General features: G+C 40.9%; 16 protein-coding genes across 25 annotated transcripts; 9 read left to right on the top strand and 7 right to left on the bottom strand.

Annotated features, from left to right (window-relative positions):
* The first annotated feature begins 4,511 nt into the window (after positions 1-4,511).
* fads2 (fatty acid desaturase 2) lies at positions 4,512-8,931 on the top strand. Its single transcript, XM_029523743.1, has 13 exons — positions 4,512-4,581; positions 4,933-5,160; positions 5,596-5,706; positions 6,169-6,366; positions 6,474-6,575; positions 6,652-6,777; positions 6,886-6,946; positions 7,042-7,118; positions 7,302-7,399; positions 7,534-7,630; positions 7,720-7,799; positions 8,061-8,186; positions 8,416-8,931. Exons 2-13 carry the CDS (start codon positions 4,960-4,962, stop codon positions 8,465-8,467), a joined length of 1,329 nt encoding a protein of 442 aa, XP_029379603.1. The 5' UTR covers positions 4,512-4,581; positions 4,933-4,959; the 3' UTR covers positions 8,468-8,931.
* Positions 8,932-8,979: 48 nt separating this feature from the next.
* Positions 8,980-28,683, bottom strand: eps8l2 (EPS8 signaling adaptor L2). 3 transcript variants are annotated; one of them, XM_029523741.1, is made up of 21 exons: positions 28,518-28,683; positions 25,421-25,471; positions 25,000-25,046; positions 20,063-20,127; positions 18,757-18,918; positions 18,159-18,308; positions 17,273-17,352; positions 17,017-17,132; positions 16,838-16,908; positions 16,627-16,753; positions 15,432-15,520; positions 15,252-15,326; positions 14,227-14,375; positions 13,952-14,120; positions 13,830-13,864; positions 13,643-13,748; positions 13,296-13,415; positions 12,156-12,231; positions 11,880-12,051; positions 10,891-11,023; positions 8,980-9,902 (listed from the first exon to the last, which is right to left on the bottom strand). In XM_029523741.1, the coding sequence occupies exons 2-21, from the start codon at positions 25,453-25,455 to the stop codon at positions 9,825-9,827; spliced, it is 2,055 nt and encodes a 684-aa protein (XP_029379601.1). In that variant the 5' UTR covers positions 25,456-25,471; positions 28,518-28,683; the 3' UTR covers positions 8,980-9,824. The 3 variants fall into 3 exon arrangements, with proteins under 3 accessions (XP_029379601.1, XP_029379602.1, XP_029379600.1); XM_029523742.1 differs by lacking the exon at positions 20,063-20,127; XM_029523740.1 differs by lacking the exons at positions 25,421-25,471; positions 28,518-28,683 and having other exon boundaries at positions 25,000-25,093.
* Positions 28,684-33,918: 5,235 nt separating this feature from the next.
* Positions 33,919-52,138, top strand: myrf (myelin regulatory factor). Its single transcript, XM_029523408.1, has 27 exons — positions 33,919-33,964; positions 42,050-42,140; positions 42,278-42,547; positions 43,077-43,138; positions 43,730-43,952; positions 44,073-44,173; positions 44,346-44,460; positions 45,281-45,476; positions 45,576-45,652; positions 46,190-46,300; positions 46,407-46,512; positions 47,431-47,631; positions 47,897-48,005; positions 48,226-48,335; positions 48,420-48,580; positions 48,699-48,771; positions 48,868-48,950; positions 49,053-49,121; positions 49,230-49,313; positions 49,549-49,616; positions 50,093-50,167; positions 50,247-50,474; positions 50,603-50,696; positions 50,933-50,995; positions 51,381-51,486; positions 51,613-51,687; positions 51,799-52,138. The coding sequence occupies exons 1-27, from the start codon at positions 33,919-33,921 to the stop codon at positions 51,877-51,879; spliced, it is 3,078 nt and encodes a 1,025-aa protein (XP_029379268.1). The 3' UTR covers positions 51,880-52,138.
* A 2,340-nt stretch (positions 52,139-54,478) lies between these two features.
* Positions 54,479-56,165, top strand: tmem258 (transmembrane protein 258). Its single transcript, XM_029522746.1, has 4 exons — positions 54,479-54,577; positions 55,032-55,141; positions 55,778-55,906; positions 56,006-56,165. The coding sequence occupies exons 1-3, from the start codon at positions 54,575-54,577 to the stop codon at positions 55,902-55,904; spliced, it is 240 nt and encodes a 79-aa protein (XP_029378606.1). The 5' UTR covers positions 54,479-54,574; the 3' UTR covers positions 55,905-55,906; positions 56,006-56,165.
* tmem138 (transmembrane protein 138) lies at positions 55,312-58,902 on the bottom strand. Its single transcript, XM_029522745.1, has 4 exons — positions 58,365-58,902; positions 57,540-57,711; positions 57,283-57,358; positions 55,312-57,196 (listed from the first exon to the last, which is right to left on the bottom strand). Exons 1-4 carry the CDS (start codon positions 58,490-58,492, stop codon positions 57,084-57,086), a joined length of 489 nt encoding a protein of 162 aa, XP_029378605.1. The 5' UTR covers positions 58,493-58,902; the 3' UTR covers positions 55,312-57,083.
* A 772-nt stretch (positions 58,903-59,674) lies between these two features.
* cracr2b (calcium release activated channel regulator 2B) lies at positions 59,675-67,175 on the top strand. 2 transcript variants are annotated; one of them, XM_029523250.1, is made up of 18 exons: positions 59,675-59,812; positions 61,818-62,065; positions 62,142-62,253; positions 62,336-62,486; positions 62,772-62,918; positions 63,034-63,124; positions 63,216-63,311; positions 63,402-63,589; positions 64,050-64,121; positions 64,281-64,335; positions 65,179-65,258; positions 65,356-65,476; positions 65,663-65,792; positions 65,885-65,966; positions 66,110-66,224; positions 66,466-66,573; positions 66,718-66,791; positions 66,938-67,175. In XM_029523250.1, exons 2-18 carry the CDS (start codon positions 61,820-61,822, stop codon positions 67,020-67,022), a joined length of 1,953 nt encoding a protein of 650 aa, XP_029379110.1. In that variant the 5' UTR covers positions 59,675-59,812; positions 61,818-61,819; the 3' UTR covers positions 67,023-67,175. The 2 variants fall into 2 exon arrangements, with proteins under 2 accessions (XP_029379110.1, XP_029379109.1); XM_029523249.1 differs by having other exon boundaries at positions 66,715-66,791.
* Positions 67,176-67,354: 179 nt separating this feature from the next.
* cd151 (CD151 molecule) lies at positions 67,355-71,707 on the top strand. 2 transcript variants are annotated; one of them, XM_029522855.1, is made up of 9 exons: positions 67,355-67,495; positions 68,426-68,510; positions 69,067-69,258; positions 69,886-69,960; positions 70,255-70,275; positions 70,546-70,650; positions 70,814-70,969; positions 71,053-71,139; positions 71,236-71,707. In XM_029522855.1, the coding sequence occupies exons 2-9, from the start codon at positions 68,427-68,429 to the stop codon at positions 71,293-71,295; spliced, it is 780 nt and encodes a 259-aa protein (XP_029378715.1). In that variant the 5' UTR covers positions 67,355-67,495; position 68,426; the 3' UTR covers positions 71,296-71,707. The 2 variants fall into 2 exon arrangements, with proteins under 2 accessions (XP_029378715.1, XP_029378716.1); XM_029522856.1 differs by lacking the exon at positions 70,255-70,275.
* An 85-nt stretch (positions 71,708-71,792) lies between these two features.
* On the top strand, positions 71,793-73,737 carry gatd1 (glutamine amidotransferase class 1 domain containing 1). Of its 2 annotated transcripts, XM_029522684.1 has the most exons (7): positions 71,793-71,945; positions 72,039-72,115; positions 72,785-72,890; positions 72,970-73,077; positions 73,170-73,261; positions 73,349-73,442; positions 73,543-73,737. In XM_029522684.1, the coding sequence occupies exons 1-7, from the start codon at positions 71,897-71,899 to the stop codon at positions 73,656-73,658; spliced, it is 642 nt and encodes a 213-aa protein (XP_029378544.1). In that variant the 5' UTR covers positions 71,793-71,896; the 3' UTR covers positions 73,659-73,737. The 2 variants fall into 2 exon arrangements, with proteins under 2 accessions (XP_029378544.1, XP_029378545.1); XM_029522685.1 differs by lacking the exon at positions 72,970-73,077.
* Positions 73,699-77,807, bottom strand: chid1 (chitinase domain containing 1). The gene is made up of 12 exons (XM_029522683.1): positions 77,440-77,807; positions 77,190-77,333; positions 76,450-76,582; positions 76,311-76,355; positions 76,098-76,204; positions 75,950-76,011; positions 75,758-75,847; positions 75,546-75,647; positions 75,282-75,431; positions 74,811-74,891; positions 74,683-74,725; positions 73,699-74,555 (listed from the first exon to the last, which is right to left on the bottom strand). Exons 1-12 carry the CDS (start codon positions 77,542-77,544, stop codon positions 74,457-74,459), a joined length of 1,161 nt encoding a protein of 386 aa, XP_029378543.1. The 5' UTR covers positions 77,545-77,807; the 3' UTR covers positions 73,699-74,456.
* Positions 77,808-78,186: 379 nt separating this feature from the next.
* On the top strand, positions 78,187-85,010 carry ighmbp2 (immunoglobulin mu DNA binding protein 2). Its single transcript, XM_029523750.1, has 16 exons — positions 78,187-78,384; positions 78,997-79,079; positions 79,639-79,808; positions 79,898-80,093; positions 80,179-80,276; positions 80,402-80,565; positions 80,730-80,930; positions 81,025-81,172; positions 81,249-81,423; positions 81,846-82,028; positions 82,116-82,234; positions 82,319-82,413; positions 83,028-83,151; positions 83,257-84,084; positions 84,192-84,391; positions 84,568-85,010. The coding sequence occupies exons 2-16, from the start codon at positions 79,003-79,005 to the stop codon at positions 84,763-84,765; spliced, it is 2,976 nt and encodes a 991-aa protein (XP_029379610.1). The 5' UTR covers positions 78,187-78,384; positions 78,997-79,002; the 3' UTR covers positions 84,766-85,010.
* On the bottom strand, positions 84,753-88,105 carry LOC115056945 (zinc-binding protein A33-like). The gene is made up of 6 exons (XM_029523752.1): positions 87,703-88,105; positions 87,259-87,354; positions 86,865-87,095; positions 86,200-86,222; positions 85,992-86,110; positions 84,753-85,910 (listed from the first exon to the last, which is right to left on the bottom strand). Exons 1-6 carry the CDS (start codon positions 88,093-88,095, stop codon positions 85,360-85,362), a joined length of 1,413 nt encoding a protein of 470 aa, XP_029379612.1. The 5' UTR covers positions 88,096-88,105; the 3' UTR covers positions 84,753-85,359.
* Positions 88,106-89,166: 1,061 nt separating this feature from the next.
* rapsn (receptor-associated protein of the synapse, 43kD) lies at positions 89,167-94,651 on the bottom strand. Of its 2 annotated transcripts, XM_029522367.1 has the most exons (8): positions 94,062-94,651; positions 93,036-93,374; positions 92,240-92,398; positions 91,452-91,550; positions 91,210-91,332; positions 90,928-90,981; positions 90,613-90,812; positions 89,167-90,459 (listed from the first exon to the last, which is right to left on the bottom strand). In XM_029522367.1, the coding sequence occupies exons 1-8, from the start codon at positions 94,284-94,286 to the stop codon at positions 90,387-90,389; spliced, it is 1,272 nt and encodes a 423-aa protein (XP_029378227.1). In that variant the 5' UTR covers positions 94,287-94,651; the 3' UTR covers positions 89,167-90,386. The 2 variants fall into 2 exon arrangements, with proteins under 2 accessions (XP_029378227.1, XP_029378228.1); XM_029522368.1 differs by lacking the exons at positions 90,928-90,981; positions 91,210-91,332.
* Positions 94,652-95,493: 842 nt separating this feature from the next.
* Positions 95,494-98,935, bottom strand: kbtbd4 (kelch repeat and BTB (POZ) domain containing 4). Its single transcript, XM_029522364.1, has 5 exons — positions 98,877-98,935; positions 97,701-98,167; positions 97,472-97,613; positions 97,061-97,167; positions 95,494-96,959 (listed from the first exon to the last, which is right to left on the bottom strand). Exons 2-5 carry the CDS (start codon positions 98,160-98,162, stop codon positions 96,099-96,101), a joined length of 1,572 nt encoding a protein of 523 aa, XP_029378224.1. The 5' UTR covers positions 98,163-98,167; positions 98,877-98,935; the 3' UTR covers positions 95,494-96,098.
* Positions 98,936-99,990: 1,055 nt separating this feature from the next.
* Positions 99,991-100,759, top strand: LOC115056105 (protein FAM180A). The gene is made up of 3 exons (XM_029522369.1): positions 99,991-100,063; positions 100,258-100,319; positions 100,407-100,759. The coding sequence occupies exons 1-3, from the start codon at positions 99,991-99,993 to the stop codon at positions 100,752-100,754; spliced, it is 483 nt and encodes a 160-aa protein (XP_029378229.1). The 3' UTR covers positions 100,755-100,759.
* An 86-nt stretch (positions 100,760-100,845) lies between these two features.
* Positions 100,846-104,832, bottom strand: ddb2 (damage-specific DNA binding protein 2). 2 transcript variants are annotated; one of them, XM_029522365.1, is made up of 10 exons: positions 104,518-104,832; positions 104,331-104,440; positions 103,818-104,009; positions 103,152-103,318; positions 102,914-103,013; positions 102,542-102,719; positions 102,027-102,172; positions 101,503-101,658; positions 101,374-101,419; positions 100,846-101,256 (listed from the first exon to the last, which is right to left on the bottom strand). In XM_029522365.1, the coding sequence occupies exons 1-10, from the start codon at positions 104,624-104,626 to the stop codon at positions 101,012-101,014; spliced, it is 1,449 nt and encodes a 482-aa protein (XP_029378225.1). In that variant the 5' UTR covers positions 104,627-104,832; the 3' UTR covers positions 100,846-101,011. The 2 variants fall into 2 exon arrangements, with proteins under 2 accessions (XP_029378225.1, XP_029378226.1); XM_029522366.1 differs by having other exon boundaries at positions 104,530-104,832.
* Positions 104,833-105,269: 437 nt separating this feature from the next.
* On the top strand, positions 105,270-115,415 carry kif23 (kinesin family member 23). Of its 3 annotated transcripts, none has more exons than XM_029522362.1 (23): positions 105,270-105,339; positions 105,987-106,053; positions 106,244-106,372; positions 106,630-106,729; positions 107,035-107,171; positions 107,267-107,379; positions 107,468-107,638; positions 107,826-107,870; positions 108,727-108,839; positions 109,637-109,758; positions 109,892-109,994; positions 110,076-110,155; positions 110,236-110,355; positions 110,713-110,872; positions 111,354-111,506; positions 111,606-111,772; positions 111,861-112,034; positions 112,193-112,426; positions 113,873-114,106; positions 114,322-114,410; positions 114,503-114,581; positions 114,892-114,962; positions 115,063-115,415. In XM_029522362.1, exons 1-23 carry the CDS (start codon positions 105,326-105,328, stop codon positions 115,076-115,078), a joined length of 2,691 nt encoding a protein of 896 aa, XP_029378222.1. In that variant the 5' UTR covers positions 105,270-105,325; the 3' UTR covers positions 115,079-115,415. The 3 variants fall into 3 exon arrangements, with proteins under 3 accessions (XP_029378222.1, XP_029378221.1, XP_029378223.1); XM_029522361.1 differs by having other exon boundaries at positions 106,624-106,729; XM_029522363.1 differs by lacking the exon at positions 107,826-107,870 and having other exon boundaries at positions 106,624-106,729.
* Positions 115,416-120,804: the final 5,389 nt, after the last annotated feature.

The following is a 120,804-nucleotide window of genomic DNA, read 5'->3' as shown; positions in this document are numbered from 1 at the left end:
AATGCTGCAGGTAGCTGAGCTGAATGTTGATCCAGTCCTTACCCTGTCACCTCCGGCAGGCTGTTCCAGGGCACCTGTTCACATGATCCGGTCTTTCTCTCTGGAGCAGGAAACAAATGCCACTTTTGGACAGCGGATAGTCATTTTGTTCTCTCTTCCACAGTCCACAGCGTGAGTGCAGCTCAGTGACCTGGCCGCCGGCAAAGAAAACCAGTTAATGGAAGTGCGTCCGCTGCCCATTAGAGGCCGAGCTGTGCCGAACCAGGACCCGTGCTGGGAAACAAACAGCACATTATGGAAAAGTGCAGCAGCAGCAGCCGCAGCAGCAGCAGCAGCGCTGAGCAGCTGAGTGACTGAGACTCTGCGCCTGATGTTGGCCGCTGTTCTGAATCAGCGTCCAGGTTTACATTCAGCTGAGCCCTCCCTCTCTGCAGCCCCTGTAACCGGAACAGGGGACATTCACATCACATGGTCAGTGTGTGTGTGTGTTAATCTATTCAAAATATTCTTTCCAGTCCCCCTGCTTGGGTTTAACATGAATAGAAGTACGATCATATCTGTATTGAGAACACCCTTCCAGAGCAGCGTTATGTTTTCTTTGACTGTAAAGGAACTAATATGGTAAAAGTTACCTCATTTTGCAAAGACCTATCTGAATTACTGTACTTTGTTTACCTCGCAAAACCATTCAAATACTGTAAAACCAGCTACAATATTTCAAATACTTCTCACGCATTAACAGATCAGCAATTATATTTCTAACATAAATGAATATGATAATAATCCAATGTATAACTCTGACAGGAGCCAAGTTTTACATGACACTTTAAGTTCATTTCTTTCTTTAAGATAGTCATATTGCTTTCGTTGCAGAACCTGGAGCTGAAGGTTTGCACTGCTTTCTGTGAGTTGATGATCCGAGGATTTCTACCGCCACAGTGATATATAATGGTATATAAACGCATGGACACCATTAAAAGGCCAGCAGCATCCCACAGTCAGTCCTCTGGACATGCAGAGGTGGTAGTCCCCGAACTGGTTTCTATCAAACTCTACAGACATGAACTTCAACTGGTTTTTATAGACTAATGAAAAGTCTGTGACAACTCTCCGCTTTGGCACAGAACAGACACAAAAGTAACATATAAACGGCTGCTAGCACTCCCATTCTCCACCCTGTCACAAGAACTGGAGAGAGTTGTTTAAAAATGATTGATAAAATAAATTATATTGTGTTATGTCATATTTTACACTTGTATTTTTTACATTGAACTTTTCGGTATGGTGGTTGAATTACACTTTAGGCGTGTTAAATATTATCCACGCTTATCAGAAGCTGGACAGATAGTGTCATAACTTGCCCTGTCTTCTGTGTGTTTGTGTGCCACCCTTTTGTTCTTTGCCGGATCGTTGCAGCATGTCTCACGTTCCAGCACGCGTGTGTTCCCAGTTTTTTGACCCTGTTTGCTTGGACTTTTCTTTTGCCTCTTTCCTTTGTGCTTCTGCTGTGTGGACTGACTACTTGTGCACCGAACCCAGATGAAAGCCTGTTGAACTGATCCCTGATCTGTGCCTGTTCATTACAGATGGATAGATGAAAAAGTGCTGGTTATATTGAAATGGATGATATGTATTCATACACTGTGTCTTTAAATAGCTCCAAAATTCAAAAGAGCCCAGAACAACTTTTAAATCAAGAGACAACAACAATTACAACACAGATAAACTGTGCAATAAATCTTCACTTTGTTTTTGCTGACACCAGTTTGGCACCAGTTTTAGATTTTTTTTTTGTTTGTTTCAGTTCCTTAGATTTACATTGTAAAAGCAGCCACTTTGCAGATTTTAAAAAACATGCTAAACAATGTATGTTCTTATCCAATTAGAAAATATTGTATTATCAAATAGTTTTTATTTAAGTATCAACAATATATGAAATAACAAATATAACGCCTTTTTGACTGACAGCATTAAAATACAAATGACTAAATCATACATTAATAAATGTGATTCTTATGATAATATAACACTGATATCCTTGTTTCTGGGAACTGCTATACATTCATGTTTGCTTCTGTTTTGCTGATAATATCTCCGCATTTTCTTACATTGGATTATAGAAAAAAGGATTAGACTTTGATTGTTAAGGGAGGAAATGTTCATTTTGATTACTGTTAAAGCAGAAGATTTCAATATTTCTTCTACAGCTAGTGAAGATACATTTGTTTGCCTAAAGCCTAATTTCCATTTCAAGATAGGGTTTTTTTTATCAGTACTACTTTATTAGTGTAATGTATTGTGTTATCTGCTCCTATGTTGCTGAGATGACGGCGGTTAGGTTTTCTGATTGGCAGCGTGTCCTGTTAGCTGTGATACTGAAAGAAAGCCCTGAAAAGCTGCTGGGGTCAGATGTGCGGGGACTCTGTCAGCCTGATGAACTGTGGCAGAACAGGCAGACAAACAGGCAGACAGGCTGCACGCTGCTTGAGGATAATCCTGTCTGATATGCTGAGGACCTAAAGAGCTGATTTGCAAATTTTTGCATTGCATTGAAATGACCCTGAAATGACACAATGGACTGTAAGCAGCAACAGCAGCAGAGACAGACAGAAGAAGGACGGACAGACAGAGGCCTCGGGGGGTGGGGGGGTGGGGTTTGACTGCTGAGGTGAATGTGTTGAATGCAGATGAAGCACTGCGTGACCCAGTCAGCACATATAGAACAAACGAGCAATTAAAAAAAAATTATTCTTTATATGCCACAGCACAACGCTTAGGTTAGCGCTCACCCAAACCACTTAACTTGTGCTTCAAAACAAAGTTGTTGTGCAAACTCTGGTGGTTTCATTCTTTTGTCGTTTTTTGGAGCAGACTAAAAATTCCCAATATCCATATTTTAGTCTCGTCCTATATTTAGTCCTATATTTTGAACCTTGACTGTATACTTTGGCCGAGCTGACTGAATGCTATTATGAATCACACTTCCATTTTACACATCAGCTAAAACAAAACTTCAGCCGTCACCGCAATAATTTCAGCCTTGACTGAGCGCATATTTGACTTCACTGCAGAACATTTAGATAGTTTAGGATGCTTTAGTTCTCATTAGGCCCCCCTTAGCGCCTGTGCCAACATAACAGTCAATGCATGGTCCACAATTGTCCCAAATAAAATCTTTCTACTCTTTCACCTCTTGCTCTGGTTTTCTTTTCCCCATCAAAACCTGGTTGTAGTTCTCAGTCTTGACAAATATGTTCATTCTCACGAATTACACCTGTCTGCTCACTTGCCAAAACGCTGAGCCTGCATACTGCATGTGATGACTAATACAGATGTTCTCTTCCCAACAACTGTTCGGCTGAGAAGCAAGTGTTTGCAAGCGAGTGAGAAATTAAAATCTGCCATGGAAAAGAGCTTGGAGGGTTTTTTGTTATGAAAATAATATTGCTCGGGTATTACTATTGCTTGAGAATTGTGTCAAAGCAATTGAGGAAAAAAGTATCAGCCATTTGTCATCATGAACTGAAAGTGTGTTATTACTTTATAACCTAAATTATGCAGCTGTTTATGGATGATGAGGGAGGACTCAGAGATGAGGCGATACATGCTCAGGCATCCGCTGGGTTAAATGAGGACAAAGTGGTGTCTGAGCCTGTGTGCTCCACCTACTGGTGGAGAGAGACTGCAAAACAAAGGTATGACGTTAATGAGGAGGAAAACAGACTGTTGAAAAATAAACACTAAAGTAGCAAGAAGATGACACCATTTGAAATATAGAGACACGATAGCAGGTAATCCTGAGCTTCCAGCAAGAGCCATTTTTTATCCTGCAAGTCAAACAGCACTAAAAAAAAAAAAATCAGCTGAATCCAGTTCAACCACTTTAACGGTCTGCCTGGCACAATTTGTAGGATCACATGAGTGATTCCAGTTAGCAGCCTAGTAGCATAGTAGTTCAAAAATTATAATTACAATTTTCTGACTGAGTGGACCAGTCAGTGCCAAAGCTGTCACTTATCTGCTCAAATTAACCAAAAACGTCTGCTATAGGCTACATAAATCAAGATGATATCTGACGTGTCATGCAAACGCTGTGCAAATATTTAGCAGTTAGATGGGCAGATGTTTATATTGTGCATATAAGTCTTAACACCTAAGAGCCCTCTTTAGTAAAAGGAACACCGGAGCTGCTTTAATTTAGCTTGTGAGTGAAAGGTAATATTAAAAATATACAGTGTTGGGCAACCCTCTCTGTAAATATTTGTTATAATGGGGGATAATGGCAGACCACCTCTTTCCATCTGAGCTCCCAGGCGTCGCCGCCCAGTCGAGCTCCGCGCACATGATCCAGTGATCTGACTCTGCCCAGGTTTACTGTCCGCCCATTGGCCCACAACCGTCGAATGATCCGCCCGGAATTGGAGCTGAATGAGAGGCTGGATGTGTCACTGAGCGCATCGCGCATTTTGGGGGGTGTTCCCTATTTAAGATGGGTCTGAGCGAAGCGGCAGCACACACAGCGGGTCTGCTCAGCTGAAGTGACTGGACCCGAGAGGAGAGCCAGCAGAAATCTGGAGAAGTGTAAGTGTGAAATGTTTCTCATGCTCAGCCACCGATGGTGACGATCTGCGCTCTGAGTGGCCCGTTTAGGCGTCAACGCCATGTTGTGATGACCTGGAAGACGCAGCTCAGGAACAGGCCTGAACACGCGTTGCTGCGCTGCTGACATTTGGATGAGTGATCCCTGTGGATCTCCTGGTTGATCTCATCATCGGTCATTAGTGGCGTGCAGGCTCTTTGTCTGGCGCTCAGAGAGGGGGCAACAGGTTGAAGAGCCTCTCTGAGGGATCACACACACACACACACACACACACACACACACACCTGCGTTTCTTTACATCCAGGTGTGAGCTCCCCTCTTGTGCTTCGCAGGATCGGGAGGGGGGCGGGGGGAGAAGGATGGGGGCTGGAAGTCAGCTGACGGTGCCCGGCGGAGGCAAAGCTGGAGGCGTCTACACCTGGGAGGAGGTGCAGCAGCACAGCAGCAGGACGGACCAGTGGCTGGTCATAGATCGGAAGGTCTACAACATCACCCAGTGGGCCAAAAGGCATCCGGGGGGGCTCCGTGTCATCGGCCACTACGCTGGAGAGGACGCCACAGTAAATACACGTCTCCTTCAAAGCCAAACTTATATTTTAGAGGACATTTTAGGTGGTTGAACGGACAGATCACATCGATAAAATCCCGCACACCCTTAAATTGTTGCATCACTTGGTTTCAAGCTTTTGTCTGGGAACGCTGCACAAAATAGCTGCATGCACCCAGCGGAGGTCTTCTCTATTTAAACAACAGTTTAAGACCAAGATGGGTTAAAACCCCAAATACTTTATACCAGTCTGTAAAGTACAAAACTAACTGCAGCTTGACCAGCTGCACATTGTTGATATCAGTGATACAACTCTCAAAATATGATATAGCCTGTAATGATAGAAAATGAGTGTGAGGAATATGTATATTTTTATTGAAGTAAATGATCTGAGGACGTAGCTCCATTTGCTCAGCCGCTGTCAGGATTTCTCGTTTCTGTCTTCCAGGAAGCGTTCGCTGCTTTTCATCCTGATCCAACATTTGTGCAGAAGTTTCTGAAGCCCCTGCTGATTGGAGAGCTGGAAGCGTCAGAGCCCAGCCAGGACCGAAACAAAAATGTGAGGCTCGTGTTCGTGTCACCGTGACATGTAAAGAGTCGGTCAGGTCAGCCTTCTGTACAGAGTCCAAATTTGGAAACCTGCATCCACCCCACCCATCAATAAAAAGTCCTGTCCCCTGTGATTAAATAAACAGGATACAAACACGTCTCTGTGACATCCCATATTTGGCCATAACTAGTCTTCATGCATTTCTCTGTTTTTCATAATAAATCAACAAAAAAATGTTACCTGCCTGTATTCAGTTCAGTTCTGTCTGCAACTGTCAATTTATGGAAGGAAATATTTTTTAGCTGTCGGACACCATCTTTGCAGGTAATCCAGTTGGAGTTAATTCAAACTCCCCTTTGGTTTGTTTATTTAAACCTTGATACTGTGTTTCCTCCAACCTCAGCAGAGTGTAACTTGACTTTACAGGATGTATTTAACGCACACAGCCTCTTCCCTCTTCTCTGCTTTCAGGCAGCTCTCATACAGGATTTCCATGCTTTACGTGCTCAGGCAAAGAGCGATGGTCTGTTCCAGGCTCGCCCTTTGTTCTTCTGCCTCCACCTGGGGCACATTGTGCTGCTGGAGGCCCTCGCCTGGCTGATGATATGGTACTGGGGAACTAACTGGATCGTGACGCTCCTGTGTGGAGTCATACTGGCAACCGCTCAGGTGACTACAACACTGAACGTTTCTGACCACGTTCGATTCATACAAATGCCAAACAATTGGCAAGTGGTGTACAAATCCCTCAACTTCCTGCACTTCTTTCCCTCTAGTCACAGGCTGGCTGGCTGCAGCATGACTTTGGCCACCTGTCTGTCTTCAAGGAATCCAGGTGGAATCACTTGGTGCACAAGTTTATCATCGGCCATTTAAAGGTGACTGGTATCCTCCATCATATATTCACTTTCTTCATCCTTTTTCAGAGACATTCAAAGATGTATGTTTTCTCAGGGAGCTTCTGCCAACTGGTGGAATCATCGGCATTTCCAGCATCACGCTAAACCCAACATCTTCAGAAAGGACCCTGATGTCAACATGTTGAGCATTTTTGTCCTTGGAGCCACTCAGCCTGTGGAGGCAAGGAGCACAAAGCTGATGCTTCCGATTCCTTTCATTCAGTGCAATCTTATTTAGTGGATCTTTCGCTAACTGCTTACTCTGATTCTGTGTTTGTCTCTGTTACAGTATGGCATAAAAAAGATCAAACTTCTGCCCTACCATCGCCAACACCAGTACTTCTTTCTTGGTATGTTTTTTTTTTTTTTCCCCCCCAAGAGTCACTTAAAATGGCCAGAACTGCAAACCTGTTCCAGTAACGATTGATTGGTGTTTCTCTCATAGTGGGACCACCGCTGCTCATTCCAGTTTTCTTCCACATTCAGATAATTCGCACCATGATCATCCGCCATGACTGGGTGGTAAGATCCTGTTTTCTGTGAAGCATGATCAAACCTATGAAAAGCTTTCATCAAATGTGCCCTAGCGGTCAATACGTGTGTACAACAATGAACCAAAACAGTGCAGAGAGAACGTGACATACATTTTGTGTGTATTTGAAAAGAAAGAAACGATTTACATAATAGCCTGCTTTTCTTTTGAAGGATCTGGCTTGGTGCGTGTCTTATTACTTTCGCTACTTCTTCCTTTACATCCCCCTGTATGGCCTGTTTGGCTCAATCGCGCTCCTCAGCTTTGTCAGGTAAAAGTAGCATCGACCTTTTGGTGGTTTGCGAATGCCTCATGAACTAAATCCTATCGCGAATTCACACGGGAAAAACCTCGATCATGCAGTTTTAGCAAATTGTTGAGTATCTGATGTTGTTAATGTTGCAGGTTCCTGGAGAGTCACTGGTTTGTGTGGGTGACTCAGATGAATCATCTGCCCATGGACATCGACCACGAGAAGCACCGGGACTGGCTAACTATGCAGGTAACCAGCTTGTTAAGGAATCCTGTAAGCGCTGTGAAGTCCGTAGTCTCCTGCAGGTGATGCTCATGAACTGCACTGATCTTCTTCAGCTACAGGCCACCTGTAATATCGAGCAGTCTTTCTTCAATGACTGGTTCAGTGGACACCTCAACTTTCAAATTGAACACCAGTGAGTGGGAGTGCAGTCATGTGTCAGCTGAAAGTTTGTACAACAGAAGTCATGTTTTGTTTTGTTTTGTTTTTTTTTTTACAGTCAATGCCTAACACGGCAGTGTGGCTATGGAGTAAAAAACAAACATTGAAAACCTGCTTATTGTCTGAACCTCCATATTTCAATATCAAATTAGAAGCGAATGTTGATGTTGATGCAGGTTGAATTGTGAACATCTTACTGCCTGATCATCGTCTTCTGTTTCCTTTATCTCCAAAGTCTGTTTCCTACAATGCCGCGACACAACTACCACCTGGTGGCCCCGCGTGTCCGTGCACTGTGTGAGACATATGGGGTTCCTTACCAAATGAAAACTATGTGGCAAGGCTTCACTGACATCGTTTGGTACGTCCAATATCGTTAACTCGCTGACTGAGGTTCTAAGTCAAACTGAAACTGCGCACTATTTCTGTGCATTTTTTTTAATCAAAGACATGAACCCACAGAGACAGAATAATGAATCTGGATTTTGGCACCAATATCTGTAATTCCATGAACAACAATTAGGAAGAACCTTGGCCCAGTTGATGTTTATTAACCAAGGTTTTTCTTTTTTTTTTTTTTTTCTCCTCAGGTCACTGAAAAACTCGGGAGATCTTTGGCTTGATGCATATCTCCATAAATGATGAACTGTATTTCTACACTGTCAATAAAAAGAGTGACATTCTTCTCCTGTTTGGCATCATAAATCGATTGTATCTGTGATCACTTATAATCCAGTTAATTGTAGGGATGATATGCGTTTTCTCTGTTGGTGTGATAAGTAAGTTTTAGTTTACGTTCCAGATTTTGTGCAGGATTTAGAGCACGTAGGCTTGCCTTTCAGTACCTGAGCAACAATTGTATGCTTTTACAAATACAACAATGAAACCCGATTGTGAGTTCTTTACAATGATGTTTTTCCTTTATCCATTTTGTGTGATTATTGTATAACTTGGCTATAACCCTGAGAATTGCTAGCTCCAGTATAACAAAATTAAGATGTTCTGCAGTTTTTATCTTTTTTCAAACCCAAATCTTACTTCTTCAACTGAAACTCTTTTCATCTTTTTCATCTTGCAGTAAATCAATAAAGACTGTTTTGGTTGTTTCTCCAGCCCTGGTATCATTAATCCAAACAACAACATAAAAGAAGTATTTACCAAGATTGTTTTTAATTAAGTTCTTATTTCCAAAAATATTTACAACCTCCCCATTATTGTTTATTCTAAAGCTTCATTTATTTATTCACCATATTGTCCTGTATATTACATTTTCCATGTCAGTGCAGTTTATGCTGCAGAAAAAAAAAAAAAAAAAAATGACATCATTTCACCATCATCATCAGTGACTTCATGCAAGATTATTGTGAGTCTCTACGTGGTACAAACTCCTGTCCAAACCAGAATGTCCGACCTCTGATTATAAAGCTATAGATAAGATTTACATGGATACGTGTGGGTAATTTGCAGGAATATGTGTTGTATTTCTGATATCTGCTCAATGTGCTATGACGTGAGTTGTTGTTGTTATCGCTGTTGTTTTCTATAGCTGCAAACTAAGCGAAAAATAATTGGCTATATATCAGAAGACGTGTCACACATTCTGGCACAGATTTAGATACACAACAGCTAAGATCCACTTATTTAACAGGTCAATTAGCTGCAACACTGACAACAAGCATAAACATCGACTGCACTGCTCGTACAAATACAAATAGTGCATATACACACACTCACATACATACACACCCTCACACACCAAACTGTACATCACCATCATTTCGAACAACAAAGTCAAATGAGGAAAACAAAAGCAACATAATTAGATAACGCATGAATACATACACAATGCACGATACAAAATAAATATACAACAATTAAAATGTATACAGCATATTCTATTGGAGGTCATAATTAATGGTAGATCGATTTATGACAGCGCTGAGGTTGGAAAGCTGTGTGGAGAAGGAAGTGTCTGAAGGGGTTGTACCGCTCTGCAGTTTCAGTCTTTGCTCTCAGAATCGATTCTTTCCTGTCTCCGTTTCATGATCTCCTGCAGCTCTGAACTTTCATTGGTCTTCTGTAAGAAAATAAATAAATGTTTCTAGTTGAATTTTCCTGTACTTATTAAAAAAGTACTGTTCAAGTATTCTCATGTTACAAAGCTTAGAAAAACCTTTGAAATGTTGGAAAACTATCAAATCCCCAGCGATCGATATATATATATTACTTTTCTTATTTTTGATTTTTTTGTTTGTTTGTTTCATTAAGCACTCAATTCTCTTTATTCTCGGTAATTTCTCTTCTGATTATTCTTGGTCATCTTGGTAATGTAGTTACAATATCATAAGGTTCTGTTGAAATGGAGGATTCAAAAAGTTTGCATCTGCTTTTAATCACCTCATGTTTTAATCTCTCTCCCTTTTATAGAGAAATTTGTGTTTCTTCCTATGTTTAAAGAGAACCATGATTGTAGAGTCAGCCATCTAAAACTTGTTTTAAACTTTTGATATGCTTATAAAACACTAATGATGCTTTCAAATGTATGATTAAAGCCAAAGAACCTTCCATATACAGAACCATATTGGCATTTAGCCAATATCTGGACGCCATGATGTATTAACTACTGAGTAGATTGTTCAGATGAGAAAAAGAGAAAGACAACCGATGAAGATGGTGCTAGTCAGGTATCATTTGCCTTTTACTGACTTCATTTGATTGTTTTATTTATTTATTTATTTATTTTAATTTTTACATTCAGCCTTTGTCTGGCATTGTATATGGCTGAGACCTACAGGCTGCAGTGGTTGTAATGGAAAAAGCCATTTTCAACTGGCCGGCCAATAACTAGGTTACAAAAGTTAAATCTGCAGTACGCGTACGCTACCACGGCCCCCTGAGAGCCTGTCCCCCCATTGCTGGGAAAAAAAAAATCCTAGAGGAGACACTGATTCATATCTGTTAAAGGCTTTGAACAAGTGCATTCATTTGTTGGTTTGATTATTTTTTTTCTAGGCAACAGAAGTACATCTGTAATCCATTGAGGGACAGACAGGTGTGTGACTAACCTCGAGCTGTGTTTTCTGTACAGTGACTTGACAGTAGACACGACCACCTTCGTCTCCACACACTGCCTTCAGTTCATCTTTGTTGAGGGAAAACAGCTGGGCTCCTGTCAGGATCCCCAAACATTCAACCGTTCTGCAGATCAGACGATAAGACAAGTCATTTCATAGTTATTATCAAATCACTTATTGCATTTTTTCGATTTTGCAGTGTTCCCGATCCAACAAGACAGTTTTATGGCACTCAAACGTGTCATGGCTGGAAACACACAGGCAGTATTGACCATTCATAACTGGCTTCTTTTATGACGTACACCTTCTACCATCCTCATACTGTGCATGATGCCTCTGTGAGATGTCACTTTTAAAATGGCACTGAGAGACCATAAAAAATTAACAAAACTTGCTCTTTCCTCCCTATGACATAAAAGGTCAATAACAAACGACCATTCAATCAGTCAAATTTTATTTGTACAGGGCCAAAACAAAGTTACTACAAGGCACTTTACATATAGAGCAGGTCTAGATGAAAGTCTTTATAAATGTATTTAATGAGATGCAACAAATCCCTCCCTGAGCAAGCACAAGTAACAGTAGCAAGGAAAACCTTCCTTTAAAAAGGAGAGCCAAGGAAACAAGACACCAAAATCATGTTACTATAATAGATACAAACAACAAACTAGTTTGGACGTTGGTGTCAGGTTTGAATTGTCAGTCTGACTAAATATTTTTAAGCAAAATAAATAATCTAAAGTTACACTGGATGTACTGCTTAGTCATTATGCTAACATTGCCAATTACACTAAACACAAAGTGTGGTTTTTAAGGCGCTTGGTCATAAACTAAAGTAATTAAACTAAATTAAATATGATCAATCTTACTGAAAGCCACCTAATAATTGTTGAGGTGATCAATCAGAATCAGAAATGCTGTGTTCAGGTGCAAGGAGGTATTGTGACTTTTTGGACTGTTGAGCATCATGCATGACTTACTGTTTTGAGAAACCTTTAGCGCTGAGCCATGCAGTCACCTGCTCTGGGTTGGAGTCGAAGGTGAGCGGTACTTGGCTGCCAGATGGGCGCTCCACACGGAACTTCCTGGCAGTTGGTTGGGTTTTGTTAGCAGTGATCATCATCAATAACTCACTGTTCACCTCATCCATCACTGCAGCAGAGAAACAGGATAGCAGCAGCCCAATATTTGTAAAAGCTGCTTCAACATCTGTAATTCCTAAATCTAATGATGGTTACTTTGTTGTGTTGGCTCACTTTTGTCTTTATGTATCCCCTTGTTGAAACTCTCCCTGGGGCTCAGGGTCCCAGGAGGTGACGTCCTATAGCCTTGCTGCACAGTCACAAACACATGCAAGTTCATGAGAAACCACAGATGGTATTATTCCAAAAAACAGGTTTGTCTTTCGCCTCGTTCTGGCTGATACATTTCTGTCCAGGGGCCAAAAGCGAAGTATGTGTGTGAAAGTATTTCAGAAAGGGAGGAGGAGCAGCTGCAGGGTGTTAGTGAACCTGCATTCAATGCAAAAGTGTCCTGTGTGTGTTTCTAGGAACTAAATCTTCTTGTGATGGCAGGTATTGCTGCACAAGAAAGCGTTTGTACTAAAGGCTGCACTGATCTATAATAATAATAATAATATATACAACCTTGATAATACAACTCTATATATATACAGCACAGGCCAAAGGTTTGGTCACACCTTCTCATTCAAATGAATAGGAAAGTATACACACACACACACACACACACACACACACACACACACACACAGTACACATATACACATACATACATACATACATACATACATACATACATACATACATACATATATATATATATATACATATATATATATATATATCATTGTTATTAATTTTCAAAAAGTGCCATAAAATATACATTTTCTGGGTTTCTATTCATCTGATTACTTACTTATCTCTGGAAAATGTCTTTATTGTGATATGTACACTGTGTGGCAAATCTGTTAACTGCCTGAGTGCTCTAATCATCTTCTGTGCCTTTTACCAGGAAACCAGGAAGCAGGATTTTTATTTTCTGAAAAACAATCTGCGAGCCTCAATAAAGAAACCTTGACCTGTCTCATTGTAATATACTTTAGTCAGTAATTGCTTACATTTCCCTGAAGTCACGCTTGGAAACACACTACAGTTCCTGCAGCTTAGATAAGGATTGTAATGTAGGTGAAGTGAGTGAAATTCATATGGCTACAAAATGAGTACAGTACAGTCAGAAAGCATATGAGATATATTCTGTCTCACGGGAGCTCAACTCAAGCAAAGAAAAACCTCCATACAACCTGATTACATGTCTTAAGTGTTAATCAAAGAATGTCATGTCATTAAACTTCAGATAGACAATATGCATCAGATCACCTGACTGTAGTTGCTCTCTGGCTCCTCTATCTTCACCACATCCAGGATGTTAAATGGGACATAGCCGGCCTGGCCGCTGCGATTCCTTAGTTTCCACCACTGTTTGTCATCCTCTAACACCTGTGACAAACATTTTGTTGACCTGGATATCATGCTGACCACTTCACTGCTTGTTTGTTCAGTTTTACAGATTACACAAGACACAGTCTCATGAAGCAAAGTGGACATGTTTTAATGTTGCTGACAGCTTGACAGTGTTGGTTCTGTCCCTGCCGTATACCAAATGTATATCTATATGAAACCGCAGACTTCACGCGAACGGAAAGGAAGTAAGACACAGTTTTTACCTCAAGGATTTCATCCTGCAGTACTGACAGCTCGTTGGCATTACGCGCCACAAAGTGGTAGCGAATTTTGGCATATCTGCGGTTGTGTGTCTTCCCGTTGTATGACCTGTTAAGACATATTTTCTCAAACTGTTTTTGGGTTTGACAGTAATGGGTGAGAAAGTGTGTGAAGGATTTATTTACTCACTCGTTTGATGAGCTTGAGGAATGAGTTCCATAATACTGAAAAGATGAACATCTTGTCACGTTTTCAAGAATTGAGATGAATTTGTGTATTTAGAGACAACTGCCACTAAATGTGACTCTTACATCGTCTGCTGAGTGTTTCCTGTAATCAGGGCTGGTTGGGGGTCCCAGTGGCCCCGTGGGTCCCTCTGTCTCCCAAGGGGCTGTCCTGAAGAACTCTGCTGGCGGCTCCCAGCCATTACCAAACTTTGGGTAATAAGGAGGAGCGCACTGATCTCTGGGCCACTCGGCTCTGGGATGAGGAGGAGATAAAGGGTTGTCAAAGCCTATGTGACAATCGCTGGCAAACTTTAAGCTACATACCCGCACGGAGTGAGCCAGCAGTGATGCACACGTACCTGGGTTTGGTCCATCCGTCCCCCAGCAGCTCAAAGATGGTCAACTCTTTAGGGGAGAGGTGTCCCCGCAGAAATTCAACCGTGTCTTTGGAAAGGTGAGGAGAGATGATTGAGCGCGGCAGGTCAGGACCACCACAGGTCTGCAGCACCTGTGGGACGGATCAAAGACATACTGAGGTGAAAAGAAGAAGCTTTACACATTTTCACAGACAAATTCTTTTTTCCTTTTTTATACCACCAAGTCATCTATACTGGTAACAAATCTGTACTGGAGTTTTAGCATCTGTACTTTTTTTCTCCCTTTGGCTTGAATATAAAATGTTTTTCCACAAATAAGAGGTAAACAAGAGTGAGCCTAAGTCTATACATCTAAAAACACTTTTTTGGAAGGCATGAGATTAATGAAAAAAAAAACAAAACATTTTAACATGCAAATTAAAGACAACTATGCCTGAAGTTGCTGTGTTGTGAACAGCTAATGGCCATGGGGTCACATTTTGTATATTGCTGCTCTGATGTTATCTTGAGCTTATCAAGTCCAATCCAATGTGTCGTCACGTTACAGGACCATATAAACACACAACCTAATTGCTATGACTCTAACCAGCAGTTTCAAGGGTGTGGCTGCACACTGGCTTTGGAAACCAACATTGTGTAAGCGCAGCTGCATCTGTCAGAGCTGAAAGCCACATTGCTCCTGCGTGGCAAGAGACTAGCAGAGCAACATTAAATGAGATACTAAGATAAATAAAAACAGTAAGAGGAGTGTTTGAAAGCAACAATACAAACACTAAACTATTCTAAATCTATGGATTTTTTTTTTTAAAGATCATTGTATTGTAATCAGATGCTCCTGTGGTTCTGTGCCAATAAAACAGGATATCCAATGACATGGAAAACTTATTGAGCATAACATGAATCTGATCTATTCACATCCAAATCATTATCATGACCATCATCTCCTTCAGAAACACCTTCATCCACATAAACCTATTTAACATCTGAACATGATTTTTAGCTCTTACCAGTTCCAGTGGGCCGAAGAGAAAGTGAACCAGCTCAGAGGCGTTTGGATTCTGTATATGTTTCTTGAGTTTGGCCTGAAGAGGGCGCAGTGACAGACACACATTGAGATGGTGATGAAGGGAGGGGCAGCTGATGATGACAGTGACGAACAAGAGAAATTTGGAGCTGTGATATCTCACCAAGAGGTTCAAAGCCAGCTTCAGTTTCTGCAGGCTATCAATGAAGTCTGCTTCGGAGGGGGGCTTGGCTCGTAGCGTTAACATGCCCTCTAAACAAACAGAGCAACAATGACCACACGCAGACTCCTGAGTTACCACTCCACCACATAAAAACATTACAGGTCTTTCTGGTCAAGGTTCATAGTCATAATCCTACATTTTGTTTTTTCATCTGTACTAGCTTACAGCCTATTTCTCTTCACAATCATGAAGAATTAATATCAGGTTTTCAGCTGAAAATTTCACCTTGTCCAAGAGAGAATGCAGTACATCTGGGTTTCTCAACCTCTGACACAGAAAGTCCCAGAAAGTTCTCAACCCCAAAGTTCAGAGAGATATGTAATATGGACTTGAGTGTGATATTCATTTAAAGGGTATACCCAAGACCTTCTGAAATTCAATATTACATACTGGAGAGAGTCTGATATACCTCGTGATTGCACACAGGATTTGGAACTCAATGTTGAGAAACCGGTTCTCAATAGGGGAAATTTTTCAGGGGATTTGTTAGTACAGACATGTGAAATACACATCTCTGCTATATTTAGAATTATTAGGTAATTATGTGTGAAGAAGTACCATTTGTTTCTCTCTGACCACAACAGTAGATTTTTTTCTAGAGTTGTGTGCATGTTACATATAAATGTCACTGCACTCACAAGCATCACACCACTGGCAGCACTGGAAGGGCATTACTCAGAAACAGTAACATTATTACTTCTCATGACAATAATGTTCACTGTGCTATTTGTAATTTTATTTTCTGTCAGTAATAAAATTGTGTTGATTTGCCTCATCTACATCCCCTGCCAACCTCTATGAAAATTGGAACTAATTTACCTTACTTTTCACTTTACTTACTTACTTTTTTCCTCACAGAAAAATGTTTTAATGCAATTTTAACATAACAGCTACAATAACCGAATGGGTATAACATCAGAGAACTAATATAGGTTAGAATAAGAAGTAATAATATTACACCTGTTATCCAAACTGACAATTGTAAAAGAAGTCCAAAAAAGCTTTTACTACCACACATACATCAGTGGACGTCCCAGAAAACCAGACACAAAGAGACGCAAAAATGGCCACGTGAGCAATATAAAAATATTGTCACTGCACTTGTGCCACCACATCAGAAGAAAGGGAGACAGACCTGCTGGTCCTTTCTTCTTATTCTTCTTACTCTTGTTGCGCTGGTTGAGTTGGGAAAAGGCCTCTGCTGCCTTTTGCAACCGTGAAACAAAGATTTCTATGTCGTCCAGGGCACAGTTGAGGATTTGCTGAGGGAGAAAAAAAGTATTGTGAAAGAGTAAAAAGATCTGTGTAGTGTAATGACAGGTATCCTCGTTTGTAACAACACTCACCACATCTTTCTCAATGCGCTGGGCCAACTTCTCATGTGACTCTGTATCACTTTGTCCCAGTGGTTGTCTCTCTACATACAAACACACAAAATAAATTTAGTCTGAAAAAAGATAACAACTTAATAGCCCAGTTGTGTTGTACACGGCATGTAAAATCCAACTTTTGCCATCACACTGACCATGTGAGTTTGTGGCAGCCACTCGTCCCTTTGGAGCAACTGGGGGGCCTTTGGAGGCTGAGGCTGAGGGTGGAAGGATGGTTTCTCTGTGATGCTTCATTTTCTCCTGGTTCACCCTTGAAGATTATGAGGAGGCAACGAGACCTTCAGCAGACTTAACTTCAACTTTTCTAACTGCTAATTAAAGGTTAGTGTCAGATAATAATTCTGTATTTGACCGCAAGCTGTATGTGTATCCTCGGCGCTATGTTCTCACTTCAGAGTCTGAAGCCTCATTTTCTTCCCATGCTTGTTGTCCCCAATGGCACTGTCTATATCTGCATGAACCATCTCAGCCTGAGGAGAGTGGAGAAACACGGGGAGCCAGACTCAGCATCAGTATCACACACTTGAATATGTGAAGATTATCACAATGATATGGGAAAAAGTGTACGTTTATTTCAATGAGTGTTGGGAAGATGCTACAGGCTCCTCTTATGTCCAGCATGGGCTTGGGCAGTTGAAAACACACTGATACAGACACAGCGCTTCCTTAAAACATTTTTTTGCAGCGTGTCGACAATGATATATATACACATATATAGATTTACAGTAGAGGCCAACTGTTTGGACACACCTCATTCAAATGAATAGAAAAGTGTGTCCAAACTTTTGGCCTGTACTGTAGTAGTTATGCTTTCTTGAGCAAAGCGAATAGGTGTTGAATTAAAATGCTCCACTTCTTAAAGAACATATAACGTAAAAGATTCGCCATAATGTGGATGAGTACATGACTATTATATTGTGTAAATAAAGACAAGGGTGACTGCCATTAGTGTAATCATATCCTTTAGTGAATGTCTATGTGGATCAGCAGGTTTGTTTAAAATGCTTCCTTTGAATTTACTTGTAAGTCTGCTCAGTAAAAAGCTCATGTCTTTACTCAAGATTTTTGTATGACACTCTTGCAGTGAAGGATCCTCCCTTCTGAAAACATGTCAAAGGACAACACAGGAAGATGTAAAAGACTACACACACAAACCCACAGCAACAAAGTGCACTAACATAGCACAGCAACAACAGCAAAAAGACAAAGCCAACCAATACTGCCTGAACAAAGGACTGATACTCCGCCTACCAACAAAATTCCATCTGCAACTCACCTCCACCTCATCGCAGTGAAAGAAGTGAATGTCAGGCTTGTGCTGCTCCTTGTCCTGACACACAAGCAGTAGCACAGAGGTGTAGCGTGTCTGATTCAGCACTGTCTGGCACAAGTGGATAGTGGAGAGAGGAAAGTTCTCCAATTCCTCCTGAAGCAGAACCACACAGGATGTGTATGAGGGACAAATTTTTAAAAGATCATAAAGAAAGAGTTAGGTTAGCTGTTTACCCCTTTTTCCCAGTTTATGCTAAACTAACTCCTAAACCACAGCAAGAAATTAAAAAGTACTTTAGCATGAATTTAAAATGTTTTTTTTTTATTGGGTGCCATTTCTAAATTATATAATACAAACTTGATTAGTTTACTGTTGCACTTGGAAAAGACATTTAAAAAATTCATTTAAAAAATATTAAAGATCAGCATTCGTGCACTAATAGCTAGTTAAACACTTAAACCTACACTTTATCCTTCCCATAACGCAACCTCATGGCATCTTTCATTAGGTCCTCCCGAAATACCCTCATTTTATAAAATCACTTCGTGACATTTATTGTGCGTTAATGTGCATGATGTGTGGACAGGTGTGGCGCTGTTACCTCTGTATCTGCATCCAGCAGCATGACTGCCTTATCCGTGACCTGGAGAAGCATCTCCTGTGTCCATATTTTGTCCTTTGAGTCCAGAAGAGCCAGTTTCTTAATGGCATCATCTACTGTGACAATGGACTCTGTCTTGTCCATAATGAATGTGGAGAGATGCTGAGGAGAAAACAATATGTGGATAAATGAAGGATCCTGACTTTATGGGGCCGATCTCCTTTCGAAAAGCTGCTGGCTGTATACATAAATCATTTACTGGTTGCAGTTCAGTAATAGTACAGCATTTTGTGCATTGCACATTATTGTTTTCACCCTGAGAGTTAGTAACTCTGTGACTTTCCATTCAAAATTATGCTGTAGCCAGTTAGTTTCATGACATATAGAAATGAGAGCAGTATTGAATCTTGTCATCTCATTCCTGGCAAAACCCCCCAAAAACTAAAAACCAATACACACTTCCCAAGTATCAAGCAATAAATACACACTGTCGTGTTTTAATGCAGCCGTATTTTCTAACTTTCACAGCTGAGGTTACCTTGCATCTTAAATTACTCTCCTATTTGTCCAAAACAGCAGTATTGCTTCTAATGAACTGGCAACTGCTGTTAGCGGAACTGTTATCTGTGATTACCTGGCCATGTGTGATAATGGGGAGGCATTTAGAGAAATCCTATCTGCACAGACAAGAAGCTTGGTTCAACACTATCCCTGTCCTCAAGCAGGTTTCTGATTCAGTCTTCCCAACACCCTGTTCCCACTACTGCTGTCAGAGTCCTGACAGCTTTATCATGGCAGCATTCCTGTAAATTTTATGTTATCAAGACATCAAATAGTCTGCTGGCTGTTGTCCCTGGGCAACAGAACAAAACAAGTAAATGACTTTATATTGCATTTATAGCAAGTGTTTTGCTTTATAAACTGTAAATCCACTCAGTTATTGACCTTTTTTTAATCAAGGTTTTATGTTACATCTTGCATATTGCAACACATTAAAAAAATTATATTATTATATATTTTTTTTATATATAAAATTATATATTATATATATATATATATATATATATATATATTAATAAAGAAAAATGTTTGGAATCAATGGTAGGAGGGTTTATTACTATAAAAAAACTAATTTACAAGAATTACTTTACCAGTGAGTAAAGCGATTATCACACTGATCCATTCAACTTCCAACCTCAGGTGTGATATGGCTTAACATGCACTGAGACATCCTACTGTACATATTCTTCTTGATTTCAAATGCAAAAATAGTAGAACAGAAGATGTCACAATTACAAGATCTTACCTCAACATGATACTGCGATGTCTCATGCATAATAAAATTTGAGTTGGAATATTTCTTCCGCTGCTCTGTTAATAAGAAAACAAAGAAATTTAAAGCGAGATATGGAGAAACAACGAAGTCCTTGTTGTAATTCTTCTATAATCTTTCTGTGCAGTCGCACTGACCGTAAGTCCACATGTTGAACATTTTGGCAAACGGAATGGGTGAAATGAAACAGAGAGGCTGGTGTGCCAGGGAAAAGATCAGCAGAGCAATAAGGAAGTTTCACGGATAAGAAACGGGTGCAGACATTTTTTTATTTATTTAATTTTTTTTTTTTTTTTTTTTTTGGGGGGGGACACCCGTCAACCTCACTACCAGCTGTGTGGATAGATATCCGCTTACATTTATTTTCAAATGTTTTGACATTGGTAAATTACATATTTCTTTCACAGGTCACAGAGCACTCTGCTGCCTCTATTAAATCTTTCAGTACAATTTCTATCTAAAAGTGTTTCGCAAGAGGGCAAGTGCAATGGCGAAAGTCTTATCTTAAAAGTTAATTATTAATGCTCACGTAAAATCATCTTTGTGACTTGATTTGTCCAATCCCACACAACAGCATATTGGCTCAGCTGATAATTACAGCCAACCAATGCACAGATTTACTGTGAAGTCAAGAGTCAGTTACACTACTTCCTGACTGCGCTCACGTATCTATCTACTAGTGCCACGTTCTGTTTCTTGTATGTACAAATTAAGGAAGACCAATAAATGAAAATATTATCAAAACTGCAATATGGCTGAGGGTAATATCTAAATAGTAGGAGCATAGTCCACAGCCTTGAAATGGTGAAGCCATGCTTTGAGATAAACACTAATCTGTATACTGACATATAAAACAATGTTAGAATTGCTTATTATTTTACTAAACACAAAGCACAGACACAGCTGATGGGTATGCATTTAGCTGCGCATGAACTTGGTTACAAATGAAGATAATTTTATTAAATAAGAGGAAACTTATGTGATGTTAAAAAACTAAATGTGATATCACCACAGTCATTTGGATTCAATGCTTGTGTCTGAAATCATTCAGTCTTTCACTCCTCCCTCCCTAATCACTGCCACTATGTAGAAACACTGTAGAAAGCTCATCAGTCAGATTAAAAAGACTTTCAGACGCTGTCCAGGTCGCTTTCTCCAAACACATAGCATGATGTCCTCTTACTCGGTGAGTGACCATCAGGTGTAAACTACTTCTAAAGACATAAAATGTAGTCCAATATATAAAGCATAATAACTTGTGCTTGTAACATTGAGACAGCACGACAAAATGGAAAATTTCCTTGGAAATAGTGAGTAGTGTGCGGCACTCTCCCATATCTGCGCGAAATTACATTGTAATCAATCCCATCCTGATGAGACATTGTTGCCAAATGCTAGGCTAGCTAACTGACTGACCATCTCTAGAGGCACCACATCACTAGTTTGACTAGAAACAAGAGCTGTGAATTCACACACTTCACATGAAAAACACAAAACACATAAAAATGCTAAACTTTGTGGACAACTGGACAAAGAATGAAACATCCCTGTGTGTGTGTGTGTGTGTGTGTGTGCATTTTCAAACCTGTACAATGTATCAAAAAAAAAAAAACCTTGCTTGGGGGTGCCGGTAGCATAGTGAGTAGAAAAGGCGTCACATAAACATCAGCAATGTCGGTTCAGTTCCAGCCGAAATCATTTGCCACTCTCTGTCATTCACATCTCTCTCTTCCCTATTACCTTCACTCTTTAAGCAGACTTATCAACTAAAGCCAGAAAAGGTCAGAAAAAAATCTCTATTAAAATAAATAAATAAATAAATAAATACATACATACATACATACATAAATCTGGCTTTGTTCAAAAAGAGAAACTCATTAAAAGTTTTTTAGTATCGACAATGAGAAACTCGTGGTACCATTGTTCGCCTCTTTGCCTATGCTCCTGTCAGGGGCTAGGGTTCTCTTTGACCTATTTATCAAGTGAATAGTCTGGAGGTAACAATTGCGGTTAAATGAACCCATGTTCCTATCAACACCAATGCCAGATCTGATGTCAAGTCTCCTTTCATGCCCCACCCAACAGAGTCAACATTTTGATGCTACACAGAGCAGCTCAGGTTTGTCCTCAGAATACAGACGGGGAGATACATTTTGCTTTGTGTGCCTTATGAAATGTGACACAAAAGGACAACTGTTTGTATAACACTTGTCCAAACTCTACAATACTTTCCATTATTTACATCCATTATTAATTGCTTTTAATGTTTCTCTGTTATTCAAACACAAATCGCAAACCACAAATCTGTGTCAGAGTGATATTTAGCAGCCCTGAAAAAAGATTTTCAAAGGAGATCACTTTTAATCCAGCCAACCTCCGTCACTGACCAAATGACGCATGTCTTTCCTGTTGCTGCCATTTCCCCTCTGCTGATTCTTTCCTCGTTCCGCACAGGTAAAACACAAGCATCAGGTGTCGTGCGGAAAGTGGAGCTCTCTCCATGTCTTATTAATGACAGACGTTTATGCCAATCAATTTACATCACTGCAACAGTTTGCAATAAGAGCCACTTAGCAGGCAGATGGGCAGATCTTCAGGACTCTCTAAAGTCAATGACCAGTGATGAACATGGCTGCTATGGCTGGCAGATTTTCAAAGCTATTAATGCCCCAAATCAATTCGACAATCTAACCTCCCTAATAGTGCTCTTTAAACACAACAAACCCTGACTCAACTGAAAACTAGTAAAAACAGCCACAAACAGTTTTCCTGTATTATAAAGAGATTGACATCCAAAACTGGAAAAGACCAACTACAGAGAACTTAAACAATAAGTAAACATCTTGGATCGAGATGGCTTAACCCCTCTTTTCCACTCTGACCATTATACATCCTTTGGATGTGGAAGTAGGCTGCTGTGTCTACAAAAATATGGCAACCTGCTGCCAGTCACGTCAACAATCCTCAGAACATTTGTGCATTTCTTTAAAAGTGCAGTAAGAGGCTATAGATATACTGGTAACATATTCAAAAGTAGCAACAGCATAGCTGACTGAACAGAACTAAATCTAGCTCTAACTCTACCATGGAGATTCAACAGAATTTTAAACGCATGCAAAAAAGGCTGTAGGAGTGCCAGAGGCAGTTTCTACAACCATTTCGAGTCAGTCCAAACACATTTTACCTGACAGAGACATGCTCCTCATCCACAAACCCTCTGAGAGTCCGAAGTATTCGGGATGATTAATCCAATGCGACAGCTCTCTGCTCTACCTTAAAGCTGCTGATAACAATTCAGGACTGTGTATAATTTGCATCTGTTGTTGGCTGCACTTCACTACGTGGAATGAGAGGGAGTTTTGCATAAGATGGGCTGGGTTAGGAGATGGTTTAGTTCATTAAGTAAGAACTGCTACTGTTCTTCTGCATGTTTTTTCCGCAAGGGGAAGCCACAGATATCATATCCAAATGTCTGTTGCTGTTACGGATCAGCACAGCATGGCCCACTCTCCTGCCCCTCTAGTTCAGGAGCACACACTTGCGGGTGTTGTCCTGCAGTGAGAAGGTGGGAATGACCATCTGTCACACAAGATGAAATGGGCCAAAGGAGCAGCACAGTCTGATATTTCATGGAGACCACAGCAGTGTCTTCATCCGGTGGATATTTGGATGCTTTACAACACAAATGTGTCTCAGATGATGAGGTGCACAGTCAGATACTTCAGAGGGATCTTGCATCCCTATAAAGTCTGCCATATGAGGCAATTCTAAGTTTGGAACAGTGCTGCCGAGCAGGTTCTTGTGTCATACCTTGGTGCGCGTTTCTCTATGCTTACGGTGTGCTATACAATGCAACACTGTGTTGGCAGAGTGGAAGGTGGTGCTGGTAGCGACCACTGAGCTAATGTCTGAGGCAGTGAAGGGGAGGACCAGAAATTAGTGGGAGTCCTCCCTTCTCCACTTTTCAATGCACCTTTTATTCACCTGCAAGACATGGGCATCCCCACTCTGTTCCAACCACACACTAAAAAACAGACACACCCTGCACTCCCAGCTAATGTAACACAACTCATTTCAGTCACCGAAACACACCCTAACACAGCCATACAACAGCTAAAACAGTCAAAATGTAACATGACTGTCTAAGTGTTTCAGTGCCATCGTGAGATATTGGTGATGTGGGCCACATCCTTAACTTCAAAACACATTCATAAGACTGCAATAAAGTAAATAGACATCTGCATGCATGTGAATTTGACTGTTCCTTTTAAAAGCTCAGGCTCCCTCCCATGCCTGTTAGGGTTTTTGTGTGGTTCCAGCATGCTGAGCATGACAGGGGCCCTCAAAAGGACCTTGGCCCCCTGTTATCACTGTCTGTGCATGATAATGCAGTGAGAATGCAGCTGCAGAGCGTGAGTGACAGAAAGTTGATGCACACATTCAAATATTGACAAACAGGGCCAACTCTTTCATACACTATATTCCATTTAAGATTTGTTCCTTTCCAGGATGCAATCTTTTTGTGGGTCATGAATAGATATGTGCCTTGTATCATTTAACAAACATTTCTCAAACAGCAGTAAATAAGGACAGTGCAGCGAAAGAGTCAGAATAAACTTTGTTTTTGTTCATTATCATAAAAAAAAAAGAAAGAACGTACAAAAATGTATCCAATGCATGAGTGACATCCATAGTAAATAGTATGCATATTTCCTAAGAACTGTCATTTCACAAGGATGAGTGTCTCAATGTGAATTAATTCCTTCATTATAAGCTGTAAGTCATAGTCATAGTTTGGTGTTGCAGTGACTCATTCTACAGAAATAAAGGCATGTCAGGGCAAAGTCCAAAATCAGTCCTACTGACAAAAACGGCCCAACTCCTCGATGCACTCCTATGCAGTCACTTACCATAGAGGGCCTTGGCGCTGAATTTGCTGTCCGATCTGGCCACTCCACTGCAATGACAAGAAGAGGATACAGGGTTACGCTGTGCTCCCTTCATCTTCCCCCCTGCACCACTGGATGCCAGCGCCCCAAACCCTCTGAATCTCCCACACTGTCACACAAAGATATTCAGGTAGCGGAATGGTCAGCACTGAACGAGATTAACCATATGGACCAGCCAGGACAAGAGAGGGAATGAGTGGAAAAAACAGAGAGGGAGAGAGAGAGTGGGGGGAGGGCTGGAGCCAGGAACCAAGGCAAAGCAAACAAAAATTCAACAGAGGAGCTCTGTGCCTGAGGTCCCTGACCCACACTACCTTCTGCATACTGGGTTAGCGATTCTCTGAATGTGTGTGGGGAAGCAGGGAAGGTACGGAGCACTTACTTGGCTTCCCTCGACGGAGATCCCAGCGCACTCATGATTTAAGGCATCCACCTGAGGAGAAATAAAACAGAAACTGAGAACTAGAGAAACAAAACAAGCATGTGTTATTCAGCCTAAAAAGACCTTTTTAATGCCTGATGCTTTAGATATTTTTGTTTTCTCTCTCATTACAAATGGTTGAGCTCTAATACCCAACCATTGTGTCTAAACTCAAACAGCTGCAGACACCTTATAACAGTTAAGAAAAAAAGCATGCAAAGTTGAGGTGTAGTCTACTGCACAGCCTGTTCTTCCTCTGTGGAGAGCCAGGTGTTAGACCTGTGCTTCTGGTAGTCTGGGGACTGATCTGTAACAATGGAAGACAGCAGGCCAATATGCTCTGTGTAATTAGAGCCACTCTCTCAATGCCCTTATTTGCAGTTGCTACTATTTAATTTGGTTGGTTTAACTCTAGTGATCCTAACTATTTGGCTCAAAATAAAAATCTCAGAAATTCATGTGAGCAGGAAATGCGAGAACAAAACTCTTCCACACCTTTGCCTCTAAGTCTGGAGGCTTTGTCTAACTTGTCTGTAAAGGCGTGCTCTGACAGGGTTATGTAACATATATTAGGCGCACAGCACACAAATATACTGTATCAGTATGTACTGTAACTCAGGACACTAAAGAAATGTTACAAAAGAAGCGCCGCTTTTAAAGATTTTGTCACTGCATTAAATCAACCACTAAATACTGTTACATGCTACGAAAGTATTCAAACATATGACAATCACATTTTATCTTATGTGACCTGTCAACACCAAGAAGCCATGCATTGCTTTAAATAATCAGTCCAGTTTGTATTGATCGATGGCGACCAGCAAACAGTGTTAAGCGTTGATAAAGAACAACCCAATCTGAAAGATACTGTCCTTGTGTCACATAGTTGGGAGCACACATCACACAACCAGACCTGGCTTAGCTGCTCTCTAAATTTTTAAAACTGTTATTGCATAATAAGCAATGCCACACTACACTTACAAAAAGGTTAGGGTTAGGGTTAAATACTGTTATAGGTGCCAGGTGCAGCCACTCTTAAATTTATCTTGCAGCAGATCATAAAATATAATCCATTTAAACTGATAACCACGTCAGAACTTTTAGAAACAAAAGAGGCAAATCACAACAATAAGACAACAATAACGTGGGCTTGAATCAGTGACTGTTAAAGTACAACTATACTCATGCAGATCCATGCCCCCAAACCAAAAACTGCAGAACACAATCTGACTGAGAAATGCAAATAAGGAAAGAAAAAAAAAAAAAAAAAAAAAAAAAAAAAGCATTCGTATATACGTATTTAAGCTACACAAACAAAAAACGCTTCCTCTTTCTTCCCTTAACTACCCGGTCATCTCCACTGTCCTCTCTATTGTTTACAGGTCTGGCTCAAAGCTAGGTTGCAGAGGGGAGGTGAAGCCGGAGCAGGAGAGGCTGGGTGTCATGTGTTGTCGCCCTAATGCCACGAGGCCCTCTGTATACATCTGATCCACTTAACCTGAGGTGTTTATGGTACAACAATGTCGAGACCTTCTAAGGCAGTGAATACAGGGAAATATTGCACACAGAAAATTTACATGAGCATGTGCGATGCTTATCTGACTTGCTCGTAAAGCTGGTCTCATTTTTAAAACTAGTGATGATATCTGCCTGTTTTGATTTTTCACATTTAATAGAATGAAGTTGCACAAGTGTTGTCACTTTCATTCATGCAGCTTCTGTGAGAACAAATCAGCAGAGTTCACAGTCTGATATTTTAAGCTTGTGGTATTAATCATGTGTTCTGCATTGGATTGGATGGATTAAAACAAACCTTCACAAACTCATGCAAGGTTTGAATATCTGAACACTAACCTACATCTCTATGTCACAACCACACTCTTGTTTGATAAACAGTATATCAGATCAATAAATACACTGCCTATTATCTAAAGCAATGAACACAGTGAAAATGGACTTAGTAAATGATTACATGACCGTATCTCAGCACATAAGGCACAATGATTGTGACATCACAGTTATTGCAATTGTACAAACAGTACAAATGAGTTAATATCAAAGTTAACATAAAAAAAACAAAAAAAAAAAAACAAATTGAACTACACATTTGACCCCATGTAGCAAGTGTACACAACAATAAAACTAAATATTTATTGTCTTTTGGACCTACACGTAAAGCACAACATGCAATTAATATATGAAAGCCTACACACACCGCAAAAAACACCTGAATATTCACCAAAGGAGAACAGAAAGATACGGTGAGAACATAAATCACTCCTGACAGGAGAATTGATGGTGGGATAAAATCTCTATTCATTGTTTTGTTTTGTTTTGTTTTGTTTTTTGAGAGAGAGTTTCAGTCTTATATCAAAGTGTGCCACGTCTTTAGAACTGGAATAGATTTCTTTCCTACCTTTAACTTGAAGATAATGTCTCGCAAAAAAGACAAGTTAACTCAAGAGTGCTATTTGATGTTATGCTACTAAACTATATTATATCAACAATTAATGCGATGTGTACATGTACTTTGCTCCATGCTCCTCAGAGAGCACTTTGTAAGAGATAACAGTTATCACATTTTATGTATTTAGAGTCAACAAACTATCTGACTACAGTTTATGCCTTTTGGAGAATGGAGAATAAGGAACAGGCAGAAAACAAAATGAGCTCAGATTTCACACACGTGATTCCCGTTTGTTCACATAACATTCATTTCACACAGCAGATAGGCTGCACTGACCAAACCTGACTAAAAGCTAGTGACGTGACCATAAGAAGACGCTGTTTATTTGCAGCACCTCAGTTTGTTTTATCACAATGAAAGCACAATCCTCCGAAATGTTGTGATGACGAGTACCTGCCATCGCATATAGACCTATGGGATGTGCATTAAAGCTGCTCTGTGATTTAACCAAAAGCAAATGATTGGATGTGACTGTGTCCGCAGATTCGCCGGAAACTCAGGAAAGGTGGAGAGCTGGATATCAGTCCATCTGCTGAGGAACCTCCAGAGAGCCGGAGAAACGGCGAGAGAAGGAAAGAGGAGGGAACTCACGGGGTGATGCTCAGGGTGACAGCGCCAGAAGCATGAGCCCGCCAGTCGGCCGGTAAAGTCGGCAGGAACGGATCAAACCTTCCGTGAGAGTCCCGGGAAAGCTGGAGGCTGCACAACAGAGGCCGCAGAGCTTTGCCGGCGTCGGCCGTCAGCAGTCCGGACTGCAGGTGAGTGACACCTGACTCTGCAGGTAATCCAAGCCGGGAGGGGAGGAGCCTCCCCCGGATACCTCTGTGAGGGCGGGCCGGGGCGGCTCACTTTCCGTTTTCTCACGCTTGTGAAACAAAACCCGAGTTCATATTTACGAAGTAACTCCAGCGTTTTACTAATTTGTTGCCACGTTTCCTGTTGCCATCGTTACCCACGCTAAGAGGTTAACGTCAAAACCGGTGAAACTGCAGACCAATCGGATTTCAGAAGAGTCACTATTTCTACGGAAGCCCGGTGGGATCAAGTCCCTTCATATACTGTATAAATGTATGATAATAGTAATCATAATAATAATAGCAGTAGATAGTCTAATAAATCATTGTCATCTCTTGGCTCAATTTATCTGCACTCAGAATATGGAGATTTAACAAACTAAGGATATTTTATCTCAATAACACTTTTGGTTTAGTGTGCAGTTAGCAAACGGAACTGAAGGTGGTGAAATTGTTGCTTTAACCTCTTTATTGGAATAATAATTTTCATAGTTTAACTTTAATAAAATTCTTCAATCCGACTGGATCTCAGACAGCAATGATGCTTTTACTCTCTTCTTCATCACTGAAAGCCAGATTAAGAGGAGACTGTCATTTCTGTGATTACACATTGATTCCAGTCAACATGACCTCATGAGACATGAACTTCATGAACCCAAACCAACCCACTGCATATGAATTATTATTTTATCAAATTAGCAGGTAGTCTACTGTAAATCTCGTTTCTTGGTGCTTTTGCTGTAGACATGATTTTGGACCTGTTCCATCAGTGACAAGTGATTATTTATTTATTTAAAATAGAGTTTGACATGAAGTACTTTTACTCTAGTAGAGATGTTTAGGTCCAAAGAAAAAGCTTTAATCATTTTGATGAACTTATGTTTTTTTTTATCTTGTATGACATATGAAATATCCACAGTGGTAACAGTATAATGCCATCACAAATACATTATATCACAGCACATCAGTGGTGGAAACATTTCATTTCCACAGGTTTCACTTTAAAAATGGCAACTGCTCTAAACTAGTTGTATTCAAGATAAAAGAGGAGTAATAGTGTGGAACACTGCCCTGGTTTCAATATCGTTGGCTGCTAAAAATGACTGCTCTTTGATTACAAGATTACAAGATAATGCCAGTAACACTCTCTTGGGTAGTCTATGTTAAACTGTAAAAACATTAGAATAATTGTATTTCAACAAATCCACATCCAAATTGCAGCAAGTGAGCACACAGACAAGAGTTCGTGTGGTTGGCTGTTGCTTCAGCACAGGAATTCTGAAATGTGTTTGGAAAGTGGTAACTTGGGAAACCTTATCATTGGGTTTGATCATTAACTTGAGTTGTCAGTGCTGAGGAATCACTTATTTTAAGAATGCAGAAAGTAAATGCTGAAGGGCTCACTAAAACACAGAAAAATGTCTCTGTGATTCCAACTTGAATGAATAAAATACTGAGGTTTAACGTTCAGGTAGACCAACTAACAGCCCAATTCTTCATCCTTGATTTATAGAGGTGCCATTTGAGTCAATGTCAGATATTTACCATTTGTGGTGTTTTGGTACATTGATTGAGAACAATGATGAAAAGTGACATCATGTATGATGTGTAGATACACACAAGAGTTAGCAGAGTTAATTTGACTTGAGCAGTAGAGATATACATTTAAAAAAAAAAATACATATACCATCAAGCAGCATCTGTTAGAAAAAAACATGATTTGGGGCACTAAGGCCACTGTAGTCACTATTCACAACTTTGGCAAAACAACTCTGCCCTCTACTGGAAAAAACACTGAAGAATTGCAAAAAGAAAAAAATTGTTTAAAACACTGAATATTGACAGTAAATATAGATTAATATGGAATATCTTTTATTGCTTTTTTTTTTTGGCCTGAATATTTATTTGAGAAATTAACTGTCACGGTTGTAGGGCGAAATGAAATGGTGCCATGTTGGGATTTAAACTGTAGCCAACAAAATTAGTTATTAAAACGTGACAAATGAAGCACACAATCAAATTAAGTTGTGCCTTCACAGTGGCATTGTCAATGACAGAATGCGTTTTTGAAGCAATGTACTGTTATTCAAAAATTAAGCTTGTATACCACGAAATGTTTACTTTCTATAAATCTTCATCCACATTGATTTATTGATATATTTCAAGTATGTGAATACATAAATTGTAAATGTAATAAGAGGCTGGATTATACTTGAATGAATCATGGAAGAAAAATTGTGAGGTGATGTGATGACATAGTACGAGATATATGGTATCACTTGAATGAATGGTGCCCTTATTAATAATTCAAACCAGTCCTAAGGTGAACAAGGACATCCCTCACAAAAGCACAAATGGAAAGAAAGCTAGTCAACGTATGAACGAGGTGTCTCAACGAAACTTGTCAATCAAGGTAAATGGAGTTTAATATTTAGGTCCGTCTTGTCATTTGGAAATGAAACCATGTTTAAAAAAAGATTCAAACATATTAAATCAAAACAAAACGTATTAATTAGTTACTGATGAGTTGACAATGGATTTCACAGAAACTCCCCCAGTCACCTAAGTTTTGTTTTCATGTGTATGGAAACATGTTAAGGATATTAGTCTGCTCCTCCATGTGCCAAGTAAACCTTCATCCTTCCTACACATATGATATATTGACCTGTCCAAACACCTGTACCAAACAAGCCCAGTATCAGCTGGGATCGGCTCCAGCGCCTGGCAACCCGGACAGAGAAGGAAGAAAGACGAATAAAAATAAAATAATTTTCAGATGATTCTTTGGTTTAAAAACAACAACAACAAAAAAAAAAAACAAAAACAAGCAACCAAGCTAGTTTTGTAGAAAGGCACATTAAGCAGCTGAAGACAACCCAGTTTCATAGGATTTGGTGGAGACCAAAGCACAAACAAAACAAAAGAAGTATTTCTTTCAGCTGCAGGAAATGTTAACTTATTTTTTTTAGATAAACAATTGGAAATCAACTTTGTGTTGATTACTTACAGTCAGTTCAACATAACTTAATAGATGACAACTGCAGCACAGACCTGATGGTAAGTGGCTATGACATGATGCTAAGTTCAATGATCCAATGTTTGTATAAAAGACCATTTCTTTATAATATACCACAAAGACAAAAAGAGACAAAAGGTCATTATCAAAGCTTCATATTCTTTGAATGGTGACATTTATAATTCTTGTTACTTTGCAGGAGATTACAAACCAAACTTCACCTGACTTTAACATATTGCATCCTACATATCTAAAAACACACCTTGTGGAGATTTGGTGGTTGTCCCAAAAAGGAAGTGAGTGCCTTTAGTGTGACTTTATAAACAGGTTTATATTCACACAATGCACAAGATTAGTACAAGTACACTCCACACTCAGGCTCTCACACTCATGCACATGCAGTTACAGAGCTATATGAGATAAGAAATACAGAATACCAAAATGAACTGCTTTAACATAGCCAGCTGTTTCATTGTCCCCTGCAGCCTCTATCTGTTTCTCTTTCTTGCTTGTCCTCTGAAACAATCTGCATAGTGTGGCTAAAAGAACGGAGGCGTTGTTTGGGTTGAATGGAGGAAAAGCTGAAGGGTGGAGGGGTGGAAAGAGAGATGCTCCAGCTGTGGGGGAACAAGACAACACAACAGCATCTCACATGTGGGTGAGAGGGATGGAGGGGGGTGGGCGTCCAGGCTGTGGGGGCTGCACACAGTGGCATTGTTATAAGGGGGGGTGGGATGCAGCTGATAAGGTTGAGAGAAATGGATCATTCCCTCAAATCCTCCCCTTGGGAAGCCTTGACACAGAACACTCCTGTTCTGGAGGAATTCATTCAGGAGTCCAACATTAGTTTTCTACATCACAACTTTTGTTATAGTCCAAGATTTCACACACATTAAAGTAGATGAGAGGAGACAGGACATATTTATTTTTTGGATCATTCATAATGTGTTGATAAATTAACTATTAACAGCTGCCTCATTCTACATGTAAACTGTATGCTGTTTCATGATCACTCCAAAATAAGAAACCTAATTTTATGCTCTGCTGGTTTTATAATCAGTCCAACATCCAGTTTCCACGGAAAAGAAATCAGTGTATTGTGTGAAAAACTAAGAGAAAATAGGCAAGAAACCTTAAAGGAAGATGCCGGGGAGAGCTGCTTGGATGGAAAAAAATCTATTTATTTAAACCCAAATATCATATTTTATAAAAGGCTTGCACATCTAGTTTCCAGATATAAAACTATCTAGGTGAGTTATCTCCTTGAGTTTCCTTTTTGTCTGCAAAGTGTCAACAACAATTGTATTTTATTTATTTATTTATTGATTGATTGATTGATTGGGATTTGGGATCGATTGGGACAAAACTACGTTTAAAATTTCACCACAAAAACAGCCGATTATCTCAGAATCAGTTTGTAATACAGTCTTTAAAGGTTAAGAAAAAGAAGGCAAGAATCCCACCGAGTTAGCCGTGAACTGTGTGTGTGTGTGTGTGTGTGTGTGTGTGTGTGTGTGTGTGTGTGTGTGTGTGTGTGTGTGTGTGTGTGTGTGTGTGACACATCCCTCACCTGCCTCCGCTCCTCTCCTCCGACTCTCAGCTCACATCCTGTCTGAGAGGGAGCGGAGCAGCAGGGCCAGCCGGAGCGCACCTTTTATTTCAGCTTCATTTATTTTATCTTGTTTTATTTTTTGTTTGTTCGTTTGTTTGTTTGTTTGGTTGGTTGATTGGTTGGTTGTTTTGTTGTTGTTGTTTTTTTGTTTGTTTGTTTATTTTATTTATTTATTTTTTTTTTTTGACCGATCCCTCGCTGATGAACCTTTTTGAGAGGGGAAGCCGAAGCTGATAATTATGAAGCGACGTGAGTGCGCGCCTGAGGGGACCCCGCTCGTGCTGTTACACGGATTTCTGTTGGCACCTTGATGAAACACTCGTTTTGAAGTTACAGCCTGAACCAGAAGAAGTTTGGCCACAAGGGACCCGAATCCAGCGCCAGGCTGCCGATCAGGAGAAGAGGCTTGTTTCTTCGCTTCTGGTAGACACATGTAAAGAAAATCAAGAAAAAGTCAGCGCGTCTCTCATCTGGATTCCGTCATGTATATGTGAGAGTTCCCCCAATCCGAATTGATTTGGTTCGGACGAGGGGAGACTTTCATGGATTTTTTATGTGGGACCCGCTAGGATGGACGTAGTAGATGAAACAGAAGCGTTACAGAGATTTTTTGAAGGTAAGAATTATCTTTAGTACAGCACATGCAGGTATATATATATATATAACTGTGTGTGTGTGTGTGTGTGAAAGAGTGAGAGAGGTCAGTATTACCTCACTGTTCAGAACATGTTTAGCAGTTTATGGAGACAGTGGTTTAAGTCCTGGGTGTGTAGAAGCTTTGACTGCTGCATGAACATGGCAGGTGGTTAACATCACTGCAATCACACAATATCTGCAGTGATCTTAAAGGTCTGCTGGCTTTAAAGTGAAAATTAGCTCAACGCTCATGTGCAGCCTGTTTTCTGCTTCAAGCTTCCCCTTGGATGTTCATCTTTTAAGAAATCTAAAAATGCAAGTCGCAGGAGGATTACAGGAGGGTGCAGGGAGCTTAAGTGCTAGTGATGGGTAACAGATCAAGTTAAACGGGGAATCCTAAAAAAAAAAAAAAAGAGAGAGAGAGATGGAGGAGGGTGGGGTTGAGAGGTGGAATGGTGTAGGAATTTAAGTCAAGATAAATGGTGTGTTTTGCAAGGGAACTGTGGCACAATGTGCGTGTGCATGTGTGTGTTACAGACAATGCAATGCGATTTCCCAAGAAGCAGATAACTAAAGATGTGGTATTTGATACGTTCTACAAATCATTGATGTTGACTTTCTCTACATTTGGAAAAAGGCTATTCACCTAATTTACTATTTTTATTTATATATATATATATATATATATTTATTTTATTTTTTTTTTTTTTTTTGTGCATCTAATCTTTGTGTCTTATAAACCTGATGGCCAGGATTGAACTGAGTTAAGTTAATGAAGTCTAAATCTGGCAGGATATATATATATATGGACGATCCCAAGAACCTTACTGCGTAATGTTCCTGCAATATATAAACGTATCACAAACAAGACAATTACATCTTGTCACGGTTGTTAGTTGTGCTCTGTGATTTATAGTTTCCCACTTTCCACGTCTGATTCATTAAAGAACTTAAAGTCAAGTGTACCAGGAGGAGTCAAGTGCAAATGAAAAATGACTGAGGTTCATGTATAAGTTATCTGCAGAGAGACTTTAAACATTATTATACTATACACAAAATGTTGACTCAGATATACACACCAATCCAATTCCTGTCGGAGGTTCTTTGCCATTCTGACAAGAATTTAGTGTGTTTACATTCTTGCATTGGGAGTAGGAGAGATGTTCTTACTCTGGGTCTAGCTTTTATTTCAGCCACTCTTGCTTACACTAAAACGCCAACTTGTCCAAGAGAATTATACAGTAGGTGCTGCCTTGGATGCTGATTTTCTCTTTAAAGCTTCTTTAAAGTTACCTTCATCAAATCAAACTCTTTGTTATACATTTCTGAGATCATGGATTCAAGCCTTCATGCCATCAGGTCTGAATCTAAACTGATGACAGTAAGTAAAATCATTAAGTCTTCAATTTGGAATTTTAGATAATTCGTCAAAGTGTCCACGTTTATCTTTACCTGAAAGAACACACTGATTGACGCACACATGCTCGCACACACACACACACGCACACACACACACACAAATACACATGTGCACTCAGACAAAGATAGCACCATGATGTATTTTGACAATGGTAAACTGTGTTTTAATGGGATTAGTGAAATATGTATACACTCAAACTAATGCACAGTGTACATTCTTGGCATAGCCCTGGTGACTGTTAAAACACAATGAGGTGAGACTGGCGTTTCTCCTCGGGCATTTGGCTTTCTCCAGGCTCTCTCTCTCTGACTCCATTAGAGTGACAGTGAGCAGACGGGGTGAGGAGGTGAGATAGTGCAGACTCACTGGCCTGTTGAGAGAAACGCAGCTAAACCACCAACCCCCTCAAAACTTGACCTTCTCCTCTCTGACTCTCTTAGACAACAAACAGTTGTCTCACACCGCCAGAGCCGAGCAAGCACACACAAAGGACAATCACGTTTACTGCTGCTATATTGTGTTATTCCACGTAACGGCCCATCCTTAGACAACCAAAGACTTAATGTAACTGTAGCACGAATCTCAGCATGTCACCAATAATTAGAAAATTTGTGTGGAAGAGAAATCACTCAAACACTTAAAATAAATATAAATCAGTAGATTTTACAAGAGTATTTATCTACAGTGATGCCAATGGTGTCATGATGTTATACTCAGGGCCCAACCTGACAGTTAATCAGCTGATTAACCTCTCAATGAATAGCTCGTTACATAGTCTGAATGAAGTCAAAGTGATGCCATAACTTTTCCTGTTTTGTGACAAAACATACAGTCACATAAAACAAAGCAAAAAAACAAAACTTAACTTCTGAGAATGGAATCAATGTTTCACAATTTTGAAACCAAAAAGTTGCAGATCAATTTTCTTGCAAATTAATAATTGATTGATTCATTCTGCTGAAGTCAGAAGCTAACCAACAAACTAACATGCTGATATTTAGCGGGCCTATCGTGTCCATGTCCACCATCTATGTTTAGTATCTATGCATGCTACCATAACCAAACTTATCATAAAAAAATAGTACAGCTGAATACAGTAATAGTGGTGAATGCTTTGGAAGGTTTGTGTTTTCACTGAAAACTACAAAGTAAAACTGCACACCCTTGTCGAGATGGCAGGGACCAACAAAGTAACCGGCATTCACTGAGTACTTAATGTAAAATGGGTGCTAATCCTGTAAGTAGACGATGAGTTGAATTTCATGGAATACATAAAAACGTTGACCTCATGATGTTGCTAGTAGACGAATCTTCAAAGTCAGTAGGGCTCATCTTCTGCACACCATGAATGTCTGTGTGAAATGACCTGCCAGTGTGTCTGAAAGTGTGTCTGAAAGCCACGCTCTGAGATGAACAGCTATAGGATGTTGTCGTTAAACCTGCCTGAAATAAAACTGAAATAAAGCATATTCCCCAGCTACTAAACATCTAGAGATGGATTAATCGCATTCTCACTCAACATTTGCCTTTGAAAGCCAAACAACTCCTCACCTGTGACACTAAATCAAAACTCTTATTAAGTCTCACTGTGCTCCACATCACTTGTGAATCTTGGCATGTCCCTCTGATTTATGGGCTTAACAAATCAAATCGGCCAGTGCAGTCAGTGGAATGTATTGTTTCTGAGCAGCCAGGCTTACAGTGGCTTATGGTGCTTTTGAGTGGGTTTTAGTTTTTCATTGTCGTGCATCACTCCCATCAGTACTGAGTGAGAAATCTTCAGCCAGTGAATGCTGTTCATGGATGAACTCAACCCTGTAGGAATGCTCAAGGATGCTATGAGATGTTTGGCTTGCATATCTGAGAATCCGTAATCAGCAGTAATTCAGGAGCAGAATTTCCTAAAAGCAAAATATCAGTCTCTTGTTCTCAAGTAACTCTTAGCTCTGAGCATTATCAGGTCGTCATCTTCACATCCTGTTTCAATTTTTCCTCCATGTATTCCTTAGCCTCTCCTTCCTCCATACCTTTCTCTTCTACTTCTGGCGTCTTCTCTCCTACCACAGGCCCCTCAAACTCAACCTGACATTTGCGGTGTTGCATTTTTTTTCCAGCCTCCCTCCATGTCCCAGTCCCAGCCTTGTCACTCCTGTAATCTCCTGAGCCAGGTCCACCGGTGCGACCAGTGCTTGTGTGCGACAAGGGCTGTGTGTGGTAGCCTGGTACAGCCCTTTCTCATGACTGGGGAAATAATCCTCATTATAACACTCTGCGAGCATTTCTTTCTCTCTCTCTCTCTCTCTCTCTCTCTTTCTCACACACACACACACACACACACACTATGCTTATGCACATAGGCATGCACAGATGGATAGACTTGTTACCCTGATCTGCGCCTCTCAGATCTGAAAAAGAAAGTCCTCCAGCCCGAATAGGGAAACATGTGAAAAATAGAGAGGAATTGTTCTTCTCATCTTCTGTTTCAGGTGCTTTCATCTCAAGGACGTCAACATGCTTTGGCTACGTGCAGGTACACTGCCGCTCTGTCCGCTCTGCTCCTCTTTTGATGTGATTTATTAGTCCATCGTGTCATAGCAATGCTCTTCACCCTTACATCAGTAACCCTGTCCTGTAAACAAATGGAGAAGGTCTACAACTCTCAGGCTGCGTCTGGCCTCTTTTAACACTTTCCTCTGTAGACTTGGCATGTTTCCTTTCGTAGTCTCCTCGTATTTCTGTGTTAAAGATAGTCACACGATACAATTCTTGTGTTTCTAGTCTGGTGAGCAGTTTCTACAGCAGCTGTGATATTTGCTTTTGTACTTTGGTTACATTAACAGCAGTAAGATACACCTGGCTAGTTTTGCTTGATTTTTTTTCAGGGGCCTAAGCTTTAAAGGGAAAAATTGAGAGATGGTGTGGCTGTTTAAAATCAGAATCAGAAATTCAGGTTTACATGTTATAATAACACATTGTATGACTCGAAAAAAAAAGATGAGTTTTATTTATTTATTTGTTTTTGTTGCAAAGCCTTTGTAAATTATTTGTATAGGATGGGATTTGACGTTTAATAGCTGTGTCCACTGCCTGTGCTGTGTTTTTATATGTGCGTTGTGGTAACTGTGTGGCCAAGTTAATTCTGCTTTGTTTGATAATCAGATGGACTTTGTTCCTCCTTAGTCAGATAGTATAAGTGTTTAATTATTAACACACACATGTGAGGGCTATACAAACTTCAATTAGAGGAAGAAATCTGTGAAAAATTTTGATTAAGTCTTAAAAAAAAATGTAGAAATTCAGGTTTAATGTTCATTCAGCATAGTTGTGAACACCACGACCTTATACGCAACTATTTTGAAAAACATGCAATGAAAAGCTGTTTGCTGTTTGTAGCCTTTGACAGAACGATATAAGTCAAACCATGTTTAATGGCCACTCGCACACTAAGCCCTCTGTTTGTGTTGATGTGTTTAGATTATTACTGCCCTGACAACTCAAGCATTGAAATGGTGGCATAACACACACACACACACACACACACAGACAAACAAGCGCACACATAGACATGCACGCAAATGCTTACACACATGCACGCACACGCTCCCCTCTCAGCCCTAATCTCTCAAAAGGCCAGTCTGTATCGAAGTTGACTGACAATCATTTCACTGTTTCTTGTTGGACACAGCTGGATAGAGAAAAACATAGAGGACAGGGAAATTTACACATCCAGTTCACAGCAAGTTAAACTCAACTGAGTCACCAATTTAGTGGTTACAGTTAGTTTATTTATTCTTTCTATTCTTTATCTACAGAGGGACAGCACACAATGAATAAAATTTCAACCATTACAGATGTGGCATGTGGCAGCATGGCGGCATAGTGGTTAGCGCTGTTGCCCCACAACAAGAAGGTTGTGGGTTTGGTTCTGGGGCCCAGCGCTTTCTATCCAGAGTTTGCATGTTTTCCTCAAGGTACTCCGGTTTCCTCTCACCATCCAAGGACATCATGTTTAGGTTAATTGGTGACTCTAAATTGTCCATAGGTGTGAGAGGTTGTTGGTCTCTGTCTGTCTCTGTGTGGTGGCCCTGTGCCGGACTGGCTAACTGTCCAGGGTGTCTCCCGCCCTCACCCAGTGTGAGCTGGAATTGGCTCCAGCACCCAGATAAGTGGTTGAAGACGAGTGAGGGAGTGAGATGTGACATGGCAACGCTCTGGTTTGCAGTTTAAGGGTTGTAAAAAGTTCCAGAAACGAATGTGTCCCGTCTCATTAAAGATGTCCATCAGCAAACCTACAGGACACTTGCAATGTGGCAGCCATACTTGTGTCGTATGTGGTCTTGTGACAATTTCAATGTTGGGGACTTGCTCAGATTTAGATTCGGGGCCATTGAAATCCTTATGTAGTTTGCCATCTTTGATTTAGTTTTACTTAACATTTGCTGTTTCTGTGCAGTGATGTGTGAAACTGTTAACTTTCTACTTTCTTTCAGTCAACTTTTACAGTAATTATGTTGGTTGTCGAGGTTGGTTATATAACTTAAGATCCAGTTCAATAACCAAATCAGCCACTGTGGTGCAGACTGATGGAAATGAGAAATGAGAGGCATTTATTTCCAGCAGTGCTTCTATCAAATAATTTTATCTGAGTAGTCTAAAATAATAATAATAATAATAATAATAATAATAAAAAGCTCTGGCTAAGCCAGGTGCCGGACATATTTTTATTAAGAGCTGGTCAGATGATTTTATTTCCAACAATTTTTTTAATGAAACCCAGATCTACTGTTTCCACATTCTTATCTCATGGTCCTGAGAAAAAACTGTATTCCAAAATAATAATAATAATCCTACAACGATGGGCCTTGGTAGTAGTTTTTCTTTCTCAAGCTAGGTCTTAAACTTCAGCCACTTTTAACTTGAACTTGACTGTGCTCCCACAGTGAGCTCTTGGACACAAAGCTGGCCTTCACGACAGGCCTGATTCATACAGAATACGCTCTGACATTTTCCTCACAGATTCCTCTCTCTATTATTCCATCCTTGGACATCAAGCTGGTTATCTGTCTTTCTTGACTTCACTCTCTTCGGCCTCCATCTATGTACCCTCCCCTCACCTACCATCTCTGTATTTTAACCTTATCAGGCCCGCCAGTTTAAATTTACTGCCTTTTTGGGTGGGGTGCACATCTGGATCTAATTTGAGGGGAACCATCCTGCTTTTCTCCCCTTGCATAGGCATGTATTAAAAGACATTAACCATCTGTTTTTGTCTGGTGAAGCAAGTCACTCAGTGTGAACTTTCCTCGTAGCATGTGTTAATGCGAGGGTTTATAGTGTTAAGCATTACATTTTGGGTTGTTTGGATGGTATTTCGGGTTTTTGTGGGTTTGTTGATTGATGCGCGATGTGTGGTTTGTCCCGCTTTGTCAACTCTGGCCTGTGGTGAGATCAAGCACATTATTCACAAGATGGTATAATCCGTTAAATAAATTGTGGTGAATAATGTGTGTAGGCGGTTAAGAAAGGATCTGTGACAATAGTAAGAAAAAGATTACATTTCGTCTGAGTTTCTGACTAAAGTTGACTCATTAAAGAGTAGTAGACAAAAATGGGGAAAAGAGAATTGTTTCTAATGCTAACACAGAAATTCTTTGCATTCCCAACTGAGTAGCTGCTTAATCTATCTGAGAAAAAGTGTGTGTGTGCGTGTGTGTGTGTGTGTGTGTGTGTGTGTGTGTTTATAAGTGTATGAGTGAGAGTCCAGGGTATGCCTGCCCACACACTTTATATCAGGCCCACACCCTCTGCTTCACACCCTCCATCCTGCCCCATTTCTGCCCCCACTCACTCCATTTCCTCCATCTTTGGGACAACCATTGACAACCTGAAACAAATTTCCCCATGAATCATTCTGTGAGCAATAGAAAAGTTCAGTTTATTCTAAGTGATGTATTCTTTTCTAAATATATACAGAAACAAGTGCTTGTTGTACATGTCGGTGTTTAACGACTAAGTGGGGTCATGTGTTTGGGATTTATGAGGCTTTGGTAATGGTAAGTAAGGGGATGATTAGGAAATTATAAAATTAACATATTGGTACCACCATACAAATTTCAAATCATCCCAATCGAAATGAAAAGCAGCAGCCCTTTACTTTATCCCCACTGTAATAAAAGAATTACAGTGAGAAAAGAAAAAAGGGAGAGCAAAATCTGGTGATTATGGCGTTACTTTACATGAACTGTTATTTTTTCCTGATGTGGAAAAGGAGAGTGAAATGGAAGTAGTGACCGAAGACCTGAGTGATTCCACTTCATCTATGTAAACTGCTAGAGGCACTGAATCAAATGTAATCTGTTATATTGACAACTAACATCACTAGACTGTTGACCACCCTTGAAATCTCAACCATTTCCGATCAGTTAGTCACAGCAGACATTCATCATGTTTTAAGCAAAAGATGATTGCATTTTGTGAATAATAATACAAAAATGATTTTGTATAATATCATCAGATTGGTCTTTTAGGGAGTTGTAGCAGTGGACGCTTGTTGTGTCAGTGTGTGGAGTTGCTGAAAGGTTCCCGTTGCTAATTCCCAGATGCTCTCCATCTCCCTCTCTGTTTCCAACCCTCCCTTCACTACAGGTCATGATATTACCAGTTCTCTGGAGCCAGCCAACATCGACACCAGTATCCTGGAAGAGTACATCAGCAAGGAGGACGATAGCACTGACATGTCAGTGGGGACTCCGCAGCCCAGCAACGTCAAAACAACACGCACCAACTGAATCAGATCATGTTGTTACAAAGGAATTTGTTTTTTTCTGATAAGGGTAATCCCTCTTTTTTTCTGCCTCTTCTTCTCTCTTGCAGCTGTTTCTCGGAGGTCCACAGCACCCCAGGACCAAATTACTCATCTCCCCAGGCAGGAGTGTCCTCCTCAGGGGGGTTGGTGTGTGGTGTGAGCCCCCCTATTCCCCTTCGCCAAGGAGCCCCTCCACCTGGGCCCCCTAACTGTCAGAACGCCTACCCTCCAGGTCCTTCCCTGGGCCTCCGACACAATTACCCCTGCCTGGGGCAACAGCAGCAGCAGCAGCAACAGGCTCACATCAAACCAGAGCACCGGGGCCATTACGCTCCAGGGTGAGCACGATTCCACAGAGGTAGAAGGATGGTGTGTGTGTGGGGGGGGGGGGGAGAGGTGAAGAGGGAGAGAATATCAAATGAGCTGATACTTAGAATTTTCTTAGGAAAAATTCCCACTCACATTTCAAAATGAAAACATGCAGAAGTTACAGCATATGACGCAGTGTTTTTTTTTTTAAGCGCACAACGAAACCAGATACACACCCTGCTGCAGGTCCATTATGCAATCAATACTCGATTCTTGATTAAGCTTCATTTGTACAAATAAAGCATTAGCTGGTCAAGAGGGGGAGGGAGACTGATAACAGGCAGAGAGAGAGTCAAATTACAACCTGCAAAAAAAAAAAAAAAAAAAAAAAGTCCTGACGTACACAAGCCTATGATAAGAACTAAAGAAAATAAGAAGAATATAGAAGTTTTCCAACTGGAAGCATGGTACTGTTTTACCATTTCTAATATTTTGAAAGCATGAAAATATTATATTAGTGAATATAACATGTACTGCTTTCTGTTATGTGGTTTATAGGACACTACCTGAGTCCCCACCGGACTCCAGCTCAGAGCCGTACTCTCCACAGCAGGTGAATGGTAAGTAATTTTTTGCTTCCGTGTGGACAATGTAAGAAACAAAACGGTCTCCCGATGTGTAGACTGCACTTACTCAGTCAGATGTTAGCAAAGTATTCAAAGATCGGTCACAGCGACTTCCTCCTTTTAGCCAATATCTGTTACTCATCACTTCTTTGTTTTTATACAGGTGAGGAGAAATTGAAGTCTTGTGCAAACAAGTCAATGCCTGAGGTCACAAAAAACTGCTTACATCTGCCATTTATTAATCTGCAGTTTGTCTAGAAAGTTTGCGTTTTCATGTACAATATGCAAGTTGAACAGCAATATTCAAAGTAATTGTTACTGTACTTACTTACCATTCATGCACCTGTGTTAGTCTTGCCTATATATAAAAAGGTGTGGAATAGTGTTATCTGATTGGCATCCTTCCAGTCTGAACACTGTTTCAGACTGGAAAGTACCTTTAGCCAAGGTTGGAGGAAAGCGGAGCAGGATGGTGAGATGAAATCTAAAGCAGAGATAGATGCTGAGGAGGCTTCAGGTTACTCTTTGTGCAAACAGCCTGTATGATTGAATAAAGAATAAGCTCCATCTCTGCTTTTCATTTAGATCCGCACATGATCAGGACCATGACACCAGAGAACATGTGTCATATGACCCCAACGCCACCCCTTCCACCACATGGGCACTATCCCAGCATGCATCGGGACATGTACCTAAAGCCCGAGCCTGTGATATCGCAGTACCCCATTGCCCTGGCCACGAGCGGAAGTGGAGACATGCAGCAGACACAGATGCTTCATCAGCTCCTGCAGCATCCTCAGGGGCAAGAGTGAGTCATGAAGATATACGGTGGGGAGGGAAGAAGGGAGGGGGGTTGGAACTCAGGGTATGACAAGAAGGGAGAAATGATGTGCACAGCTTTTGACCTAGATTCCATTTCCTCACACAGTGGCATCCCTGTTCACCAGGCCAAGAAGAGGAAGCACTCAGACTCTCCAAACAGCACGCTCAATTCCCAAATCCTCACAGGTATCATCAAACAAGAACCAGGTAGGCAGGCATCTTTCTTCTCTTCCTCATCTCCTCTACCTCATCCTCACCTGCTCTTACCCTCGACCCTTTCACTCTGACTCAGATAAAGATACTTGTAGAGCAGTTCTGGACATTCTGAGCTGTCTTTGGTCCTATTTTAATTGCTGCCATTTCAAACTCTTTGTCGCAGGTTTAATGCAGGATGCAGACAACGCATACTTGGACCCAAACTATCAGTGCATTAAGTGGCAACCTCACCAGCAGAACAAGTGGACACCACTGTATGATGCGAACTGCAAAGAGCTGTGGGTGGGATTTATTTTGGCACACCTGTGCTTTTTGAGGTCTTTATTTTGGAACGAAGCGAGCCACATACTTTCTTCAGAGTCAAAAACGAAAGCAGTTATAATTGTTTAAATGGATAATTTAGCAAATTGTACAGGGGGAGTGGCAAAGGACTAGAAGGGTTACAGAGTTCTACAAATTCTTCAGAAGTGAGCTGTGCGGGGGAGTGAACCAGCACAGGGTTTCATGAGGAGGGGGTAAAGGGATAAATTAATGTGCACCTACTTGTGCTTTTGCAATGCCAAATTTGAAAGAAGTATAGATAGGGAGGAAGGTTACAATGAACTCACAAGACCTTGCAGATGTGTTATCACAACCACCTGGTTGCCCATCACAACTTTGAGCACACCACACCTATGCAAAAGAGGCAGAGGGTTTTCGTGAATTTCTCTCAGGAGCAGTCTTCTGTGTAGTAAAATAATGTCACCTAAATGGAGGCCCAGGGGCTCCTCAGAGGTAACAAGTGTTTCCAGGAGTCCCAAACAATGATGCACGGCTCCTTAAATCATAATCATCATACTTAAAAGTGTCCATTGCAACAGAAAAATAGAAAAATCAAAGGATTTGCTACGTCTCCTGTCCGTTTTTACATTTACCCCAGAAGCATCTGTGTGTGTTTGGCCCTGAAAACATGCAGAAGCCGTTGCAACGGGGTCAAAGAGTCTCCCCCTAGTGAAAGACGATGCCACATTGCACTGAACTTATGAGAAACGTGAGTTCATATAAGTTTTGTATTCACATCACTCATGTATTTTGGTCTCTCTCTCTCTCTGTTTTTAGTCCAATGCCAACATACCGGGTGGATGCTGACAAGGGTTTCAACTTCTCCTTGGCTGATGATGCTTTTGTTTGCCAGAAGAAGAACCATTTCCAGGTCACAGTGTACATAGGCATGCTGGGAGACCCCAAGTACATCAAGACAAATGACGGTCTGCAGCCCATCGACTGCTTCTATCTCAAACTCAACGGAGTAAAGGTGACTGAAGGGAATATACACACATCACCAATGTGACAGATGATTGCAAAATCTGTCTATTTAGTATATTTCTTTCTTTCTTCATTCTTACATTCCAAGGTGGAGGCCATGAACCAGTCCATCAGTGTGGAGCAGTCACAGTCTGACCGAAGCAAGAGACCCTTCAAACCAGTGCTGTGAGTCTGAATACTTAACTTAATCATAAAACAACTCGCATTATGAAGCCAACTAAAACAAATTTGACTTGACGCAACTGATCTTCCCCTTTTATATTAGCCATAAAAAGGGCCTCCCATCATCATAAGGACAAACCCGTAGGCCTCATTTTGTGCAGTAATTTATCCAGAGATATATCTGGCGCTGATATGAGGTATCAGTGCGACATAATAAAAAGGGTGTCTCCCATGTTTCCATGGTGAGCTCCAGCTGAAGTTACAGGTGGTGGAACTTTCACACCACTGTGTGTAACTTCAATAGAGACTGAAGAACATTTTAACACAAAGTTTGGGTTATGGATTTGGTCTCACATCACTGACACATAAACAAATTAATGAATGGTATAAACAGAGGGAAGAACAGCAGGCAGGTGAAAACTAGGATACGTTTCTGTTGTTGTTTTAAGACAGAATTAAAATATCCTTTTGTTGAAACAGCTACAATAGTTTAAGATAGAGGATTTATCTTTTCTTTTTTTTTTTTTGGTTTTATTTCAGTGTCACCTTGCCACCAGAACAGGTCACAAAAGTCACAGTGGGACGGCTCCACTTCAGCGAGACTACAGCCAACAACATGAGGAAGAAGGGCAAACCAAATCCTGACCAGAGGTGACACACACCATCACATGGTTATCGTCATCGTCAACATCTTAGCAACTACGGTCCAGTGAAAGCGAGCAGTCACATTTCTCATGGTGTGTTTTTGTTATTGCAGGTATTTCATGCTGGTGGTGGCGCTGCATGCTCAGTCCCACAGTCAGAGCTACACTGTGGCTGCTCACGTGTCTGAGAGGATCATCGTCAGGGTAACGTCTGGCCATGTCTGTCTGCCTCCTTCAACAATTATATCCCTTGTGAATGTGACACCTTTCTTTTGGTCTAATGTAACAACTGCCACTTTAAAATCTGATCTGTGTAGATCTCCACACTTTATCCATTTACTGCCTTGTCATTACTTTTACAGCTGTTGCTGTGATCCCCCACATACTTACAAATTGCTAATTAACCGTTTCGGGAGTTCAGTCCATGAAAGTTCTGTTGTCCTTGTTCGGTAAACATCATGTGTCCTATGCAGTGGGGTTTTTAATAATTTATTTATCTTAAGAACTAGGAGGAAAAAAATAAATCTCAACATATAAAGAAAGTTTTGCTGCTTTCCCTCAGTTCATGTAGAAATTTGAACTCCACAGATTTTGAGATGCATGGTTTTCACTGGACAGCGATGGTCGACTCTTATATGAGCCTTTAAGCATCAGAGGAGCAGTTTGAAAGCTATACACTCCTCTTCCTGTTTCTGACTAAATGTGCTTTAAGGAAATCCCAGCTTAATCAATATCTTTGCTCATTCAGTGAAGTTAAACACTGGCTAAGCTACATGCTAAAATGTGAATCTTTCTATGGCTTCACTTTGTGTTAAAGGAGTAGTTCCACATTTTGGGAAACGCACTTATTTGCTTCCTTTCCTCATTTCTATCTGGTTAGTTAGTTAGCCTATCATAGCATAAAAGAACAACAAAAAAGCAAGCAAAACAGAAAAAATGTCAATCTGCTCATCGGATAAATAAATAAATCTGATTTGATTTGATCTATATCTCATCAAGAAGGCAAATAAGCAAATTGTACCAAAATTTCAGACTACTCCTTCACCGTTACAGTTATTTTCATCTTTTTAGCAAATCTGTAGAAATATCTGAACCACAGTTTGTCTGTGCACCCTTTTCTTTCTCTCTCTGTTACAGGCATCTAACCCAGGCCAGTTTGAAAGTGACAATGAGGTGCTGTGGCAGCGTGGCCAACTTCCAGACTCGGTGTACCATCATGGAAGAGTCGGCATCAACACTGATCGGCCCGACGAAGCCCTTGTCGTCCACGGCAACGTGAAAATCATGGGCTCTCTGGTGCACCCGTCTGACATAAGGGCCAAAGAAAATGTCCAAGAGGTCAGGATGACACTCAGTGTGTATGTATATGGGTGTATGCTTGTGTGTGTTTCCAAACTGTCAGTGCGTCACTGTGTGCTTTGTGCTTGTCATCATGCATCACGTCATACATAGGCCCATGCTCAGCACAGTCCTCCACACTGAGCAGTTTCACTTTGAATTTTGTCTTTTCATTGTAATTGATTTGAACATTTTCATCTGCATCATGAGCATTGTGTTTTCATACCATCTGCATGGGTGTCTTTGTCACTCTGCCTGTGTGTAGGTCGACACAACAGACAATTTGAAACGGATTTCTCAGATGAGGCTCGTCCATTATCAGTATAAGCCTGAGTTTGCTGCCACCGTGGGCATAGAGAACACTGCAGAGACTGGTAACAACTTCATGAATAACCTATGCTCAAATTTAAATGTTTAGCTCCATCATCTCATTTCTCTGTACACTGTTTATCATATTATCACCTCAATGCGTCGAAAATGGATCTGTTCTTTCCTCTTGGTGCAGAATTATGCACACACATGTCCTGTGCCTGTGAATCTTGTCAGGCCTTTCCTGCCCTTTTTAACTTCAACACTTCTTATATCCTGTTGTAGGAGTTATTGCTCAGGAGGTTCAGCAAATCCTGCCTGAAGCAGTGAAGGAGGGCGGTGATGTTGTCTGCGCCAATGGAGAAACCATTCCCAACCTGTTAGTTGTGAACAAGGTAACCATTACACACACACACACACACACACACACACACGGATACAGCACAAACTCCCATTACACACTCTAATGGCTCTCACAGGAACGTATCTTCATGGAGAATGTGGGGGCAGTGAAGGAGCTATGTAAGCTGACAGATAATCTGGAGACTCGTATAGACGAACTGGAGCGCTGGAGTCGGAAACTGGCCAAACTGCGTCGTCTCGACAGCATGAAGAGCACTGTGAGTGGAGGCACTGTCAGGTGAGAGCCGTGAGCAATCGACAGCAATTTGAAGATCGCACTTTACATGTCAACAGAGAGCATCTTGTATGAGCAGAAAAAAAGCCATGTGTTTCTTTTGCCACTCTTGTCCGTGTAGCCAATCAGGGAGCTATTTCAGCAGGACAGGAAGTGGCCCGCTCAAGAAGAAGATAGTCAAACCGGGGAGTAAGGTTGGTGGTGATAATTAGTGTATGTAAAATAGTGTAATTAGTGAAAAGCGGCATCGCAGCTGTTTGCGGTTTGTAATGTGCTTTTTTAAATTTCAGAACTCGACTCCAGATCAAGGCTGCATCAGTCAAAGGTTCATGCAGGGAACCATCCTGGCACTGGTCGTAGTCATGGCCTTCAGGTGAGACTGAAGGGGAATGTGTTCGAAAAGGTACTGGTTGGATGGACAGGGCTATCTGTGATGACGCAATAATCTGCTGTATTTCTATGTGTCTTCCTACAGCGTGATTTCCATGTCTGTCCTGTACGTGCTGACTCTTCACCACAGAGGAGACGTCGCAGAGAAAGATGCGTAAGTGCTTTGGATGAAATCACACAGTTGTGCTTTGATCAATTATCCACTTCTTTCTTCTTTAATATCTCCCAGAATGATGATGATGTCTGTCCCTGATTTCTGTAGCTATGTTCCTTCCTGTGTACTCTACATCTCTTGGATGCCCATCTTCACTGCCACTGTAACTTTCTGTCCACCTGTCTGTCCATGGTAGGCTCTCAGCACCTGTCTTTCCTGCAACTCTTAATTTTCTGATCTACTCTTTGGCCCTTATCTTTGATTGTTTAGTTGGGTGTTGGGTGCTTGGTTTGTCCTGTCTGAAAGGAGATCAAGGTCATGAGTCATGTGTCTTAACACCCTAATACGAATGACCTTTTAAATGCATCATTACTTTTATCTGAAGCTTGGCCTCCACCTACTGCACTGACTCATTTGATTTTCGCAGGTCCAGAGCCGCGCTGGGCTCTTCACGCAAGAGTACATACACGCCACTATCCACTACCCCTGCATCCGGTGAGTGACCTGTAGGATCAAAACCATCTTTAATCTGGTTTGGAAAAGTACATTTAAAGGCGCTTTAAAGTTTTGCTGTCGTTATGTATTCTTGTATTCTGTTAGCATTAACATCTATTTGCTAGAGGAAAAACTGTGAGTTCAGCATTAAACTTCATTCCTTTTCTTTGCTATGAGCTGTCTCCAGCTGTCCAAAGCAACACCGCTGATCGCACAATTTCCCCCAGAAAGTTAGCACACTAACCAGTCAGCCCCGGCCCGTCTCACACTTTCATTTCAGCAAATGACTGTAGCCTCCAGTCTGGCCTGATCTGTTCAGGGCTAATTCAAACCTGTAAAGCTCCTCTCAAGCGACAGCTGTCCGCTCCCTGCAAGAAACCACACTTTGAAACTCTGCTCATTCAGAATTTATGAGCGAATACATATATTCTACTTAGACGTGATCCTTTTCTCTCATTCTCTCGTGGATGTTGTAGCTTGCTGTTCAACCACAGCTATAAACAACCAATCAACTACAGTCTTGACACTGAGTAACAACCAATCCACAACAGGTGAGTCAACAAACATGAGATGCGTTTCAGTACAGTATTTATTTGTCTTGAGAATTGGTAAATTCTCCTCCTTCTCTAGATGTAGGCAGCCTGGTTCCCACACCAGGCACTGTGAATAAGAAGGGCAAGTCCAGACAGTTGGAGAAAGATGGCCATGGTAGAAACCGGCTGAGTCACACCTTAGCACCCTTATACTTTGCTAAATCCAAAAAGCCGGCACCTACAGACCTGGAAGAAGGGGGAACTGCTAACCGTCTCCCTGGGGGTCAGCAATTACCACGAAGACAACGCAGCTTACACTCAAAGGGTAACTCTTTCTTCACACACATAATGTGCTCTATCCAAACACAATAAAGTCATTTGTTTGAAAGCAGCATATAAAACTTGTACAGAGGGATGTTACTGTTACCAATGCAGCTTTTCTCACTTGTGCAGGAGGAAGGTCAGCTCCCTCTCTGATTAGGCTGCATATTGTGGAGACGAACCAAGAGATCGCAGCGCAAAGTTGCGCAACACCGAAGAGCTGCAGGTAAATATATTTTTACTGATGCCGAACAGATTAGTGACAACGTGAAGTCAAATTAAAATGTCTTTGCATGATGTTATCAGACTCGTCACGCCAAGAATTTGTATCTATTGTGTCCGATTACTCTTTCTTTTACTTTAATTTGCCACTTTGTATCATTTGAACACCTTGAGTCCAAAATCCAGATTTGACTTTAGGTAACTGTAGGCTGATACTACTTCTCTCTGTGTTGACTTTAGTTACACAGTATCACTCCATGGAAAAAGAAATTCCTCCCTCTCACAAATCACTTTGTACATGACGTGAGTATATAAACAGCACACTATCATCACAACTGCACACACGCAACACTGACGTTTTGTTTTGACAGTGAAAATTCAATTCCTAACAGTTTTAGAAAAATAGCTATGTCGTTTGGGTTCATTCTATCAGGGAGTGCGCTCACTCTGTTCATGCTCATAATAAATATGAGAATAACCTTTTCAATCAGAAATTGCTCTTAGCATTCGGCTCTAAGCTGTTCTGTCAAGGAAATCCTTTTAGAAATCGTAAACTCAACACAATTTACAACTAATATTTGACCTCAAATTAATTCATAATTATGTAATTTCAGTTTTTTATGAGATGAGTAGAAATTTGCAATGAGACAATGTACCAGTAAATTTATGCCTTGCCAACTCATCGTAGATCCACAAACAACGTGTGGGTACGACAATGTGGAGTCACGAGGGGACGTTTATGCTCAAACCACACAGAAGCAGAGCTCTACGGTGGTCATAGTACGTCAACAAAGGTATATATCATACACTTGCTCATTAGCTATCACTTAATTAAAACACATTTCCTCATTTTGTCCTTATGTGTCACACCAGAATGTGTAACTAGTATTTTTACTTATTTTATGTGACTTTTCTCTAAGGGGACTCGCCACCTGTGGTCTGTGTCTGTGCTGTCTTTCCAGGACATCACCTATCACTTCCGCGTCTCCCCGTCTGTGAGTAAAGTTATGAATGTGCCACATGTGGACATAACTGTTTATTACGTTAATTGGTTTGAGTACAGACACCGTTGCTGACTGCTATCTCTATGTGCCTTTCATTGACAGAGTGAAGTGAGTTGTGCCACCGAAGGAGAGTTCTCGTCATACTCTGACTACCATTTTCTCATTCAAAGCAACTGTGTGTGAGGAAAAAGATGAGGTGCCCCAAGTGCCTTTAAATACTCACTTCTGGTTCCATTTATACACTGTTGTGATGGGAAAGGTTTTTTTTTTCCTCACTCTTGTACATTGTTTTTAAAGAGATTTAATACAGAACAAACTATATCCTCTCTGTAATCCCTCCATATGTATATGCATTAAGACATCTCTTTTTTCTGGAGTCTCAAACACTGTTGAAGTTTCTTTTTTTTCTCCTGTCACTGAAAATGTTTTAGATCGTTGTAATTAATGACTGTTGTGTCTGTTAACTGCTATTGTGAAAGTAACATCCATGAGTTGATTGCTGATCACCATGTCTTCCATACTTCAAATAAGCCATTATTACTTTTTTTTTTTTTTTTGGGGGGGGGCAGAATTCATGTTTCTAATTCATGTTCAGGCTTAAATACTGTAGAAGATTTCTTTTGTTTAGTTTTGTAAAACTATGAGTCTGTATTTACGCTGAAATCAGTCCCAACTGAAAACAAAAACGCTTTTCAATAGTTTTATACACTGGAGAGAAGATCCTTGGCCTTTTCTGAAGGCCTCAGTGAATGGTTGCGACTCACATTGAAAATATACCTCAGTAGTGTACACTGGCAAATTCTGGGTCTCGACAGTGGAGCTTTGTCTTATAGACTGCAGCAGCCAGCCAGACTGTCTGCTGTCTCCTCATTCAGCATCTGACTGAACACTGTACTGACAGGAAAATACTGTGCAGTATTTTTATCTCAATTGTGACATTGAATTAAAACTCTAATTGTTCTATGAAAATGTTTATGCAAATGCATTAAACTCAAAATGAATCATCGTGGCCACTCCTTAAACACAAGCATCCATTTCAACAGATTAATATGGATATCATAGATAAGATAAGACTGGATAAGTAAGCAATTCACTGGAAATGGCCGTGTAGAAACACGATTTATAATGTGCATGACAAAAGTCAGACACTGACAATATTTCAAGGAGCACTGGAATAGTTTACACTGTATTTTCCTAACTGGACAGAATGGTGGTAAGGTAATAAATGGCATTTATTGTTTCAGGTGATGCCCAATCATTTCCCCAAAACGTTGCATCTCATCTAACAGGTATCATAAACTCAAGTGAATTTATTCACGCACACTGCACAGACAAAATTAGATATGACAACCTTAAACACTTTCTTTGGATGTTTTTTTTTTATATTTTTCCTTTGCTTATACTATTAACATACAGTGATAAGTCTTTTGATATAACTGAATTGTACGATATTTTCCCTCCTGTAATTATTTCTTGTTTTAAAAGCACTCTTCATTTACTTACACCATCAAACTTTGGTTGGTTTTGTCAAAATTGTTGTTAAACATGTACATTACATATTTGTATGTATTCAGAAAAAAAAAAAAAACACGCAACACACACACACACACACACACACACACACACACACTAAATTGTGTGTCTCAAATGTAAAATGTAGGAAGAACAGCCATCAGACAAAACTTTATGGAATTATTTGACAACACTGTATAATATTTTTAGTATAATTATTATTACTTAAGTGGGTATACTGTACTATTTTAGCTTATTTATAAGGCACCAGCTAGCATAATGAAACCACTGTAGCACTTTCTGCACTGTATATATGAACTGCTTTTGCTCTATCCGGTGCACCAGACTGGTTTCAAATACTCGGGTAGAACTGCGTTACATGTAACTGTATGGCTTCATTTTGTTATTGCCACTGCCCCTTTTTATCGGAGGTGTTTTATCAAATTGTTTTTACGGTGGATTCTTTTCTTTTTTCTTTTTTTTTGGTTGTTGTGTTGTCAATAATATATATTAACTTTTAGCTATTGGAGCTCAGACACGATTGATTAACATAAAAACACAAATTTAGGTCTGTTTGTTAAAACAAATTGTCATAACACCAGGACTTCTCACTTACTTCAGTATGTCTGCTTTTTGTTTTTATCTCATTTTATCATTACATTTGCTAAGCCTTTTGTCAAAATGATGCTGTAATACTCTGAGTGCATGCAGTAAATAAATTTGTGATTGAATTTTGTGTCCTGCTTGATTGTCCTGTTCTGGGCTGGAAATCAGTTAGTTGTTCAGTCTGTCCGTTAGATGGCAGTAGAAGATACAAGACTTGTAAAAGATGCATTTTACAATTATACCCTTAAAATTGCCTGTAAGGTTAAAAGAAAAAAAGTAAATAAATAAATAAATAAACCTATCGCCACCAAAAAAAAAAAAAAAAAACCAAAAACGACGATTCCTGTTTCTCTTGCCAGTGACGATTAGATTCCAACTTTCGGTGTGATTGCTCTTATATACAAAAAAAAATCGAAATAACTGAAGATGTTTTTACATTAAATAATCAAAATTAGCTCCACCTGAACCAGCTGCAACTTAAAAAAAACAGATTGCACATGCATCTGTTGGGCATTGAGTGCATACTCCAAGTAAAAATACACACAAAAATTATTACTACACTCCAACAATTTTACTGAAGAAAGATATTTTTTGTGCCCAGCCGGAGTGGAGGAGAAGCCTGACAGACTAAAGTCAGGGAATATCTTACGTCATGACGTTTATACGTAAGTCCCACGTCAGCACCGTGCCAGGAAGCGATAGTCAGTACGTGGCCCTATCATCTTGGACTGGAGAGGCAAGAGCCCCGCTTTACTACAAAATGGTAAAACTGAACAGCTTTATATCGTTTCTACAAATTCAGCTCCAATAAACATTCGCATGCGGGTTATGTGTGGATGTTATTCCCAGCTGAACGTTTTAAAAGCCGCGCTTTGTATGAAACAGCAGTTTGGTTAGCTCCAGACTAGCCGAGGATCGTTAGCGCCTCATAAATTAAAGTCACAATTCAACCAGTTTGTTAAAGAGGAAACTGACCGTAAACTGGAGCTGCAGACAGCACAGACGCTCTGCAGGGTCGATGTCGATGTCGTGCATTCATAAAAAAAAAATATAAGATTCCCATTAGCAGCATGTATCAGTATGTGAGGGTCTTCCTTGGCTCCTGTGCTGTCTTACCCTGCCGGCAAAACAGAAAGACGAACTGTCTGTATACACTAATCGCGCTACTGTCTAAACTGTGGAGGTCTGATCCACCTGCATCTGCTCTCTCTCTGCAGGAACTTGAGGCCATGACCAGATACACCAGCCCGGTGAACCCGGCTGTGTTCCCCCATCTGACTGTGGTCCTGCTGGCCATCGGCATGTTCTTCACCGCCTGGTTTTTTGTGTATCCTTTCACTGCTTGTTCCACATGAACGGTTGGCCGCAGACCATTAAATGCAGTTAACCTGCAGTAATGCCTTTCCTTAAGATGAAGTTACGGATCACAACAGTAATTCTGACCTGTATTTAGTTTTACCTCAGGAGAAGGAAATATCAGAAAACATCTGTCACACTTTCCCATGATTCTGTTTATTTTTGCCAAAAAGTCTCAAACATCAGGGACTTCAAAAATGACTGAGCTAAGTAGCTGCTGATTAGTTTTAAACAGTCAATTGATTGTGCCAGAGCTCAAAGCACTTAAGTAAAAAAAAAAAAAAAATAAATAATAAAAAGCACATACAAATAGAAATAACACAACGAAATATAACAAATCGTCTTCAATTTGACATTAAATGTGTACTCATCTACAGCTGGTGTTATTACTGATGTAATAAGGCCTGTTTTTGTCGATTAAGGAAATGCTAATTTTTCAATATTTTAATTGGGATACAGATACAGACACACAGTGTGGTATAACACGCCAACAATACATCCCATTACATAATAAGCAACAGAGGAAACGAGTGGAACACAGAAAGTTGTAGGTCTCGGGCATTGTCTTTTCTTTTTTTGGGGGGGGCTTGCCTTAACGTTTCATCAGCTATGAGGTGACTTCAACAAAATACACCAGGGATGTCTACAAAGAGCTGCTGATCTCCCTTGTGGCTTCACTTTTCATGGGCTTCGGTGTGCTATTCTTGCTACTCTGGGTTGGCATCTACGTATGAAGGTCAGTAGAAATAATTAAATCTTAAGGTTTAGATTTTAAATCAATGAAACAGCTTTGTATTTGCTAACAGTGCTTCCTCTCCCTCTTGTGTTCCTGCAGTTTGGGGTGACCAACTTGTAATGATATGATACATTCCAGTGGAATGAGGGACATCATAGCCAACACAAACTGGATTTTGGATTCAATTGGACTGCACTGATATTGTGGGATCTAATGGACTCTTGATTTTGTTTTCACAAGTAAAGGGGATTTGTACAACTTTTGGTGTCCCTTGATTTTCCAAATTCATTAATTCACAGTTCTCATAATCTCTTAAATTTAACTGTTATATAAATGTTGGTTAACTGATTTTATAAGACAGAGCCAAAGTGCGCTGGAATTTAACATGTTGAGTGATTAGAGTAGGTTTATTTTAACGCAGCGTGGACTATTTATGGTGCGTTTCACTAGTGGCGCCTAAAACCTCAATCCCTGATTAATCTTTGTGTTAAATATAGAGCATGTCTGTCTCACCTTGTCTCCAGGATAATACTGACTACTCCAGTGATGAAGGATTACACAGGGATTACAGAAGGATTATTTAATAAAAACAACAATAACAGGATTCAAAGATCCTTACTCAAAGACAGACGATTCAAATGAAAGTTGGCTTATTAAAACATTTGTCATCTGTTATAAGGCAAAATAAACCAGTGGGTTCCTTTTTTTGCATGGGAAACATTTTCCAACTAAAATATCTTACTACATGTAATTATATAAATTCAAGAGTAAACTACTGCCATAAGAGGCAAGACCTGAAATAACTTTCTCTAATGTTTGTGTTGTGTTCTGTTCACAACCCAAGATGATTTGCAAGGGCCACATAGATTAACAGACCCAATCCAGATTAAAACAATAACACACACGCCACAGTTGGTTTACCTGCCACTGTAAACCATTTAACTGGCTGCCCACTTGGCTATGGAGAACCAGCAAACGCAATATGTGCTTGAGACTTTGCTTCATCGCTGTGATAGTTCCTTTTGCACTCAACATCAGCCCATTATTTTGCTCTTTGTGCAGGCTTTCTGAAGAAACGTAAGAAAATAGTCCAGAGGGTCTGAAAAGCGAAATGTGATGATGTTTATATTGTTGTCAGGGAACTTGGAGAGTTTTCTTGTCAGATCCTGTTCTTTCTTCACTGACGAGCCCTGGCAAAGGCGTCACGCAGCCACAGGGAGTCCTCGTACAGCCTCGGGTCTCCCATATGCTCTGCTGTGCGCTTGTATAAGTAGTAATACAACACTGCCCCTGTTAACATAAAAAAGATCAGTTACTCAGTTACAAAGAGAAAATGGATTAGCTGTGATGTAAATGCACTGCTGAACAAATCTAACCTGTTCTCTGGAAAACAAAAAGAGCCTGAAGACCATTAGTCCAAACAAAGCGGTTTGATTCAAGCCACCTTAGGTTCTAAAAAATAAGAGAGAGATCAGGTAGAGGTTATATAAATGAACACTTTGCACTCAGATATATGGTACATGACATTCTATACATATATAGCATAATTTTCATCAATATTTCACTTGGAAACATGTCAAAGTTAATGTTAGTCCAGAGTTGACATGTAACTGGGAGGTGAGACGGAGCATACCAGCACCCAGCAGTGGAAGCAGATGCTTAGAGTCAGGTAAAGGGCAGAGAATATGAGCAGAGCCCTGAATCTCTCCAGCAGCAGGGAAACCAGGCCAACCTGGAACACGTAGGTGTTGAACATCATCAGCAGGATGATGATCACGTTGAATAGGATGGCAATGTCCTGGATTCTGTAGACACAGATTTTAATTGGTCACTTTTTTCAGTATTGGTTCCTAATGAGGTGAGCAGTGTGTGCCTTAAACAATTCTATCACACACAAAGATGATAAATTAATGTAGACCCTGTGTGAATACTGGCTACTTCTACAAGTCTTCATTCACTCACCAGGTCATTTGGTGATGGGTAAAGAGCCAGCGTTACTGAAGCCAAAACTCTTTGCTTAATATCAAGGCCAGGACTTGTTCTCAAAACTAAAGAAAAGGTTTGCCTGAGTCTTTTTAACTATTGCCAGCTATTAATTTCGTAAATCATAAAAAAAAATTCATAATCTGTGAATAAAGTTCTGCTGTAAAAAGGTGCTTCCTCAGTATTTTGCAAATAACACAAAGCAGCAAAGGAGTTGTTTTCACAGTTACCATTGACTTAGAAAGCAGCGGAAGAAACAGATTTCAGGGATATAAAATGTAAAAACAAAACACTGCTGTTCATCTAACGCTACAAAAACAAAGTGAAAGGGGTAAGAAAACTACATTTCTAGTAAGCATGTGAATAATGTAATCGGTTAAAAATATCTGATTCGTTCCATAACCACGAATTAAGACGTATTGCTAACATACTGATAACTCAGGTAATCTTTTCAGGATATAATTACGTGACTTACATGAAAAGCACGAGTTGGATGACAGGCGCTCCTCTGAGAAGTTCACTGAAGGAGTTGACGAAGAGGTCATAGGACAACAATGCCAGCTGGATCAGCAGCACCAGTGAGTAGTTTCCAGTCTGAAGCATTTTCAGGAGCTTCACACTCAGCCCCCTCCTGTTTTCTTATGGCGGCTATTCCTAACAAATGCCAAACACAGGTGCTTGATGGTGACAAGTTTATCTGGTCAGTTCACCTTTCATGCTAAAATATAGAAATCCACAAGGTCCACAAGCAAAGACAGGCGCCGCTGTATCAGATCGTTGAATCACATCATCAGAAAGATTTTTTTTTCCCATAAACGCTCCTTCGGTTTACGCATTATTTGCTCCTGGCGATTCCTCTGTGAAAAAAAAACATGCTTTTTGTTGTCCACGGAGAAGCTGCATTTCTGTGATGACTGCTGGCAGCTCACCACATCACATGAAACGTGGTGGAACTTTTCCAATACAGCGTGTTGGCGTCTTTGCCACGGAAAGTTTCCTTATACTCAGCATTATTCCCTGCGAGGAAGAACAGGAAGCCAGTTAAAAAACAAACAAACAAACAAAACAGAGATCTCGATCGTGCAGAAAATAGATTCATTCCAGGCAGCAGCCTATCTGGTTTAGCTCCGAGCTGGCTTTCTCCAGCACCGGCAGTCGGGTTTTCGTGCAGATAAATCAGCGGTGAACCTAACTGTGTAAGGTCAACATACCCGGGCTGTTACACAGCCAGGAAGGTCAAGGCTGGGATTACAGATTATTTTGACCTACGCAGACGCGACCAGCCCCTGTTTTGTTGTTGCTGTATTAGCGCTCCTTTTTCGTTTTACTCATCTAATCTTCCCATGAAGGCAGCCTGCGGTTTTGGAGCCCGTGGTTGCGGGTAATCTCGGAGATGATAAGACTTCCTACGGACTAATTTCCACAACACCGACCTCAGATGGGAGCTGCCCCAGCTCGGACTTTAACTCGGAGGAACTCCCTCCAGACACGTTTTCCACCTCATCTCAAGCGCAACATCGTTTTCCCGCTGTTACATAAGCAGGCTTCACAAACGCCAGCCAACCAATATTTACTTGCCTTCATAACGTGCGAAGGGGGAGAATCAGTCACTTTACAAAATGAGGAAAAAGTCGGTAATTTGCTACCATTCCTACTTCTGTTAGCAAACAGCGCTCGCCGCTTTTAGCATCCACCGCCGCCTGGAGGCGGTAACCGATGTATTTCCTTAAAATCCATGGTAACGCTCCCGCTCTACCGTAAATACCCCCTTAAAGGTTCTCGAGAGGGAAAACGGCGTCTCCAGGCCGCGGGCTACAGTGAGCATTACGGTAAGCGGCCTGCCTGCCACCCAGCGGCCGCAGTCAGTGTGAGAGAGGCTGAGGTGGTCAAAGGTGGCCCAGACCTGCGTCCGGCACCCGGTGGGTGAGTACACAGACTTTCTTCAGCTGTCTTTCTATGACTGTAAATAGAAGACAACGAGTCATTGATGACAGCCAACAAGTTAGTGTTACTGTTGTCTTGCTGTTGCTTCTGCTGTGGCTGTAGCTGTCTGCGCCTCTTTAATATTAAATGTTGCCGCACTGTGCTGGTTTCCTCAGTTTAGTCACTCGTCCAGGACCGAGTTGTGCTAATGCACCCTGTTATTTGGCGAACCGAGCCGGACTTCAGTGAAAGTTATAATCCAAAGGCCGAACAAGGTGTCACTTCCCACTCTGTTTAACGTGTTTATTATTATTATTATTATTATTATTATTATTATTATTATTATTATTATTGAAAGGTGACAGTTGTTATAAAGCAACATATTGTTGGGAGTGTTATAATGTTGCGATGAAACACGGGGAGTCTTACTGGCAGTTTTGCAGCCTACAACATGCTGTAAAATCTCTAAGAACTTGCAGACACTTTCCCTGATCCTGACACCGCTCCACCTCACCACACACACAGACCTTGCTAAGTTGTGACTGAGGTGTGTTAAAGTTTATTTGACCTTTGGCGTGGCTGCTGGTTTACTGGGACTCTGGTTCAACATTCTTAACATGTGATGTTTGCATGTGCGTCCTATCTGAAAAAGCCTGTATATCTTTATGTTGTAAGGAAATTCGAAGACTTTACAGACCATCTAGAAAAACTTAATTTTCCATTATCAGTATGTGCTTTTTAGGGTTTATGCTTTCATAGATAACAGAACTGGACAGATTATCTCATTTCAGATTGAGGCAGATTTCAGTTTGTACTTTAGGCTTGATTAGATCCAGAGATATCTGTCATCTGCCTTGACCCTGAAACATTTCTAGTTCTATATAAATTATGTCAATAAATACATTTATGATGTATGCTAATATGATCGTCCTCTGCGATAGAATTGCCATCCACCCTAAAGACTAGATTGTATATGATGAATCATGTCATAAATCACTGTTTTACAACTATCATGGAGCTACAAAGGCTTATTTCCTGAGAGCTCTTGAGAGTGAAGTTCGTCTGTAATTGTAGTAATTCTGAAAATGCAAATGTTTGATTTACATCCCCTCTCACTGAGCTATCCACCTTCCCCTTCACAGTACACAGTAACTCTTCTCACATGACACTGTCCTGTCCTTAACTCTCAACACATCCTGGTACACAGTCATGTACATGACTTGCACCATTTGAGTCTTCCCCCACTGAATAAACACAGAGGCCACCTGGCAGCACTGCCTTTTAGCAAACAGGGCTCCTGGGAATATTGACTTTTTGGATGAAAGTATGTCAAGTAATTTACATTATGTTGGATTTCTCAAACAAATAAAATGTCACTGAGTGTAGATATTTCCAGCAGCTGTGGATTATCAGCTTAGTGACTGTACACATACCTTTTTTTTTTTTTATTTATTTATTTACTTTTTTTTTTTCACCTCATGTTTGACTAGGGAGGACCTGTAATGGCACCTTGGAGCACTGAGACAGAAGACCCACAATATCATTAAATTCAGTCAAGTTTATCATGAAAACAAACATAAAACAAATATTTCCTTGTCATAGATCATTTTAATGCATTTTCTCACTGGGCTATTACTAAATGTTATTTTTCATTGCCAATCAGTCTGCTGGTTATTTTTTATGTTAATCAACGAATTGTTTAGTCAACGAAATGTAAAAAAAAAATTCACAGTCTTTGCTGATGTCTTTGATTAGCTTGTCTTCTTTGGCCCCCGGTGGAAAACCAAAGTTGAGCGACTAAAAAATATATGAAATTAATGACAAAAAAGCAGTAAAATTTCTCATTTGAAAATATAAGATATATAAATATAAGATTGCCATTTTTTTCCCACAGTTTTTTTTTTTTTTAAGGTTGAAGCGTTTGATTATCAGTATAATTGCTGATTATTTTGCTTCATGGAGACATATACCAACTGCCCACCCATACCTGTGTTCCTCTGTACAGTTATGGCTATGTGGCTGAATGATGGTGAGGTGCTTGTGGGTCAAGGCAGCGGTGAGGCCATGTCGGTGAGCCCCAGACTGCGAGAGCTTCCTGTGAGGAGCCCCAGGCCCGGCCGGGGCCGAAGCCCACTCTCTTCGCCGAGAGAAGTACCAGGAAGCCCGCAGGCAGAGACCATGGGCAAGGCCAAGGAGTTATTTGTGCTCTGTGACAAAGAGGGGAAAGGGTTCATTACAAAACGGGACATGCAGGTGAGCATCTAGGGTGGTAGATTAAAAAAGGTTTAGTCTGATTGCAGACTTGTACTTTCCATCTTCTCCTGGTCAGAGGCTACAAGGGGAGTTGCCGTTGTCCCCTGAACAGTTGGAGACCGTGTTTGAAAGTCTGGACCGAGAGAGCAATGGATTCCTTACTCCCATTGAGTTCAACACGGGACTGGGTGAGTGCCTATAGGTAAAGCTACTCTTCATGGAGAAAACATTCCTCATCCGGTTTGAACGAATTCCCGTGTCTTGGTGTAGGGGAGTTGATGGAACTGGACAACCCAACTGAGCTGAGTCAAGATGAAGCAGAGGAGGACCTGAACCAGTTGGACTGTTCGCAGGACGATTTCGCGTCAGTCAGATTCATAAACATACTGATGGAACTGGGAGCTGACAAAGTTTTTCAAGAGTAAGGTTTTTCAAGGTTTTTCATTAAAGTTACCAAGAGTTCAAAATCATGCATTGTTCCACTTAAGAAAATATAACAATTAATAAAAAACACATGATGTATCTCAGACACAACAATTAGTCAATTAATCTACCGCTTGATCAGGAAAAAAACAAAACAAAAAACCCGTTTGATAATGGATCATAAATCAATCATCTTTAATGACTGTAATTTTCTGGAGTGTAGAACAGAACAAGAAATGGTTACTCAATCAAAAAAGAAATCATCATAATTATGTCATGTTAGGCAGCATGAGCTCTGTGCTCTGTGGTGTGAACTCCAGAGGGACAGACCAGAGCTGCTGAGTGTCCTGGAGGGGGTCCTGATCCACGCTGTGTCCCAGTTACAGGACTCCATCAGAGAGAGAGACAACCTGGTAGAAGCGTTGCACAGGTCTCAACTACACAGTTGGCACAATATACTATATACAAGCTTTGCCAAATGTAACTGCGATTGTGAGTTCCTCATTAATTTGGATCTTTGTTGTTGATGGGTTTTTTTTTTTTAGACGTGAGAGTGAACACGATAAGGTGGTTCGGTCAATTTATGAGGACATGGAAAATCAACTCAGGGACGAGCGACAGAAACTCCAGGTTCAGGTACAGATGTGTGCTTTTTAGTTCAACATTTGCACAACTCAGCAAAAGTGATCGTCGTGCTAGCATTTAATGAATTTGTTGTGAAATCAAGGACAGTGTTAGACAGAGGCAAAGGGGGCAACAACTTGAGGAAGATCTGAAGATACGGGAGCAAGAGCTGGAGAATACAATGACAAAACAGAAGGAGGTAAGCATGTGGGTCAAATGGGATCAACGTTCGATCTGAAGTGTGCTGTAGTTTAATGAGGGAATCAACATGCGTCTCTTTGTTCCTGAGCTGGAGACCAGAATCCGGCAGCTGAGTTGTGAGCAGGCAAACATTAAGGAGCAGAACCGCCAGCTGCGGAGCCTCAACATCCAGTTACAGGAGCAGGTGGAGAGCAGCAGAGAGCAGCTGCAAGCGGCGCTGAGCCAGCTGAGCCTGCTGCAGCTCAACGCTGCCCAGGAGCAAATGGCCAAACAGAGGTGAGTAGACAACAGCACGGACCGCAGCCCGAATGGCCCAAGTTTAAGCTCCAAGTCAGTGGCAAAACACTGCCTCTTTGTAGCATGGCTGACATTATTTTAACTTCACTAACTTACTTATAATAGCTCAGTTTTTAGGAAATTCAGACATGGACGTGATATTAACACTCTTTCCTTTTCCATTTAGACTTTTCATAGGCAGTGAAAGGCCGGCCAGAAATCAATATTTATATAAATATTAATAAGTTGAAGGTAAAATGAGTCCCAGGTCCTTTGCACATGCCCTAATGTCAACATATAGTTTAATATCTTAAATACGGTTGTTAAGTAATAACCTTAAGCCATAGAGCTGGGTGGTGTAATTTTAAGGAAACAAATTTTCTGTCCTGGACAAGTAAAGGACCGTGTTTATGTATACACAACCAAAGAAAGTGCAAATCTCTTGTTGGCTTCTCTGTAGAAATGTGATGAAAGTGTCAAGGAACATGCAAAAAGAGAAGGATAGTCTCTTGAGACAGCTGGAGCTATTGAGGTAAGTGTGAACAGCTGATTTTTTTTTTTTTTCTGTTTGGGTCACCTTCTTTTGTAATGAAAATTTCATGTCACTTGGTGCCTTTGTTTTATTCAAACGTTCACGGCTCCAAACAGAGTGCGTGGATGGTCCTAAGTGACTTTTTTCTTCTTGCATCAGGGATATGAACAAAAGGCTGCGAGATGAGAAAGATGCCCAACAGTCTCAGAAGAGGGTTAGTCACAAAAGCTCTGTCCATCCTGCCCTGCCATTAAGTTGTTACCTCAGTGAAGACCTTTGTACCCCATGGACACATCCACCCTAAGCTAAGTCCATCCCTGGACAATGATTATATTTTCATTATATTATTATTATATGGGCATCTGTTATCTTTTTTTTTTTTTTTGGTTATTAGTTGCATTTCTGTTAATGTAAATGAATTTTGCACATCAGCAATGTTTTTGTGGGGAGGTGTTGAAAGGACATTTATTCTGTCCTGTGTCCAGGACATGTTATATTAATGTTTCTATAAAAGATTTTGTACATAGCATTATTTATCGAAGTGAACTAAAGTGAGTCAGTATTTACAAAAGCAATAAAGTCCTAATTTCAACAATTTCCCCGTTCGTTGCAGATATGCATTCATCCCATCCATTATAGCAGTTTTGCCAAAGCTGTTAGTTACACATTTTTTGGGATTTAGTTTTCACAAGTCTGTTTTAATTTAGTGTTGAAATTTCCGAACAAAGGAATCTGCCACAAAGCCTGTTTTAACCTGTTATAATGTCTATTGGACATTTCATATGTTTTTTCTTGTCATATCATTTATAGTCAAAGAAGTGTATTTCTGATAAATGATCATTATGTCAAAGTATTTTGTAGCAGAATAAATGTTATTACTGGACTGAATCCTTGCTTTTTGAAGAATTTGAGTAAAATAGTTGGTTCAAAGACTAAGTGGTAATGGGGCTTTGAATGGGAATTACCTCCCATTGCACACAGAAAAAATATCTGTTTAACACAAATCTTAATGCTGCTCATATCCTCTGCCTCACTTTCTACAAAAACATCTTTTTAGAAACCAAATGTCACAAAGACTTTGCAGAAGAGAGGGTCAGTCATAGGTAACTACTTACTGCAAGACAAGCCGCTGAAAAGGTTTGTATGAGTGCATTTGATGTGAGATTTACCATCTTTGCAATGAACAACGTTGCCCTAAAAAGTCACTAATTTTGTGTATTTATTGATTCTGAAGACGGCTGAGCTCATCTGGTGAGTTGGAGCAGGACAAAGGCAAAGCCATGACAAATACAACCAAGAGACACCAACCATCATGTAGACTCAGAGGTGAAAATGTTGAGCAGACTCAAACTCAGGTGGGGGAAATATTAAACCTAAAAATATATTGAATTTATTCAGAAAGCAAGAATATTAGATTTTTGTCAACGGCAGAGCATAAACTGTCACGTGTTCTTCTTTTCCATTCCTTAAGAGGGAACAAATGGTATAGAGAAAACATGCTAAATCAAATTGTAAAATTTGGCATTTTACCCACATTCTAGAGGAAAATTGTCGGTTCTCCTCAACGAGTGTTCAAGTTGGTATTCTTGGGGAACTCTGGTGTGGGTAAGAGCTCCTTCATCCAGCACTACGGCACAGGATGCTTCTCGAGTAGCATGAGTGCTACTGTCGGTAAGATCTTCAGTATTTGTCATACTTTCTTAGTTCCTAACTCGCTCCTCTGTGTCAAATCCGTTATTCAACCAGAGGCCTCTTGCTTTTAGGGGTAGATTTCCACATGAAGACTCTAGCTCTGGGCTCCATCAATGTCACATTGCAGCTTTGGGACACTGCAGGACAGGAGAGGTCAGAGGCATTCTCTTCTTTCATGGCCTTCGATATGCAATACAATAGCATCTGAGCTGTTTAAACAAATTCCCCACCACCTAACAACTCGTTCTTTTCCCGTGTTAATATTTCAAATTAATTTTTACTGTTTGCTCATCCAGGTTTCGCAGCATCACTGAGCAGTACTACCGAAAGGCTGATGGTGTCCTTGCCATGTATGACGTAACGCACTCCCCCTCCTTCACAGCGGTGAGAGGATGGATGGAGTCTGTGAAGGTGAGCAGGTGGAGATGTCACAGATGGTTGGAGACATGCAAAACAGTTTACCCCTATTTGAATATACATGCTGTTTATTTACAGTGCAGTACAAGATGAACCTCAGTCGGCACAAATAATATGCCATTTAAGCACTGCTTTTCTTCAGTGTCTGGGTTATTTTTGTCAGATGCTCATAAGGATGATGGAATACCACAGGCAGATTAATAATATGTGCATGATGACCTGCTCTGTGTCACAGAAAAAGATGTGCGATGGCACAGTGTTAATGCTGCTGGGCAACAAGCTGGACCTGACAGACGCACACGGCAGAAAGGTGACAGCAGAACAGGGGCAGAGGCTGGCAGAGGTGAGGTTCATTTGAATAATCAGTTATTTTTCTTATAATATTTCTGCTAAAGATCTAAACAGTTTTGGAGATAGATGAAATGGGAACTGACCTGAGTACAACTTTTGTTTCATGTACAAACATGCAAATGGCAACATACAGCAGCACCAAGCTTTGTTTTACGAGTGCAGCGCCAAGACTGGATATAACATGGAGGAGCTGATGACTGACCTAGCTCTGTATGACGTCATATTTCTTTATCCCACATTTTGTTGTTGTTTAAGAAAATGTTTGCTTGATGAACGAAAATGGTTCGTTTATTCATATTTCTGAACATTGCAGTTTTTTCTGCTGAATGGTCATTTTATACCTTTCTTCATTTTAGGATGTTGGTTGCCCAACATGATCGACAGCATGAAGACACACTCTCACTCACCAGAGATGCATCAAAAAGAGGCTGCTGTACATAAACAGCAGAGGAAAAGCTTCTCAAAAGGTTCTGCTGGGGTGTTGCATTTCCTTCCGCTGCTGTTTTTCTGTGAATAAGTTTGCTGAACCAGTTTGCGGTTGTGCATCTTTAAAATGTATTCAATAAAATATATATTTTTTTATGGCTCCCCCGATCTCTTTGGAAAGATTTCTAACTGTCAGTTATAAGCCAAGCTTTTGTTGTTGGTGCTTTAAAGGCTTATATGGGTGAGAAACCAGCGGGGGGCAGACATGTACTTTGTATGGCCCAGGAAGGGGTGAGCTGCCTGTCGTGCCAAAAGAGGACAGGCGCTCAGAAAGTTGGGTGGGAGGCTCGGCTCTGGGTTTCAGCTGAGAACAGACACTGTTGCAGTTGACCGTCAGAGAGAGTAGCACGCTGACCCTGAGGTTACAGGGAGCTTGGAAGCCATTACCCCGATAATCTACATCCTTCAGGCCCACCACTGAAAATCAGGTAGGAGTATTCTGGTCTCAGCGGAAAAGGCAGAGCAGTTTTTCCATGACACAGTGAGTTAAAAATAACCTCATTACGACCACTGGGAGATTTCATTTTCCCAGACTGTCTTATGACTAAAAGGAAGTTTTGTTTTTTTTAAATGCACTTGTTATTTTATATTTGTCCCTTAATCCTTTCCTTTTCAGTTCAAAGAGAGATGCACTGATACCTTAAAGTCAACATCTCTCGTGATGCTCCGAACATCCGAATCACAAATTTTCCTAAAATAGAAGCAGAAGAAAGCGCAGCTCAGATTGGGGTAAAAACAGACATTGCCTAATTCGTTAAGTAAATAGTTACATGTCAACGGTATATCACTACAGTCTGAGCATGTGAGAAGATCAGGTCAGGTGACAGAGAGGAGGACATATATATCTGCTGGAGGGCATGTACATTTTCCCCACAACATATTTGATTTCATCTGTGAGCTCTTATACCGACTTCCAAATGTAACAGCACTCTTTCATTTATTTAGTCTGCTGTTTAATGTTTTTCATGTAGCTATCACATACAAAAGCATGAAAAAGAAATTCTCACATCCACTGTTATGACATTTAAGCTCCACTCAATAAACCGCGTTTTCACACTGTAGATGGAACTAAAGCAGACCAAAAGCGGAAACATGTTTTGAACAGGAACTGAAAAGTCTCCATCAGATATGGCACTAATAGGCTTAAGCTTGCCATCATGAAAACACAGTTGCTAAGATTTATGTGATAGAAATCTCAAGTTTAGCATGAAAACAGCTTTGGAAACTATGACTCGCCCTCTGCATCCTGTGCTTGTTCTCCAGGGGGGACATTCATCTGTGAAAATTGATCTTCTCTGATCTTCTCCATGTTTCTGCGTCACTGTACACTGTAAAGCCACTCCGACTTTTTGTTTCAGAATGGAGGCTCAGCGTGAAAGAAATCCTACCTGTGGGACAATATGTTTGAAATATCTCCTTTTTCTCTTCAATATACTTTTCTGGGTGAGTTAACAGGGAAATGTGAAGATGTGAAAGGCTCTATGTGATCTGTGATTATTAGTAAGACAAATAGTCAGAATAATGAACTTCTGAATGGAGCTTTCATTTCTCATTTTGCTTCAGATATTAAAGAGGACTTTATGAAACTGACCACAGCGTATAGCGTAACTCATCAATACATATGTATATATAATATGTACATTATGTAATATCATGCTCTATATAATTCCCTCAAACTAATTTTCATTTCAATAATTGACAATAACGGTAACAAACGTTGCTTCACCTACTCATCTCTCACGGCTCATTTCCAGCAACTATCAACTCTGATATGAAACTGAGATTTATGAGCACCATAAAACAAATTTGGCTGCACGTCTCTTGAGACTCGTGAAGCAAAAATAAGACGCTACCTTCGGTGCATCACTATAACATTTTTGGATAAATCTACATATTATATATATATATTATACACATACAAAACATATAAAAATACTGTGGTACATGGTAACAGGGAGCATCTGGTTCGAACTGAGCCGACAGGGATCCATTGTTTCAGTTGGCAGGAGGAGTTGTACTGGGAGTGGGAGTGTGGACTCTGGTGGAGAAGAGCGACTACATCAGCTTACTGAACTCCAGCTTTTACTCTGCATCAGTTCACATCCTGATAGCTGCTGGGATCATCGTGATAGCGACCGGGATTATCGGATGCTGTGCCACTCTGAAGGAGATGAAGAGTCTTCTGATTGTGGTGAGGCAGATGATTGTCGTGCACAACATTGCCCTGCGGATAAAAAAAAAAAAAAAAAACGTTTCATTGAATCTTTTTTTTTCTCTCTTCTTACTTTCACTCCAGTCCGCCAACCCATTCAAAACCTCATTTAATTATGCGGAAACAGCAAATGATGACAGACATTACGTTCCTGTTTACACACACGTGTATTGAAGGTTTATCCTCGGTGCCTGCCTGCGGCTCACTGCAGCCCATTATGTCAGACGGGCATTGCAGTCAGAAATAACGGACAAAGTCATGCAGAGTGTCTTGAAGAGTGTGGATATAGAGCCTGGCTCATGCCAGAGGAATGAAGGCCAGCACACGCAGCTGCCTGAGAGGACATAATACTGAAGCAACACTGTACCAGCTCTGGCACATTGTGTCTATTTCCATATTCGCCGCGAACTTTGTAACGAAGAACTTCCATTTTCCACAGTGAAAAACACAGAGAGCTTCAGTGCAGATGACATATTTGAAGTCACAATTGATTTCCTATTAGAGCACAGAAAGGCACTAAACCACCATCTGGAAAAGAGCAGGAATTTCTGTTTTCCAACCGGTTTCTTTTTATGACTTTGTTTTTGTTTATTTCTCTTTTCACAGTATTTGATATTGCTGCTCAGTATTTTCCTGCTGGAGATCATCGCTGGTGTGCTGGCATACATAAACTACCAAGAGGTATGTGCTTTTTCATTATTTTGTTTATCAGCTTACATTTATTTCAAATTACAAATGTACCGTTTTTGTTTCCTTTCCATTTGTATTTTATGGAAATGATTTGTCATGCCCACTGTTCTTTATTTCAACCACCTTCCCTTTTTCTTCACCATTTTCTTTTTACCACCCATGAATTGCCTTGGTTGCCACCCTCTTTTGTGAAATCTTCTTGCCTGTCCCTCTGTGCATGTCCTTCATTTGTCCTGTTTTTCATCCTTCTCACACCTCTCTTTCTTATCCTTTTTGTGGCTCCAGTGTTTCCCTCTCTGCTACCAGGTAATCTGCTGCCACCTGTTTCCATTTTGTATCAAACTGTTTCACTAACAGTTTGATATAGGATGGTTTATATTCACTCGTTGCACTGTGTCAGTCTAGAAAGAAAATGTTTAGATTTGAAAATCATTATCAGGGAGTGGGGGTCAGATGATCTGTGCTCATATTTAGAGTTGCACATGTACAGAGGAATGTCACAGGGAAGTTTTTAATGGATAGTGACACATCTCTTTTGACCTGAGTGATCACTGATATGCATCACCTGTCCCACAGCTGGATGACGAGCTCAGACAAAACCTGAAGGGGACCATGCAGCTGAAATACCAGCAGCCCGGAGAAGAGAGCGTCACACAGGCTGTTGACAAACTTCAGCAGCAGGTGTGGAAGTAATGTTGCACGTTTTAAATCACAGCACGCCCTCTGCTTCAGCACCTGAGACAGACTCTGTGATCAGAAGTGATGGCCAATCCAGCCTGCATGTGTTCACATACCTCATCCTTTTCTCTTTCCTCTGTTCCTCCTTTTACTGGCATACTCTCAGTTTAAGTGCTGCGGCAGTGGCAACTTCTCAGACTGGAGAGACAGCGTGTGGATCCGAGCTAAAAACACCACGCAGATTGTTCCCGACAGCTGCTGTAAAACTCCCAGTGGCCTCTGTGGCCGCAGGGACCATCCCTCCAACATATACAAAGTAGAGGTGTGTGGAGCTGTTCAATAGGATCTGGCTAAATGCTGGATTATTGTAAGATTGTCATTTCTTTGTCTTTCTTGTGCTTTCAGGGAGGCTGCATCAAGAAATTAGAGGAATTCATCCTGAGTCAGTTATATATTCTCTGGGCAGTTGGCATTGGGATTGCATTTCTCCAGGTAAAACCCTAACCACGAGGCAAAATATTGCTTATTAAAAGTTTTCTCTGTGCATAGTGTACAATCAATAAGTTCCTACTGTCTTTTTTCTTTCAGCTTGTGGGGATGATGGTTACCTGCTGCCTTTATCAAAATTTGAAAGAAGATCCTTATTGATGCCATTGAATAACACAAAATGTGTCACATCATCAATTGTGTTTGACAAGAAATTTGAATTCCCCAAATTCTTCACACACACACAATAAAAATTTCTTCACAGGTAATTACATTTCTGGATACTGAGAAGTTGACACAGAAACAATGATGTGATGATTTTCAGAGAATAAACACTAGAGACACTATAATGCTGCTGGACAGCACTGTTTTTATTTTTCTGCTCATAGTACTCTCAGAATTTTCCATTTTAGGAAATCCTAAATATGTGTGGATGGACTTGTAACTAACGTTTGTTTGTTTTTGTTTGGCTTTATTGTATTTTTCATTTTTAATTTTTTTTATGTTAAATGTATATCAATCAGTGTTTACTAAAGTTATAATTGTTTGTTGTAATGCAAATAAAAAAATTCTGCACGCGTAATTACATTTCTACAATCAACTTTTATTCTGAAATTCTTTGGGCGGATGTTGTTGTCAGCTGACCAAAGCTTCTTCCGTGCATCTTTTTTTTTTTTCCCCTGATGATTTCAGCCAAAGTCTTTTTGATATTCTTGTGAAAGGTCGTACTTGTTCATGGGAAGGAAACACAGAGCTCAGTGAGATGTCTGCAAAGTCAACGTGTCTGATCGTGTCGAGCTCTTCGCCTCAAGGTCTGTGGATCCGACTCAGTCTGCTGCTTCCTCATTTATTCGCATGCTCACAGACCGACTGTCCTGTTTCTGAGAGCTCTGTTTATTATTCAGGTGTGTCAGCCAAGTCTTTCCATCAGTCCTTCAGTCTCTGCACCTCAGCGTTCAATCTGCAGACGGCCACGCCGGGGGTAAGACTGTTTGTTGCCCAAAAAAAAAACAGAAGTGAACAAGCAGCAGCCGACAACATCTTTCACCAAAGCTGCTCTTCTAATGAAGGTTTGGGCTTCTGCTGCTCTGATGAAACAAACAACAACAACAGCAATGAAAAACGCTCCTCGGGCGAGTGTTTTATTATGTCAGGAAAACTGGGGATGAGGATCAGATATGTCCTGATGGGACAAAGACAAAAAAAGAGACACAGACATGGACACCGCTGACTGAGCTATTAATTTCTTTACTACACTGTATTGGTGGCTGTGCTTTTACTGACAGCTTGCCAAAAGTTCTATGATGAATGTATGCCAACAGTGTCATGCTGGAGGATTTTCCTCACTCTGACAACCCAAAGGTTGGTGTTGTTATTAGAGGCCTGTAACTGAGTAAATCATTTATTCATTAAAGCCAATGAAGCCTGGCTATATGCTGCTTTGGAAACATTGGACATTTTATTTGAAAATTGTTGCTAGTTTGTAAAAAAAGAAAAGAAAAAAGAACTGACTAATCAGCTCAGTAAATTCCATATGTAAGTTGAATATGCATAAAAAATGAAGACGACAATGATCTATTGTATACACGTATGCCCTGAACATCACATATTTTTCTGTACAGAGATGAAGTGAAGTCTTTCTGAATTGCAGGGGAAGCCAATAGACTTTGCTGGTGTGGATGAGAGCACTACTAAATGGGTGCAGGATTTCAATGTGAAACCTTATGCAACACCGGCCAAACTTGAGTCTATAGATGGTGAGCGTTTATTCCATAGCCCCTTGGCTTTTGCTGCTGGTGGGACTGTGCTCGGTTATATCATGCTGACTTTTTCCAGGCGCTCGATACCAGGCGCTCCTCATCCCAGACTGTCCCGGGGCGCTTAATGACCTGGCCCACAGCGGCTCTCTGCACCGCGTTCTCTCACACTTCATCTCGCACCAAAGTGAGTCTGAGGCTCATTTTTAAGCAGCCAGTATGTATTGTGTACCATCTTTATGGGGTTGATGTGTTTCTCCCCCCCCCCCATGCGTGAAGAACCCATCTGTGCAGTGGGACATGGCGTGTCGGCTCTGTGTTGTGCCACTGAGGGACAAAAGTGGATCTTCAGTGGCTACAGTTTAACGGGGGTTAGTCTTCTTCAAGCAATCGTGAAAGTCAGCCTGCCCAAACACATTTCTGATCAGTATAATTGACACAACTGTTTTTGTCAAAAGCCATCAGTGTTTGAACTGGTGCGGAGGCCTGACTTCGCTAACCTCCCCTTGATTGTGGAGGACTTCGTGAAGGACAGTGGAGGGTCGTACACAGGTGAGTAAAACAAGCCCATTAAAAGGTTTAATCCCCCCACCCCTTTTTTTTTTTTTTTTTTTTTAAACCTGAACCCCTGCTCTCCCTCTTTGTTTTCTAGCAAGTCAAGAAGATGCTGCACACGTTGTGATAGACAGACACCTGATAACCGGTCAGAACTTGGAGTCAACCCTACTTGCTGTAAATAATCTAATCCTCCTCTGTAATGCCAAATAAAAAAAAAAAAAAAAAGAGTCACAAATTCAACAGCTTAGTTGTTTCACATTTATATTCAGATAATTAAACAAACATTCATCTCAGATAAATACTGGAAGATGCTATGACAGAGCAGATGTTTGGCAACAATGTAAATGTCACTTCATTACTGTTATTATAAATCTAATAAAAACCACACAATCAAATGTCGACTGAGATTTGAAAAATGAGCTTGGTGTCAGGAGCTGAGGCAGCCTCGATGATGGATATTTAAAGACTGAAAACGGAATGCATCTTCACAGCAAGCAAAGCTGCACCCAAGAGCAGAACTGTTTGTGTGTGATGTTGAGCGCTAAAGACTGTGATGCGTCTGAAGTCCGAGAGCCTCTGAACAGGATTACACCCCTTCACTTAAACTCTATGCACGCTGATGATCATGCACATTCTGTTGCTGAAGTATGCGTTACTGTACTCTGACTGAACCACAGGTTTGTTTGTTTGTTTTTTTTTTCACGATGATGAACAGGAGTAAAACACACTGAAGTACCTGTTGGCTGTTTTGGGAACCTACTAAAACGACAAAGATTTCTCAACACTTTCATGACCCTCAGAACAGTTGCATTTTAACTAAACCTCGTCAGTGGCTCATTTGAGAGTTCATTTCAATTGGCCAGCCTGAAAAAGAAAAATGAGAAATACACCACCTGAGTTTTTGGGTGTGTGTGTGTGTGTGGGGGGGGGGGGGTATGTATGTATGCATATATATACACAATGTGCTGATAATCCATGGTCCCCAATCTTCTTTAAAAGGTCCAACTCTCATAGGAGATCATAAAAATAATCCAGTCCTTGTCCCAATTCCCATAAAGAAATTCCAGTTCCCAGTTCAGTGGCTAAAGAGATTCTCAGGTTGATTGACTGTAAACATAGTTAAAATAATGTTAATATACAGTTCAGTTTTAATGCCATTATAAATAATGGCACCTAATCATAGCAATCAATCTGTGTTTACCTAAAAATTAACCTAAAATGTGAAGAGTTTTACCTTTAGTGATGGATAGTACACCACATGCTTAACTGCATTGCTCCTGAAACACAGAGGTAAAGGCAGAGCTTGTCAAAAGACGCTGCAGGGGGATATTTGCTCATCGACTTAAATACACCATTAATCACCTCTTGTAAGTGAAGTAATGCTCGGCCGAATAGTCATCCCAGAGAAGCTTTGGCCTGTGTTCTCGCAAAATCTCAATATACCTACAGAAAAAGAAAGAAAGTGTCAGGCCCTGACATCCTACTGCCTTCCCCCCATCTTCCTGATTTAAACGCATTTTTTTTTTTTTACTTTGCCAGAGTTTGGGCTGTGTCACAGGATAATGTGTGCTATAGAGAAATGTTGGAGATTTGAAAGTTTTAAGAGGCTTTAAAGTGGAACCCTGAACGTATCTAACCCTGTTTGCAGGTCTGAGGTATTGCTGCTATAGATGCGAATAAAGTAGGAGCTGCATTAAGTCCAATAAACTGAGGATTATACGTCAGAAAACGAATAAGATCTCAGGTAATGGTGTTAGAAAGAAGTGAGCTTACCAGGCCTCTATAACCTGCTTATCATCTCTAAGTGAAGCTGTTGTCATTGAATTGTCTTACCTTCCTCCCAGGATCGGTTCTGTTCCCTGACTTGCAAAATCAAGGCCATAAAAATTGAGTCCCAACAGGATCTTTTGCCTCCACTGAGTGGTTGGTGCAAGCTGGAGAACGCAGTCTCTTACCCACGGCCAAGGAGAGCTTGGGCCCGGTCTGTTGAAAAAGAGAGAGTCTGCACTGATGCTGTGGATCTTTTACAACCACCTGAATCATTTATACATCCACATCAGTGAATATGCTTGACTTCTGTTTGTGCAGAAGGCTCACCGGGCACCGCTGGAGTAGTCGTATGTCATGAGGCTGAATCCATCCACGACTGGGGCCAACTGTTCAAACTCCTCCCTCCCAAACATTCCCGGCTGCCCCGTACTGATCATGATGGAGAGTTTAAAAAAAAAAAAGGATGGCAAGTCAACACCAACGTCATTTTTTCCCCTCAAACAAGTCTAGTTACGGAACATCAAACTATTTTCATTCACCTGGTGACAGCAGGTGGAATGACAAGCACACAGTCTAATTTTTTGGCATTCAAAGTCTCACATATGTGTTTCACCAAATGCACCAGCTCCCTGGAAAAAAGGATATCACATGTTTGATTCATTTTATTTCCCTCAACAATAAAATGATCAAGGTTTAGGATTCTCCGGTCTGGCATTAACTCACTCACTCACTTTCTTTTGTTGCCTCCCAGCTGGCTCCACAGCTCCAAGGTGAAACCATCAAAACCTTCTGTCTGCAAGGATGCAGCTTCATTACACAACCAGTACTAAAGTTTTACTTTGCTGCAAGAGACATGGCGCTAGAAAAACGCTTCATTACCTTTGCAACATCCACCAGCTCACTTCCTAGTTCCTCGATTTCATCTTCGCTCCCCAGTACGTTCATGTAGTCCTGGTAAGACCAGCCATCAAATAGCAGCCGAGGAACTGGGTGTACAGAGAATGGAGGGTTTTAATGATGAACACGAGCTTCTTGCACTGGGCCAAATCAACAGACCTGAGTTGAGCTGTGGGGAGGGAGGACATCACTCACCCAGCCTGACTCTTTTGTTAGACTTGCGCACAGCTTTGACCCATCCTTGAAAGACAAAGAGACCCTTTTACTTTACATACATTATTAGTCCATTCGTCAAGTGCTTCCTGTTTGGCTGTCAGCGATGCGGGTTGTTCACCTGGGTCATGGTCGTGAAGTCCTGTAACATCAAAGGTTTCAGGTCCTCGCCGGCGGAGCTGAAGCCACACTGGTGACAATGAAGTCAGTTTGGACCCAAATATTTTGGCCACATCATAGCCGTGGGAATTCCACTGCAAGATGGGAAAGCAAGACAGAAGTAATTCAGAGACTGTGTCAAAGCATTCAAGGATTCGTTCCTTTATTTTGGTGACACTGGAGCTCTTCCCAGGCTTACAACTCCAACTAAAATCATTATTACTGCTGCCTCATTGAGACTGTGACAGTACTCAGAGCCAAAGGTGATGAAGTTAAATTACTTGTTTTATCAGGTGGCCAGTCCGCAACTCACACATTGGCAGACAATACAGCATTTAGACACACAAGAGACGATAATGATTCAATTATTATACAAAGAGTCTCAAATGAAGGGACATGCGAAAAGGAGAGAACGTCAACAATTTTGACAGATTCCCCATTTATCTGGCCAACTCAGACGTCGTGAACATTTGAATACAGAGACACACACGCAGAGAGAGAGACATCTAAAATTTTTTTGTAAACAGGATCTTTTTACAACCAGTTTGGTGAGGAAGAACTGCAGTGTCAGGCTCCTCTGAATGTGAGTTTTGTATGTGGAGAGGACAGACCGAAACCCTCCGAGCTTCTCCTTTTTGAGGCTGCAGTAACAGATCTATGAGGGGGGCTGTGTGTGCAGCAGGGAGCGGACTTCACACTTACAGGGGTGACATATCCCAGCACTGGCCCTTGAAATGTTCTCTTGATGTGCGCACAGTGCCTTTTTTCCTCCCTCACTATGTCTTTCCAGTGCGGATCTGACACAACCAGGCCTCTCTCCAACACGGATAACTCCGCCGGGGATGTCTAGACAGAGGGATCAAGCACATTTCTCACTTCAGCGACAGATCACAGATGAGAGGCACCTGAGCAGGAAAACAGAAACATCCAGGTGGAGGCCAAAGTTCCTCACCTCCGTCTCAGCTTTATGAGACTTCTTGGCATCAGTTTTGGAGAGAGTAGCAGCGGCCAAGCAGCAGCATGAGAGGGCATGAAACAGGGCGAGCGTCGTCCTCATTTTTTTTTTTTTAACGAAGGCAGCGAAAAGGCGTCGTGAAGCAGTTAAATAAAAATGGGTTAGCTCGAGTCTGCAGGTTTGTAGGGATCCGCTCCATTAAAAACCTGCAGATTCTCCGGCGGTCTGAAGCCACGCAGAACCACCAGCCGACACGGACCCGTTCATAACGTGAGAAATACTGAGGAAAAACCTGAATTTGCGTCCAACAACTTGGCTCTGACTGTCGAGTGGCTGGTTCCAGTTTGATTGACAACTTAGATCAACGTGTTTCTGCTCGGTGGACTTATCTGTGTAACTTCCGCGTTGTGGGCTTTTCAAAATAAATGTCGCGGCGTGTTGCCAGATTTGACTGTTGGACAGGTTTCAGAGATTTCTTTTAAAAATTCGAGTTATGGCGAATTTGAACACACTTACCGAAGATACAATCATCTATAAAAATAACTGTGGGCCAAATATAAGAAAAGCCGTGCTGCGGTGGTAGTTCACAGTTTCTTTCTTGTTAACAGTCGTGTTTAAACTCATATTGGCCTTACACAGAAATGTGGCTATTTTTTAAGACGCCGGCGTGCCTTGGTTCTGCCAAGGGTTCCTCTCTTTGTCAAACCTGGCAACACGGCGGCCGGTCGAGAAGAGGAGAGTCATCTGAGCAGGTAGGTGGCGGTGTAGCTAACATGCTAACGGGCTAGCATAGTCAAAGAAGACGGCGGGACTCAAACCAACACATCGACCGGTGAAGACGAGACAACACCGAGACCCTGTCAACCTGTCCGGCACGGTTTGCTGTCAGCAGCTGGCCGGTCCTCTGCTTCCTGTCTGTTTTCAGCTGTCTGTCGTCAGTCGGTGAGTGTCAGTCTCCATTTTTATGGAGCTATCGGAGATGCTTTGAGTGCAGAGTGATTAGCAAGCTAATATGAGCATTAAGTGACTGTGTCTCTATAACAATTCAGCTTATATATAAAATACTAAAGAGGCCTGTTTACTTCATGCGTGACTCTTGGCTTCAGAGGAATATAATAATTTTACACGAGAACAGACGAGTCGGACACGACTGCATGTCCTGACAGTGAGAGACTGGAGAGGCATTTAAGGTCTTGCTTCACTTAAATTAGAAACAGTCTGAAAATGAGTTCAGCTTTTTTTATTGGTTACGTGATTCATAATTTAATCTATGGTTGAATGATCGTCAGTGTATTGGTTTATTGTTGCTGGTACATCACTGTGTTTGCAGTGTTTCATATTGAAAGTGCTGATGTCAAGCAATTGTCGATAAACATATCTCTCATTTACAGCATCAAGCTTCAATAATCCAGTGTGTATTATGTCTTTAACATTACAATGTGACTGTTAAATGACAAACAGGAGAGGTTCCGCGTTGTCTGTAGCCCAGGTGAGATTGTATTAACTTAGATTGGAAACTGCTTGAACAATTATGATGATTTTTGGTCTTTTCAGTGAAGGATGGCAGTTGAACAGTTTGTGTCAAAGACACTTGAGCTCCTACAGGAAGAAAGGGAAGCTGAAATTGAGGAGACCAGGTGAGTAAAATAATATCCAGAGACTGTGTAATGGGCCACACCAGCAATTTTGTTCCACGTGTCCACGAAGTTTGTGGTTTTGGAACAACAAAAAAGACAGTAGTAATAAATAAAGCAGCCGTTATTGTGAGTGATAGGGTTGAAGCTCCAAAACTACTCGATCCTACATACATCCATTCCATATCCTTGCAAAAAGAGGATCCATGTCTTTTAAACTCCACTGCCTCAGTATGTAATTCTGGCAGTTTGTAAGGAATTTGATGTTTTCAAATTCAGTGTTGTTGTGGATTATGCATCTCATTTATCTGTGCATGGTCTGCACAGACTTAAGCAAACATGTGGAAATAACACAACACAGCTGGATAGAAGTGGCAATTATGCATTAGAGTTGGCAAAAGACTCCCCTGGAGCCATACTTTACAACAGTTTTTTACAAACTGTGTGGTTGTCTCTAAGACAAGTATATGAGCTTTCATGTGTATTATCTGTATCCAATGTTATAAAAAATATTATTTGTATTTGCCTTTGTACAATTACAGTCTTTGTTTTGTACTAACAGGCTATGGAAGGAGAACATTTCCATGAAGGATCTTCAAAATAAAGGAGTTTGCTTGCTGAAACTGCACATAGGAAGTCAGTCCACAGGCTTGTATGGCCGCACAGTTATTGTCCTTGAGCCAAGAAAACATCTTGGCTTTTCTTCTCTACCAAGTAACAGCTTTGGACCTGGTGAGATGGAAAAATAAAACACGTGATTGCCGTTTTTGCTGCTTTGGTTTCATATTTGCTTAATGTGGTGTTTCCGCTTTCCCTTACAGGAGACATAGTTGGCTTGTATGACTCTGGTGGATGCACTGAGGCATCTCAGATTACCACAGGGATAGTGACGAGGGTCAGTCAGACTTCCGTAAGTGTGGCCTTTGATGATTTAAAGGATGGGCTCAGTTTTGATACAGATGGACTTTACAACCTTTTGAAGTTGGCAAATGACATCACCTACAAACGAATGAAGAAGTGAGTAACAAAGCACATACAGATAAAAGTGACATGAGAAACCTCAAAACGACTAATTTGTACCGTGTGTTTTTGGTGTGTGCAGTGCCTTGAATGCATTAAACAGATACAGCAATGGAACGGCAACCAATCTGATCAGTGTTCTTTTTGGAGACACAAAACCTTCTTCTCAGTCACAGCCAAGTAAGTGAAAATTTCAGTTGGCTCTATGGCTTGGTGGTAAGCAGCACGCCGTTAATATTAAGTTCAAAGCATTACAAATCAACAAGGCTAATTTTGGCTGTTTCTCCTTTTTTTTGCCCCATCAGATGAGGTTGAATTCTTTAACACGAACTTGGATGATTCCCAGAGAGAAGCAGTGACGTTTGCTTTGTCTCAGAGAGAGCTGGGTGTAATACATGGGCCCCCAGGCACTGGGAAAACCACCACAGTAGTGGAGATCATTCTGCAAGCAGTCAAACAAGGCCAGAAGGTGCATAAAGTTAGAATGTAATATTATATATGTGAACACACAGCCTCTACTCGGTTAGTTTTATTTGTGTGTACATGTCACTGTTTGCATTTGTCATTACAGTATCTCATCCTAGACAGAAGGATTTTCATTTCACTTTCATCAGGGTGCTTGTGTTTACGTAGGTCCTGTGCTGTGCCCCGTCTAATGTAGCTGTGGATAATTTAGTAGAAAGATTAGCCCGATGCAAGGCTAAAGTGCTGAGGCTGGGCCACCCTGCCAGGCTGCTGGAGTCCATTCAGAAACATTCATTAGATGCCATCCTCGCTCAGAGTGACAACGCAGACATCATCATGGACATCCGTAAAGACATCGATAAAGCTTTTGTAGGTATTTCACTGTAGTCTGAGCTCAGGCAAGTGTTTGTGCCAATTCATGTGATTTTATAATCTTTTTTTTTTTTTTTTTTTTTTTTTTTAGATGAGAATGAAGAAGCCTTGTGAAAAAGGTGAACGGGTGAATTTCAGAAGAGAAATAGGGGAGCTGAGAAAAGAGCTGAAAATCAGGGAAGCAACAGCCATTTCCCAGATCCTAAAAAGCGCTGATGTTGTGCTATCAACCAACACAGGTCAGTAATGGCCTTGAGGAAAGAAAATGTCTGTGACGATGAAAGGCAATCAGTGAGTACTTATCTGTGTCTGCAGGTGCTTGTGATGACGGTCCCCTGAAGTTCTTGCCAGCAGAGCATTTTGATTGGGTGGTGATAGACGAGTGTGCTCAGGCCCTGGAGGGCAGCTGCTGGATCGCTCTGCTCAGAGCACGCAAATGTATTCTGGCTGGAGACTACAAGCAGTTACCGCCTACTATTAAATCACAAAAGTAAAAAAGTGGTTTTCCTTTTTTATCAATTATATTGAATATTTAATATTCATCTGCAGCTTAGTGATCATCCGTAAAATTTGTTTTATATCTGATCTGAAGCTTTTTCCATAACTGCGAGTATTAATGATTAAATTAGCAAAAGTGGGGGTAAAGTTAAAAAAAAAAAAAGTTATTTGTCAATGGTTATTTCTGAGAAACCCTGGCTGTCTTCATTGTCAGAGCTGTGAGGGTGTCATTTAATCAGAATTACAGACAGTTCTGGCATCAACCCCACAGCTGTCATCATATTTTTGTTTTTTCCATAGAGAGCGTCCTCTTGATAAACAAAAGCAGAAAATCCTGACATTTGAGAAACCAATTTGACTTGACATGAAAATAAATGAATCAAATAGCAAAAGGTGACTTTTTTTTTGCCACAGAGCTGCATCAAAAGGCCTTTCTCTCAGTCTTATGGAGAGACTCATCCAGATGTATGGGGATTCAGTGGTCCGAATGCTCACTGTTCAATACCGCATGAACAGTGCCATCATGGAGTGGGCCTCCAAAGAGATGTACCAGGGAAGACTGACTGCGCACAGCTCTGTGGAGAGACATTTATTAAAGTGAGAATCAGTTCAGTTCACCTTTTTTATTCCAGTGAAGAATAATTAATTGAAATAATTTAAATATGCCTTGTGTGACCCCGACAGAGATCTACCAGGAGTCACATGTGCCGAAGAAACAAACACGCCTCTTCTTCTGATTGATACAGCGGGTTGTGGTCTGAGTGAAATGGAGGCTACAGATGAGCAGTCCAAAGGAAATCAAGGTTATTTATTTTTTATTACCAAAAGGCTAAACTAACTATTTGTGTTGAATGGGCTGTAAGTGTGTGTGTTTGCTGTGTCCTCAGGTGAAGTAGATATTGTGGAACTGCATATAAAGGCCTTGACTGAAGCTGGGATAAAAGCTAAAGACATAGCTGTCATTGCCCCGTACAACTTACAAGTGAGTAATAATTTAAGACTTTGGCAGTACCTAAAACAAAATTACAAAGAAAGAAAATCTGAAACATGAACCATTATGCAACTACCTTTCCTAATAATCTCACTGAGTTGGATTAGAGAAAGTGGCGTATCATTCATTGCCACTCCAACATACAAACATTTTGAGTTTAGCACTTTATGGCACTACGTTGCATACCTTCAACTATCTGTCTTCAATTAACTCCAAGTTAGCTTGATATTTTCAGTTTGGGTGAGATTGCTTAGTTTTGAGACAAGCCTATGAGTTTGGATGTTTTCAGTCCATCAAATTAGCTGAATGCTGATTTGACATGAGGCGTCATCAAGATTGCTGGTTTTTCTTGAAATGATAATTGTGTTTTTTGTCATTGGAACAAAATGGTAGATTTAGTTTTATGGGTATGAGCTGGTAGCCCCTATGGGAACTCTGCCTCTCTTACACCTCTTCATTCTGACTTGGAACCTCAAAGAATTGAATGCACCAGCATCCCGTGATTACCACTTATGACTGCAGAGGCCACTGTTGCCACTGCTCAATCAAAGTCAGTGTCTCGAATTTCTTCGTTAGATAGTTGCGATGTTTTCATCTCTGTACAGGTGGATCTCTTGCGTCAGAAACTGTCTACAAGGCATCCAGAGCTGGAAATAAAGTCAGTGGATGGATTTCAGGGCAGAGAGAAAGAGGCCGTGGTGCTGTCATTGGTTCGATCCAACAGAAAAGGTCATTTTCCCCTCTTTTTGCCATAAAGGTTCTTTTTCTTTCTTTTGAAATATAGCAGAATTAATTTACACACATGCAAACATATTTGGCCATACTTTATTTTAGGGGATGTTGGCTTTCTGGCAGAGGACAGAAGAATAAATGTGGCTGTTACACGTGCAAGACGCCACATTGCTGTTGTGTGCGACACACAAACTGTACAGAATCATGCGTTCTTGAAGTCCCTGATTGATCATATGACTGAGTTTGGGGAGGTCAGAACAGCTTTTGAGTATATGCAAGATATTGTGCCACAGAACTACACCCGTGAGCACAAAGACACTAAAGCTAATACACTTGGCAGCAGCTCCACATCTACCAAACAAAGTGTCAAAGAAGCTCCAAACAAGGTGAAGAAAGGACAGAAGAAATCCACCAGTAGCAGCAATAAGGAAAATCCTGCTTGTTCAGAGAAATGCACAAAACCCAGCGCATCGACACTTTCAGAGGAACAACAGAACAAGAACAGATATGCTGAAATCAGACAGCTGGTGGAGAACTTTCTGAAGGACTTAACTCAGAGTGAATTACAATTCCCATCATCATTTAACTCCCACGACCGCCTGCTGGTCCACCAGATAGCGGAGCAGCTGGGACTCGTGCACGAAAGCAGAGGTGAAGGGAAAGACAGGTGTATCACTGTGTCCAGGCCGCGGGAGTCAGCAACTGCTGACGAGTTGTCACAAGCAGCAGAAGAAGAAGAAAAAACCCTGGAAGAAGAAGCTATCTCACTGTCCCCAAGTAAGCTACAGTCTCAATCTCCATTAGATTTGAAAAGTTTACATCTGGAGCGAATGAAGAGGGAACAACAGAAAAGAGAAGAAAACGCTCAACAGAAAAAGCAGCAGAGCAGCATTCCACCTGCCCAGAACCTGTCATCTAAGAAGTCCAAAGGTTTGTATTACACAAATAAAGGCATACATTACATTAAGACTTAAGGTTCTTATGTCTTCAACATGAAATCTAAACCCAATGTCTCTGTACTGTCATTTCTCTTCCAGATAAGAAGCGAACCAAAGCAGGGGCCTGCGACATTGCTGCAGCTGCTGCTCCTGACCATGACTTTGACACACTTATTAAAGCCGTCATGAAGGCTGATAGTGTGTGCAGTTTTGTCAAATGTAAAGCTTCTGTTCTAACACTTGGACAGCTCTGCCTTTTCTGCAACAGACAGTACTGTCTCAGTCATCACATACCAGAGGTAAACAACAAACTGCATCCAAATAGTATTTGTTTGGTTTGTGTCTTTAGTAGGTTGTTAACGTGACATTTATCAGACATGGTAATTCAGTTGATACTGAAAATGTTGAACAAGCTGAATGAAAGTAATTTTTTTTTTTCCCCCCTAAATGTAATCATCACGTAAATCCTATTTAGGTCCACGGCTGTGGAGATAAGGCCAAGTCTCATGCTCGGATGAGAATAAGCAAGGAGGGTGTTCTTTATGCTGGCAGTGGGAAGAAGGACAAGTCCGTAGATCTCAACAAGAAAGCTTACCTGCAAAGACGACTGGACTCTAAACTGAAAGATATGGCATCGCAGAGGAAACCAAAAAACAAAGAAAAGGACAGTTAAGGTCATTCAATCATCAAAAGAATGAACAGAACTGAATACTTTTGTTTTGAACAAAATGAAAGATATTTGAACAATTTGACTATTTGGTCATAGTCTAATAAATTATAAATCCATTTTACTCCTCTGATCTTTTTTGCATAGACTATTTTGTTGAGTAACTGTTCTGTTCAATGTAATCTGTGACTCATAAGTTTATTTTCTTAAAAGCTGTAGTTATCGCACACAATAACATAATACAGGGACCAACTGAAGGGTTCACAGGGCATTTTTTTATTGAATGATTATAATTTTTATTAATGATGAAGTATCTATATAGATATGCCTCCACTTTTGTCATGCGCATAATCTTTTAGCATTCAGTCAGACCGAGATAGCAAAGAAGAATATGATGCGATTTGGCAACAACGGAAATGTTCATATCTAAATGTTATCACAGTAGTAATCCTCATTATGGAAAGAAGAGCAAAGTAGTTTTTAAACATTATTCATTCTTTTTGGAAAACATTTGTCAGTCTACTAGCAATATCTTTGCTGCACACCAGTGGGCAGGGTGGGAACCTCTGTTGTAGAGAAATGGATCTACTTTGTGAGAGCCTATTCTACATCCACTTTTATAGTCAGAGGACAGATTGACAGTGAGCTGGAGATTTTCCCCTCCCCATACAATCCAGGGGAGATATAGGGGAAAATCCTCTCTGTAAATTTGTCTTTAAATATGTGTATTGTTGTCAAATCAGCAGCGTTGATGAACACCACCTTTCCTTTGTCATAGTCCAGCTCTACAGTAATCCTCTCGGGCTTCTGCTTCATCGTGAGCTTGGTGCGAGGTGAGGTCTGAGCCCAGAGGGATTCTCCATTAGACAGGCCGATCACCCAGAAGCCCTCGGCAGGGTTGAGGAAGACAGCACTCTTCCTTTTTATGGACTCGCGGGCCACTCCAATGTACCACTCTTTGCTGTGGCTCACCTCCACGGTCCAGCTGTGCTTCCCAGATCTGAAGCCTTTTGCTCCCAGTACACAGATGCGGCTGGTGCAGCGCTCAGGGTTGTCAGGTACGAGCTGCCTGCTGCTGTACTGCACACAAGTCAGCTCTTCAGAGAACTTCAGGTTAGACTGAGCTGTGTTTGGGTCCAGAGCAACAGGGACTGAAAGTGTGCAAAAGGTTCAATAGAGTCAAAGCACTCGTATACGATAATAAACTTTCGGGACATTGTCTGTTCACCCACCGTATTTCACAAAGTTGGCCATCTTCTTCCAAATTCCATACTTAAGTAAATCCAGATGTTTTGCGGAGTCTATCAAGATGTTTCTGATACACTCTGGCTCTTGAATGTTGCATTTGACCCTAAAACATGAAATGGTTACTGTGATTCCACAGCTGTCTAACAAAGACTTGGAGTTAGCTAATTTTAGTAGATAGTAGGGTATGCCTACCTTTTCTTTGTCTGCTTGTAGTCCTTTAGTTGAAGAATGAAAGTGTAGAAATACAGCTCATTAAAAAGTGTTGGCTTGGACTAATTGGAAACAGTTTTATGTGCACCACATGAAAGCGCACACCGACTGCTTTTATTTCCTCTATTTAGCATACTCCCATAGTTTCAAGTGGGCAGGAATAAATAATGAGAATACTATTTATTATAACACAGTGCAATTCAAAAGCAACAAAAATTGCCCCTAATAGCTCCCAAAGTATTCGTACAGATAATAGAGAAGCTGGTTGCGGGGGGATTTATTGCAGGAGCCTTGTATTAGAATATTTCTAGCTCCGTTGGTGTCCAAGTGTATAATGCCAATAGGCTGACAGGTTCTATAGACGTGATTAAAACGTCCACCAAAAGAAGCACGCAAGAAAAGCACCAAATTAATCCCAATACATGAAGTCCATGTTTATCAAAAGAGCTCAATCAAAAGCAATCAACAACTTCTTAGACCCAGACTGAAAAATCTCTACAATTTAAGGGTGTATCACAAAATGGTCCACACACATTTATAGTCCCCAGGGGACCATTTCCTCTTAAATTGTTTGTTTTTTGTTTTTTTAATCTGTGAAATGTATCATTAAAGGCCAACTTGAGATGGGATAATGATGGTAAATGTACCTGTAAAAATGGCAGATCGTCCGCTCTGAGGACTGTCTCAGTCTCACTGATGGTGCAGCAGAGGGCTTTGATCTGGTCCTTGATGCTGTCCAACTTATTGCACATCACCTGCGTCTTGATTTCTTCTTCCTGTTTAAGTGCCTTCAGTCTTGCGTTTTCCTCCTCCCAGAGGAACTTGTGCAGCTTCCGAAACTCCTCCTTGATGGTTTTCTCATCTTGAGTTGCTTGGATCTGCAATATTAGGAAAAATAGCAGTTTATAGCCATAACGGGAGGTTTTGTTGCTGTGTCGAGTGACTTGCGGTAAAATTCAGCATTTACACATCAATAGTAAAATGCACAGCAAAGCAGACGTTAAGACCAGGGTGGTGGACACTTGATGTGCTAATTTTTACCTGTATGTAGGTTTTTGTGTCCTCCCACTGGTCTTTTGTTTTGTTAAGTTCTTTGAGCTTTTTCCTTAAGTCCTCCAGCAAGTCTGAGATCTCCTTCTGTATGTTCACAGAAAAGCAAACGGTTAAAATCTAAAAATCAAACAATGGCTGTGTACCTGACTCCTATCTGGATGCTCAATGTCAGACTTTTAACTTCTTCATCTTCATCCACGTGATTTTTAGAATGAAAATGTCACAGTTGAGTTTAGTCAAACTGTGAAGGCTTCTCAGTTTTATGGTGATTTTCTTTATTATCTTTAAAATAAAGAAAATGAAACAACCCTCGACTTCTTAGAGGCCTTGCACTACAATCACAGGAGCAGCAAATGTCTTGGTCACACAGACGAAGCTGGTTTGTTGAGTTTTACTGAATGTAAAATGTTATTTCCCAGTTTCTATTTTTACCTTCTTCTGCTGTGCAGCCTCCTCGACTGGGCAGCACTCGTGAACCTTATGCTGTTTTGATGTCTGGCAGACAAGACAGATGGCCTCTTCATCATTCTGACAAAAAATCTTCAGCTTCTCATTGTGAAGAAAACAAATCTCTTGATTCCTGTCGGTTTGTAACACTTGATATCCATCTGCTGCTATCTTTAGTGCCAAATTGATAGGAGGCCTACCAGGGAGGGAGACGGTGCCACACACAGGACATTCTCGAGATCCTTTCCATTCCCAGAATTTCTGCAAACAAACTTTGCAGATATTGTGGCCACATTTCAAAAGAACAGGAACACAGTAAATCTCAGAGCACTGAGGGCAAACTAAGTCTTGTACCGAAAATGAGCTTGTCGCCGCCATCAGATTGAGGTTTTCCAGTTGTGTGACTTTACAGGAAAACTTCCTGCTTCTCAGGTGTTGTGACAGTGCGACCGTGAAAACCTGATTGGTACTCCTGTAAATGTTGGCAAACTTGCATGACTGGTTAAATCAGCATGAAGCACTCCGCATTAAGCACCACGGTGTGCAATAACTCACAAAGATTCACTTTTTGTTTAAAAATTTAGCAACAAAATGAATTTAAAACATATGATGTTAAAGGTATATTCAATGTAAAAAAAAAAAAAAAAGATCCTTTAGAATCCTTAGATCCTTTAAAAAAAGGAACAGTAATAAAATCACAGAATAGCAAGGCACTTTCAGTGAACTTTATTTTCCATAATGAAAGGTCACCATATTCAACGCAGAATCATGATTGACTCAATGCATAAATATATTAACAATGCATTTTAGTCAGACTTAATATAATTTAAATCAATATGATGACTAGAAAAGCACAACATTTCTACATGTATTTAAATGTTGTGTTATTACTGCATTAATCCTCTGAGGAGGAGTCAAAAACAGAGGTAGTTCAAACCATTAAAGATGAGTAGCTGTACTGTTAGAAAATCTTTTCGATGCCCCACACGACAAGAATAAACAGTATCGATAATGTTTGTGCTTAACAAGAGTTTAACATCGACCGTACAGCAAGTAAACAGTTTATTTACATTATTTTGGATGAAGGGACCTTCAGGAAAAGGAAAACCATGAGCGGTTCACAAGTGAGGGCTCGAGTGTTGATGCGTTGTTATAGTGAGAAACATAAGTGCTTTCACAGTGAAGGTAAATGTGTTGGTCTCTCTTCTCTTGCTGTCAGCACGCTTCCATGATGTAACCAAGAGAGAAAGCAAAATACAATTTAAAGCAATTTCTTTATGTCTCTTTCTCAGTTTTGCCATCTTTGTTTTAACTATAACAGTTTCAAAAAGGGTTAATAGTTTTAGAATAGTATTTGAAATATATTATGAGCCATTTTGATTAATGTGTTTTTTTTTTTTCTCCAATTCAAGAAATCAAATGTTTAGAATAAATGGAGCAAATATAAGTTATATGAATGATAAAAGCCATTGAATATTAAGAAATACTATAACAAACAGCCATGAAATAAGTAAATACGTAGTTATATAGATACATAATTTGATGTAATTAAACCTTGTTGCTCTGCTTTGTAAATAAAACATGCAACAACTAACATATCTCAGTTTTTTTGGCTTTTGCCCTCAAAGTCTCATTGACATGATAGTACTTTTGCAAGAAAATATTCTCAATCTGACTACTAAAATTTTACCAATGAATTCATATTTACCTATGACTACAAATATAGTTTACTTTATGCATCCGCTCTTAATCATTAATTGACAAATGTTCCATTGGTCAAAGAAGATCAGTTCCCAGTATTCCATTTCCTTCTCAGCAATATTCAATATTTGCAACAATACTATGTTGATGTCAGAGTTAAGAGTAAAACATTTCCAGAAAAGGAATTGCTACGAACACAATGTGTGTTGAGTCTGCTCCTCAATCTTTGTGAAGAAGGACAAAAACAGCTGCATCTATCTGCTTTGTGAAGACATACTAGTTTTGAATGGTTAAGAGATTTTAGTTTTAGGTTTTACAAAACACCATAAATGAATCAAACTTTTAAAACAGATGCACATGAGAATAATATGTACATTCATTACAAATCAATAATAAATATACCAAGTATGAAATCAGTTCAAATCCCAAATGGCTCTGTGTTTTGATGAAAAAAAGAAAATCTGAAAAATGTTGAGCACAGAACAAGCAGATGTAGTGTAAAAAGTTATGCTGAATTTGAAAGACAGACCCCGTGACTAAGATTGCAGAGATTTCACTTTTTCATATTTACTAAACAATTCTAACGCATGAAATAACAAATACACCAAGTTATAAACGCTCCTCTCTGTTTAAATTCTGCAACTCATGGCCAGTGCACAGAGGCAATGTCGGTTCTTCCTTCTTCAGCTTATACGTTAAATGTAACTGTCAGTTAAACCTCTCCAGCCAGCTTCAGTCCCTCACAGACCGACGTCTGTACATAAGATGGACGCCTTAATTGCGTCTTCGGAGCGGCTCTCTCTAGACTCTTTAGGTCCAGTTCAGCATCCTCTGCACAGAGCAGGGAATTATGACTCCTCAAACCTCTTCGGCACTACCTGAGGCTGCCTGCGTCTCTCAGATCAGTCAGGAGCCTGTGAGGCATCGTGCTGTGTCTGCAAATCCAACGCACAAACACAGACTCACACTCACACAAATCCTGGCTTCACGGAGGACTTGAAACATTTAGGACAACCTTTTGTTCCGTTTGTCTGCAGACACCTAAAGGGATAAAACAGCAGCGTAAACAGCTTTGCCTGTAAGCCTTCTTCATTCTTTCATCTAGAAAGCATTCAAAGTCAAAAATGTGTTATTTCTGGAAAGCACATATCAAAAATTATGAAAGGCACAAATACACAATGCTAAAGCACGCACTTGAGATGGAAAATGTGGGAACAGGGCAAGGCCTGCAGCTTTTGGTCCCTGTCCCCGATGGACTCTCCACACATGCCGCAGTAGAGCTCCAGCTCCTCGACACACTGCAGGAACTTCACCACCTGCTCTCGGAGCTCCTCCTGCTGCTCCCGGCTCCGATATATCCCCTCATTCAGGCAGTGAACCTTCAATGTGCACAGCTTAGGGTGCATACAGGAAAAAACAAAAAACACTGTCAGTGTGCACAATCTGTGATTATCAGAAAAAGGCCTGAGCCATTTGTTTTGTACGTTGTGGGCAAAGAACATCAAATACCTTGTTTCCCATTCCATCGGCTAATTCCTGCGCTTGCTGCAAAGAGTCAAGAGCCTGGAAGTATAAAGTGAACAATATATGTCAGGATTACTATATAAATACTTATTAAACCAGAATTAAAAAGCAATGTGTCTCCCAGAGCTATACACAACGATTTACCAACATTATCAGCCAGGTATCCAGGCTGATCACTATTATGTTGTTTATGAATTGAGCAACAAATGTACATTTTGGGTGGAAATTCAGGAGACCTAGTATTTCTAAAAATAAAACTAGATGTACCTTGTCAAAGTCTTTCTGCAGAAGCCAACACTTGGCAACGCCCAGGTAGACATGTGCTTGTCCAAGACGGTTTCCAATTTCAGTCATAATACCCAGGGCAGACTCGTAGCGAGGGAATGCTTTCTGGATAAAAGACCAATAACGCCATGAAAAGCATTTCAAAAAGCATAATAAGCGGAGACATAAATATCAAAAACCAATTCTGAACGACAAACAAGTTGGAGTGAGTGGCGGCACCTTACATCAGTGTCACGCCTGCAGCGGTGTATGTCAGCAAAATTCAGTAAGCACAGCGCCTGCAGGGGACGGTCACCATGCTGCAGAGCAATCTTCATAGATTCCTGTTGGAGCAAGAGAAACAATTCAAGACAGTCTCTCGCTCTCCCGTGGCACCACCAAAATATTAGCGGATTTTCATCCACCAGCAGTACAACTCCACGAGGTACCGCTAATATTTTTTGTAAAATGTGTTAACAGTATGCACAAACACCCCCTAAACGCTGTAACTTCACACATTCCATACCACGCAGTTTCAGTATCACCACAATTCTCAAATGAACCACAGTGATGAGAGACAAATACGTTGTTGTTACACCTTCAGGACCCCTCTCTTACTCTTCTATCATAACAAGACAAGGTAATTATTTGCAAAAATGTGTTTGGCAAACGTAATAAAACTGCAAGGCATCCGGCTGTCTCGTTACTATGCTTTTACACTCCAAGGCAATGACACCAAGTTATTCTTCACCCACAGAACATAATTAGAACAGAGCAAAGACTTAAGCCACCCTCTTCCTCAACTATGTTAAACCAGTGCCTCTGTGAGCATATTTTTATCCAGGTCTGAGGCCGGGTACAACAGAGCAACTGGTACTTGCACCTGTCAGCAGCACAGCATCGACTGTTTCTGGAGCTCCTACTTGGGAACAGACAGACACTGGGGGGGGCGCGAAGTGTCGTAGAGGAAACCAAAACTATAAGTTTGCCTCTGAGGACGTCAGTCATGTTGTGGACGGTTACAATACAGTACCTCACAGCACTCCATGGCGTCTGGCAGGCGCTCCAGTTTCCTGTAGGCTACAGACATGTGGTACTGGCTCATGGCTCGATACTTGAGGCTCCAACCTTTGCCGTAGTCATTGACGAGCTCAGCTGCTTTGCATGGGAAGAACAGGGCTTTCTCATAGTCCTGTTGGAAGATGTGAACAATGACAAACACCTCTGCTGTATGCCGCTTTATGAGATACGAGATAGTTAGATGTGAGTCGCATGATGATTTAAGTCTCCAGTTGCTTTAAGATGACTCAAAAGTAAACAATCTGACTGTGAGGAAGTGTGTATCCCCTCATGTCACCGACAAACATGTTATATTTTGTTATACTGTGACATGTGAGTTTATTCCTCTAACACTATTTCATCACAATGCCATTGAAAGCAATCCTCCCTGCGAAGCTGAGGGATAACAAATCTCTGATGTCAGGGGTACTACATAAGCCCCCTGCCAACCAGCCCCGTCACCCTGCCCTTGTTTTACAATGCCCAGTACTACATGAGCTAGCCATTGATGATGTTTGCTCGGATGCTCAGCAGTGTTATCATACCCTGCTAATGCACTGGCAGCATTAGTACTGATTGCGTAACCAAGTCACACGTGCAGTCCAATGACAGTTTCGCCCAAATAACAGCTGAGCTGTCTGCACCCGACTAATATTCAATGTTTCTTTCAGTCAGTCTCCCTATTTCAAATTTCTCACGCAGGAGCAGAGATTGGTCTAATCAAAGTCGGCCCACGGCCATATTGGTCTTTGTGTTTAAAGGTTTAGTACCTTGAGTTGGATGTAGATGTTTCCCAGACTGCAGCAGACTCTGCACTCCAGCATCTTGTCGTCGTTGTTGTGTGCGTAGCGCAGCGCCTTCTCGTAGCTCTCTAAGGCTTTCTGGAAGACACTGAGGCCCAGGAAGGCGTTGCCCATGCTAAGACATACCTGCCCATTGAGCTGCAGGCTGACAGTGGTGCCCTGCATATTTAGGCAGGTCTTACAGTAGGAGACGGTTTTCTGGAAGTCACACAGCTTCTCGTTGCTGCGCGCCAAGTTCAAGTATCCCTCGGTCAGGTAGTCCGGATCCTCCATTTCTCTGGCTGTGTCGATTTGATCGAGGGCGTACTGTGGGGTGACAGAGGCTGTTTAATGTGATGCAGAAAAATGACGGGAAGCCTAAATTCAAGTAAATATGGAACAAGAGAGAAATTATCTGATGAATTCAGACATGGAGCCCTCACTTTATAACATCCTGATGGTGAGCGAGGCTGCTGCTTGAGTAAAGATGATTATGTCAACAAGACACCCCACACTCAGACTCAGGTTGCAGGGCACTTATTTACTCTGCATCGTGTGGAAGCCACAAATTAACCCATGCGTCTCAAAATCACTGAAGATGGAACGAAAGCAAGTAACCTTTGACGTCTTATTGAGCAGTAATCACTTGTTGAGTTGGGTGAAATCTTCAAATGCTGCAAAAGCATGAACTGCCACCAGTCCTGAGCAGACACGATGACATATAAAACTGATGGGATACTTAGTGGCATTCACTGATTAAGACTGCAACCTCACTCACTCGCACACAGACACACATCCTTCCGCTGGTTGCATAACATGAATTATCCAAACTTAGTTACCGCAAAGTTTTCTAGAGTGAATTTCAGACAAACTAACACTGCACCTGTAAAGAATACACACTGATGCTCAAACACTCTATGAATATGTTACTGTATACACTATATCTGTAGAACCATTATATCTTACGTTGCAGTGGCTTGTTGTATGTGGCGTATTGAAGTTTCAGGGGCTTACCTTGAGCATATCTTTATATTTTCCCATCTCTGAGTGAGCCGTGATCAGGCACCCCAACACCCGAAACTTCCCTCCAGGATCTGAGGTCTTCTCCAGTACTTTTGTCCACACATGCAGGGCTTTGTCTGTCTGGTTGGACTGATATAACCTCAGACCCTTCTCTATCTGTTGCTTGGTTTGGTCCTGGCCCATCTCTGGTACAAGGTGCTTCATAAAAATATTCATTCGTTTAGGCCATGCAAATTCGGTGAGGCAGCGATAAAGTAGATCCTTGCCATGCACAGTACAACTCCAAAGAAGATCCCGTAAAGATGATCCTCTCAGAGATCCGTGCCAGAGGGCCTACCAGATCCTGCTCTCTCAGCTCCGACTATGCTGAGACGGAAAAGAAACTGGATCCACCAGAGTTAAACAGCGACACACCAAGACCATTATCACCAGTCGCTTTGGGGAGAGCTGGAGGGCCAGGAAAATATCTTCCCCATTTAACCCTGCAGTGATCCCCACTCACCATCAAGTGTTAAAAAGTTCCCCCTTAGAGTTCCATTTGAAAAACACCAAAGAAACACGTTTCCCGGTGAAGAGCAAGTAGTGATATCCCAGAATATCTACTCCCTCCACACCCCAGCAAAAGAATTCTCAGCACCCTGATGTCCAACCCCCTCCACCTTCCTCCTACTGCTGTCGCTACAGCAGATGGCCTTGTCAGTCTAGACCATGTGTCCCTTCAGGAATTCTGTCCTGCCCTCAGCAAGCAGTCCCAAGGTCACTACAGCTCCTAGCGATCTGCCTTCACACTAAACCTCACTCGCTGAGCAGACGCTGCACTACAAGTTTTTTCATCACAACCCTCTGGAGCATTAAAAAACCCTCGTCCACAAATGGATCTGATCAGACGATGAACTGTGATATGGGCGCTATAAACAGCTTTATTTATCCCACGTAAAGTGAGTGCATGTCAGATGGTGCTCGCAGTGGCCGTCAGTTCCTATCGGGAGTTCTTATGGAGGCGCATATGTTCCCCTAGAAACCCCCACCCCTCATCTCGGCGTCAGCAGGGTTATGCTTAGAATAGTTCGCAAAGTCTGACATGTTACTGGGCTTGGGTTTCAGCTGCACAGCCTCCTGAAACACATCAATGGGATCAAAGTTTTGGCCTCCCTGTAGTAGCTTTCTCTCCTTCACCACCGCCCGCCCACCCCTCCAAGGACACAAACAGGCACCTTTACCACCTCACCATTCACAAGATGCATTACCAGTCCAGAGATAAGTAGAATTAGAGGTTATTTCTTTGTTGAGTCAAAGGTGTCAATAGCTTCTCGTTGACAAAGTGCACCCTTTTTAAATGCCTTACTGCATGAATGCTATAAAAAAAGCTCCCAAATCCATGTCAATAAACATGGTATTTATAGTAAGTGATAGTTAATGCAGAAAGGCTACAGAACCATAAATATCAAAACAATAACTACAGCAATATATTTGACATTTATGTTAACAGTTTAACTTGAACAAGTACATTGTAAATAAAAAAATACAATCTTAAGACAAGAAACTGTGAAAATCTGAAAAGTTATAAAACATTCTTCTGTTTTTGTGCACATTGAGTTTAAATAGGTTGACATTTGAGGATATTCAGCCTACATCATGATACGCTTGCATACGACGTACTGAAGAGTGTTTAATGTTCAGACACGTTTTACACTGAAAATGCTCATGCATGTTAATTAACAAGCACAGGAAACAATGTTGATTAGTTCATCACTGGTTACAGCATCATTACAAACGTCTTTGAATTCTCAGCTAAGGGATGCACAATGAAACACACTGTACCACAAGTAGGTGAAACACACCACTGATCTGTTTTTACTGCTCAGCCGGTGGAGCCTGAATGGAATGAAGTGATACAGAAAGGAGCTGAGTAAATACATATTTAGAGCAGGCGTCCTCACAAGATGGCTTAACAGTGAGGTCATGGAAGCTTATCCGACAGTCTTCTCTGACTCTCCGCGGGCGACAGTGAGAGGGTCCACGGGCAGGTCAGGCCAAAACAAACTGCCAGTTTGTGAGGAGGATTTTAATACCTCTGATAACGGAGACAACCGATGTAGCTGGGTTAAACTTTAGCGTGTTTGCATCACCTTTCTTGCATTTGTCCCTGAAGACGTATATGCAGCCATTACAGCTGGCCACCTTCCACAGTGAAGGGACACAGCTCCACGCCTCAGGGAAGCGAAGGCGAGTGAAGCTTTCCAGCAGAGGGTTGTAGCACACCAGGGAGTCTCCTTCTGCTACGATAAATATCACGTCCATGTGGACGGCAGCGTGCATGCAGCCCGCAAATGGCAGCATGTAAGGTTTAATCTGACACTTCTGGGAGGAGGTATCAAAGCACTGAATGAGACGGGATGGCTTAGTAAAAAAGTCCATGTCATTCTCTTCCCCTCCAAGCAGGTAGATGGTGCCTCCCAGGTTCACGCCAGCAGCCCCAGACACTGCAGTGTCCAGCTGGCTGGTCTCTGTCCACATGTTGTCCTTCACGGTGTAGTAGATGACGGCATTGGAGAGTGTGTCTTGCAACGTCTTACCTCCAAGGGAGTAAATAGCATCCTCAGTGGAGACAGACACCATGGTGTGGTGTAGGCGATCCCTGGGCAGAGGGGCACAGCGCTCCCAGTCCATAGTGTGCATGTTGCACTTCCACATGCGGCGAGGGATTGACCCCCCCACCACGTACAGGTCCCCTCCGTGTTTACAGGCTGCAGTGATCTGATGGCATAAACTGTTCTGGCCACTTACACTGATCGCATCGTCCTCGTCACAGTGAAGTGACACAGCCAGGGAGTGAGTCCGCGTTTCCTCTTTTCCAATCAAGTAGATATGGACATTTTCACCAATTTCCTGCGACCATACAAAACAAAACAACGTCATTTGTTACAGATTCAAACTATTTCAACAGACATGAAACGAGAAATACTTGTCAGCAATAGATTAAATGCTACCTTGAGATTTTCCTGGAGGATACAAGAAAACTCCTCTCTCTCCACCTTGTTGTGGTTAATCCACGACTCTATAGCCACTGTTGGATTCTGGGAACTTGGAACGCCATCTGACCACAAGGACAAGACCTCTTTGAATAAAATTCACTGGGCAGCTGCCTTTGATTTAATTGAGAACTGTTACATTTTCCTAAAAGTTAAGACAAACACGGTGGAAAGATCCACCATGACTATCTTTGGAAAGCTGGTGTAGAGAGTCTCTTTGCTCTTATTTTACATCAAACACATGAAATAGAAAGGTGCTATAAGGAAAAGGATAACAGTAGAGTGAAATGTATGCTGCAGTAAACAAGTTTCATACAGAGAAACACTGGTTAGTCTGGTAGAAAGTGACCTTACAGGGCACAGGGATACCTTTAATGATGTCCAAGAGCAGACAGAGGGGCAGATTGAGGAATTCCTCAGTCTGATGCAGCTGGGCTAAGTGGATTTTGGCACAGTGCTTGGCAGCGGTGTACAACTCCTGGTCACTGTGTCTATCTGCAAGCCACATCACCTGAAAAAACAAACAAACAAACAAACAAACCTATAATTATAAAACCGATCCGACATGATAAAGGTCTGAGGAGAAACAGTGACATACCTGCAGGCAGCTCTTGACCTCCACCGTCCTGGAGAGGAAGCGGGAGCATTCCTCAAACAGAGCAGTCAGCTGGTACATGTCTGCCATCTCATAAGTGTCCTGCAGCTCCTCCACCCTCAGTTTAATGGTGCCATGGTAGATGTAGTCGATCAGCAGCTGAAAGACAGTGGCACTGACATCTTTCAACTCAATGGCGCGGTTGCGGGACTCCTTGAGGTTCGAGGTGAACATGGAGCGGAAGAAGCTACTCTGTGCTGAGAGCACAAGTCGGTGCAGGTGAAACTCCTTGCTGTCCACAGTGATGGTAACATCAGCGAACAGGCCGTCCTCCAGGCAAAGGTCCATGATGCTCTTCACCACACGGCTGGAGTGGGAGCGGTCGGTGAAGGTGTATCCCAGGAAGTAGTTATCTTCTCCCATAGAGCCGCCGACACTGAGGCCCCCCTCCTCATTTGACTCCATGTCTGCTGCTCAAAGACCATCAAACAGGTCAAACATTCACACCAAGAGGCCAGTTTATTAGGAACACCTAGATAAATCTGCTACTGACACTGAAGATCAGTGCATTTGTTATAAAACATACACCTCTGTCAACTACGGTAAATTATGTCAGCCCATCTTTCCTTGTTGCCTATTTAAGGATACAGCAAAGCGGCATTTCTAAAATACTTTTAACATCCACCTCAGGGGTGGTTTTGTGGGGCGGCAGCTAGCGGTGGTAAACTTTAGTTAAACGTGTTTGTACAAAATAACAACGTGCAAAAACATAAACAGAGCTCCTCGTACGTCTCCCGTTTAATGAACTAATCGCAGTCTTCAGAGGCACACAGTGCTGCCACGGCCGAGAAGCTGGTGGGAGACTGAACTCCAGAGTTTCAGTTTCAAGTTTTCTCCCGTGGCTTTACTGATCTAACCCACCAGACGACAGATGATACGCAGTCTCGGATTTTCTGAGTCCTAAAGACGGCGGAGATTGACGGACTGCGAGCTTTGTTTACGTTGGCTCGCTGCTGTTAGCCTCCACAGAAGCTAACAGGCTAACGCTGCCTCTGCTGACAAACTCATCCGAGATATAAACAAGCAGAGTTTTCACTCTAACCGTGTAACAATCGTATATCCGACAAAAACAAACAAACCAGCTATTAGTATCGCGAGTAGTAATATGAGGCCTTTTACCTTATTCTTCACTACTTTTTCATTCAGGTGCAAATTAACCGGAAGTAAATAAAGTCGACTCACTGGCCTCAAATGTTTTTACTGACTCCGTGTGGTGGGACGGAGTCACTACAGCAGCTGAGTCCTCCCGTTAGAACGTACTGCGTGAAAATAATAATAATAATAAATAAAACTAACGATATTGAGTCCGTTAACTCATGTTAACGGTTTGCAATTAAAATCCCTTCTCCATTTTTTAGCAATATGATCAAAGTATTATAAAGTTTGTCACAACACAAATAAACAATAATACATGAAAACGTGTTTATACGTGCTTATACAATATACAACACACAAAAAAAACCTAGAACAACTATAATAACAAAATTGTAATATAGCTTTTTCACTTTTATTTTAGGCTCTAAGACTTTTCGTGTTTTAAAAATAAAGACTTATTTATGGATCGCTAAAACCATCTTTGTTACAGAGCAGCCACTTCACTCATTTTTATATTTTGATGCAAAAGTACTTTGTTTGATTGGGTGACAAATTTGCAGTATTACCATTTCAAAGTAATTGAGTACAGGGGCTCCTTTTTCTTCTTCTTAAATCTGCACCAACTGAATGTGGTATCCGAAAAGCCTTTAAGAGTCTTGATGAGAGATTAAAAAGGATTAATTGATCTAACATTTATCGATATTTGTAAAAACCCCTGAATGAACAACAGACAGTAAAACTATTTGATAAAAATTTGCAGTGATTATGAATGATCCTTGCCAACAGTTATTTTGCATTCATTTCATGAATGTTTGTCTTTGTTTTGGATGGTTCAACATCAATATATTAGTAAAATCTATCACTGTAAAGAAGCTGTGCACGTTTTTTCTTGTAAATTTGTACATCAAAAAGTGAAATGGGCATATTACCTCTGAGCTCTCAGTTTTGCACAGGATATGAAGAAACAAAAAATATTGCTGTCTGCTCTGCATTACAGCCAACTGGCTTTTGTTCCCTTTTTCCAAGCTGGAAAAATGCATGGTATTCTGCCTGAGTTGCCTCTGCTTGAATTCACAATAGTGAGCTAAGAAGAGAAGAGGTGAGGGATGCAGTGGTTTATCTGTTGGTAACTGAGAGAATGACCATGAAAACACGACTGAATATCTGCCTTCAGGTCATTTTGTGGTTTTGGTCTGAGCGATTAGTTTGGGGTAAGTAGAACTGACAGATCTTCAAAGAGGGCAGTCGACTTTATGTTGTTATGTAAAAATATTGCATACTTTGTTCAATATGCATTTAACATAGAAAAAGCTTTGTTTAATTTTATTTTGAATAGGCACTTAATGGTAATTTCATCGAGGTCACAGTTAAATTTTAATCTTTTCTACTTCGGATGTGGCTGCAGGCAGAAGTCCAACTTCTCAAGTGACGGGCAAATCCATTTCTGATGCAAACCTTATGTTTGAGGTACTTTCTGCGAAAGTCTTAATTCCAGAATCGGCTTTACTGTTTTACCTGAGTAATTGATGAAGATATCTTCTCTCCTGTGTTCAGTTTTTGCTGGGTGGGGCAGAGCTTGACCAAGACAACAACATTGTCCTACTTGATAAAGAGATGGCATCAATGAGGCAGGGGCGTGCTTTCCTGTCTCAGATCAATGACGACGTTCCCAAAAGCCTGAGCTCCATGGTGCAGATGTTGGCTGCACTAGAGGGGCCGAAGAGTAGGCCGCTAACTAAAGCAGAGTTTGAGGATATCATCCTGAGCATGGTGTACTCTGCCCACAAGGCCTGGAATCAGGAGAGGAGAGAGGAACAGCAGGCCTGGGGTGGAGTGCTCCTCAAGCTGGCCAACATTACAGTGCATGAACTACGTGGAAGTCATCTCTTCAGCTATGCTTAATGCAGTCAGGATACAATAAATCTATTCCAATTAATCCTCCTTTAATGCGAATTGACAAAGAAGTGAGATTTGTAAATGAAAAACTCAATTATTACGAAAACATGCACATTTTTATTACCAGTCAGTATAAAAAACACAAGTGAAAACATACAAGAGTTCTAGTTATGAAATGGTTTATAAAAGAACGTGTTTAACTTTCTTATACTCTCAAATAAAACAGAGAAATATATACATGGGGACCCTGACTAATTTGCAGTTCACTTCCGCCTCTGTGTTTGCTTTTGTTTTGTTTTTGTCTTGGTCTTGGTCTCAGATTCTTCCAGAGAAGCCAGTTTTTTCATAAGCTTTGCAGCCACAGCAGCACCTCTTCTCTCCATGTTGGAGCGCTGTCGATTCCTCCTCTGACCTCTGAGCCTGCCTGCTGACATTGAGGTTTCCTCTGTGAGACCGGGTTGATCGCCTATCAATGAATCGTTCCTATCCCAGACCAGCACCGTCACACCTGTGAGCGAACATGATGGGGATTTTGTTTGACAACTTGACGTTTTCTCGCAGAATTCATGTAAATCAGCAATAGGTGACAGTTTATCTATCAATATCCTGCTTGTGAAAAACTTACCCATGCCAGATCCAATCACATCACCCATTGGATTGAATTTGTTAATCTGAGTGAACACAGTTTCAGGTGTTAATAAATCTGGTTTTAAGAGTCTTCACAATTTTTCTGGTGCTTTTACAGCATACTCACAGATTTGATCCCAGTAGCGGTGGGATCGTGCAGCTGACACACAAGCTCTGCTGTGTTGGCGTCAAAGATGTCGATGGTCCTCTGATCACCGGGGCAAACGCGGTCATCAGGGTAGCGGCCAGCCACAATCAGGTCGTAAACTGGGTGCCACGTGGCCTACAAAGCAATTATCAAGTAGATTACTTTATTTCCTCGAGTGAAATCCTACCATTCACAACCAAATTTCATTTAAATTAAAAAGCTCTGGTACATCTCCTCAAATACAATCTCATCCAGTATTATCTATACATTACTTTAATATTAGTCTCACATTTTAATACCCAAAAAGGGTTTCCTAACAGAGTAAAGCCTCTTCATGGTTGACCATGGAGATGCGTCCTGTGTTTAAATTGTGCACATGCTATTCACAAAAAAAGGATGGAAAGCATCATGTTGTTGTGTCTTTCCTGTTCAAATGCTGCTGTTGCATGTGTTTTCTCCCCATCTCATTTACTGAGAGAGGGAGAGAGCACACAGAAACAAACCTTGATTGGTGTGAGATGCTGAAACTGTCTGTGTGGATGCTGTATGATATGTTGAGGTTTTGACCAATCAGGGGAGGAGTAGATGCGGAGCTGGTCATACTGATCTGTGGTGAGCAACTTGGTACAGTCCAGCGGGTTGAAATAAGCTGTGAGGAGATGACAGTGACATTTGTGTCAAATTAATCTTTTTCAATCTGATCATAACAACTGCATACAACTTTTTCTAATCATATCTCTACATCAGCGCTTTCAGAACTCAAAGACATAAAATTTTCATCTCAACTAATGAAAGTTACACTGTTAACTACTATTTTACAACTATATTTATTATCTATATCAATAGGGAACATAGCATCAGGTGTTGCTTAAAGACACAGGATGTGAAACTCAATATAGTATTTATTTTAATTGTTTATAAACGCAAACATGACCTAAACTAGGGAATTTTTAGAGAAAGAAATTGAAATTCAAGTCTACACCTTTAAGAATAATGTTTTTCTAAAACACAGTGTTACCTGAGTTGACAGCCTTCTCATGAGGCAAGTCATGCAGGAAGCTGCTCTTGTCTTTTATGTTTCTCAGGTCCCAGATTTTCACTGTGTGGTCAACTGAGGCTGTTGCCAACAACCAGTCACACCGGGTATTGAAATCTGCATGGGTCACTTTGGCTTTGTGCAGCTTGTTACTAAAAATCTATAAAGTGATGAGAAATGTATATAATATGTAATATAATACCCATAATTTATCTTATTAAAGCATATTCTGGTTTGCATGAGATAAATGGATAATTTCCCTCAAAGACAATAGAATTCCTGTCGTCTTGTACAACACAGATGCAATGAATCTCTTTGTACTTTAAGGATCTACCGCACTGAGGAGTTAACCACCTTTTGTCCATCCAAACTAAGGAGTAAGAGCTGTCCCATATTGTCTCCCGTCACAAGCATCTGTCTGCTCACAGACACATCGACACAGCAGTACCAATAACTGTGGAAAACAACAGGGAACAAAGTGAGCTCACCAGATTTGACTAAGGAAAAAACACATGATGGACATGTTTTTACGAAAACAGACAAAAATATCACATTATCTCTAAAGCGTCGGTCTTTTTTGCAGTTTTCTCACCAAACATTGTGGTGATCGTGGACACAGTCTTGAGTTCGAGACAGTATGGTGGGTGTGTGGCCCTCAAAGCTCTGCAAGGTCAGGACGCCCTCACCAGAGGCTACGTAGACTCTGGAAAGGTCTGTAGGGCAAAACTTCATCCCTCCTATAAAGTCTCCTGCGCCATTCTGTGCACACGAACAAAAATGCAGGCCGATCACCAGACAGTTACTCGCTCCACACTACCACATGCTTAGAAATTAACCAGTAGGGATCACGTGATAAGAAGACAGATGTTAGAACAAGCAGACCTAAAAATAAAAATAAATAATCTAAAACCCTTTTTTTAATTCTTTAAATTATTCAATCTTACTTTAATGTATCAGTGTTTGCAACACTGTTAGCGCTGTCATATCCCCCATAGGCAAGGTGAACAACTGAGTAGGGTTTAGCTGGACAAACCTGAGTCTCCAACCCCAATCTCACCAGAAAACCTAGACTAAATAGACTTAACAGTTTGGAAATTAAAAACTCACTCAAAAAAAAAAAACAAAAAAAAACTGCTAGCATAATAAAAGTAATAAGTAAGTAAAAGTAATAATAGCATTGTAAAAGAAAAACAAAAATTATTTGAACACATTTGCGCTGTTCATCACTCAGGTAAAATAACAGGTAGAACAAACTCACGCCTTGAATAAAAGCTTTATTTGTGGGGAGCTTGAAGTCCCACAGATAAATGTCTCCACCTTTTGACCCCACAGCCAGAGTGGTGCGGTGAACGGGATTCCACTCAAGGCAGGTGATCCTGCGGTCAAAGGGACTGGCGGCACCGCGGAAATGATAGGATGACAGAGAACGAACAAACGGCTCCTGGAGACACTGAATGACAGGCAAATGTGCAACTGCTGAAAATACGTTTTCTTTGTAAGAAAATCCAATATTGACCTGGCCGACCTTGAACAGGACTGAGACAATTCAAGTGAATGTGAATGGTAAATCTCAGCAGATCAAAAGTTTAACATCCAAAAACATCTTCTTCTTTTTTAAATGATGGTACATTAAAGAAATTCTAACACAATAATTACTTTCCCTGGTTACCAATACCTCTATAATGCTGTAACTCAATTAATAATTTCGTTACTGTTCGAGAGGAGTAACTTCTCTTAAAGATTCACTGCCTGTGACTCCCAGGAGTCTCACCTGTCTCATCTGCGAGTGGACACTTTGTCCCAGGGTGCTCCTGTAAATATAGTGCAGGATGCTCCCATGGCCACCTCTCCTCTGGACTCCTGCAGACTTGAGGGCAGGCCCTGCAAGACACCAAGAGTCAGTCTTCACGTCTGTCCGGAGAAAAATGCATTTCACGTCTCGCAGTCTCTGTCCTTACTGGTCTGCACACCTGCATTGGAGGAGACTTCTCCATCCTTCTTGTTTCGCAGTTTTTTGGAAAGGGTCGAACCAGAGTTCTTCGCAGGCCTTTTCTTCACTTTATTCATTGATTTGGACGAGCCTGACTTCGTGGGTCTACTTCTGACTTCCCCAACAAAAAACAGACCACTGTTACTGCACAGCACTGCATTGAACTTTAGATCCGACTAGTTATTTGTCTGCACCAGTAGAGAGAAAAGTTGCCTGCATGCTTTTCGGTGCTGTTCAGTTTGCTGTGCAGCGTGGATACAGCAGGGCTTCCGTGGTTTGCATAACAGCGAGGGACACGTGAATCTGTGTTTTGTAACCTGTGAGCGACTGATCTTTTTCTTCTTCGTCTTTATTTGCGGACTACAAACCAATTTTACAGCTGCATACCGCCACCTACTGTTTCCGGCTGTGCAGAGGCGCTGCATGAGAAAAGAAAGTTCTCACTGTAACATCACACCATTGACACTGATGCGTTTGATATTTCCTCATTATAAAAACTTAGGTTGAAACCATATTAATCAGTGTCTGTTTTTCTGGGGGTCAGTCAGTCAGTTTTCAGCGTTGTCCGTCTGGACGCTCAGCCTCAGCCAACCTGCCGTCAGTTTGTTGTTATTCCACTACCGGAAGTAAAAGCGGAAACACGTGTCGACCTTCCTGAATTCTGATTGGCTGCCTACGGCCCTTTTTGAAAACGTCCTGTGATTTGAGGCGGAGGGAAAGTTCAAACCTGTAGCAACAGAAACGGAAGAGAAAAAAAGTACAAGACAAGAGCTACAATGATCAGACAAGCGTGAGTATTACGACTTAGTGTTTTTCCAAATGGTTTTGTAACAATATGCCACTTTCAAGCTTTGAAGTACATCGGTGCTTTGAATATATACGCATTACTGGCCTTTAAGAACGGAGCTAGCTATCTTTAGCCGTAACGTTAGCTGGGGGCTAACAAGCAGGTGAACCAGTAGCTTTGAAAAATGCTAAAGTTCACCGTGATATCTGCACATATTTAGTTTTTCCCTTACGGCATATAAAAAAATTCTTAAATGAAATTAAATGTTTCCTCGTGCCTCCTGTAGGTAGTAATGGCCATATAATGTTTGTGTGTTGAGAAGTTATTTATGTAGTTATGAATCAAAAGTAGTAGTAATGGAAGACTGTAGCTAGTAAGAGGAATGAAATAACTTTAATTGTTTTATTCATCCTTCCATCCATCAATCCATCCGTCCCTTTTCTGTGCTTGTTTGGCTCCAGGTAACATTTAGTTACATCAATGACATTTCTGTGAAATGTTAAAAACAAATATGATATAATAAAGATTAATCTAGCTCGCTCCTATTTGTTTTATGCTGAATGAAATCATATTTATTTTAAAAACGATACACTTAACTGGTAGAAAACCATTGTACTAAATTAATTGTGATTTGATAATTGAAAATCCAGGAAGGGTAAAACGCCCCGCAGGCCTCCTCCAAAAAAGCCCTCCAACAACCAGAAAGACCCAGTTGGGGTGAGTTGTCAATGTATTAGCCAACCACTACAAACTGGAGCACTCTTATACTGAATGTTTTTTTGTTTTTTTTTTCCCTTTTTGTGTGTTGTTTTACTAAGCTTGGCATATTTGTTGAACAGTTACAGTGATCAAAGAGTTTTAAATGTCATTCCTTTAGAGCACAGCTGACTGATATATTTTAATTAAGGTATACTGCCGTGTACGTCCTCTGGGCGTGGAGGATGAAGAGTGCTGCATTGAGGTCATCAGTAGCACTACCATCCAGCTGCATGCCCCTGAAGGCTTCAAAACAAACCGCAATGGAGAATGCAAAGAGGTAATTAATGTAGTGCAGTAGGTGACAAAACCTCGTGGTTTCATAATATTGGCTGGTTCTCTGTGGAGCTTTTAACAATCTGTCCAAGTGGGAGACCATGTAACCCTTCTGCAAAACCGAAACTGTCCATTTACACATAGAAAGATGATAGAAGTCAAAATCCCGGGAGACAGAAGTATAGTGATTCTTCAATGTGAATTTTTTTTGTGGGATTAAATATGCTTCATCTAAATTTCTTTTTTGTTTCTCAGACACAGTACTCCTTTAAAAAAGTGTTTGGGGTTTCAGTGTCGCAAATGGAGCTGTTTGATTATGTCGCCAAACCTCTTGTTGATGACCTCATCCATGGAAAAAATGGTAAGAACACAGGCCTGTAGGTTTTATTGAGTCTTCTCTCTCCTTTTCATAATTGATGATTCACTCTGATTTTTGAGGATGGCTATTCAGAACAAGTAAAAGCACATTTGCTCTCCGATGGGGTTGCGTAGCATTTCATCACAGCTAGCTCAGAGAGACTTTCAACTACAGCATCAGTACACCTGTTTTAATTTCTGCTTTTGCCACGTTTGAAATTTTCCATTGATGCATTGTAAATATGTCCAGGCCAATATTTAGATTTGAGAATATTATTTGCAGCTGATTGTTTCTCCTGGCTGTTGCAGGCTTGCTCTTTACTTACGGGGTGACAGGAAGTGGAAAGACGTTCACTATGACGGGCTCCCCAGGCCAGGGGGGACTTCTGCCTCGCTCTCTTGACATGATTTTCAACAGCATAGGTCCCTACCAGGCGAAACGATATGTAAGGGAGAAGCAGGCAGGAATTGGACTGATCGTCCATTTTATAATATTGTGTTAAATCTGTTGATGTATTTATCCAATCTCCAATTTATTCAGGTTTTTAAGACAGATGAAAAAAATGGCATGGATGTCCAAAGTGAAGTTGATGCTTTGTTGGAGCGCCAAAGGCGGGAAAACAACTTGCCTGTTCCTAAAACAACATCTTCAAGGTCAGTCTGAGACCTGGAAAAAGACAGTAATCTGTTATTTATCCTAATATAATTTAATGCAATTCACAGATTTCAAATTTGATTTCAGACAAAAGCTTGATCCTGAAATTGCTGACATGATTAATCCGGAGGAGGCTTATAAAGCAGACAGTGTGGATGAGGACAGCAGCTACAGCATCTTCGTCTCCTACATTGAAATCTACAACAACTACATTTATGATCTCCTGGAGGAAACGCAGGAAGATGCAATCAAACCCAAGTGAGTTCAGATAAGGTCAATTAATAGGAATATATTTCTTTGATATTTATATATGTATGAATGTGCACAGCATCATGCTTTAAGTGTCAAGAGCAGTCAGTCATTAATATTAAATGTAGTGGGTTTAGAGGTCACTATTTTATATCAGAGTAGTTTAAAGACGAAATTGTTATTTTTTTTTCACTAGGTGGAATGGTGGAGGCACACCTGTGCGCCAGAACACTGAGTTCGTGTATGTGACCAGTGAATACTCGTACATCAGACATCAGTATTGGCCTGATTTAGATTTACCTTCCCCGTTACACACAGATGCACAGATTATAAATGAAATGTCATCAACATTGGAGATATCTTCAAAGAGATTAAATTATTATTTTACTATTACATTGGCCTTATTATTAGCTGTTTCTGAGATTGGTATCAAACTTTATCTCCAGTGGTGGAAAGCACCCCTCCCTGTTGCTGTACATACCAACCAGAGGCCCTGAGCTGATATGACACCACAATCAGTGCTGATAACACAATAGCACTTTTCATCCATTTATCTGTCTGGAGCCCACAAATTCAAAGAATATGCTAAAGTGACCAAGGTAGTCATAGTTCACACTACGTTTGAGTGATATGGGCAGAAAATGCTGATGTCCTATAATTACATTAATTACAATTACAATTACATTCAAGCTGAAATGATTACTACTACACATTCTTTTTGTCAGTAATAAGAAAGAAACCGATCGTCAGTCTTGCCTAAAAGGAAGACCAGCGGAGCCTCTCATGTTGGTTACACCAGGTGATGTCTCCAGTGTTGATAAGCGTTTCTTCAGGCCTGAAAATCATTACATCATTCTTCCACTGCTTTTAGTTTAGTTTTTTTTTTTTTTTTGGTTAGTTTGTTTTGCTTTTTTCATGACAAAGTCCCTGGATGTCGCTGTCTTGCTTTGAATGACCCTTTGATTGTAACTGTGATTACTTTCTCTGGCTGTAATCAAGCAACAATAATATCACCCTTTCACGCTTTATACCCCACATCTGCTGAAAGAGCAATCTCGTTTTATGTCATCAGTGACTAGTTTATCTTCTGAATGTAGACCTCCACAGTCTAAAATCCTCAGAGAGGATCAGAATCACAACATGTATGTGGCTGGATGTATGGAAGTGGAAGTGAAGTCTGCTGAGGAGGCATTTCAAATATTCTGGAGAGGTAAGTTGATATAAGGCCTGCATTTATAAATGAAAGGGTTAGATTGAAGGGCTGAGGAAGGGGAAAAACACTATGCTGATGTTGTACATGTGGCTGACCTCTTGCTTGGCTCTCACAAGGAAATGACTTCAGTTAATCTTTACTCTAAGGAGCGAGGTGTGAAAAACAGGGTATCTGCAGATCTTGAAAAGCTTTAATGGTACTGATTTCACTTAAGGATGTTTCTTATCCCATGAGGCAATTAATGCTGTAACTTTTTCCCTAATTGTGATTTATACAGCCTAGTAGGGGTGTGCCAAAAAAATAAATTCATATAAGAATCGCAATTCTCATTTACTGCGATTCAGAATCAATTTAAAATGTCTCAAAATCAATCAATCATAATTAAATAAATAAACAAATAAAGCAAATCTGAAGGCTGTATGCTGGACATCCTGACGCCACCACAGAGCTGTAGCCCAGTCCATTACTTGTCACCAATTAACTTAAACATGGTCAGGTGCCCCTACCGGGAATTGAACCACACCCGTCTTAGTGTGAACCACTATACCACCGTGCTGCTCAGGTCATCAGAGATAGTAAAAGATTCCCACCCCTACAGCCAAGGAGTGAAAAAAAATGTGATGCCAGATTTACGCACTTGATAAAACATCCTAGGCATAATGTTCATGTTGATTTTCACTGACAGTCTTGCAATAACTGCCAGTATGAAAAACATTCTTCATTTAACTGAGTAATTGCTGCAGAAAGCTCTCAGTAAACATGGTTGACAAGTTGCCTCTACTGTGTCGTTCCAGGTCAGAAGAAGAGGAAGATTGCAAACACCCGTCTGAACAGAGAGTCCAGCCGCTCCCACAGTGTATTCATTATTAAACTCGCTCAGGCTCCTCTTGATGCAGATGGAGATAACATTCTCCAGGTCGGTTTAAATTGAAACCAGATTTCTGGCCCAGAGTTGAGTGCAGCTCAATAATTCATGTTTTGGATTTACTGTATGCAGCAGTTTTGATGTGGGTTTTTTTTTTTTGGTTGTTGTTGGGGTGGTGTTTCAGGACAAGAGCCAGGTGACTGTCAGTCAGCTGTGCCTGGTAGACTTGGCAGGAAGCGAGCGTACTGGTAGGACAGGGGCAGAAGGCACACGTATACGTGAAGCAGGTTTGTTACCCGACCATCAAGATTTAATTTTCCCACATACCCTGAGGTTCATGTAAGATTTAAAAACTACTTTGCTTGCAGGTAACATAAATCAGTCTTTGCTGAATTTGCGGACGTGCATTGAAATACTTAGAGAGAACCAGATGTGTGGCACAAACAAGGTATGAATAACCAAAATAAAACTAAACAGTTATTATATTCTCTGATGGACTATGAAGGTAATATAAATGTTCTCTTACAGATGGTCCCATACAGAGACTCTAAAGTAACCCATCTGTTCAAGAACTACTTTGATGGAGAGGGAAAAGTCAAAATGATTGTCTGTGTGAATCCCAAGGCTGATGACTATGAGGAAACAATTGTAAGTTCATTTCACGCCTTTATCATACATTTCTCTGTTTAATGAATTGTGCTTAGCATTTACTCATTTTGCTGTATTGTAGATTGCAAGCAACTGAATTTCCCTCCCCTCTACACATCCTTTCTAGAAGTCTAGGAATTTATGCTGACCTTCAGATTATGTGTGTAAAAGGACTCGCAGCCTATCTGGATATCAAAGGGTCATTCCGAGGCTTAAAAAAAACAACCCAAAACTGAATTATTAGCTTGAGGTTATTATACTTGAATAAAAACAGAGAGATCCCCTAAAGCTTATTCACTGGTCCTTCGCAAAACTTGTAAGTAATTGTTTGACACAAGTTGTGTTCTGCTTGTGCAGCTGGTGATGCGGTTTGCAGAGATGACGCAGGAGGTGGAGATAGCTCGACCGGTAGATAGGCCCATCTGCGGTTTCACGCCAGGCCGCCGTAATAGAAACCAGGCCTTTAAAGAGGAACTGTCTCGCAAGCTGGAGGAACGTGGTGGTCCAATAGACAGAGGTAAAAGTGATGTATTATGCAATGCCAATATCCCAAACAAGACTATGGTTGATAATGATGCTTTCTTGAAATCCATTTTGATCTGAATGTAAGATTAATCCTATTTACAATTACACTAAACATGTGTATATGACTATCACTTAATGTGCTGCCGAAATGGTAACTACAAAAACATTTATACTATATACTGTAGTACTATTGCACTATTTTTACTACCAATTATTTCATTAGAACACCACTATTGTCAAACCACAAATATTTCAAATTTCAACTATCACCATAAACGAGTAAATTCATTTCTTAGGTGAATAACTGCTCCTTTTATTCATATAAATACATAAGCCCTAGAATTTAAGACACATTTGGGTCAGTATTTGTAATGCTGCCATTACTTTGTAAATGTTCCATCCACTGACTATTTTCAATGTTTACAAAAATACAAAATGGCTTTTGGAGTGGTATTAATTTTGTGCTTTTGCAGAGGTTATAAACCACCTGGTGCGCAGCCTCCCACCTATACCCTCTTCTGAGCTGACTGACCCTCATGACGATGTTACCCTGCCCAGGCTGATTGAAGCACTGCAGAACAGACACACAATCAGACAGATGATGATTGAGGAATACAACAAAGCAGGTGCTTCCTATTTTTAGCTCAACTTTCATCTTTGGGCTTTGAATTTGATTTCTTATTGTGGCTCAAGTTCTTCCTATTTTATTTATTTATTTTTTTTAGCAAACATGTTGCGGACTATGCTTCAAGAACTGGACAGCAATATAATATCCAAAGACAACTTTATTCATGAACAAAATGGCAAACTGGTAGAGCAAGACAAAATCATCCAGAACAACAAGGCAGAGATCGAACGATTGGAAAAGAAAACAAAGATGCAAGAACACAAGGTTGAAAATAAAAAGATTCAAACCTCCCCAAGAATGTATGTAGATATGTTTTTTATGTTATCAAATATTCAAAATGTTTCTGTTGCAGATTGACATCCTGCAGAAAACAACTAAAATCTATGAGGGTGACAAACGCACACTACGGCAAGAGCTGGAAACCAGAGACCAGAGACTGCAGAGGGAGCTGTCTGAGAAGAGACGCATGGAGCAGCGCATGAACGGTGTGGTCTCAGACACCCAGCATAAGTGGGAGAAAGAATGCGTGAGTTACACTCTTTATTTCGCAGATGTCATTAGATTATACAGCCTTTTGCTTCGTGTTCCCTGCTGCCTTTTGCTATTTTTGTCATTTCTGTGCTTTTCCAGAGGTCCTTTTTACCTCAGCTGTGTCACTTAAACATTACGTGTCTTGCTGTGCAGGAAAGGCGCGTTAATGCGATGCAGCTGGAGATGCAGAACAAGCTCTGGGTGAAAGATGAGAAGCTGAAGCAACTCAAGGCCATTGTGACAGAGAGCAAAACTCCAGGTCGACCGGATCCTCCACCGCGTCAGCCTCAGCCTCAGCCTCAGCCTCGTCCTCATCCTCATCCTCAGCGGCCTTCTAGAGAGGAACGTGTTCCTGCAAAGAGATCAGCTTCGCCCTCACCTGTTCCTGTATGTTATAATGATGCGCACATACGATCCAACTTCCAATTCATGTACATTGTTGTCCTCTAACTTTGTTTGCTGATACGACAGCAATGCAATAGCTAAACACATTTCTCCCAGTTTAACATTAGCAGTTACTTTGGCCTTCTGTATAAACTAATATATTCCACTGTACAAACATTACTAAGCCTATTGCAGTGGGAATTATCAACTCCTGTATGTTATGATATAATTCAACACTAATCTTGTAAAAATAACTACCATAGTGAGGCAGATATGTGACATTCTTGATGAGGATGTAACAGGTGTTTATTTAACCCTCATATGCTTTAGCGTTCACTGAATTGTTTTCTGTGGTTAATAATACTACACTAGTGGTGACATCTTCAAATTTGATGTTTTGTTTCACCAACAATTCAAAATGTAAGATATTAAGTTTGTAATTCTATAAATCAGAAAATCAATCAATTGCAATCAAAAGCAGCTTCCCGAAACTTCCTAAAACTTTTGCATGGTAAACAACTTCATTTCTGATAAGGATTGTTAGGGTTGGAACTAATTAACAAAAAACACCCATCACAGTTTCCCTCAGCCCACTGGGACACATGCCGATATATCTTTAGTACTCAAATAACTGTCAAGGCAGGCAAGAAAAAGAAACTGTAACAATCTGCTGTTTGAGAAGCTGTTTTCACAAAATGTATATTGTTTTGTCCTAAACTTTAATGATTGATGAATTCACAAATAATTGATAGAGCTGTGGAAATAGCACCATCCTTTCACAAGATTTCAGCAAAAAAATGAACACTCTTTGTGCATGCCTTACTAACTGTATCTGTGTGTTTGTGCAGACTTGCCACAACTCCTCCCAGTCTTCCATTGATTCTTCCCAAGTTGAGCCAGAGCCAGGGTCAGGTTCAGGTTCATTCAGTGACACTGTAGTTGAGGAAGTTGAGACAAACCTGAGGGCCACCAGTCCCATCCCCAGTGCCAGTAGCTCTTTGTCAGTGGCTAGCTCCATCACTGCATGGGAGCAGAGGGCGACTCAAGATATCAGGCCAGGTATCCGTTCACCTCCCACGCCCACAAGAACCCCAACTTCAGCCAGCCGGCCCCGGAGGAGAGCTCTATGTTGGGCTAGGGACGAAGAAGAAGCCTGCTCCCCATTGCCTATGTTTGATGTAGACCTAATTGAGAAAAGCTACAGGGTCAGTGAATTAGCTCAAGGCAGCAGTATGAAGTTTTAGAGGAAAGAGATTTCTGTGATTACGGTTGAAAGTGCGATGCAATTATTTATTTTTCCCTTCCTCTTATAAAGTGAACTATTTAACAAGGTTTTCCCCTCTATATATATTATATTTATAGATTTTTATTTTTTTTGGCTGTAATACATTTAACCAAGACTTTTTTTTTTTTTTTTTCCCTCCTTACCCACTTTGTTGATCTGAGTAGACGGCGACACCAGTGCGCCCGTTGCACCGGCGTTCCCGGTCTGCTGGCGCTGAGAAGTGGGTCGACCATAAACCCGCCTCCAGTCTGGACTTGGGTACAGTTTTGCAGCCTGTCATTCCTAATGCCATCCAAGTGTCTGCACCCAGTGAGAAGGCTCTGTCCAAGTGTGACAGATATGTGTTAACACACCAGGAGGTTGCTTCTGATGGCGAGATACAAACCAAACTTATTAAGGTTAGTGTGCTTCGACAGGATATTATACAGATTTTACAAATAAAAACTTTGTGTAAAGGTCACAATGTTTTTTTTCCTATGTATTTAATTTCTCAAGCATAACATCTTGTTTATGCTTTCTTGCTTTAACACCAGATTAAAAAAAGAACATAATGTCCTATCTGGATTAAGTAAAGTTGACTGCTAACTCGTACTTTCATACTACAATTTTTCAGGGGGAGGTGATTAAAACCAGAGGAGGAGGACAAGCTGTCCAGTTCACAGACATCGAGACTCTGAAACAGGAGCTCACCACAGTCTCTGGGTAGCTGGTCACTGCTACTTATTAAGTCATAGTCTACAAGCTGTTATATTATCATGTTTAACATCTCCACCCCTTTACATTTGTCTCTGTAGCCGCAAGAGGAAATCCTCAGAAGGTGCTCCAGCCAATGGAGATCGATCAGATGGAGTCTGGACTGATGTGGAGACGAGGGTAAAATTATATTAGAAGTGTCTTTAACTTACAATTGTTGTCCTGACCTCTTTGCAGTTGCACTGTAAAGGTGTCGAATCTGAAACGGATCCCAAGTGCATGGCTCTCGTGCTTAGGAAAAACTCGCCAACAATCATATTTTCGTGTGTTATGTTCAATATTTTCTCCACCAACACTGAATACTTTGCCACATATGATTTCATCAAATTGTTTTGTTTGCTTGTGACTCTATGTAGCAGTCTTTGATTGCATATACTTATAGTAGTACATACATATACATAGTATATCTTTTTTTTTTTTTTTGTTTTAGTGTTCTGTGGCCATGGAGATGAGAGCTGGATCAAACATGGGCCCTGGCTATGAGCATCATGGGATCACCAAGTAAGCGCTCATCTTTACAGAGTGCATTTGAAAATGTTATTTTTTTTTCTCCTCAGCAGTGCACAGCTGGGATTTTTTGATGAACTCTGTTCTCTTACAGGCGCAGAAAACCCTAAAAACAGGTGACAGCTGCTGCAGTCGACTCCCCTCCTAACTATCCTCACCTGGCTGTTGTGCAATAGTCTAACTTTTTTTATTTTTAGCTCTAGTGATAATATTTAAACATTTTTCCACACTTTTTATGTTTGAAATAAGTGTATATACATGGGTCACCAAAGCTTTTTTGTAAAAGATTTTACATGTATCTGAATCAGTACCACTTGTTTATACATGGTGGAAAATATTAAGTTACTGTAATCCTACGGCTGAAAAGAATATTTGCACTCTTGTGTGAAGTGTAGTCACAGTTGTTGCCTGATGCATGCAGACATTGTGAAACTGCCACAATACAGATTTTTGTCTTCCATGTTGTGTTTCTGTCCCTTGATGGTTGAATTATACTGAGCTTCAAACTTTTCAATGTGGTTCTTTATTGAATTCCATTGAAGCACTACTTTGTTGCGTGTTAATAAACAAAGACCTCAATGTAATGTAGACGGAACGAAAAACTCTGGGACAACTTCTGAACACTGGATGGCAGCAGAGGACAGCAGCATATTATCAATCTTCAGCAAGAGTTCAGCTTGAGGAGAGAAACTGATGCCTGGCAGCTAGATGTGGAGGCCCCCCCCCCCATACTCCATCGAATAGAAAGCATGGTAATATGACCTTATCTTCTGAAGACAAGCATGATTTTAAGTGTTGGATGCAAAAACCAAATCTGTTTCAGCTCAGCTGTCAACAGCACTTGATTAACTAGCAAACTCCCCTTTCATTTTAAAATGATTGCTTCAAAGGAGATTAAATGTTGAGTTAGAGCTCAATTTGGCCACAAGTGCCTTTGAATGCTCTGACAGTTGTCTACAAACAAAAGATTGTGCACCTGTTTGATAAAGTGAAAAAAGTATTGAGAATCATTATTCCACAATAGCATTACTGTCCTTTAAAAAACTTTTTTATGGGTGAAAGTTACGCATTAATAATTTACTACAGGTTCCAAGGAAAATACTCAATTGTCTCTATAAATAGCCAGGTCTGGTAGGTGGAGTCTGTTGACTATGAGAAAAAGATCAATGAAGTCCAGAGCTTTTATGCTTTTATTTGGATGTGGAAGTACAGTTTTATAGAGTTTTGTTCTATAGATGTTAAATCAGAATTGGAAATTTAAAGGTTAAATGACAAATTAATTTAGATTACTTTAGTACCCTGCTTAATCAGATCATATTTGGATGGAAAAGATATTTAGGAGAAAAAAAGAAACAAACCTTTACTTAACAGTAGCAGAGCACTTAAATACTTTCCAACACTATTTGTATTGTTTTTTAGTTATGATGAAAAGAATATTTAACCTTCATAAAATATAAAATGATATTGTATCCAATATACATGTACACCATACTGTCTTTTGATCGGCTGATACATGACAGGAATGTGAGAAAGTCCTATTCTTGGAAACTAATCTGGCAGAACACCCACTAATTTAAGTGTCAGCGTCCAGTGCCACTGTCTCTTCTCAGCTGAGCTTCACCACTGGAATGACCAACTGACGCTTGTGGTACAGTCATCCATGTTTTGATTAGACAGTTGAAATCTCATCCACCACCAGTCTGGCTGGCTTTCCATTGAAAAGCACTGGAGAGTGACTAACATGGAGCCTCTTGGAGAGGGTCAAGAGTCCAGAGCAACTAGTGGCCATTAAATTCACTCCTATGAGATATAGAGTGCTCTGGTTTTTTAACAGGCTCTGTTTGATGTGCTGCACCACACTATTATCCCCCAGCTTCTCACTGCAAACCCTCCACAACCAAGTGGCACGAGCATTATAAAGATGTTATCGTGAAACTCTTGTTGAGGCCCTGATCAACATTACTACTTTCAAAGAGACACTTGAAGAAAATAAATGAAAGCTACACACATAAGCGAGGGATAAGCATAAATGCAGGACTTAAAGGAAAACTGTTCATCCAGCTGTACGGGAGGAATACGTCGTTCTACATTTTGAAACTTCAAACTCATGATTACACAGCGTGCTGCTTATCAGTGTTATTAAACTAGCTGGAGGGAATTCTGAAGTTCTACTTGAATACACAGTCAATTAGACCGTCACACATTTTAAAAGAGCAAGCCTAATTGCAATGTTTTATTGACTCTTTGCTTGAATGACTCTGATAAAGAGTTCTTAAGCTGCCTTTTGGCACAGCCAGGATGAAATAATTTTCACACTAATCTGTGATGTTGATGAGGACTATTCATAAACCAGTGATTTGAAAGAGCATTGTCATATGTCAGCTAATCAGTCCCTCAGATGTTATCTGATCAGAATTATACTTTGGACTTTCATAACGTCATTGGAGTCACTGATATGCCTATTGAAAAACTGCAGTAACTGATTTTCTGCACAATCTTCCACTTTTAGCTCAGTTTTTGGTCTCTATTGGCTCCTTCGGAAAATATGTAATGTATGCAGATTTTGATGAGAAGTCTTTATCATCCTACAGTTTTCACTTTCTGCAGCCATTTGCATTATTAATAAAAACATGTTAATCATAGAAGCTTTAAGGCAGCCACTTTATTTTGGTAAATGTGACTTGAGCAGCCGGCTCGTGGCCTCTTTCTGCTTACATGATTAACATGCTGTACTGACGCAGGCTGTGAAAAGTGGGCACGAGGTTAAATTGGTGTGATGAACGTGAAACCTTATCCAGCGGCACTCTATACTTGGCCGTGTGGGGCATCTGTGGTATGACGGTGGTTTCAGTCTCCTCCAAAGCTGCATCATAACATCTGAATGGTTGCTGATTCGAAGGACGTGCGGAAGCAAGTACCTCAATCGCAGCCGCAGCTGTCCCTTAAACCAAAACTCATTACCGGGTTTTCTGCCTTCAGTTAGCGTAGAGGGTAACAATTCCTGACAATGCAAGTCAATTAGTGGGGAACACAAGTAAATACTTTATGGGAGCAGAGCTTTCTGAAGTAAAGGGCCAAGCAGGTTCTGCGCATTACGTCTTCATATGTCAGGGCTGTGGCTGCCTGCCAGCTAAATGTGTCGGGCCAGAAAGATATGTGAACGTAGATGAGTGCTGACAGCCGGTCAATTGTCATTCAGCCCATCTCCCGGCCGTTTGGGATTCATCTCCACTGTTTTTTTTTTTTTTTATTTTTTACAGGCCTACTCTTCTCACCTCATGCTCCTCTGCCTTAATGCGTACTAACATGCACGGTGGAGGCACGAGGCTCCGTGTTTAGTGTTAATAAGAGATAAAGGCTCCCATGCTATCCACTTCTGCCAGTGTGCCTGTGACGAGCAGATGGGTCAAAGAGTCACAAACTCGCAAAGACACCCGGAGGTAAAGTTTGTTTTTTTTTTTTTTTCTCAGCTGTTTAGAGGCACATTGGATGAGAATTGCTCTGACCCTTAAGTGCATGTGGTTAGCGGTCCAGAACACCTCATCCCATCTGCTGCTGCCCCCTCCTCTTCCTCTTCCTCCTCCTTTCGTGCCACTTAGCTGCTTCACTCTGTGCATTTCTGACAGGAAACTTCTTGACCGAGCTGATATCTTTGCGCAGTTGATAAATCTTTCCAAAGATGAATACAACAAAAGTTAGATCTGTCTCTACTTTTATTTTCTCATGTCCAATTTATCGCTTCAAGTTCAAACTGTAAAGAGGAATCCATTTGTACTTGTGCTTGTTGTGGTTGCACATCAACACGGAGAGTCGACCTCTGACAAATGCAATTAAAGTCATGACTTCTTATTGAAAATATTGGAAGCCATTGTTGTGCAGACTCATTATGTCCAAATTCGGCTGACGAGTGTTTTTTCCTGTCTATCTCTGTTCTTGGCAGCGCACTAAGTGTTTGCAGCTGTCAGTTGAGTGTATTCTCCTTGCCCAGTATATGTGGCTTGGCTGCATGTTTAGCTGGCTGTGTCCTCACTCAGATGACAGTATGCCATGACTGATTTCCGTTGACTCACTTTCATTGTTAACCACAATGTGTCTCTCGTACAAAAATCTGACTGCTTTTTTACAAGTGGTTGATCTCATCCAGTTAACGCCGCAGCGTAACCAGGCTTTGCGTGCAGTTGGCTGATTATTTAAGCGGCACTCCAAGCAGTTTCCTGATGAAATGAAAAGAGAAGAAATGCCAGAATGGTTGTACTGACAATGTTGTACAGCCATTTGATGTACAACGACTAAATGGTTATTGGATGCAGAGCATATTGAGTCAACTTCACACGCCACACGAATTTTCTAGCTTCAGGTCTGCCAGTAAGAAGAATAAATAAATGAGCTTCGATAATACCTTCTATTTACCTGCTAAACTGATATCTTGAGTCCATGTTTGCGCCACAAAGAAGAAGAATGGCATTTCAAACCTTTGTCTTGCCAGTTCTTTCATGCAAATTGCGCACACTGGAACCATTTTATCTGTGAACAATCATAGGTGGCATTTGGAAGAGGCTGAATTAACGCCCTGTGATTTTCATATCTGCATAAAAAAAAAAAAAAAAAAAATCCCACACCAACACAAAGGCTTCTTTGAGCGCGCACATCAATTGTTTATCTTAAAATAATCTGCCACACTACTCCTCTGATCCAGTGCCTTGCCCGTTGCGCTTTTTAAATTGTAGGCAATTACACATGGTGCATTAGGTAGTTCATTGCTAAAGTTGCAAAGTTCATTCATTCAAATAAAGCAGCAACTTTTATCGCACAAGCTCAGGTATGAGTATCAGGGGTGAGATTACTGTTTCCATGCATACAAATGAGATTAGAGTCGTTGACAAGGTGAGCGGGACGGTTCCAAGAAGCAAAAACACTGGATTAGTGTTGGTTCATGTAATTAACAGAGCATGCTTTTTTTCATGGTGTGCTTATCCACATGGTTAGCGGCTGTTCCGTTGTGCATTTGAACATTACCTGAGGAACACATCTGCACCGGTCTTACTGGATACTAATGATCCAGCGCACGCCTAATAAATTTAAGTGAGAATTCAAACGAGGCACAACCTGCCTGTGAGGCTAGCTTAAGCAAACACCAGGACAGCTGGCAGAGAAATCATTGTGACTAATGGTCTCAGTGTGAGACAGGAGCAGGGCTGTGGGTGGTTGTTTTACCATGCTGGGGGAAACAGACTTTATTTGTCTTTCTATAGCATGCAGCGTAACTGTGTGGTTCTGGAAGTGTTGACTATGTTTGTCTTTGCTTTGCGTTTCTTGCCTGTGTAGCAACACCCGGAAGTAACAAAAAAAAAACAAAAAAAAACAAAGTGTTGTCCTACCTCTGATCCTCGAGGCAATGAAGCAACCTTTTGCATTAATTGCATGCATTCATGCTTTGACTGGACAAATCTCAGACTGCCTACCGTCACCTGGAGGTCAGGTCCTCCTTTCCGTCAACTGATGTCTCAATTTCGTTTCAGCCTGGGCTCGTCCACAGCAGTAAACATAAGGTGCTATGACCTGTCCTCAGGGCAAAAGATCTGATTTGCTCCTCCTTTGTCTTTTACTACTAATCACATCTGCCACAGCGCCAGAGAACGGTTGTGCAGCTGTCATAGCTGAAGCACAGCGCAGTGTGATGGGAGTGCATGTTTTTGCTATTATCCATTCCATCTGAGCCAGAACAGAATACTAAACCTTCCCCGCATCCCTCTTTCTCACAGGCCGCTGCATGATCAATACCCACATCAAAGGCTCTGTGGAGATAGCAGGATTCTTTGAAGCATGTTTGTGGAGC

The sequence above is a fragment of the Echeneis naucrates genome, chromosome 16 (genome assembly GCF_900963305.1).
Source record: "Echeneis naucrates chromosome 16, fEcheNa1.1, whole genome shotgun sequence".
NCBI classification, from domain to species: domain Eukaryota; kingdom Metazoa; phylum Chordata; class Actinopteri; order Carangiformes; family Echeneidae; genus Echeneis; species Echeneis naucrates.
The sequence above is the reverse complement of the archived record's forward strand: the minus strand, read 5'-3'. Positions and strand labels throughout refer to the sequence as shown.

Excerpts from the sequence above, each read along its gene's own strand:
- fads2 (XM_029523743.1), top strand. The coding sequence starts at position 4,960 with ATGGGGGCTGGAAGTCAGCTGACGGTGCCCGGCGGAGGCAAAGCTGGA. Across the intron at positions 5,707-6,168 it reads GCCAGGACCGAAACAAAAAT|GCAGCTCTCATACAGGATTT; the intron begins GTGAGGCTCGTG and ends CTCTGCTTTCAG. Across the intron at positions 6,576-6,651 it reads TTATCATCGGCCATTTAAAG|GGAGCTTCTGCCAACTGGTG; the intron begins GTGACTGGTATC and ends ATGTTTTCTCAG.
- eps8l2 (XM_029523740.1), bottom strand. The coding sequence starts at position 25,093 with ATGAAGGGAGCACAGCGTAACCCTGTATCCTCTTCTTGTCATTGCAGT. Across the intron at positions 11,024-11,879 it reads GCTAAAGGTTTCTCAAAACA|AACGGTTGAATGTTTGGGGA; the intron begins GTAAGTCATGCA and ends TCTGATCTGCAG. Across the intron at positions 9,903-10,890 it reads TACAGAAAACACAGCTCGAG|AAGACCAATGAAAGTTCAGA; the intron begins GTTAGTCACACA and ends ATTTTCTTACAG.
- myrf (XM_029523408.1), top strand. The coding sequence starts at position 33,919 with ATGGACGTAGTAGATGAAACAGAAGCGTTACAGAGATTTTTTGAAG. Across the intron at positions 43,139-43,729 it reads CTCTCCACAGCAGGTGAATG|ATCCGCACATGATCAGGACC; the intron begins GTAAGTAATTTT and ends CTTTTCATTTAG. Across the intron at positions 46,513-47,430 it reads TCAGGGTAACGTCTGGCCAT|GCATCTAACCCAGGCCAGTT; the intron begins GTCTGTCTGCCT and ends TCTCTGTTACAG.
- tmem258 (XM_029522746.1), top strand. Across the intron at positions 55,142-55,777 it reads TTCACCGCCTGGTTTTTTGT|CTATGAGGTGACTTCAACAA; the intron begins GTATCCTTTCAC and ends ACGTTTCATCAG.
- tmem138 (XM_029522745.1), bottom strand. The coding sequence starts at position 58,492 with ATGCTTCAGACTGGAAACTACTCACTGGTGCTGCTGATCCAGCTGGCA. Across the intron at positions 57,712-58,364 it reads ATCCAACTCGTGCTTTTCAT|AATCCAGGACATTGCCATCC; the intron begins GTAAGTCACGTA and ends CTGTGTCTACAG. Across the intron at positions 57,359-57,539 it reads GCTTCCACTGCTGGGTGCTG|AACCTAAGGTGGCTTGAATC; the intron begins GTATGCTCCGTC and ends CTTATTTTTTAG.
- cracr2b (XM_029523249.1), top strand. The coding sequence starts at position 61,820 with ATGGCTATGTGGCTGAATGATGGTGAGGTGCTTGTGGGTCAAGGCAGC. Across the intron at positions 65,477-65,662 it reads TTGAGCAGACTCAAACTCAG|AGGAAAATTGTCGGTTCTCC; the intron begins GTGGGGGAAATA and ends CCCACATTCTAG. Across the intron at positions 65,793-65,884 it reads TAGCATGAGTGCTACTGTCG|GGGTAGATTTCCACATGAAG; the intron begins GTAAGATCTTCA and ends TCTTGCTTTTAG.
- cd151 (XM_029522855.1), top strand. The coding sequence starts at position 68,427 with ATGGAGGCTCAGCGTGAAAGAAATCCTACCTGTGGGACAATATGTTTG. Across the intron at positions 70,276-70,545 it reads GTTTCCCTCTCTGCTACCAG|CTGGATGACGAGCTCAGACA; the intron begins GTAATCTGCTGC and ends CCTGTCCCACAG. Across the intron at positions 70,651-70,813 it reads TTGACAAACTTCAGCAGCAG|TTTAAGTGCTGCGGCAGTGG; the intron begins GTGTGGAAGTAA and ends GCATACTCTCAG.
- gatd1 (XM_029522684.1), top strand. The coding sequence starts at position 71,897 with ATGTCTGCAAAGTCAACGTGTCTGATCGTGTCGAGCTCTTCGCCTCAA. Across the intron at positions 72,116-72,784 it reads TGCAGACGGCCACGCCGGGG|GGGAAGCCAATAGACTTTGC; the intron begins GTAAGACTGTTT and ends TCTGAATTGCAG. Across the intron at positions 73,262-73,348 it reads GTGGCTACAGTTTAACGGGG|CCATCAGTGTTTGAACTGGT; the intron begins GTTAGTCTTCTT and ends TTTTGTCAAAAG.
- chid1 (XM_029522683.1), bottom strand. The coding sequence starts at position 77,544 with ATGAGGACGACGCTCGCCCTGTTTCATGCCCTCTCATGCTGCTGCTTG. Across the intron at positions 76,583-77,189 it reads TGCTGGGATATGTCACCCCT|TGGAATTCCCACGGCTATGA; the intron begins GTAAGTGTGAAG and ends CCCATCTTGCAG. Across the intron at positions 74,556-74,682 it reads TGTACTATCCATCACTAAAG|TCAATCAACCTGAGAATCTC; the intron begins GTAAAACTCTTC and ends CTATGTTTACAG.
- ighmbp2 (XM_029523750.1), top strand. The coding sequence starts at position 79,003 with ATGGCAGTTGAACAGTTTGTGTCAAAGACACTTGAGCTCCTACAGGAA. Across the intron at positions 82,414-83,027 it reads TTGCCCCGTACAACTTACAA|GTGGATCTCTTGCGTCAGAA; the intron begins GTGAGTAATAAT and ends ATCTCTGTACAG. Across the intron at positions 83,152-83,256 it reads GGTTCGATCCAACAGAAAAG|GGGATGTTGGCTTTCTGGCA; the intron begins GTCATTTTCCCC and ends ACTTTATTTTAG.
- LOC115056945 (XM_029523752.1), bottom strand. The coding sequence starts at position 88,095 with ATGGCGGCGACAAGCTCATTTTCGGTACAAGACTTAGTTTGCCCTCAG. Across the intron at positions 86,223-86,864 it reads ACGATCTGCCATTTTTACAG|GACTACAAGCAGACAAAGAA; the intron begins GTACATTTACCA and ends CTTCAACTAAAG. Across the intron at positions 85,911-85,991 it reads GGCCAACTTTGTGAAATACG|TCCCTGTTGCTCTGGACCCA; the intron begins GTGGGTGAACAG and ends GCACACTTTCAG.
- rapsn (XM_029522367.1), bottom strand. The coding sequence starts at position 94,286 with ATGAATATTTTTATGAAGCACCTTGTACCAGAGATGGGCCAGGACCAA. Across the intron at positions 91,333-91,451 it reads GCTGCAGGCGTGACACTGAT|AAAGCATTCCCTCGCTACGA; the intron begins GTAAGGTGCCGC and ends TCTTTTATCCAG. Across the intron at positions 90,982-91,209 it reads TGCAGAAAGACTTTGACAAG|GCTCTTGACTCTTTGCAGCA; the intron begins GTACATCTAGTT and ends TTATACTTCCAG.
- kbtbd4 (XM_029522364.1), bottom strand. The coding sequence starts at position 98,162 with ATGGAGTCAAATGAGGAGGGGGGCCTCAGTGTCGGCGGCTCTATGGGA. Across the intron at positions 97,168-97,471 it reads GCTCTTGGACATCATTAAAG|ATGGCGTTCCAAGTTCCCAG; the intron begins GTATCCCTGTGC and ends CCTTGTGGTCAG. Across the intron at positions 96,960-97,060 it reads TCCTCCAGGAAAATCTCAAG|GAAATTGGTGAAAATGTCCA; the intron begins GTAGCATTTAAT and ends GTATGGTCGCAG.
- LOC115056105 (XM_029522369.1), top strand. The coding sequence starts at position 99,991 with ATGACCATGAAAACACGACTGAATATCTGCCTTCAGGTCATTTTGTGG. Across the intron at positions 100,064-100,257 it reads GTCTGAGCGATTAGTTTGGG|GCAGAAGTCCAACTTCTCAA; the intron begins GTAAGTAGAACT and ends ATGTGGCTGCAG. Across the intron at positions 100,320-100,406 it reads ATGCAAACCTTATGTTTGAG|TTTTTGCTGGGTGGGGCAGA; the intron begins GTACTTTCTGCG and ends TCCTGTGTTCAG.
- ddb2 (XM_029522365.1), bottom strand. The coding sequence starts at position 104,626 with ATGAATAAAGTGAAGAAAAGGCCTGCGAAGAACTCTGGTTCGACCCTT. Across the intron at positions 102,720-102,913 it reads TTAGTTTGGATGGACAAAAG|ATTTTTAGTAACAAGCTGCA; the intron begins GTGGTTAACTCC and ends ATCACTTTATAG. Across the intron at positions 101,420-101,502 it reads CCGCTACTGGGATCAAATCT|ATTAACAAATTCAATCCAAT; the intron begins GTGAGTATGCTG and ends GTGTTCACTCAG.
- kif23 (XM_029522361.1), top strand. Across the intron at positions 106,373-106,623 it reads GCAATGGAGAATGCAAAGAG|ACACAGTACTCCTTTAAAAA; the intron begins GTAATTAATGTA and ends TTTGTTTCTCAG. Across the intron at positions 114,107-114,321 it reads TACAAACCAAACTTATTAAG|GGGGAGGTGATTAAAACCAG; the intron begins GTTAGTGTGCTT and ends ACAATTTTTCAG.